We start from the raw sequence: 129,846 nt of genomic DNA, 5'->3' as shown, positions 1-129,846 counted from the left end.
TTCTGTACATGCAGTAAAGGTGCATGTACCAGTCAGCTGCCTCACTGAAATGAATGTGGAAGACTTCAAGAATCAAGCAGGGTATTGGAGTACCCACAACCAAACAAAATTGCTGCATTAGGGCCAGTGGCATCACAACAGAGGTGCAGCTGGTACAGGCTGCACCAGGTATCACTCTCAGGAGGGTGTGATACCACACTGCCCAAGCCTCCATTTGGCAATCTTTGGCCCTTTCTGGGCCCAGCTGCCTTGGAATCTGTATTGGACTCGCGGAAGTTCTGGCAAGGAGGTAGGATGTGGTGTCATCAGTGGCCCCTTTAAGGGTTAAAGCATGGGCGTTCAGCAGAGAGTGTGCTGCACAACTGCAGCCACTTGAAGGCAATAGGGCTCTCAGGCATAAAAGCACCTGATGAAGGGAGCATTTGGTGTGGGTAGTGGAAGGAGGAAAGCTGGAGACTGGATTGATGGCCAATGGTTATCTGGAACTGCTGATGGACTGATGTGTGAATGGACTTTGGAGGCTGCCGGAGCAGAAACTGCTGGAGACTGGTGTGTGGCTGCCATGCCCAAGACCTGTGGAGGACCAATGTGCTACTGTAGTGGTGGGAGGAGCTGCTGGCAGGAGGGGGGAGGAAGGAGGACCTCTGCAGGTTGAACAGGTGAGCTACCTTAGAGGTGGGGTCCAGCAGTGCTGCAGGGCAGAACTAGGGTCATTGTTGGGGGACAGAGGGGAGCTAGTTAGCTAAAAGTGGGCATAGGCTCTATAGCCAGAGCTGGACCAGGAATCTGGCAAAGCAGGATCTCACCAGCAATTGTGTTTTCCCTGCAGACCAGCAAGAACATTAAGTGACTAGGACCTGAGAGGGCTGAAGATTGCTGAATGGAGATAGTCTGGAGGAGAACTTATCACATTAAGTGATAATCACCTGGAACATTAGTGGAGACATGCTCACGTTGTTATGTCACCCTTGAAATTCCAGAAAGCTGGGCTCATGCAGGTAGGCACTACACCAGGTGACACACACCCTCAGGACACCTCTGAAAGGGCAACCATCTCCATACCTAGGGTTTGAAGATATTGAAAACATTTGCATGTCGTTCCAATTGGAATGCATACTGTATTGCTGGCCTCCCATTTATTAATAATTTGCTTTCATACTGCAGAATAAGGAGGCTGAGGGCCCAATCCTATTCTTCTCAGTGCCTGCAGTATACATGTGCCATCAGCTCTGGGTGGTACACCTGGAGGGGTGGGAGCACCTGTGCTGAGCCAGTGCCAGTTGGTGCTGGACCTCAGTGCTGGGGGGATGCCCACGCTGAGCCACTGGGGATAAGTAGCACCTTGGCAGTGGTGTGGCTTTTCAGGGTGGGGGAAAGTGTTCTAGGGCTGGCCCTGGAGAGGGCTGGGACTGTCAGAGGTCTTCTCCACCAGATCCTATGCCCCAGATCAGGCTGCAAAGCCTGGCACAAGGCTTCTCAAGTCTGCACCGGCAAAATGGCTGGTACAGACTCAAGCAGTCCCATTTCAGGGCCTGGGACTTTACTTGGAGGAAGGGGACAAAGTCTCCTTCCCCCAAGGAGACCTCTGGCAGCCTCCCTGGCCCTGCTGGATACAGCAGTAGCCATTCTGGTGCCACTGCACCCGGCAGCGCCAGGGAGGATAGGACTGGGCTGACCATCTTAGAGCTGGATCATAAGGGCCAGCACGTTTGCTGTAGCCATTTGTGTTGTAGACTAGCTCTTCTCACTGCAGATTTGGTACATGCTCTTTTAGAATAGCAGAAAGCACAGGAATGAGAAAGATGGAGGCAGGAAGGGTATGATTCATAGCAGCAAAGACCCACTCTTAGATATATTAAAGATTAAATTGCTCTCTCTGGCGAAATATGAAATAGTACTCTGTTACCTCTTTGTGACATTTGTCTTAGTCACCCTAACTGGCTCCATGTATCAGAGGCACTGCAATGAGAAAAAAATGATACAATTTTTACAGCAGATGTGAACCTTTAATTCGGATGCTCAGCATTTCTAAGTTAAAGGATTACCAATAATTTGGCCAGAACTCTTTAACTGTATCAGCAGGTCTTCTAATCATCACAATTAAAACGTTGCATACTTTCTCCTTGCTTTGCTCAAGTAATTGCTGAGGAACCACAGCATGGGATTACATACACTGCCCACTAGTTAATTCTTGAATACATTCTTGTAAGACGGCCATGCCTAGGTAAACAGCTTCTGCCATCATTATACAGTATACACAAATGAGTTTTGAGCAACTGTTTGCACAACTATTGTTCACGAGATAACACTATTTTAAAAGTGTATCTGGTGTGCTCCCTGGGGCATTTGGTGGGCCGCTGTGAGATACAGGAAGCTGGACTAGATGGGCCTGTGGCCTGATTCAGTGGGGCTGTTCTTATGTTCTTATGTTCTTAAAAGTAAAGAATAAAAAAATCACCAATGATAGATGACTTCAATAATGGTTGACACTCTGATGCATGTTTAACTTGACCCTTTCATTAATTTGGTAGTTTGAACTATGAGATGCTTGTGCTTCCCTGCGGTCCTTTCAATGGTAAGATCTTTGGGTCATCGACCTGGCCTCTCATTACTCTATAAATTATAATGTAGATAGATGCAATAATAATTTACCAACAAACCTCTTCCTTCCAGTGGCGTCACTAAGCTTTGCATCAACCGGTGTGGGAAGCCAGTGCGTCACGCACGTGATGGACCTCTTCCCATCGCCCTGCCTCCTGCTGGTTTGGGGGCTATAACTTTTGATAGAATAGAGATATTTCAATGTGGTTTGTTCCATTGCATTCTGCTTGAAAATACACATCGAATGATACATAACATGCTATTATTCAAAAATACCAAGATTTTAGGCATTTTGGCCAATAGTAGTGTCACTTCCCCATGCGTGCCACCCAGTGCAGCCTGCATCCCCCACACCTCCATAGCAATGACACTGCTTCCTCCACCATTCAAGGACACTTGAGTTCTGCTGAACAAAAGTGAAGAATATGTATGAAATATGAAAACTATGAATATAATTTTCAGAACTAGAGTACATGACAGAATGCATTATGTGTGGTTACCTGTGCTAGAAAGGAAGCAGAATCGGTGCATACCAGAATCTAGTAGAGTCCCAGTTGCGGGTCCCACCAGAAGACCTCACATCAAGTAGTGCTTGTTTGAATGCCAAAATGGATATTTTTTTGTGACTTGAAGTTTGGCTGTCAGGCAGGTTGGGGCCTATAAAAACTGCTACGCTATGCCCAAAGTGTTTTAGCATCCTTTCGACAGGAGTACTCCAGGTTTCAAACATCTTGACAGAAACATGTCGACTGTCTGAGAAAGCACTGAAGCAGCCCAAAAATATTTTCCTTTGTGAATGCTTTATGTTGGTTTATGCTCATTCTATTTTATGAGACGAGCTGAAAAGAAGTTTATGTTATATATTTTCATTTTTATTCCGCCCTTCCTCCAAGGAGCTCACGGTGGTATACATGCTTCCTTCCTGCCTTTTGTCCTCACAACCACCCTGTGAGGTAGGTTAGGCTGATAGTGAATGGCCCAAGGTCAACCAGGAAGCTTCATGGCTGAGCAGGGAAGTTATCACATAAAGACCTGAATCGTGGATTATGAATACGCAAAAGAAGATCTTTTAGTTTTTAATCCATATTTCAAAGAGGAACATGGATATGAGGAGAGCATTGCTTTGACCAGTGTTCTCAGAGACACAACAGATGCGATGTTGGAGGCCAATGATAGGATCTCCCCTGCTTGATTGGTTTCTGATTTGTCCTGTTAGAACAGCCATTTTAACATCATGTAGCATGTGATCCAGCCATAGAAGACTATGATAACTTGTTTTGCTAAAAATAACCTCATGGCACTTTATCTTAATTGTCTTGAAGCACAATCCCCTGCCTACTTACCTGGAAGTATGTCTTATTGAATTCAGGGACTTACTTCTGTGTAGATAAGCCTAGGATTGCACTGTTAGAGGTCCAGCTCTATTAGACAGTCAAAAGTTATTGATAGGGCCTGGTGTTCCCAAGTAATAAAATATGCACATGGATACATCTGGAATTGGTTCCCAGATAAATCCTGTTCTTTTCAGTCTTGGAAATTTCAGAGTCTTGGAAGTTGTTTTGTAAGCACGACAAGTGATTTGAATCTGATTTAGTTTATTAATTGATGATTAATGAATCTATCTACATTACATGATTAATGAACTTCTGATTGTAAGCCTAATTAAGACAAGTTCCTAGACCTACATAATAATCAGTGAAGCTTTAATAATGAGAATACTTTTCAATTGAGGGCTGTGAATCAAAATAGCACTTTTCAAAGCACAACTTGGAAGCTTTTGTCTTTTCTGTGCAATGCCTAGGGTTCACCATTCTCAGAGACAGGGGTCTTTCCCAGTCCAGCATGGAACTGCTGAGATTGGACCTTCTGCATACAAACCAGGTACTCTGCTACTGAGTTACAGCTGAAAATCTCAAACTTCCAAACCTCCATCTTTTGGAAAAGCTTAAACACATCTAACTACATTGGATAGCATTTCCTAGTATTGAAATGGTGCTGCAGGGGGGGAGATCCAGGTTTAAAGAATGCAAAAAGAAGAAAGCTTTTTGCTACCTGAAGAAAGCTTGCTAGACTTCCTCAGTGAAAGTGTGTGTTTGTGGGGGGGGGGGGGAGACACGACTGCAGACAAAATCCCCCTATCAAAGCAAAGCATGCCGAACTTTGAAGAAATTTGCTTTATGAAACTTTTTCAAAATGCAGTGTCTTTATAGCTCTGTCTTCATAATACAGGGTGCGTGATTTTGCTGAGAAAAAGATCAGGATCCTCTAGTTTCCACACATCCTTTCTGAATCACATCCAACATGAACTTTTAACAGAGACAAAAGGAAAGAGAAGGGATAGCAGGAGTAGCACAGAGCACTTTTTCAACAGAGCTCTTAGGGCTGTAAAGTAACAAGACTTTGTAGAGAGATGGGCTGTGAAAAGGCATGCCTGTCTGTTCCACCTTAGAAGTGGCACATCTCTGCACGCCATGCGAGGACTGAATTGGATGAAGATCAAGAGATGTGCAGCATTCAGAAGCAACGTTAAGAACACACTGATGAGACAAATGAAAAAGGAACATGGGGGGGAAATGAGATGTTAGATGAGAAAAGAGGAAAAGAAAGTGGTAGTAAAATAAACTGGTAACAAGGAGACTTTTTTTCAAGGAAAGGACAAAAAGGGGATAATAAGAACAAGCCAGAAGAAAGCAATGTAGAAATAATGGCTGCATTTTGAGGTATTTATTTGATTTATCTTTGCAACGTATATCCTGCCTTTTTGCTCCAAAATGGGATGCTTAAATAAAAACATAATTGGCTAGTTTGGATGATATGCTTGACCATCCCTGCCTGCCAGTGAGAGTGTGCGAGCCTGCACATCTTCCAAGCAAAACAGTGCACCCGGAGAGGAAGCAGGATGTGCCCACTCACGCCTCCACTGCATTGTGGGTAGAGTGCAGGTGGACATACAACCTGAACTGGTTGAATATAATACTATCAAAACACCATAAGCAATAGCTTGCTGTGAAGTACAGTACTTGCTGTAACAAAAAACAGAGAAAAGGGTTTACTTTCTCGTTCCACAAATATAGCAATGTGTTAGAGGGCCCATTCTTTGAGTCTCTCCAAGAGAGTAAGTGCTTAGTACCAGTGTTGGTCAGAGTCTCTTTCTAATGCTTCTGAGGAACATTTTTAAAAAGACATTTTTAGAAGGAGTGGAAACGCTTACTTGCCCCAACTGGGGCAAGATGATTAAAATCATCCTCATGAAGGTATTCATTGTGATGGATTTAAAGTGCCTAGATAACCAATACTGGAGACTGGGTGGTTTAAAATTTGATACTCCTTTTACTAAACTCATTAAAAGTAAAAGAAAAGTGAGTCAAAAATCACTGATATCAGGAAAAGCATTTTAAAATAGACTTACAGCCCAATCCTGAGCTGCTGTGGCAAGCAGCTTTGGCAGCACCGAAAATGGCTGCTGCCACAGGCTACCACTTTCGTCCCCTTCTCCCAAGAAGTAGCCCTGCAATGGGGCTTCTCAATTCACTGCCAACCAAAAGGTTGGTGGTGAGGTAAAGACGTTCATGTAGCGCACCGAGCCCCACATGAACGGACAGGATCCGGTGGAGCTGCCTCCCTCCCTCCCCACTCTCTCTTCCCAGCACTCCTCCCGCCTGTCTTCTCCCCGCCTTCCACCTCCCCATCACGCCTCCTTCCCGCTCTCTCCCCACCCGCCTCCCCAGAACACCTCCTCCCGGCCCATCCCCGCCCCTGCTTACCATGCCACAGCTCTGAGGTCCATGTGACCGCCAAGCTGCGAAGGCAGGGCACCCACCCAGCGCTAGCCAAGCACCAGCCAGTGCTGAGCTACCATGGGCACTCGCACTCGCCTTATGGCACATTTGCGACAGTGCGTGCCAGCACTAAGTCAGCACGCACTGTTCAGGATTGGGCTCTAAGAGTTTCTCTCTCTCTCTCTCTCTCTCTCTCTCTCACACACACACACACACACACACACACACAACACATGCATATTTTTAAGCAACAAAATACAAGCAATTTGTCAAACGTCAGGTTATCCTGCTCTTGGAAAATGTAATGGCAAGAGAGAAATTTAAACTGCTTTTACCCCTGCCACCCTGCCCCGCCAAAGCAAATTCATCTGTTTCATAGGATAATGTAATTTGAACAGTTTTTCTTTCTATTACACATAATTCAGATCAGAGACATTTCAGACACTACACCTGCCATTCCGTAAATGACCTTCCAATCATACCACATCAGGAGGGCCAGTTGAATGACTGCAGAACTAAGGATGACATTGTGATTTACTGTTGCATTCTTCAAATGTACATTAAAAAAAATTTTTTTTATTGCGTTTCTCAGGATGTTTCCCTCTTCTCTGTTGTTCTCCCAGACTGTGATGGGCCTGATGTACATTGACAAGTAAAGGACAAGGGCCTGCAGAAGTGAGGGGATACTTCAGATCCTCTTTGAGATGACAATCTGTTCTGAAGAGGCAATCTCAAAATTTTATGGCATTTGAGTAAAACTAGGGTTACTGATGAATTTGCAGCTAGAGAACAGAGTCTGTGTTCTGAAAGCCTTAGTATTTATATCAGAGTCTGTGTTCTTTAAATACCCTCCTTCCTACACTCAGTAGCATATCTACGAGAGCGGGGAGTACAGCGCAGTAAGTACTGCAGGTGCCGTAGGCAACGTGTAAGCATCCCTCCCACTCACCATTGGAGCCATTCCTGGCAGTGAAATGCAACATGCAGGAGATACCATTCACCTTCTCAGAAGGCGATATGATGCATATCTCAAGAGGGCAGCAATTTGACTCAGAGCGCAATCCTAGATTGCGCTTAAGCTGGGTGTCACGAACATGCCGTAAAGCACATTTGCACCTCTGTGGGAACCAGGGAGGCTGGAGCAAGGATATGCACTGGCCTCCCCATGCCAGAGCAATCCCCGTCAAAGGTATATTTGCACAAGCAGTGGCTAGCGGCACGGGGATTAGGGGAGGGTGGGGGGAATGCCCTTTCATGGGCTTCCATGGTGAGGGAGGGAAAGTGGCAAGCAGACCACTGGGCAGGCCAGGCAGGGGTGGTACCAGCCTCCAGCACTTAGGCCAGATTCTAAACCCCCCCCCCCCCCACGAACAGCCTGGCCTAACACAGGGCTGTTCGGACCTATGCCAGCAATTTAGCTGATGCAGATCCAAGTAGCCCCATTGCGGTGGCTGAGGCAGTGCTTGGGGTAAGGGGACAAATATCCCCGTGCCCCAAGTTGCACCACAGCTACCTCCAACCCCGTGCTGGATACAGCGAAGTCCAGCTGGCCTGCCTGTTCCAGTGCAGGTTAAGATTGCACGGCCCGGCTGCCCACTGCTGCTTCTACGGCTGTGCTGCTTGCTGGTTTGTTACCCGGCACAATTCAATGTGATGATTTTGAACTTTAAAGCCCTTTTATGGCTTGGGATGGGGCATCTCAGGAACCACCTTCTCCATATGAGCTGACTCCATACCCGAGATAATCTGTGCCACCTGTGACTGAAGCCAGGTTGGCTGCAACCAGGGGTAGGGCTTTCTCAGTCAAGAGCTCCATATTGCCCCTTGGAGGGCTTATGGCAGGGAGTAAAGGCATTCTTTCCTCAGTTGGCCTTCCCATGGTAGTTTGTTTTGCTTGGATATTGCTATCCTTGCTGTTTTTAGACGCTTTTATTATTCGCTGCTGCTGCATTTTATGTTTTATTATATGCTTTTGTATCATGTATGCTTTTTATAATATTTTCTATTGGTTTCTGTTCTGTTTTTTTTTTTTTGGTTTTTACCTTTTCGTCTTCACATTTTAATGACTACTGTAAGCTGCCCTGGGTGCCCTGTGGTCAGAAAGGAAGGGAGGGGTATAAAGCTTTTTGATAAATATATAACATGTGCTCTAACCACCCACTGCTTGTCTAGTATTTAGCAGATGGTTCACTAACATGTTATAGAGATGGGTTGTTACAGAAGAAAATTGAAAGGGGATAGGGAGGGGACAGTGGATTGAGGGAAGGATACATCCGAGGCAGTGAACAAAAGGTGAAATGACCAAGGAAATAAGTGGGTCTAGCAGTAGGACTGGGGCATGCATGGACAGGGGAAAGAAGTGAAACAGCGGTGACAGCAAAGGAATGGCTGGCCATGCTTTGCGCAAGGCCTTTTATATGCCTTGAGCTATTGCAAGACCTTCATTCATTCATATAAGTTCCATCTCTAATAAATTCATTTATGTAAATGTATTCAAATTTGAAATGTAAATTAATTCTCTTTTTTTCCCTGGCCCCTGACACAGTGTCAGAGAGATGATGTGGCCCTCCTGCCAAAATGTTTGGACACCCCTGCTCTAGGGCCTCAAATGTTTGCATACCAATGGTTTAATTGAAGCTCTCCCATTCACATTTCCAAAATTTTGTTAGATACAACTCCATTTATGCAAGTTAAAGAGTAATTTGTAAATCTTCTATTTGTAGGAGACATGCAGAGCATCAGTGGCATTGCTAGGGGGGTGCAGACCACACAGGATGACATGCCCAGGAGGGTGACACCACTATTGGCCAAAATTTTGAAAATCTTGGTATTTTTGAATAACACAATCATGCTGTAGATCATTCGATAAGTAACTTCATACAGAATGCAATGAAACAAACTACACTGAAAAAATCTCTATTCTACCAAAAGTTGTAGTAAAAAACCAGCACGGGTGGAGCAATGGTCCATCACCAAGGCCACTGCCCAGGGCGTTGCCCCACACACTGCATCATGGGAGGTGAAGCACTGGCCTCTCATACCAGGTGATGCAAACCCTAGTAATGCCATTGCAGAGCATCCAAAGTAGCTGAGTGGTGCCTCTCAGACTTGATTGTCCTTTTGAGGTGGAACCTCTATAGTGTGTCCAGAACTTCTTTCTAGTCTTTCAGCAGACTCCGTTAATTTCACACTAGCAGAGCATCCAGGTTTTTAAAAGAATCAGTTCATTCATTAGGACACTGGAAGGAGGTTTTAATAATGCATACCATTTGCTTCTTCAAGGTAACAGCCAAAAGAAAAATTAGTCCCCGTGAAATGAAAACATGCAAATCAGGCCTTCAAATCTATTCGAGCCATCAACTTAAACCTCTGCGAGTTTGCCGCTTCTTGAGTCAAATCAGATTCACTAAGCTCAAATGGCAACTCAGGGTCCCACGGTGTGGAGGAAATTGCAACTCTAAGGCTGCAATGCTAAACACACTTTCCTGGGAGTAGGGCCCACTGAGCATATAGTGGAGCCTGCTTCTGCATAAACATGTATAGGATTGCACTGTAAGCAAGTTACAGTACTCTGTGGCAAAAGTTATAAAGGAAAATAAAGTTTCTTAAACACATTCTGGCACAGTGGACTTAAAGGAGCTCTGTAGACTCCGGCCAATGACTTGGGCAAGCTGACCTGATCCCTCTAACTATGCAGAAAAAAATTCAGACCACTAACTTCCATCCAACCTGGCTTGCAATGTATTTTCTTGGGCTTTCCCCTAGCAATCTGAGTAATACTGTAGGACACTAGTCTTTGATCTATGCAGATCCAGCCTACCTTTCATCCCAAAGTGCAATTAGGGAGTGTGACAAAATGGGTCCACAGGAACTACTTTGTACTGAATTAGAACATCCACAGTCTCTATTTTGAGTTTTGCATAAGGGTCTTCCCTAGCCTTATAATGAGATGTCACAGATTGAATTTGGAACTTTCTGCATGCAAAGGGGCTGCTCTGCCACAGAGCTACACAGAGGAAGAACAAGTGCCCTGTTTACCCCCAGCACAGCATCTTTTCCAGTGGCTGTTTGTCAGTGTTCGGAATACTTCCTAGTACCAATCTCAGATGGGGGTGGTCCTGAATGCTACAACTGTGCTTCTCTCAACTTATGCAGTGGCACAGGCTGGGTGTTTGATTCAGTGTTCTCCCTCTCTTCTTTCCATTACAGACGTCTGCCACACTGGCTCCAACCACAACCAAAAAATGCACCCACAACAAATCACAATAACTGAGGCATCATATGTTGCTTGGCCTTGCTCTTTTTCTTAAGCTTTGTTCACCATTTATTGCCATCTGCCTCCTTTTTGAACAACCTTATTCAGAACATGGCTCTTGTGATTTGTCTTTTTTTCCTCCTAAATGGCACCCTCAAATCTGACATTTGCTGTACCCTAGTAATTAGTAACAGCGACGGAAGCTCCAAAGTACCTGAGGAAAACATCCAGCAAATTTCAGAATTAAGAAATCACAACATGAACTTACCCAGTTCTTAAATCTAAGTCATTGTCAGTCAAGCCAAACAATTTCCTTTTCCTCCAAACTGAGAGATCATCCCAAAATTCCCATGGTTCCTGTCTGCAATGAGGGCTTCTGAACGTTGTCCCCACTTGCAGATTCAATTATCCAAGGGTTTCGGTATCTATGGAGGATCCAGGAAAGGACCCCAGAGATACCAAAGTCTAACTGTATATGCATTAGATATAAAAGTCAGTGATGTATTGAAATCCATTAAAACTTGGTACCTAGTCTGTGACTTGATGCCTACTTATGGCAAAATTGATCTCAAAGCATTCCACAATGCAATGGGAGGCAATGGGAGGGTGGTTAAAATAATGCCCAGGCAAAAGCAGAAAACGCATAAGAACAGCCCCGCTGGATCAGGCCATAGGCCCATCTAGTCCAGCTTCCTGTATCTCACAGTGGCCCACCAAATGCCTCAGGGAGCACACAAGACAACAAGAGACCTGCATCCTGGTGCCCTCCCTTGCATCTATATATGGAGACTATAAAAGTCTTTCTTGAACTTGACCTGCAGCTTGTATCTGGTGGTCGTGACTGGCAGTCGTGGGCCAGTACAGGCTCCAGCAGTCTCCAACAGGTCACGAGGCTCATTGGAGACAGGAGGCTCCCTGTGGGCCAGACTGGGGGTTCCCAAGCGCTGCAAGTGGCCTGCAGCCCAGGGTTTGCCCACCCCTGTTCTAGACTACATAGTAGGATTCCTATTTAAAAGGCTCAAGACAGACTTGTTGAATATTTAAAAAATGCAGTTCTTTCCCTGTGGTTCCTTCCTTTGTTTTGGTTTTCAGTTCTGAGTGAAACGTTATGTGCTGTGACTGACCAATGAATCTGCTTCAGCAAGAACAAATGAGGTGTACTCCCTATGAACCACTTTCTTGTTGAATTCTAGGGCAATATTCCAGCTCTGCTGAATATTACACATGATACTCTATCTTAATAGTTCAGCCTTACCTGTTTTGTGAGCTGGAGTCTTTTCATATCATTGTTGTATCCTTGGAGGCTCCTGAAAATCCAGATATCTTAAAAAGCACCACTATGTACAGCTTTGGACTTTTCGCAGGCTACTGCAAACCACTCACAGTGCAACAGGAACATGCATACAGCCTCCCCACCGGAGTCTTTTGAAAAGCGCCACTGCTGTGTGAGGTACGCAAGCACTCACATGGCGGCGGCGCTTTTCAAAGGACTCTGGTGGGAAAATTCTGCTTCACCTGCCTTCCCACCCACTACACATCCCAGCAGTGCAAGGTAGGAGATACTGAAAGCAAAGCATGAGACTATGGATGCAACAGAAAGCAGCAAATTTAGCCGCTTTGCAGCAGTCCCCTTATACCTGATTGTCATGGAAGTTAGCCCTCATTCTCCAGCATTTCAAAAGGAGAAATTTGATCATATACAATACACAGATTCACAAACTAACAGCCCGCTCTTCGTCAGGCTGCCAGCACTGCAATACAGCAGCACCAAAATGGCCACCACTGAATCCCACATGGGCACGGAGGCAGCAGGAGGTTGCCTTGACAAATGTGCCCTTACCCCATGTCAAGCCTCAGCAGCTGCTATGTGTCTACTCGGATCCAAGTCAGCTCAATTGCTGGCTCAGAACTTAATCATCCTGGGTAGGGCTTTCCTGCCCAAAATGGGAGTTAGAATGAAGTGGAGGCCTCCTCTGCCTGAATCTCCCTTCCACCATGCTTGGTTGGATTCCAAAGGGACATTAGTGGAGGGCAAGTACTACAAGCAATTCTCTTGCTCCCTTTGCAGCACATGAGACTTCTGTGCACTACAAAAATCCATTCCTGGGGGGGGGGGAAGACCCCACCAGAACAGGACGGTATGGGGTGCAGAGAGCTGCAGGGGGAAAGGGGGTATTGGTAAAATCACCCTCTTACATGAACAGAAGTGCCTTCTGTAGCATAAGAGCCACTTAAGAGCCAAACCAATGTTTTCAAGGCAACTTATGTTTCACTAGCTTGACAAGAAACAAAGCGACAGTTTTATTTTGATGACAGATTAAGTTGTAGGGCCACAGCCTAAGATGCTTTCCTTTGCATTATGTAAAAAAACCATATATGGTAAAATGGAAGTAGGACAAAAGCAAGTTACATTTGTTGAAACACTTCCAAAGTAGTGGGCCTAAGAGCACATCTGTGGTGCTTGTCTATGTTTAATTAAGCAGAGCACTTGAACAGCATGAACATTGAACAGGTTCTTCTCGAGTATTACTGATCAACTAGTATGGTTATGGTAGTAACCAGCAAGGAGCACCTATTTAAGGGAGAGTTCAGTATGCAGGCCAATAGAAACCACTGAAATTGTAAGTCATGACTTGCTTGTCAAGAGGATCTTCACTAAAAGAAAACCAAAACAATGGTCCAGACAACTCAAAGCAACCAGAAAATGGCAGAATCTAGAAAAAGGGATGAATTGCATCCTCTTGAAACTGCATCATGTTGGAAGTTTAAGTGATGGACATAATTTGTAAAACAAAAGGAAAGATCTGTAAATGTTCACAGGCAGAGGTTTTGAAATATGCTTTCTGTACATAAGCACTGAAAGCCTCCTAATGTTGCCTATGGTAGGAGTACTAAAACATTTGACAGCAGTAACACCAGCAACTTGGGAACACACAAACACCCACACCAGAGGGTGGCCTTTCTCTGGCCACTGCTGTGAAGTACATTTGCACGAGTAATTGCAGCAGGTTTGAGGAACTGTGGTCGGTGGTATAGAGAAAGGAGGACCAAGAAGTAACAACCCAGCTGCAGTTCTTCAAAGCACCTGGTCTTCTTCCACTCAAGTCAATCTGACTGGGAATAGCACACTGCGTGCTACTTCAGCAGAGCTGAGAGGTGGCATCGTTCATCATTAATGACCACTGCTCACAATCTTGTTGAGGTTTTATGCTTCACTACCTGAAGTCTCCTGACCTTATCTGCATTCCAGCTTTTCAGTGTCTTGGTCAGATACTTGGTCTTCCCAGTGGGACTGTAGCAGTTGCAGGAAATCCTAGAGATGCTGTCGGTCAATGGCTAAAGTCAACTTATAGAGCAGCCATTTTCAACCACTGTGCCTTGGCACATTGGTGTGCCGCGAGTGGTCCACAGGAATTTGGGGGAAGGTCATTTATTAGTAGGGCCAGTGGGGGTTGTAGGCCCCCACTGGCAGCAAAAACCTGATGGTGTGCCTTGACAATTTTAGTGCCTTGTCAGTGTGAGATGAAAAAGGTTGAAAATCACTGTTACAGAAAGTATCTTAGTCATGTACAGGGGATGCCTACAACAAAGGGCTACTACGAAAGAGATGTGGTATAAGCTACTAGAAACAGACCCCCCAAAGTTATTCATTAGTGTACAATATTTATTACCTTCTCATAATTTGTGGTCAATTCGTTTGACAAGACAGAATTCATGTTGGAATGAACTTACATTTAAAAGTACATAAAAAGGCAATGGGCTTAAACGTTACAGTAATATTTTGCCAATGCACTCTTCAAGGACATGCACCATTCATAATCTGAAGACTCTGTACAAGGTTTTCCTCCTTATGTGGGTTCGTAACAAAGGGAGTTCTGAGCACAGAAGGAAGAACAACTACACAGGTAAATCCCTTTACAAAAAGAAAGTAACATAAAACCACCAACTAAATATATTAACTCAGCTCATCTCCCTTTAGTTTTGCTCTAGCCATATAATACACAATCAAGAAAAATATACAACAGAAAATGGTACATGGCCTCAACAGCAAAAGATACAGATAAGACATTTTAAAAAATGGTATTTTAGAAGACACACACTGATTCTAAGTGTTTTCAAAGCCAATCAGAAAGGATGCACACTTGTTCATTGAACCAAACTCCCCCAGTAGTCCATGAGAGATGCCTTCAGTGGCTTCACATTAACCATTGGTCAAAAAAAATCAGAAGACTGAAACCCTCTTCAATTATCTTTTAGGTCTATCTATGTCATCAATAGCTGACAATAGCTTCTGTCTTGCTTTTTTGTTGATGTGGGATCCCAGACAAACATTCACCAGATTTGTCAACTGCTTGGTGGAATACTCCTGGTCAAAGAAAGTAAATAATTTCAATGTCAAGCAGACTTTTAAAAAAAAGTGTATTGTTAGAAGGAAAGAAATATCCATTTTTCATCAAATTCAGGACCTGTCCCTTCCTAAAGAAATACTGAAAGCCATGTGTGGTTACTATTTGTGGCTGTGAAGTTCTCACAGAAGAGTATTTTGCTACAAATATGGCAGGTGATAATTGAAAAAAAAATGCTTACAATTTTAGTTGAGTACTGGACAGAATGCAATTCTGTGAATATTTAAACATCTTAAGGCACTTAAAAACTTATTTTCCATTCTTTGGGGAAAATATGTGAAACTGGCCAAGATGAAAAGCAACTGCGAAAACAGACACTAAAAAAAAAAAAATAAATAAAGCCAGTTTATTAACACATCTGTTTTTAGGGCTATTGCTCATATTTCCAATTTAGTTTTACCTAAAGGATCTGAGAACAAATTAGTAATAATAGATTTGATCAAAAGAAAACATCAAATCTGCAACTGTAAAAAAATAAAGTTAGAAAATTGTTGTGTCCAAAAACAACACTGAAATTTGCTAGGACACAGTTGCCTACTTAAACAAAGCTCGACCTTCAGATGCTGCCAGAACTTGTGAATGATTATTTAACAGAGGTAAAGCTTTTAACATTTTTTTTGGGTTGAGGAAGACGGGTGGAAATGCTCTCAAAGTGAATTAATCATATCCAAGAAAAGTAAATCCAAGTAAAAGGAAAAGAAAAGCCAGACTGAGACTAATCTAGAGCTGCTGATTCAGGGTATCTTTTGGAAGGTTCCGCCCCCACCCCAATTACAAGCATGTATAGCTCCATGATGAAGGTGACTACAATTCTGACTTTATGGTTTATAAACTGTGACAGTGGCAGAGCAAGAGATGTAAAAATAACTTACAAAATACATAGCCCCTTCCCTTCACACACATCTAACATAACTATTTAGGTTTTGGCACAGACTAGTTACATAAAGAGGCTGAACATGAAGGAAGGACAAAAACTGTGCTAAGGTTTTTTTTTGGCTTTCTTCACCAAAGTTTTAAAAAAAATCATTTGCAAAAGGTAGCGATGAACATTTATAACTTCTTTTTATTTTTTTTAACTGTTGCTCAGATGATTAACTGGCAGTCTTTGGTGTGTCTTTACACGGTGTGCCTTAGACGACTTGTTGAATGAAAGAAGCTAAACACAATCCTGGCACAACCAATTCAGTTCTCTCTCCAGGATTCCAGCCTATGACCACCCAGAATCTCACAAACTCACAGCTAGTGTACTACAGTCCTAGCACATGATCAACGGAGTAAAGCATTATTAGCCTCTCTCACCAGTTTGTCTGTCTGGTCATACAATGGCTGTGGGAGCAGTAGTGAAGCTACAGGGGAATGGGCGCGGTTAAGTATTGTAGGTGCTGCAATGAGCCGTGTGCTTCCTCCCACTTGCCATCAGAGCCATTCTGGGCAGCTCCAACAGTGAATGGGGGGGGGCTGCTTACACAGCGCATTCTGTCACCTGCAATACTTAACCGGTCTGTCCCTCCCAGTAGCTATCCTACTGTGTGCGAGACCCTTCCCTGCCTTTTCCTTTGGTTGACTACTGAAGACTGTAGCTCAGTGGTAAACCACAAATTCTGAAACACAGAGGTTCCACTTTCAATTCCTGATGTTTCCAGGTAGAGCTGGGGAACATGCCTGTTTCAAACTCTGGAAAACCTCTGAGCAAGATGAACTGCAGGGAATTGGGGGGAGGAGTGGCCCTTGCACACCTTCTGCTGGCCCTGGCCTCTTCCCTCTCTTTTTCCCCACTCCATTATGGGTTCTCTGATGAAATATATGCAAGGTGTGGTCCTACCCTCAGAGAGCAACTCTGAAAAAGGATTTTACCCCCAAAATACATTGGGTTCAAATCAATACATTTTGTTTAGCACATATAGGTCCACTCCTTTCTGTTTGTTTGTCCTGTTACCTAACTGAGCAATAAGCACTACAGATTATATTTTGCATCTTAGTCTAGAAATTATGGACTAAATAAAACCCAGAGCTAAAAATAATTTTTGTGTTTGGAACAATGACGCTTCTCCCCTGCCATACTCCCATCCAAAGAGAGGAACCAAAGATGGGTTCTTACCCTATGTTCCTTGATCCAGCGTTCCATGTCGTTTTCAGTCAAATAGTAAGCTTTGATGTAGGTCTCAACAAATTCTTTATCCGGAATGGGTCTAATATCTGTGAGTTTCTCCAGTTTCATTAAAAATTGCTGGAAGTCCAATTGCATCAAGGCACGGCCTTCATTGCTGCACTTTTTGACATTAGCATAACTAAGCCAGGGGAACAACAAAGCAGTAAGTGGTTTTGTTTGCATGGCCTGATCCTGCTCTAGAATATAGGATGCTGTTAAAAGAAGGAAGTCTAGATGAGCTATTTGGGATATATGTATGTACAAAATTAAATCTTCCAACATCACTTTATTTGGGCATGTTCTTCAGTCTTCAAGACAGTTACCTGTTTGGAACAGGGAGAGTTTAGCTTCTGAACGTGTGGGTATTTGTCTTTGGAAAAGTATCATTGAGTTGAAACCTAAGTTTAATCAGCCGGCTAAGGAACTTGCATGACTAAAGATGCATGACTAAATTAGTAGAATTTAGTTGTTGAATATATTTATTTAGTCAAGCAGAATATAACTAATAGCATACTTACCCTTCTACAATAGTTCTATTGGCTAGCCGTATACAGTGTTCCCAAAGAATATTTGAAACTGGTAATGGAATACGGACTTTCTTAGATATCTCATTCAATCTCTTGTTAAACTGTTCAAATTCCTGATGAAAAGTAAAGGATACATTTGTCAGCAGTGGTAATACCTAAAACATAACCTAGCATTGAAAGCACAACTATGCAGAAGGTATATATGTTGACACCAGGAGTGTAACCATTTCATTTAATTTCCATTTATGGTTATTATTTGGGTTGCCAGAAAATTTCCAAACCATCTATAATTTGATAACTGAACTGCATATTCATTTTGCGGAACCTTCAGCTAGTGGAAGGAAATTTCATCAAATTTCATGATGGGATCAAAGCTCATGTCACGGCAGGCTACATTCAGTCTGTCCAGAGGACTATAGACTCTGGTATGCTCTGATGTCATTGGTGAACTTCAGGGGCCAAATCCAGCCCGCAGGAGGATTTGATGTGGCCTGTGGTATGTGGTGGGGAAGCTTGACTATTCTAGCCCACAGTAACCTGCTAATGGATCAGAAATGCAGAGCCTTGTGAGGAGAGATGCTTCCCTGAAGATCGCTCCAGAAAGGCAGAGAGAGAGAGAGAGAGAGAGGCAAACACAAGAGCAACTTCTGCCTAATTCTAAACTCCCAAAATTATAACACACTCTTTATAGTTTCAGATACATTCAATACACTGATCAGTCTGCTGGGCCAATCAGTCGAGTCTATCCAATATATACCAAAAGCATGTTTTCTCTTTACAAATTAATTTCTCAGATTTCTCCGGACTTTACTTATTACACAATTGTTTCCAACTCAACTCTTAAGAGTTGTTTCCAACTCTTATCCCTCCAACATATTAATCCTCTCCCCAATCCCTCCAAATAATTTCCCCATCAAATTTTTCCCCCAAAATATTCTCTACCATATTCCTCCTTTCAAAAATTAATTCTCCCAAAATTAATTTTCCTTTTCAAAATCCACTCCCCTCTCTTCCTGTACTTCCTGTACCTTCCTATTTTGCCTTTTGGTCCCCCAAATCCTTTTTCAAAATCCATTCCCCACTTCCTCCATCTCTAACGTATTTATTATTTAAATGTATTAATTTTATGGCCCACAGCAATGTGTCAGATATACGATGTGGCCCTTGTGCTTAAAAGTTTGGAGGCCCTGGCCTAAGCAATCTGTGCAAACTGTCACACGCATAGTGTTGGATTGGTTTCTACATTTTGGAGAAATTACATCAGTCACTTAAGGGCAATGTGAGAACTCCCACAGCTTGCTTGGTGGCCCTGAATGTTCCTCTATCCTCTTATACACCCTGAGGAGCATTTTGGATTACACTGCACATGAACTATAGCTCTAAGGGTGCCATATAAACTTTGATGCAGAGTAGGAATTTCATGAATGCAAATTATTCCAAACTAGAATCAGAGAGATTTGTCTATTCCTAATTATTAATATTATACAAAAGTCATAAAATGCACACATACCAATCATGTTTCTATTATGGATGGCATATTTGGTTGCCTGAAGTTCCACATTTGTTATTTTAGGCTTATTTAAGCATTAAAATTAGAAGCTCAAGCTAAAATCAAAGCAAAATTAAAAATGGACAAAAGTATACATCATGTGTTGATTACTTGACAAAGGTAATCCACACATCCAACTATCTGTTCACTTATCCCAGAAGTCTAATGGTAATAGAAAGCTTGAAAGGAATAATGCTGAGAACATTGGTGTTCTTTAGCAGATTCAGAGAAACACATAATGAAATAGAAAATAGGACAAGGAAATTACAGTAGATTCTTGCTCAAGGTCAGCCTGATCCTGGCAACACTCACAATTCATTAAATTAAACTTGATTTGTCTTTTCTCTGTAGTGTCCTATGTGACAGAACGACCCTTCGTGCCTTGTTGAAATTCAAAACCTGACCCGAACTCTTGTGAAACAGAATCTCTCTACCCAGAATCTCTCAAGTCACAATACGGTAATGAGCTTTCAGCTTTAATAATGGATAAACAAATACAGGTATAACCTAATTATCCACTGATTTTTCACCTGAAGTTTTATCTCAAGCAATGAGAAGGGCCCTTTATATTAAAGAAAAAACACAATAGTCTTGCTTACTATGGTAATGCAGGAGAGAGGAAGCAGGCAGACAATCAACCAATCTATCTTCAGGCGCTTAGAACAGCTTCCTTTCTGTACACTCAGAGTCAAGCGACCCCTCCCTTCCCCCTGGAGCATGTTAAAGAATTCACAGTGGAAGTGATTATCACCTTCGCTTTGCATTCTCCTTGTATTCTTTCCTCATGCTCCAGGTGAAGGAAGGGGTCGAGCACTCATGGCCTAAGAGTGAAGCCTTTCTAAGCACCTGGAGAGAGACTGATTGACTGATTGCCTGCTACTGCTCTTCCTGCATTACAATAGCACGGAAAGTGAGCAATAGTGAGGAAAGGGACATTTTTTTAAAAAAATAAATTTCATTTAACACAATTTTTGGCATCCGCAGGAGTTCTGGGAACAGATCCCTTGCAGATGCCAAGACTCAACCTGTATGGTTTGCCTTTTTTTTTTTTTTTTTGCCTCTAACAAGACTAACAAAAAACAGGACAAAGCAGAGCATCCAACATGTGGTGCAGTCCACCAAGGCAGTTATGGAAACAGACTCTCTTGCTCTTTATAAATTTACACCAAACACAAAAAGAAATATACACCTTTAAAAGAGAATCTACATAAATATTGTGTTGTGACATGATTTCTTTCACATCCCATTTCACGCTTGCCATTAGGAGCAGCATCTGTTCATAATCAATTGCTTTAGCAGCGACAATCCAGTATATAGGCTTGCGCAGTTCACTGGCTGTTGAAACCGTCTGGAACACAAATTAAAATAAAACTGTAATTAAGAGCTTTTTTTTTTTTTTTGCTAAGCCATAGAATACCTCTAATGAGCTACACAAAACATGCTCATGCTGCACATGCCATAGTGCAATTTTTTTTTATGCAGAAGGCTGACCTGAGAGTAGAACTGTTGAAGAAAAGGTTTCTTGGCTGCAGGCATTACAGTGTCAAGATGAGGCTGGAGGAACTCAAACTGCTCAGCTAAAAATACTCTAAGAAACAACAGAGAAAATCCATTGTGATTCAGGTAAAAACATTTAAAAGCCTGGCTGCTAAGCAGCTAAGCTCTCATTTATAAATTTCTTTAGATCAGATTATGTCAATACTATATCTTGTAGATCTAACACTTAATTTTACTTTTGGAAGAAAAATATGCACATGGTGGGTAACTTCCCAATAGTACAAATGTTTGGTCTTAGTTACAAAGCATTTACTGATTATTTCTTGATGGAAAGATAGTCTCATTTGATATACGCAAGAGAACCTACAAAATAGGATGTTGAAAAGAAGCAGTTATAAAGCCAAAGGGAATTTAAAAAAGAAAAACAAGCATTAGCAACATCTGCCACAATCAAGCATGTACAGTGTAGCCAGAGTAGCTCGGGCATTCATGTAAGTCTTCCAGGGCATGGCACCTCGGGAGCTGTTATCTAAGAGATGAACTAATATTCACCTCGTTTTCTCTTATCAAAATGCTTGAGTGAAAAAGCAGTAGAAAAGCCATGTTAAACTGCCACCAACTTTTTCTCCCAGTAGCTAGCTTTCTGAACTTTGGCAATTACTTATAATAACAAGATATACTTTTAGTTAAGTGCTTTGTGATTAAAGACCTGGACATGCTCAAAACATACCCAAGATTAAGCATCAGCAGAGATAAGAATACAGTACTGAGTTTCAGGATATTTGAGAATACAGTCTGAATCATGAATCCCTAGTTTAGCTTTTCTAATGCATCACTTGGGGCTTCCCCTTCTCTTCTCCTTTAGTCAAACTAAAGTGTCAAAGGCAAAGAGTTGCATGCATTCTTTCTGACCATTATATATACAGCCAAACACATGACGCTGCCTTACACTGAGTCATATTATTGGTTCATCTAGCTCAGCATTGTCTATGTTGACTGGCAGAGGGTTTGAGGCAGAGGTTTTTCTGAGCCCTCCTAGGAGATGGGATTGGCGGGAGTTCCTTTGTTCACACACTCCTTGTAAATCAAACCACAAGTTCTGCACATTCATGTTGGAAGAAACCGCACCCGGAACAAGATGTGCATGATCCACTTTCTGCTTGCTTTTAGAGGGTGCAAAGCAAATCAGTGTGGGACACACCTGGGACAGGCTGGAAGGAGGGAGAGACAAGACTGTCACCACTGACTGCAGACTGACTGGGATAAAGGAGCTCTCCAAATCCACCACCTGCTTCACATTGCCTAATGGATGAGCTGCTCCTAAGCAACGGTTTAAACTTTATTCTGGTGTCTGTCTCCTCTCTCATTTAGGATTATCTCAGGCGGGCACATTTGGTCTATAATTGTGTGATTTATCACAGGGGATTTTTACAAAGGCTTTTGCAATGGGCCTAAATTGGACCTGCTGCTGCCACCATTGTCGCCCAGCACTTCAACAAGGAGTTCCTTCCACAGATAAGCTACTGCCACAGCGAGTGATATGAATATTCCACATGGGCTGGTTTCACAATTGCAGAGTCAACTGAATCAAAATTAATTAGCAAATGGCCATCATAAACATGTTAGCAGATCCTGCACTCGTGTTTGCAAGAAGCAAAAAAAACATGGTGTAAAGTCCATAACGCACAAGGATTCTGTAGCTACCACTCTCTCTGCCAAACCATACAGAGAGTTTCCCGATGTCAAATCTACATGTTGACTGAGATGTGGGCTTGGAACTTTTTCCTTTCTTTCTTCAGCAGCAGTCAGGGTACCAGTGGCATCAGAGGAAACCTCCTGCAGCAATGAGAAGAAAAAGAGATCAGAGTGACTGAGGGGAGAAAAAAAGACTAGCTAAGGTATTAAAGGAACAGTCTCATGAGCATGTCTCATTTCCATTCCACTGCATTGCAATAGCAACACTGAACCCAGGGGGAATTCAGCCTTGGGAAATGCTATATTACTTCCATGTTAGTTTCCATAGCTCAGTGGATGAGCACCTGCTTCACCCACAAAAGGTCCCAGGTTCAATCCCTGGCATATCCAGGCGAGATAGCAAAAAATGTCCTGTCTGAAACCCTGGCAAGTCATGTTGCTACTATTTGAATACCAGAACAACTGGAGCTACAGAGAACTTACTGGTGAAATGAAAAAACAGAAAGGGGTTTGGTATTTCTATGAATATCTGGGTAAGTTTGGCTTCTTTTGAATAAGATTTGAATATGCAATTGTCTCTGGGTGGTTGTTATTGGTTAAATTTTGTGGACTGTAATGCAGATCATAAAGAAAGATATTAGACTGGAAATAGGAAGATGCTAGACACCTGGGATTTTCTTCCTTGACACTGTGTAAACACATTGTGTATGAATTAATTTGATTTTTTTTCTTTTAGTATTGAAAATCATATAACAAGATGTATTTCTATGAAACAGTCATGCGTAATCATTCAGTTGTGAGCTCCAAACTCTTTCCTGGTGATAACTGCTATTCCTTGTTCTTTGATACCAACTTCCTATATTCCTAGGATTATTTAACCTTAAGAACCCTCATACTTCAATGGGTTTCTAAAGAAAAGAGGCTTGAGTTTGGAAAGGTATAATTAATGACAGCTCTCCATCTCCAGAGCTTGCAAAGTTAGCTCGTCATCCTTCCAGGTTGGTTCTTCTCTTCTGCAGGTTAGGGACCCACAGATTTGACTTACTATGCATCTTGACCCACGTCTGAAGAACCTCACTGAATCTCCTGGATGCAACCAATTATTCAGTTAAATAGAAATATTGATCATATTCAAAACTTCAAGAGGATATGCTACTGGATATGCACCCAAAGCAGATGCCATGCAAATATCAAATTTATCTGACTAAGACAGGGTTCTCCATACCCTGGCCTACAGGTTGGATCTGGCACACGGCCAAATCCATCCCCCGGGTGAATACGCTTACCATTCCATCAGGGAGCCACTGTTCTTTGCTACCAATCTTCCTGGAACTGTGCCCCGGTCAGCCACTTCCAGGTTCCATTGCCCCAGTAGCCATTGCACCCAAATTTCCAGGCAGACAAGGCTGGCCAGGGTGTAGTTTCAGGGAGATCAGTGATGCAGCAGCTCCCCAATGGAACAGTAAGCACCATTTGCACCAGGGAAGCCTTTCCCAGGGAGCAATGGTCTCCAGTTTGGAGACCTCTGATCTAAGAAAACAGGCCAGATTATATGAGGGCAGATATCATGGTCCCAGACCACATAGGGTTTTAGAGGTAAGTAGCAGCACCTTCAGTTGGGCCCAGAAATCAATGGACAGTCAGTATAGACACCAGAGCAGTGGCTCAACAGATTCAAACTATCAAGCCCCCATGACCATACTGGCTGATGCAGTCTGCACTAGCTGCAACTTCCAGATCATCTTCAGGGGCAGCCCCATGTAGAGCATATGACAGTAGTCTAAACAAGATGTCACCAAAGCATTGACCTCTATAGTCAAATCCAAATGACTCAGATACGGCCAATACACAAGGCAAAGCTGGGCAAAGGCCCACCTGGCCACAGTTGTCACTTGAGCATCCAGGGGAAGTTGTGGATTCACAAGGACCTCCAGGCTACACACCTGTTAGTTCAGAGGGAATGCAACCCCATCCTGGTCAATATTCTAATATCTGCGTCACAAGTTTCTGAACCAAGAGGACCTCTGTCTTGTCTAGATTTAATTTCAGTTTATTAGCCCTCATAAAGACCCCAACCACCTCCAGGAAGCACTCCAGGTACTCAACAGCCTCCCTGGGATCTGATGATAAAGAGAGAAGTGAGTATCATTAGCATACTGATGACACCCTACTCCAAATCTCTTGACGATATTTCCCAGCGGTTTCAAGTAGATGTGGAATAGCACGGGAGACAAGATGGAACCCTGAGGCACCCTACAAATGAGAGGCTAGCATCTCTCCAGAACATTAGTCCTTCAGCACCACCACTTGGGCTGGTTGGATAAGAAGGAATGGAATTACTGTAGTACTATGGCTCTAAGGCCCAACTCAACCAGTCATGCCAGGAGGACACCATGGTAATAGTGTCAAAAGCCACTGAGAGGTCCAGAAGGACCAACAGTGATGCACTCCCCCTGTTTGGCTCCCAGTATAGGTCACCCACCAGGGCAAACAAGACAGTCTCAGTCCCATAGGCTGGTCTGACTGATAAGGGTTTCAGAAAATTACAAAAGATTAGGATTTCATCAGCAGACAATGTGTCCAAATCTCAAAAACAGTGAGAAATATGGCTGATATTTTGCAACCTGCAAATTGAGAGGCAGTATTCAGGGGAAGAGGTTGAATGTTATTCTGTTCTGTGGATCACCAAAGCACAGCTTCCATCAGCTGACCACTTCATGGTTAAAAGAGAATCAATGGGACATGCCAATAGAAAGCTAGACAATGAGCAGTTAAACACAAGAACAGCCTCTGGCACCAATCCATGGATGTCCAGCAAGCCCAAATCGACCAGTCTCCCATCTAAAGACTTGCAACAACAAGGGCAGAAGCTTAGTATCTCAGGCTGCAATCCTATCCACCCTTTCCTGGGAGTAAGTCCTATTGAACACAATAGGACTTACTTCTGAGAAGACATGCATAGGATGTGCTCTAAATGTATCAACTTCCAGCCATTCCCTTAGCAACGCACCTTGCTTAATAATGGTATTTAAGTATTTACTGCAGCAAACAGTTCATCAAATGCAAGGTTATCCTGTCTGCACATTAACAAGATGAAAAACGGTGCCCTATAAAAACACTATTTTAGAAAACCCTTCAGAGTTCTCAAGGGGAATAAGAAACAAGGCGCATTCAGGAGAAGCAAAAGAATGGTTACTGCAAAAGGTTGGCTGGGGAGGGGGATCTGTGGCAAGCAACAGCTCTCCTAGCTCTGCATCAAGTCAGTTTTAAGTCTAAAAGCTATTTATATATTAAAGGAAAATGTGGTATATAACTGTAATCTGTCCTCAGTTAGAGGAAATCTCGGTGTGATAACTTTGGAGCAGCTAACACATAACCCACATGATGAAAATGTAAAAATTCAATAGGAAATAAAAATTAGATTTTTTAAAGGATATTTCTTCATTAAGATTCTCTATGGTCTGAATTACAACTATTCAATATCTTGGCTGTTTTGATTACACTATGTAACAGATGCACAAAGAATGGAAATATGGGCCCAAACAGAAGGTATGCTTCTTGTTGGCATCCTTCAGTCTCGGAAGACTATGGTATCGTACTCTGAATAGTGTTATGGAACAGAGTGTCCTCTCCAGTGCGCGAAGCCTGGGTAAAGTAGGTATGGAGGATAGGCTGTTACCCATGCAGCAAATCCCCCCTCTCCACGTCGCTGAAATGGTCCAATGGAAAGGCAGAAGCCAATACGGTTGGTTCCAGTGATGTCGCAGGAGTTGCCAGAACGTGACTGTGTTCAGCCATGAACTGCCTCAGGGACTCCGGCTCTGGATTTTGCCTCGAGGTTGACTCCTGAAGCCTCTTCCATAACTGGATGTAGCCACAAGGCAGTGGAGGTTTGGGATCAGAGTTTTCCTTCTCTCAGATGAGCTGCCTTCCCAGGCTGACGAGTCCCATCTACCCAGTGGCTGTTCAGTCGCCTCTTACAACAAGTACAGCCAAACTGAGGGCCTATTCTTATCCCCAGCCCTCAGGTAGGTATGAAGGTATGCTATCAGAGTCCAATATTGTCATAGTTTTAGACAACCCCAGACAGGTCAAGAAAATTGTGGTAAATCATGCACTGGGATTCTAAATTCAGAGTACTATGTTGTTCAAAAATTTATTTACTCAAGCCATCTTATATAATATCTTAGCACAGTAAAGGCTGGGCAAAAAAGTTAGTGATGGGAGGAAATGTTTTCATGAACTTTTTCAGCAATGTCAAAAAGCTCCATTCTTTTAACAATTTTTGGATGATTTCACTGAAAGAAGGCAAAAGGTCTCTCATTTAGTGTGAGGACAATGCTTCCTATGTTGGCTTTATTTGCCTTCAGTAACACCAGCACATAGCCAAACCGGATTGGCTATGTAGAGTTGTGATGTCATTCCATTCACTATTTGGTTCCCAACTGATGTGAGTTGCACATGGGACTAACTAAAGAAGATATTGAGGGGTTTTTGTTCAGGAAATAGTTCGGTTTCTTGATATCTTTTGACCTGAACACTGAAAACTGCAGAGGTGCTCCATCAAATGGATACAATGTAGAGAAGGAAAGAATGAATGAAGGCAGACTTTGTGAATCTTCATCAGATATATAAAAACACTCCTGAACAAACTCATTGACCCAGTATGTCGAGGGCATATACCAGTTACCTGACCCTTAACAACATTTTGCTCCTTTTGAATACTATTAAATACACACTTATGACTACCATACACCAAGAAAAAAAATTATTTTGATTTGTCCATTGTACAAGCAGTATTTGCCCCCTAAAAGCCACCAAAAAATGTTTTTCTTTTTCAAGTGTCTGCCAGATTCAGAAGCGTGACATTTTCTTCTTTCATTTTCTCCCTCATTGAACAGGAAAACAAGAAGGATCTTTGAATGCATGTGAGACTTACAGGTGCCGTTCAGGGAAAGATGCATCTTGTCTCAGAACCTTTTGTACAGCTTTATTTCTTATAATCAGAAAGGAGGATCATTGATTGATAGGATATAAAGGCTTTTAGAAGGTGTGATTTTCTCTGCTGCAGACAGGAACATACTTGATAAAGAGCAGCTTTTCAAGTTTAGCAACATCTTATAGGCAAAAAACAAAAATCTTTACACTTAGAAATGAGATGTCATAAGCACCCATCTTTCTTTAACCAATGTTGTGAAAGAAGAGTAAAACCTAAAGGTCTGGAACTAGCAGTTTATTACAAAAAAACCCCCTAAAGATACAGACACAAACAGACTGCCATACACACTAGATGGAGAAGGGGAATGACTATACAGGCTCCCGCTGCTTAACAACCTTCCACTTAACAACGGACCACATATATGACAGTGGTCAAAGCACAACAAAGAGGCTCTTAATGAGGCAGTCAAGACTCCCATAGCCTGCAACACAGTGTCTGTTTATATAACAAAGATGCCCTTCATGCAAAGAAGAGGCAATCTATCTCCAGTAGCCTGTATAGCCAGCTAGTTTCTGGCAGGGAGTGTCTGTTTACACAACAAGGGCACTAGATTAGGTTGAGTGTTCACTTAACAACCTAACTGCATAACAACATGGATTGGAGAATGTATTCCTATCATTAAGTGGCACACACCTACAGTATCTTATTCAGTCACAGGGGATGACACATAGCTAAGCTGTAGAACATGAGCTTTGCACTTAAGAGCCTAGGTTTAATCTCTGGTATCTTCATAGGGTGGGGCCATAGGGCAGTGGTGGAGACAATGACTTTACATGAAAAGGTCCCAAGTTCAATCCCAGGCATCTCCAGGTAAGACACAGAAAGATTCCTGTATAAACCTGGAGAGCCATTGGTACTCACTGATGACAATACTGAGTTAGTTGGACCAGTGATCTGACTCACCATAAGGCAGATTCTGATGTTTCAGTAAGAATCTCAGGTAGGAGAGCTAGGAACCTCCCTATCTTACCTCCCTATCTTATCCTAAAAGTCTTGGGAACTACTGCCAATGAAAACAGCCAATATTGTGATGGACAGAGCTTTGGTGATGGTCTAGCTTTGTATAAGGAAGTTTCATATGTTTTCATTGGAAATACAAATTTTAACCTACACCACAGGTCTTAAAGTAGATTCCAAGTATATAAGCCTACCTGCAATTTTAGACTCCTTCTTAAGTCACAGACATAAGTCTACCTATTCTGTATTTGCTAGAAGTTGGGTTTTGTTTTTTTTAAGCAAATGAGTCTTCCCTTCAGCTATACTATATAGATCGGTGGTTCTCAAATGTTTAGCATCGAGACCAACTGTTTAGAATGAGAATCTGTCTGGACCCACTGGAAGTGACGTCATGACCGGAAGTGACATCATCCAGCAGGAACATTTTTAACAATCCTATATACACTTACCCAAGAGTAAGTTCCAATGACTATCATTGTTAAAAGATCTACACAGTAGCCTGTTAAAAGTACAGTTCTGTAACACTTCCCCAAATGCAGTTGCATATCATGATAGCATTAAGTCTTACATAATAAAAATAAAATATTTAAATGAATGGGGACTCACCTGAAATTGCTTCGCAACCCACCTTGTGGGCCCCGACCCATAGTTTGAGAAACACTGATAAAGGGCACAATCCTACCCCTTATGTCAGTGCTTTCCAGCACTGGCATAGCAGTACCAATGGGACATGTGCTGCATCCTGCAGTTGGGTGTCACTCACAGAGGCCTCCTCAAAGTAAGGGAATGTTTGTTTCCTTACGTCAGAGCTTCATTGCCCTTATGTCAGTGCTGGAAAGCACTGACATAAGGGGTTAGTATTGTGCCCATAGTTGCTTAACAGTTAGAAAGATTTACCTTATATCTGCTAACTAGGGGCCCAATCCTATCCAGCTTTCCAGCACCAATGCAGCCATGCCAACAGGATGTGGACTGCATCTTGTGGAGGGGGGGCAGTCATGGAGGTCTCCTCACAATAAGAAAACACTTGTCCTCTTATGTTGAAGCTGCACTGTAGCTACATCAGCACTTGGAAGTTGGATAGGATTGGGTCTTAGATCATTATCTCAGACAGAATCTGGTATGACTATACACTAGCCAGGCATTCCTTGCTTTTTTTTTCTTCTTCTTAAGATCATGTTCACTATTAAGTAGCAGCAATTTTAAATATGCATATATTTGAAAGAGCACATGAATATATCTTCATTTTCTCCTATATTACAAAATTGGAAATAAGCAGAAATAGCTAAAGCAAAAGGTCACATTTCATAAAAATTATCTGGAGATTTGTAGCAAATTAATGGGTCCTGATTACTTAAAAGAAAGAGATTTAAAAAATCAAGTGAATATAAGAAATCCAAGTTTCTTAATGCATTTGCGTTGCTCTGAGCTTTGCAGCATAATTTAGAATTAAGCTGCACTCAATTAAGCAAACACATGACTGCAACCTTAATCTATGTCGCAACAATGACAATTTTTAATTTCCACTCCAGTAAGAAGGTGTAGGTCTTCTACAAAGCTTCTTGGGGAACAGGAAGAAATAACTGTCTTCTACTTTTCTGTAGCCTCACAAAAGAGCATAACAGAGAAAAATGAAAAGGAACAAATTCCTTGTAGTTTGTGACAAAAGAAATACAAGCTAACAACAAGGGATATGAAAACAGAATGAGGAGCACATGGCTAAAATCAGCAATGACAAACAATACAAATGTGTTAAATGGATTAGGGAACCTGAACAGGGAGGCAAACTGGTTCACTAGTAATGAGGGATTCAAGAGGACATGGAATTGCATAGAAGCTAAATTAATTCTTCACATCTGTCTTCACATCTGTCACAGATACCCATGCCTAGACGGACCCTCTCAGGAATGGAGTCTGATGAATGGGCAGTCCAAACCTATCCTGTATCCAGTACAGGATAGAAGGTGGCTACCGTGCAACTCAGAGTAAGGGAATTTATTTCCCCTTAACCTGTCATGCAGCAGCTATCCCAATGGGATTTGCACCAATGAATTCACTGGCACAGATCCAAGATGCCCAGTGTAGCACTGGGCTGCTCAGGAAGGGAGTTAGGATATGGCCTAGGTTGCCCAGGATGAATGGGCAACTAAATGAGAAGTGCCATTCATTGCTGGTAAGTGTAAAGCGATGCATATTGGGGTTAAAAAATCCCAACCTCATATATACACTGATGGGTTTTAGCTGTTGATAATGAACCAGGAAAAAAATCTTGAGGTCATGGTGGAGAACTCAATAAAACAATCAACTCAGTGTACAGCACGTGGAAAGAAGGCAAATTCCATGCTAGGAGTCATTAGGAAAGTTATTAAGAATAAGGCTGCTAAAATTATAATGCCCCTATATAAATCTATGGTGTGGTCACATTTGGAACACTGCATATAGCTCTGGTCATCATATTTCAAGTAGGGTTCAGCTGGAAAAGGCACAAAAGAGGGCAACCACCTCAATTCAAGGACTGGAGCAAGGCTGCAATGCTTGGGATATTTTAGCTTGGAAAAAAGGGAATTAAGGGGGTCATGACTGAGATTTAGAAAACTGTGCCTGGCGTAAATTGCATGGATTGAAGTTTTTCTCTGTTTCTCACAATACGCAAACTGGGGTCATCCAATGAACTTTATTAGCAGGAGCTTCGGATGGACCAAAACTGCAAAGAAGTGTGTACTTCTTCACCCATCGTATAGCCAGCCTATGGAATTTGTTCCCACAAGATATGACGACAGCTACTAGCTTGGATGGTTCTAAAAGGGGATTAGACCAATTTTTGGGAAGACAAAACTATGGAACACAATGGTGGCTGTGCGCCATTTCCAGCTCAGCAATGCCCCTTAATACCACTTGCAGAGAAGCAACTGCAAGAGAGAAGTGCACCATATCCCAGAGGCAGCCAGTGGGCTAGTGAAGGAAACAGGATGCCAGTCCTTGGTCTGAACCAGTAGTGCTTTTCTTACATTCTTAATTATGTTGAGCTCTGATAATCCAAAAATTGTAACTGCCTTTTCCAAGGGGATAGTATATCTTTGAAAACATTTCTGTAGAAAGTCATCCAATGATACAAATACAGGTACACTGTCTAATCTCTCATACTTCATGGTGGTGGATGACATCAATTAAAACTTTACTTATCAAGTAAAGTTTCTACTGGGCAAGGATAATTTTGCAAACCATGTCATTTTTTACTTTCTTACGGTGCAAGTTGCCTTGTAATTTAACATTAGAAAATTGATGAGGAAGTACAGATTATACAGGGTTTATAATTACAGTGGCCTTAGGCTGGATTCACAGCAAAGAATGGCAAAAACATTTATCTGTATCCAAAATGGACTTCAATCTAGTTTAACATTTGGTACAATTCAGCAGACAGAGTGACAACATATAAATTCAGAAGACCTGGATTGATTCAGGTCATGTGGATTCAGAAGATCAGATAAACAGCTGAAGAAATGAAGTCACTACAGAGTTGGTTCAATTTCCCATATTCCTTTTTTTCTTATAATGCATGCTAGCAGATTTCAGATCTGCTTATCCTTACCTAGGTCTGGAATTAGATTCTGAACCTTCCTCTGCAAATAAATGGTCTTAATGTTTACCTACATTAATTCCTCACCAAAATGCTCACCTCTCAAATCATAAAAGAAAATGAATTCAAGGTGGAATGCAAGGTGGAGCACAAGCACCAGAAATATGCACCCCTGGCAGATGCTCTGAGGCAGAGAGGGTATGAGGTCTCCATCCACAGCTTACTGGTGTGGGCCCTTGGTGGCTGGGACCCCAAGAACGAGCCCGTGCTGAAAGCCTGTGGTGTGGGCAAGCACTATGCCAAGCTCATGTGCAGGCTGATGGTGTCCGACACCCCGGTGGTCCCACGATATCTACATCGAACATATCTCGGGCACTGCCAGTACAAGGCTCCACTCCACCCCCCCCAAACTCGAGGATGGGGGGACCACAGCCGGCTTCTCCCCCTAACCCCATAGAGGAGAGGCCACCGGGCGCTCGAACTGCTGGCCTGCCCCCCTGACCCAGTGGGGGGAGGCCATCGTGGCTCACCCTTTGGACCCAGCAGAGGGGAGCCACCCACGGCTGGCCCTTCTGGCACAGTGGAGGGGAGCCACCCAGCCTATCAGCCTCCCATCAGCTCTGGGAGCACTGGAAAGAATTGTTTAAAGAAACCACTCTTATTTCAAGTAAAATTAGTGCAATTAAAGTTAATGGAACAATTCATAGTCAACACTGGGCAGGAAGTCATCCTGGATGTACGTGGTAAGGAATTTAATTGCTAAAAGTCATTGCCAATAAAAGATCTCTTAGAAAATTCAGGAACAGAATGAACAAATAAGATTGCCTTAAAAAAAGAAATTTAACATGCACAATTTTTTTCTGGACAGCCAGAAAGTGGCAAAGGCAACTTTTGAGGGCAGTTCTGGAAAACAGACAGCAGACTTGAACCCTGACTACTTGGAAAGCTAGCAAAAACTAGTTCAGCACTCATCAAATTCTTCAATAACTTTGGTGTAGTAAGGGTAGTCATGGTTTTTGTAAAGAAGCCATGCATGGCAGATAGACAACCTAAAGAAACTGGGCACATGGTCATATAGAAAAAGGGTGCTCTGATCCACAGGCCACAATACTTCATATGCTTGCAAAAGTAAACCCCTTTGAGGCCAATAGGTTCTTTTAGCAAGTGTACAGAGGATTACATTTTTTGACACAACTCTAGTCTAAGTGAACCTTAGTACCTAAGACTAGGGAATATGATCCACTTGCCCCTGAGCAAGGCAGTCAGTCAAAACACGTGGAGCAGATTCAACATCAAAATACACATCTACTTCCTAGTACCAGTTTGAGGCCTTTCCCCTCAAATAGCTTCATCCCCATGTTTTGGTGCTGGCTCTCTTTCTTCTTACTGGGTATGGTCCATTGAAATAGAAAAGAACTTATGTGGCTTTTTGGACCAGAAACAAGTTTTTTCTCTTGGTCCATTTTCTCCAGCTTGTCCTTCTTTAGAGTAGTTTTCCAAGTGTAAGAGTCAACTTTTTCAAGTAGGGGAAGAGTGGATTCACACTTGCTTGGAGAGATGCACCTTCCGACTATGACACGCCACTGACCTCTTATGTAATGTGGCTAGGGGGATCCAGGCCCTTACGCTAAACAACTCAATGAGGCTTAATACGCAAACTGATGCTATACCACTCCTCTTGGAATGTGAAAAAAGAGTGCTTTAAAACGTCCTTCTGTGAAATATTGGAAGTTGCCATATACCAAGTCAGACCACTGTCCATCTAGTTCTGTACTGTCTACATTGCCAGCAGTTGCTATCTGGGGTCTCAGAAAGGGATTTTTCCCAACAGGATCTGAAGATGCCACGAACTGAAATGAAGATGGTGTGAATGCAAAGTGGATGTAACCACTATGCTCTGGCACTATCCTCAAATAATGATGAGCTGCCATAACTGTACACTCTGGAATCTGTTAAAAAGTGTGTTTTTTTAAACAAAGTGAACCGTTTGTACAAAGGGTTCACTTTGGCAACCATTTACTACAGATGCAAAAGTCTAATTTCTGTCTTCTACAAGGAAGCTTTCTCCAATAAGCATGCAAGTTCACTGCAGTAAAATCAAATGAAATCAAACAGAAAAGATTTTCTACCCAACACACAAACCAAAGGTCAATCTTTGGGAATTCCATTTCCTTTGACAATCTACTCCAATTACATATGAATTGCTTTTCATCTTGAATGCTCTCAGAAATAAAATTGGGCATGAGCTGAAACTCAGTATTTGAATTTCGTGCAACATACTTCAGGAATGAAGAATCTTAGTAAAATTCCTAGTTAGAGGGGAGGTCCCTCAAAATAAAAAATCTGATACAACTATGGGCAACTACTGAACAGAAGCATTTAGAAGCAAGACTTTTTTTTTTGAAAAAAACATACTGTAAAGCAAACTGAGAGAGGCATGAGTAGGCAGAGATTAAAAAAACTACAATGAATAACAAAATAAAAAAATTCTGTCAAAATCATGATGAACAAGCCACTTCAGACATGCAGGAACTTTTCTTACATCACAACTACCTACAAAGGAGTGCATGAAATGGAATAGAATGGCAAATACGCTTGGATAGCTTCATAACCCAATTTTTGAAATTGGATTTCACACCAAAGATGTGTGAACAGGAGCTTTCAGGAATCTATTGTCATTACATCCTGATCTTTCTTGAGAAACCCTTCTAGGTGTTCAATTCTGATGCATTTTCCTTCTGTATTTTTCCAAAACCACACCTGTGGGGGGGGGGGGAGAACTACTGTATAGCCAAAGCAACCATCAATTAATGTGGACAAAGACACTCCAGAGCTGCCAGATCTGTGGTGCTTAAACTAGCCAATTACCTAGCCCAAACCTGCGGGCACCTATGCATATCACATGTGGCCTCTGCAGACGCGTGTGGCCTCTGGGAACCAAGTGCCTCTGGGAACTAAGTGCCAGGTAAGGCACAAGAGTTTAGCATCTGGGCGAGGAGAAGGCAAGGAGACCTCTGAGTTTTGGAGAAGGAGAGGAGGAGGAGCAGGAGGAGGAGGTAAGTGTACTCATTCTAACGCTTTGTCTTTCTAACTCCCTGTCTTCTAACCTTAACCTTACCTTTAAAGCAACCTTAAATCAAAATTGAAAGTTAGCACCTAAGGGAGGTACATAGGGCTACTCTGAGCAGGAGCAGAGTCCTACTCGTGAGTAAGAGCAGCGCCCTACTCGTGAGTAAGTGCCCAAGGGTCAGGCATTTAAATCAAAATTGAAAGTTAGCTGCACCTAAGGTAGCACTTAATCGAAGGAAGGGAGGAGGATAAAGTGAAAAGCAGGTTTTCTACTTGTTTAAATTAAACCTATACTTAACCCAGGTTAAACCTAATCTAAGTTAGAACATAACCTAAACAGGTCAGTAAATTGGGACACAGGATCTAGAGAGCAATAAATAATTAAACAAACCCAAATAAAAACTAGCTTGAGGTTACAAAAAACAGTCCAGCCTAAGAGAACAGAACTAGGAGGGAAAGGACCTAGGAAGGGCCAATTCCCAACCCATTAAGAGCCCCATTAGGCTAATCCAAGCAGTCCATTCAGGAGCCTGCAGAGTAGGTCACGCCCATCAGCAGCCATTTGCCTTCCTGAGCTTTTGTAAACTCACCTGGGAAGGCCAGCCCCCTTTCAATCAGGAAGGAAGGAGGGGGGAGGAGCCAGCCAGGAGTATAAAGCTAGGCAGGCCATCGCGTGAGGCTCTCTGCAGACGCGTGTGGCCTCTGGGAACCAAGTGCCAGGTAAGGCACAAGAGTTTAGCATCTGGGCGAGTTCAGCGGCAGGGCGAGGAGGCCAGGGCCCCATACACTGCCCTTCCTCTTCCCTAGAGAAAAGGCTGCTATCCAGTGTACGGTTTTTAAAAGGACCCCTAAATAAAACAACAACAACAAAAAAGCTATGCAGTCAGACAGCCAGCAGCAGAGTGGGGGCTATCCAGTGTTCTGCATTGAGTGCCACATGTATGATTATATGCCTCTGGGGCATAAGTCATGGGTGTGTCCTCGGTGCAAGGAGCTCCAGGCTCTCAGGGAACGCGTCCGCTCCCTTGAAGCCTTGGTGGCCGACCTGGAGAAGCGCAGGCAGCCAGAGGAGGACCGTGGGGAGACTTCTGGGGACGATCAGGCTTCGTCCCAACCTCAGGCGTGCAGCTCCTCGGCTGCCCGGGTGGGAAGTCTCGGGACTGGAGGACGTCATCCTGGAGAGGAGGGAAACAATCCCCTAGGGGGGATCCCTTCTCCAGGAGATGGGCCCATATCCGAGCGCACTCGGGATACTCCTCGGCGGGAGGGGGGTCGGGGGCTTCTTGTAGTGGGGGATTCGATTATTAGAAACATAGAGAGGGGGGTTTGCGACGGATGTGAGGACCGCATGGTGACTTGCCTGCCTGGTGCGAAGGTTGAGGACATCACTTCTCGTCTAGACAGGCTAGTAGACAGTGCTGGGGGAGAGGTAGCGGCTGTGGTGCATGTCGGCACCAACGACGTGGGCAAGTGTAGCTGGGAGGTCCTGGAGGCCAAATTTAGGCTTTTAGGCAGGAAGCTGAAAGCCAGGACCTCAAAGGTAGCGTTCTCTGAAGTGCTACCTGTTCCACGCGCAGGGCCAGCTAGGCAGGCGGAGATCAGGGGTCTCAATGCATGGATGAGACGGTGGTGTAGGGAGGAGGGGTTTAGATTCGTTAGGCACTGGGGAACGTTTTGGGACAAGCGGGGCCTGTACAAGAGGGACGGGCTCCATTTGAACCAGAATGGAACCAGACTGCTGGCGCATAACATTAAAAAGGTGGCAGAGCAGCTTTTAAACTGATCCCTGGGGGAAGGCCGACAGGAGCCGAGGGGCATCCGGTTCGGGACTCCTCATCCCTATGGGATGAGGATGGGGAGGTTAGAGAACAACAAGACAAAGGCAGGGTAGGAAAAGAAATTGGGAAAGGTAGGGAGATGGGATGTGATAGACAGTTTGGCACAATGAGAGGATGCGGGGACAAAGGAGCGAATAAGCAGCCCATCCTGGGGCATTCCGTGTATAAATGCTTTTATGCGAATGCCCGAAGTCTACGAGCAAAGGTGGGAGAACTGGAATGTCTGGTGACAAGGGAAAATATTGACATAGTGGGCATAACGGAAACCTGGTGGAATGCGGAGAATCAGTGGGATACCGCAATCCCGGGCTATAAACTCTACAGGAGGGACAGGCAGGGGCGTGTTGGAGGTGGGGTGGCCCTTTATGTTAAGGAAGGGATAGAATCCAGCAAAGTAGAGATTGAAGGTGGGTCCGACTCCACCGTAGAATCTCTGTGGGTTAAATTACCAGGCTTGTGCAGCGATGTAATACTGGGGGCGTGCTATCGTCCTCCAGACCAGAAATCTGATGGGGACCTTGAAATGAGGAAACAGATCAGGGAGGTGACAAGGAAGGACAGGGTTGTAATCATGGGGGACTTCAATTATCCTCATATTGACTGGGTCAATTTGTGTTCTGGTCACGATAAGGAAACCGGATTTCTTGACGTGCTAAATGACTGTGGCTTAGATCAGCTAGTCATGGAGCCCACCAGAGGACAGGTGACTCTGGATTTAATTTTGTGCGGTACGCAGGACCTGGTTAGAGATGTAAACGTTACTGAGCCATTGGGGAACAGTGATCATGCTGCGATCCGTTTTGACGTGCACGTTGGGGGAAGAATACCAGGCAAATCTCTAACAAAAACCCTTGACTTCCGACGGGCGGACTTCCCTCAAATGAGGAGGCTGGTTAGAAGGAGGTTGAAAGGGAGGGTAAAAAGAGTCCAGTCTCTCCAGAGTGCATGGAGGCTGCTTAAAACAACAGTAATAGAGGCCCAGCAGAGGTGTATACCGCAAAGAAAGAAGGGTTCCACTAAATCCAGGAGGGTGCCCGCATGGCTAACCAGCCAAGTTAGAGAGGCTGTGAAGGGCAAGGAAGCTTCCTTCCATAAATGGAAGTCTTGCCCTAATGAAGAGAATAAAAAGGAACATAAACTGTGGCAAAAGAAATGTAAGAAGGTGATAGGGGAGGCCAAGCGAGACTATGAGGAACGCATGGCCAGCAACATTAAGGGGAATAATAAAAGCTTCTTCAAATATGTTAGAAGCAGGAAACCCGCCAGAGAAGCGGTTGGCCCTCTGGATGGTGAGGGAGGGAAAGGGGAGATAAAAGGAGACTTAGAGATGGCAGAGAAATTAAATGAGTTCTTTGCATCTGTCTTCACGGCAGAAGACCTCGGGCAGATACTGCTGCCCGAACGGCCCCTCCTAACCGAGGAGTTAAGTCAGATAGAGGTTAAAAGAGAAGATGTTTCAGACCTCATTGATAAATTAAAGATCAATAAGTCACCGGGCCCTGATGGCATACACCCAAGGGTTATTAAGGAATTGAAGAATGAAGTTGCAGATCTCTTGACTAAGGTATGCAACTTGTCCCTCAAAACGGCCACGGTGCCAGAAGATTGGAGGATAGCAAATGTCACGCCTATTTTTAAAAAGGGAAAGAGGGGGGACCCGGGAAACTATAGGCCGGCCAGCCTAACATCCATACCGGGTAAGATGGTGGAATGCCTCATCAAAGATAGGATCTCAAAACACATAGACGAACAGGCCTTGCTGAGGGAGAGTCAGCATGGCTTCTGTAAGGGTAAGTCTTGCCTCACAAACCTTATAGAATTCTTTGAAAAGGTCAACAGGCATGTGGATGCGGGAGAACCCGTGGATATTATATATCTGGACTTTCAGAAGGCGTTTGACACGGTCCCTCACCAAAGGCTACTGAAAAAACTCCACAGTCAGGGAATTAGAGGACAGGTCCTCTCGTGGATTGAGAACTGGTTGGAGGCCAGGAAGCAGAGAGTGGGTGTCAATGGGCAATTTTCACAATGGAGAGAGGTGAAAAGCGGTGTGCCCCAAGGATCTGTCCTGGGACCGGTGCTTTTCAACCTCTTCATAAATGACCTGGAGACAGGATTGAGCAGTGAAGTGGCTAAGTTTGCAGATGACACCAAACTTTTCCGAGTGGTAAAGACCAGAAGTGCTTGTGAGGAGCTCCAGAAGGATCTCTCCAGACTGGCAGAATGGGCAGCAAAATGGCAGATGCACTTCAATGTCAGTAAGTGTAAAGTCATGCACATTGGGGCAAAAAATCAAAACTTTAGATATAGGCTGATGGGTTCTGAGCTGTCTGTGACAGATCAGGAGAGAGATCTTGGGGTGGTGGTGGACAGGTCGATGAAAGTGTCGACCCAATGTGCGGCAGCAGTGAAGAAGGCCAATTCTATGCTTGGGATCATTAGGAAGGGTATTGAGAACAAAACGGTTAGTATTATAATGCCGTTGTACAAATCTATGGTAAGGCCACACCTGGAGTATTGTGTCCAGTTCTGGTCACCGCATCTCAAAAAGGACATAGTGGAAATGGAAAAGGTGCAAAAGAGAGCAACTAAGATGATTACGGGGCTGGGGCACCTTCCTTATGAGGAAAGGCTACGGCGTTTGGGCCTCTTCAGCCTAGAAAAGAGACGCTTGAGGGGGGACATGATTGAGACATACAAAATTATGCAGGGGATGGACAGAGTGGATAGGGAGATGCTCTTTACACTCTCACATAATACCAGAACCAGGGGACATCCACTAAAATTGAGTGTTGGGCGGGTTAGGACAGACAAAAGAAAATATTTCTTTACTCAGCGCGTGGTCGGTCTGTGGAACTCCTTGCCACAGGATGTGGTGCTGGCGTCTAGCCTAGACGCCTTTAAAAGGGGATTGGACGAGTTTCTGGAGGAAAAATCCATTATGGGGTACAAGCCATGATGTGTATGCGCAACCTCCTGATTTTAGGAATGGGTTAAGTCAGAATGCCAGATGTAGGGGAGAGCACCAGGATGAGGTCTCTTGTTATCTGGTGTGCTCCCTGGGGCATTTGGTGGGCCGCTGTGAGATACAGGAAGCTGGACTAGATGGGCCTATGGCCTGATCCAGTGGGGCTGTTCTTATGTTCTTATGTTCTTATCACCGTTTCATTTCACCTCCTCAGTGCCTCTATTGAAATTCCCCACTGCTGATGAGGCAATCAATGACTCTCTCTCTACTAGTTTAATCGAGTTCCATTTGGCTGATTTCAGTTCAGTTTTATTAGTCACCAACCAGCATAAAAACAACAATACAACCATAGTATACAACTGAACATACATACGACCCATCACAGCATCCTAACATAGGCTCTTGACAACATAATATACTAAAAATTAATAGATCTAAGTCTAGATAAGACTAAGTTTGGTCTTGTTATTGAGGATTGAACTTAGTACAGTAACTGAGGAAGGTACTTCTGAAAGTCTTCTTGTCCATACTGAATTAAGAACTTATTCAGAATGTAAATACTCCTCTATGAGCGACCTGGAAGGTCACAATCCACTCTCTTCATCCTGACGCTAACTGCAGCGGCTAAAAATTTAGCCACCCCCCACTTTACCTCTGGCTTTGCATCTGATAGAAGAGAATGACTATAATCTTGACCTGGGTATTTGGTGAGCTCTTCTAACAGTGGGGAGATAAGGGATAACCGTATATCCTTATAAAAAATGCAATCCAGCTAAACATGACTGGTGGTTTCTGGTTGCTTTGCCCCGCAAGGAAACAGTCACTCTAAAAATGGGACCTTCCGAAAGCGTCCTTCCACTACAGCTGAGGGCAAACTATCACATCGCCCCAGTGTAAACACTCTTCTGTGGCTTGGGATTTCCAACTGGAAAAGATAGGGAGCTGGGACAGCTATATATCTGAGCTCCTCTTTGATACAAAACTTTCTGACATTATTAAGGTCTTCCTGGCGCTCTATGTCAAAGATCCGCTGCTTGATCCTAACTCCCACCTGAGTCAGTCCCATGTCAAACAAAGATGGTACAGAAAATCCCAGAGAGGACAGTTTTCGTTCCAGCCCTTTAATCCACCTGGATTTATATTCATCTTGGAGGATTAGGGGAGCAATCCCTAATGGGTATAGATGCAGTCTTAATCAGTAAGAGCAAATGGCTATCCAGACACAGGCCTCTATCCTAATCAGGTCTGATTCCAGACGTAAAAAAGTGTTCGAGACAGTACTGGATACGCTAAAGGCGGCCCTAATAAACTTAGACTGGACACGCTCCATTATCATGATGTTGGGAAAAGGTCCGAACTGCGCTCCATACAATAATTGGGCCATCACCTTTGCCTCAAACAATTTAAGGGCTGCTGGCAGATACTGAGCTCCTCTACTTCGCATAAATTGGAGAATAGCAGAAGAGGTTTGCTGACCGCTTAACGCTACATATTCTCCATGTGCTTTCCTAGAACCATTTGTATGGAATACCACTCCCAAATATTTAAAGTGGGACACCTGCTCTATTTTATGGCCATCGATCTTTCAGCGCCGATTTTTTGGTTTCCTGGAGAAAGCCAAGTTCTTAGTTTTACTATAATTTATCACCAGTTGATTTTCCTTGCAATACGCATTCAGAGAGTTCAGAGCTCTTTTAAGGCCAGTAGGAGTTCTAGAAAGAATAATTGCATCGTCTGCATAAAGTAAGATGGCAATAGGCCTCCCAGCTAATTTAGGGGGATGGAAGTTGGGATTTTGTAGATGGTCAACCATCGAATTAATAAAGAAATTAAAAAGAAGCAGGGCCAGGATACAGCCCTGCTTCACCCCCTTTTGAGTTGGTACCACTTTAGTGAGGTGACCTTGCAGACTGCATTTCACTTTTAGTGCAGTATCTCTATACAAGGACTGTATAAGAAAAAGCAGGCACTGAACAATATTAATAGCCTTCAACTTCTCCCATAGTTTAAAAACCATTTGGATGGTTTTATTTGCGTTGTTTATGGTCCATTCTTTTCCATTTCAAAGTGAGGTGTATGTGGGGTGGGAAGAGAAAGAAATAAAAATAAACACAAGAGGTAGGATTTAGAAGAAAACAATATTTCCTGCTATGACATCAAGTTTCGAAGAGTTCCATGCCCATGCACTTCCCTCTCCTCCTCTTTTGCATTTATTTATTTATTCACTTTTTTTATACTGCCCTTCCTCCAAAGAGCTCAGGGCAGTGTACATAGCTGCTCCCCTCCTTTTGTCCTCACAACGACCCTGTGAGGTAGGCGAGACTGAGAGAAAGTGACTGGCCCATGGTCACCCAGGAAGCTTCATGCCTGAGGAGGGATTTGAACCAGGGTCTTCCAGGTCTACGTCCACCTCCCAAGCCACTACACCATGCTGGCTGTCATGGGAGAAAAGAGGAGCAGAGTGAAGCCTTTTTCTTTCTGATTAAAATGAACTCACGTCACATGTGAACTCAGGGAACTTTGGTTTAGTTCTAACCAGTTAGGTAAAACAAATCTAATTTTTGAACTAAATGGACCTTGTAATTTCATAATTCATAATTAGTTACATAGTGTGGAACTGTGCTTTAGTTCAAACCAAGAGCAAAAGTTTTCCATGTGCAAAAGAGATGGGGAGAAGAAGTGTGAAACCCCACAGTTCACCAAGGTTTGTTCTCAGAGTGAGAAACGATGGTTTCCCATTACTTCTGACCCTGACTAGAATGCTAGCTTATGCATCTTTCAGTTACCACAGATAAATATTTTCAGCAGTTGGGAGTGACAAATCCTGCTGCTTGTACAGACCCAATTCTTATCAGGGTGGGTAAGAATTTGCAATGAATTTATGTGGCCTTCTAGAAAGCCCAAAAGCAAATAAATAAATAAATTACTGCACTCCAAAAAACCCAGCACAACAAAAATCTAAACCAATGTCTACCAAATGATTCAATTGTAACTAATATATACTACATGACTACAGGTAAGTAGAAAGAAAAAAATTAGTTTACTCAACATATCATTTAGCAGACAATTATGCAATTTCATAACATATATTGTTTACACCGAAACAAAACCAAGTATTGATAAAATATACCGAATTTGGAGGAAATGCTCACAACAGTTTTACACCTAACATGGGACGTGCTGAACCAACATCTCCATTTATCAAGCATTTCCCAAGGATGCTCTTCAGTCTGCTTTTCTATGCGCCATATTGCAGCGTTCCGACAGGGGGGGAAATCAGCACAGCCTACAGCTCTAATTTACAGAGAAACCCCACCAAACATGACTAAGCTCAAACAATCCAGACAGATGCATGCAATAAAACATGTTGGCTATGTCCTATTGTGGATCTGTAATACATAAAAATCAGTCATCTCTTTAGGCAAAAATGAATCAAAAATTGGAGAATCACACAGAAATAAGTCTATGGAAGTACACTATAAAGTCCCAGAAAAGCTACTAGACATTCCATTTGTTGACTAGCAGGAATTAAAGAAATTTGGAAACTCAGGAGAATTGAAACAGAAGACAAATCCTCTGGACCAATCATTCCAGTTCAACGAGATACAATACATGAAGATATATCTACAGTGGTCCCATTAGGCTTCTTGTACACACTGAAACAAATGAAAGCATTTTTCACATTGCGCAGTGTAGCCAGGGAGCCGAGAATTGTACACAGGGCTAAGCCATCTCATTTTCAATCTTTCCAGAGTTACAATAATTGGTAGGACACTAAAGGTGCTCTGTGTCACTGCCTATAGTTTAGTCACCTGCTGGAGGATTGTCAAATCAGCACTGATCACAAATGTGGACAGCAATTTTAATTCAATTCTACTTTTTTTTTCTTTTGAGTGGTTGTTCTCTTTTTCCTTACTTAATTGGAAGATATGTACAGCCTCTTGCTGAATAGTCTATAAGCAGTGGGGATGCAGAATGCCTATAGAATTTGTGACTCCGAGGACAAGATGAGCATTCTTACTTCATTTCCTGGAGAATCATAGCAGATTCCAACCCACGTTTGTTAAGAGAAAACAACCAGGTTTCACAGCGGTGCTTGAATTATAAAGGACAAGGAATACTGTTAATTTAATCCACTCAAGTCAGCCCAAGACCTTCTGGTGCTTGAGACGGTATGCCCAATGATGACGCCCCTACTCACAGAATGCTTCACTGCATCAAAGGCCACCCTGTGAGCCAGCAGCTCCCTCTGCCACTCTCCTCTTCCAATTCCCTGGATTTGAAAAGCAAAGAAGGAATGGAGGAGAAGAAGTGTGGAGGACAGGAGAGCAGCGAGTATAACCACCTGGGATGCTCAGTTGGGCTCACGAACAGGCTAGTACACAGCAGCAAAAGTTTATCAAAAGTCTTCATTTGATGGAGATTGACAGCAAGGGAGCCTGTCACACTTCACAGAGCATGAAATTCCACAGAGCAGAGGCTACCACCAAAGAAGTCCTCTCATGGGTTATCACCAACCACATTTCTAGCACAGGTGGAACCTTCAGGATGGAGTCCCTAAAAGACGTTACAGAACAGACAGACTTATCTGGGAGAAGGCGGTACTTCAGATAATATTATTTAAACCTGTGTAGGGCTTTAAAGGTAAAGACTAGCACATTGAATAGTGCCAAGAAGCACAATGGCAGTATGGATTAACAGATACTGTCAAATCTTATCAACATACAACGAATGAAAGATGAAGGGTTGAAGCATTTAAGACTATACGAGGAAACTGACTCCTTGAATTGAAGTAGTACAAAAAACCAAGGCTTCTATTGACCCACAATGACCAAGATGGGCAACAGCAGTTTTCAAACAATCATTACAGTGATCTTTAATCACGAATTTTTAAGGCAGTGGGGTTGAGAGCACTTGCACAAGTAAGGAGGTAATGTTGCAGTGATCACACACTAAGTTTGTATTTGTTAAAAACAATCCAATATTATTTACATCTAAATGGCACCAAGGTAACAATATTACTACCAGAACAAGCCAACTAGTCACTTCTAATTTAACTTCAATTTAATTAGCAGGCTTCTGTTCTGAACATGTTCCCTCACTATAACACAATATTCAAATTTAATTAAAAGTGGAGCATCAATTAATTGGAAACTAAAGAAAGTTAATTATAAATTATAATTATAAAAGACTTCCTGCCTATGTGATGGAGTGAAAGGACATAGGTATGATTCTGAACATATATACAGTTTACTCCGTAATCCTAAAGCAAAAGAGTCTTCACAGAACTCTAATCCAAGATGTTCTGTCTGGTGGATACTAGGGTTATTATTTGAGTAGTAAAAGCTATGGTGTGTGGCTACTCAAATGATTTCAAGTAAGAATGTAGCTACTTTTAACAATTAAAACAGCATACAGTGGACAGGGGGCTGTTATTTTGCGAGCAGAGGTAAAGTCACTCATAGAGCAAAGTCACTCATAGCCAATTGACAGTCTATAGATAGCAGTCAATGTAATACTTTCAACTGTACCATTTCTCTTTCTCAGTGAAAGGTACAGTCAGTTCTCTTTATATGCAAATTCGCTATCTGTGAGAGGCAGAATTGCTGCTTTCTCTCATTAACTGTGCCTCTGTTGGGTAAGAGGCACTTTTTCAAGTGGGTGCTCCTTTTTTTAGCAGGGGGAGAGTAACTGGCCCACCTCACCCCAGCACTGTCTGTTCTAGTGGCTGTCTGCTGGTATTCATTTGCATCTTTTTAGATTGTGAGCCCTTTTGGGACAGGGAGCCATTAGTTATTTGATTTTTCTCTGTAAACCGCTTTGTGAACTTTTAGTTGAAAAGCGGTATATAAATACTGTTAATCATCATCATCATCATCATCATCATCATCATCATCATCATCTGCTATGCAGAGACCTTTGGAAGGCTGCAGGAACCTTCAGAATGGCACCTGTTGCCAGCATAGACCCCTTCAAAATGGCCGGTAGAAGCTTCTGCTGGTTGTTTTAAAGGGGTCTTCACTGGTTGCAGGTGCCATTCTGAAGGTCCCTGCAGCCTCTAGGACAGTGATTTTCAACCTTTTTCATCTAATGGCACACTGACAAGGCGCTAACATTGCTAAGGCACACCATCAGTATTATGACCATTGACAAGGCACACCATTCTGCTGGTAGGGGGCTCAAATCCTCCAATGGACCTACTAGTAAATGACCCTCCCCAGGGTCCTGTGGCACACCTGCGGACCATCCACGGCACACCAGTGTGCCACAGCATAGTGGTTGAAAATGGCTGCTCTAGAAGGTGTCTGCAGCATTCAGATGGCAGGGAAGGTATCCTTTCCCTCCATGGTACCCTTGTACCTAACCCCATTGATCCCAAAGGAACAATGGTTCATTATCTGAAAATTCGCTATCCACATGAGTTTCCAGGAACCTAACCCTAGCAGATAATGAGAACTGACTGAACTGGGTTGGTGATTGTGCCATGACAAGCCTCCTTATCCTCATATATCAGCACAAAACAGGATTTAAATGGCACGAACAGAAGCTGAAAAACATAAGGCAATTATGTGACTTCTTACAAGTGGAAAAAGGGCAGGGGGAAGACTGGCACAACACCGCATACTAGACTTGCCTGATAAAGAGGAAAGGTAGCTATTACTTCCACAAGATGGGTAGGGTCACTTTTCCTGGTTTTACCAAAACTATAAAGTTCTCACAGATTAAAGATCAAACTCTGGTCTGGTTATAGGACTGAAACCACCACTCATTGAACACCTTGTGCTGGGTGACAGTGACTCACAATGTACTAACATCACGAGGAACCACAGGGGGAAGGTTCTTTGTACTTTTTGTTCTACCTTCAAATGTCTGATAAGATTTATTATTACAAGAAATCTGCTAAACTGTTAAAAAATCTAGAATATCAGCCACAGACTATTCAAACACAAGAAGAAAACAGGTAATCTATAAGAATATAATTTCAGGGTCAAACAAATTGGCAGAAAGTTCTGATAATAAACATTTCCCCTACTATTACTTTTCTCACACCTCTAGTTTCTCTAATAAATCTGTGTTTCTTTCCTTCTGCAATAGTTTAGTTAATGCTTGCGAGATTTCCAAATTGTGTCAGATAAAGGCATTTTATAATAAAGGTTGACTGGTGGGTGAGGGTTTAAAATTACCATGCACAATACGGAACTTGGGTGTTGAAGAGCATGAGACTTCTATAAAGGGCTTCAGTACAAATCATTATGCGGGTGGAGGGTGTTACTCTGTCAATCTTTTATTCCCTTTTCTTTCAAGGAATATAGAAAACACTCATAAATGCACATGGATTTAGTGCTGGTGCCTGCCCAGAGAATATGGAACGGATCAGTAATGTACAATTGCATCGCAAGAGGCCAGAGGTCCACAGGCCAAGAAGGTCACACTTTTAATAAACTGAAGAATTACACACACACCAATTGATCAGGTTGAGCTCTCCATTAACATAACTCCAAATGTTAATGGAGCTCCAAATTCAACTACAGTCTACTGGATCCAAATTCAGCTGTTCTCCTGGAACAGGGCAAATCAACCTTGTGACCACAGTCTCTGCCTAGGAGTGCCTGACTTTGAGAAAAACAAGTTTAGCAAAACAAAAGAAGCATTCCTGACTTCCACAGCCTTCACCAACTTCATGATTAGAATTTAATCAAGGACACATGTTTACAAACCAACAGACCTCTGAATTAGCTATGGCACCCTCACTCTCAACTGACTGCAAAAGACAAAGGCAAATCCCAGCATGTATCCTCAACTAGCAAATGAGAATATCTAGATTAGTTCACCATGCAAAGGATTCCACAGATTTCTACAGGAGAAAAGACTAGAAAAATGCCACACACCAGAGTCTCATGTTCTTCATTCCCTGGATTGTCCATTCTTCACCATTTGTTCATTTTTCTTGACGCCCACCTTGCTACCCACTTGTACAGCATTAACCTACTAGTGCTGAATTAAGTCACCATTCAAGGACCATGTCAGATGGTACCCAGAACCAGTAACACCTGGCTGCTCCTTTCCTTTTCAACCTTGCTCTCCTTCCAGTTTAGTCAAACTGAAGACATGCTTCATACTTGTGACTTTCTTTCCCTTTGTGATTGCTATGTGGTGTGTGTGTGGGGGGGGGGGTACCATTTCAAGCAGCTGCTGTGCCAGTAAAGAGTATTTAGTGAAAGAAACTAGCTACTCACCACAAGTGAAATGATTTCACAGCCCACCTCCAGGCTCACTCCCTCCCTCTAGCCCTGCGGATTTCAAACTCTCCCAGAGTTTGAAACCTGCAGTAAGCCCTTGCGGGGACAGGGGGAGGCAGCAATATGATCCCTAGGATCGCGCCACTCAGGGGGGCTGCAGGGATTAGGGTGCACCCTCCAGTCCCTGCAGCAGCCATCCCCCGGAGTGGGGAGCCCTGCGTGAGCCTCTGCAGGGTTCTCCAAGGTCAGCAGCACTGAAAGTGAGCAATCACGCTCTGCCTCCTCAAAACCGGAAGTGTAGTACGATCGTTCCACTTTCATTGCTGCTGACCTGGGGAGCCCTGCAGAGGCTCATGCAGGGCTCCCTGCACCGCCAGGATGCTGCTACAGGTACTGCTGAATGCACCCTAGTCCCTGCAGCCCCGTCAGAAGTGAAAGTGGAGCAATTGCGCTCCGCTTCAGCTTTAGTGGAAGCAGGGTGCCATCGCCCCACTTTCGCTTTGGAAGCCTCCGGGGAACCCTGTGCACAGCCGTGCAGGGCTCCCCGCACCCCCCAGGAGACTGCAGGAGGCTGTGGTAAGTGCAGCCAAGCCCTGCAGCCCCCTGAGTGGTGTGATCTTGGGGATTGCGGCGCTGCCTCCTCCCTGCCTCCTGGCTGCCCCTGTCCCTGAAGGGCAAAGAGCCCAGGGCCCTCAGGCTGTGGCATCATGACGCCCCAGTCTGAAAACCTCTGCTCTAGCCCCTCGTTCAGGCTACAGAGACAGCTCTCTAGCCATGATCTCTCATTACTGTCTGAGCTTTAGGAATCTTTCTCCTTTACTTTCCTATTAATCTGCCCATTTATTCCCCTTATCTTCCCTACACCCCAGAACCCTCATTTTTCTTAACTTTAGGTCTTTCTGAGAAACCCACCTAATCTCCCTATTCCTCTTCCACCCCTCCTTTTCCCTCTTATTTGCTCTGCACTCTTTGTTCTTCTAAGGACTTCCTTCTTCTCCCATCTCCCTTGCTTACGGGAGCACAGTGTGTTTTAAAAATTCAATACCCCAGATACATGAGGCATGAAAGATTTTTTTTCTCATGGGCACAGAGTATGGAAGGGTAAAATTCTGAACTTCTACAGGGACAATGAAGAATGAACCCTCCTTTCAGGAGTGGATAACACATTCTTATGTAAGGCTAAAATTCTAAGAAGTCTAGCTTTTGAAGACATAAAAATACATTTCCAGCCCTCAAAGTTAAACATGAAAACAGAATGGTTAAAACATCTGTTGCAGTAATCAGTGTTGAGCAGTTGTACCATTCTTGTATTTCAAGAGCCCTGCGACTTACCAGATCAATCAGACTCTCCTGTATTCTGTTGAGGGTAGTCCGGAGTCTGCTGCTGCTGAGTCCCAGGCCTGTCGATTCAAACTGGAAATAAGAAGGAATTCTAAACAACACAATTTGTGTAGAATACAAAAAAAAGTGACGCTCGCAATCTGTTCATGCCCTGCTGCCATACTCTGTAAAAGCTCAGCACGGCAAAGTAAAATTGAATCTTTTTTTTTAACTTACCAACGCACCTAACATTACACTTGTGTAAAAGATGAACTACGTTCCACACGCTAAAATGACCACACACAATTCACACCAAAAAGCGAATTATCCTCTGTATGAGGGGATAAATTCCAGAATCTTTGATATTGCTTCAAACTGTTTACTCTGGGACATAGAGAAACCAAGGGCTTTTTGCATTCTCTGCAATAATGGAAAACAGCACCAGATATACTGCCAGGCAAAGAACTCAACAACACAAATCAGAATGAAGAGCCATGCTTATTATTAGCACACACACCTTCATATGGTTAGAGAACTGGTTGTGTAATGCAGCTTTTTTATCTGAAAAGGTTTAATAGTTTTATGCCTACATTAATCCAATGATATGAACCAAGCAGAAAATGCTCAGTTGCCATGGTTTACTCAAGACTCAAAGTAAGGTCAAATTGTCAGCTGGTGTTAACTGGCATGATTCCACTGTGTAAGTGAATTATACCAGCTTGAGCCATTGCTACTTATATACTTTAAATTCAGATATGAAAAGTCTGATCTGCTCCATTCACAAAACTACATAATAATGGAAAAACGAACATACATGCATTTCTGGGGTCTAGTTATAGTACCAAGGTATGTGTTTCACACCAGGAAAACACTGTTCAATTTAGAAGCAGACACTGTTTTGGCTTCGATTAATGTAATAGTTTAAAATGTGTCATTCCAAAACCACTTAAACTAATGTATTCACTCATAAGCTAAAGTAGTCCCACTGCTGCCCCAACGGCATACACTGGCTAAGCGACTTGAAGAAATGACTGGGCTTGAAACCTGAAAAGGCTGAAGGCTTTAAATGGAATGCAAGTTGTCAGCACTGGCAGATGTTCTACAGATAACTGAATAGTGAAGATTACTTATGCTATCAGTGTTTCTTTGTAGACGACATATCCGGGGCCTTTAATCCTCCGGTTCATATGTATGTTTTTGTCTTAAAGCAATGGCTTAAATGCTAATTAAATAAATCAGAACACAAACCACTAACATTAATCAAACAATTTTGGACGTTTGAACATTCACTATTTAATGTAGGCTACTTGTAATGTATTTCTGGCATCTAAAAAATGGGCCTTGGCAGAATATTAGCTAAAATTTAGCGCATCAAGACTTCCCAGAATTTTAGGAAATCAATTTCTTTTGGTAAGCTTCAGTCCACATCACCAATGGAGGAAAGAAAAGAAGCTGGAAAAAATGTGACATTCACTGCATAGGTATTAGGGGAACAAACCCTGAAATGTCCCTTTACAGGATGTTGATAATGGAAACTGCCAGATTCAATATTTCTCTTATTCAACATAAAGACAGAAGCCAACTGCACAACAGTGTAACACAAGTATGTGGAGAGGGAAACCTGGAGGAAGTAACATCTCCAAATATTTGTTGACGAGATATGATGAGTACTGGAAGTGACCCTTCATTTGCCTTACTAGTCAGGATGCAAGTAGTAAAGGCTGGAACTTTGGATAATCCAAAGAAGCATCTTAGTCATTAAAATGTTTAAAATTATGGCAATTAGACTGATATGGTTTGTACCTCCCAATTTAAAGCAGTCCTGCAGTCGTGTACAGGACTACAATAATGCCTGCCAGGTGCTTGACAGCACATGCGTGAACGCGCATGTGCATATACGCACACAAACACTTTTTGAGCTCAAGCAGGCAAGAAAAAACAGGAGGGCTCATTAAGCCCCCAGCAGGCCACCATACATGGTTGATGGGTAGCGTTGTGCTTAGTGGATCACAGGACTGGCAAATATGGTCTAACTAAAGATCATCACTGGTCTAAAGCACATACCAAATGCATGTACATGGACAATTTCAGTAGATGCTACAATATTGCATCACCTTTATAAGAGGACGGAATTTAATTCACAGCCCCTCTGTAAGTTTCCTATGAAAAATGTCCTAAATATAACCAATGATAAAGGCACACTATAGGAAGAAACACCAACTTGCAAAAATTATTATTCAACTTCTGTACATTTACCTGCCTAGCACTGGGTTGTTCTCTGCTAGATGCAGAAAGTGTAGAACTGGGTAAAGGCTTTAAAATATAAGCAGGAGGCACCAAAACAAAACAAAAAGTGAAATAAAGAATAGCACAAACAGCCAATAAAAGTCAAGGCACTTTTTAAAAGAATTATTTTCCATCCATCTCTGTAAACAATCAAAACTCAATTTATCATGCCAGCCAAAATGGCTCCAAGGAATCAGAGGCTGTATCAGAAGTGGATCAATTGAACAAATAGTTGATCAGTAGCTCCCAAACTTTTTAGCATCAGGACCCACCTAAAAAAGTTTCACTTTACCAGCTGCTCAAGCCTGTGGGCTATAACGGTGACTGGGCAGCAGTGTTCCTACCCCCAAGTAGTAGGTTGTTTAACTCTTGATGCACATAGTCTAATCTGCCTTGTCCGCTTTGAGACCTTCCAAAAATTGGGTCATGAACCACTGGAGGGTCACGGTTCCACAGTTTGGGAAAATGGATAGAGCTAGGTGGAGACAAGCTTCTTGATTTAAAGAAGCAGCTTATTCAAAGATTCACTGACATAAGCACTTCCCTGTTCTCTTCTTCCTGAATGGGACAAGAGATGGTACACTCTTTCAAACTGTGTAACAAATATAGGCTGCAATCCTAACCACACTTTCCTGAGAGTAAGCCCCATTGAACAAAATAGGACTTACTTCTGAGTTAGGTTAGGTTAGGATTGTACCCATAACTGCGTCCCCTTGTGCCTTGTGACTCATAATGCTAGGGTCAACATCATTAACTCAGAATGCATTTCTGAGTTAGCAAGAAAAATGTATATACATTCCCAATAAAAGCATACCCTTAGGCCTGTGGTTCTCCAACTTTTCTGGCACGTGCCTCCCCTGATCCTTGTAGCCATTGGCCACGGCTCCCCATTACAAAACCTCACCTTAGTTACCCCCAAAATGGGGATGAAGGTGTCTGGTCTCGGGACTGACGAGTGGCTGCTTTCTCCCTGCAGGTAACCTGCATAAGCCTTTTTTTCCCCTGGTTTTGGGCTCAGTGAGCTAAAGGGTCAGCTACCAGGAGGGTGGAGGAAGGAGCTGTGATTGGGAACACCTGTGTCTGGTCTCGGGACTGACGAGTGGCTGCTTTCTCCCTGCAGGTAACCTGCATAAGCCTTTTTTTTCCCCTGGTTTTGGGCTCAGTGAGCTAAAGGGTCAGCTACCAGGAGGGTGGAGGAAGGAGCTGTGATTGGGAACACCTGTGTCTGGTCTCGGGACTGACGAGTGGCTGCTTTCTCCCTGCAGGTAACCTGCATAAGCCTTTTTTTCCCCTGGTTTTGGGCTCAGTGAGCTAAAGGGTCAGCTACCAGGAGGGTGGAGGAAGGAGCTGTGATTGGGAACACCTGTGTCTGGTCTCGGGACTGACGAGTGGCTGCTTTCTCCCTGCAGGTAACCTGCATAAGCCTTTTTTTCCCCTGGTTTTGGGCTCAGTGAGCTAAAGGGTCAGCTACCAGGAGGGTGGAGGAAGGAGCTGTGATTGGGAACACCTGTGTCTGGTCTCGGGACTGACGAGTGGCTGCTTTCTCCCTGCAGGTAACCTGCATAAGCCTCTGGCTTGCCAGAGGCACGAGCCTTTGGCGCGAGCCGAAGGGCAAGAGCCAAAGGGCTCTTGGCCCGTGGCTCTTAGCCTGGGGCTCGTGCCCTGAAGACCAAGGCTCCCTTCCTGGCTGACGAACTGAAGCAGTGGTCGGATTATTCCTCCCCTCCTGTTTAAGGCAGGGGAGAGAGGAGCAACTGAAATCTTTAGGGCAGCACAGTCTTTTTGCAGCAGAGGATTGGCCTGTGAGACACCCAGTGCTAGGCCTGCCTTGTTTTTATCTTTTTGTAAGCAGTCCTGCTGGGTGTCTCTCTCTGTATAGGCCAGTCTCAGAAGGTGGGCCTTGCCACATGTGTTTCTTTTTAGGAGGGAGCTCAGGGGAGGGGAGGGGTGCCACTATCAAGAGAGTGACGGGCCACGGGAGATATGGCGGTGGGAGTTGGACAGGCCGTTACAGGAGAAGGAGAGTTCATCATAGGCAGATCATCTCTCCTTCTGGTCCTTCCCCTAATTCTCGGATGCCTGGTGGTCTTGGCGGTGAGTCCCTGGATCTGAAGCTGCTGCTTTTGAATGCCAGGTCGGTGAATAATAAAACCTGCATCATCCGGGATTTAATCCTGGATGAGAAAGCCGACCTGGTATGTATTACGGAGACCTGGTTGGACATGGCAGGAGGAGTTAGTCTCTCTGAACTCTGTCCTCCAGGTTTCCAGGTGTTGCAGCAGCCAAGATTGCAGGGACGGGGAGGGGGAGTTGCAATGGTCTATCGTGAGTCCATCTCCCTTGCCAGGTGCCCTGTCCAGCAGTTTGCTGGGTTCGAGTGCCTGCATGTTGTGTTGAGAGGACCGGACAGGATTGGGATTCTGTTGGTGTACCGTCCGCCCTGCTGCCCAACAGTCTCCCTGCCTGAGCTGACTGGGGTGATCTCGGGGGTGGCATTGGAGGCCCCCCGCCTATTAGTGCTGGGGGACTTCAATGTGCATGCCGAGGCACCTGCGTCAGGTGCAGCTCAGGATTTCATGGCCGCCATGACAACCATGGGCCTGTCCCAGAAGATCTTGGCCCCAACACATACTGCAGGACACGTGCTGGACCTGGTGTTTACAGCTGGGCATGGGGGCAGTGATCTGGACGTAGAGGAGATCAAGATCACTCCGTTGTCATGGACAGATCACTTCCTGGTAAGGTTTAGGCTTGTTGCGACTTCCTACCTCCGCAGAGGCGGGGGACCGTTTTCTATGGTCCGCCCCCGGAGGCTAATGGATCCTGAAGGTTTCCTGAGGGCTCTGGGGGATTTCCCCACTGCCAAGACTGGCGTCTCATCTGAGGCCCTGGTTGACCTCTGGAATGGGGAAATGACCAGGGCAGTGGATGAGATTGCTCCGGAGCGACCTCTGCCACGTCGCAGACTCGGAGCGGCTCCTTGGTTCACTGAGGAGCTGCGAAGGATGAAGCGGCAGGGCAGGCGTCTAGAGCGACGGTGGCAGAAAACTCGGGATGAATCCGACCGGACACGGAGTAGAGCCCATTACAGAGCCTATTCCGTGGCGGTGGTAGCAGCGAAGAGATCGTTCTTCTCTGCTACCATTGCGTCTGCTGACAACCGTCCGGCAGAGCTGTTCCGTGTGGTGCGGGGCCTCCTCCATCAGGCCCCCCCAGTAGACCAGGAGGAATACACGGTCAGCCGCTGTGACGTGTTTGCGCAACATTTTGCAGATAAAATCGATCGTATTCGTCACAACTTGGATGCCACATTGACAGTGTCTGACGATGTCCCCTTGGCAACTGCTTGTCCTGTGTTGTGGGATTCTTTTCAGCTGTACAGCCTGAGGATGTGGACAGACTCCTTTGGAGTGTGAGGCCATCTGCCTGCCTGCTCGACCCTTGCCCAGCTTGGTTGATAAGAGCTGCCCGGGGTGGGCTGGCTGAGTGGACAGGGAGGGTGGTCAACTCTTCCTTGATGGAGGGGACGTTACCACTCGCTTTGAAACGGGCGGTGGTTCGCCCCCTCCTGAAGAAGCCCTCCCTGGATTCCACTGTGTTGGATAACTACCGGCCAGTCTCCAACATCCCGTTTCTGGGCAAGGTAATTGAGCGGGTGGTGGCATCCCAACTCCAGAGGGTCTTGGATGAAGCGGATTATCTGGATCCTTTTCAATCTGGCTTCAGGCCGGGCTTTGGGACGGAAACCGCCTTGGTCGCCTTGGTGGATGACCTACGCCGGGGACTGGACAGGGGGAGTGCGTCCCTGTTGGTCCTGCTGGACCTCTCAGCGGCTTTCGATACCATCGACCATGGTATCCTTCTGGGCCGATTGGCCGAGTTGGGAGCTGGAGGCACTGTTTTGCGGTGGTTCCGCTCCTACTTGGAGGGTCGATCCCAGATGGTGGTGCTGGGGGATGCCTGTTCGACACCCTGGCCCTTGAGATGCGGGGTGCCACAGGGCTCAATTCTGTCCCCCATGCTATTTAACATCTACATGAAACCGCTGGGAGAGGTCATCCGGGGGTTTGGAGTGGGGTGCCATCAATATGCTGATGACACCCAACTCTATCTCTCCTTTCCTCCAGACTCCAGGGTGGCGGTTGAGGACCTGGAGCGCTGTCTGGAGGCAGTGAGGATCTGGATGGGGGCTAACAAGCTGAAATTAAATCCGGATAAGACAGAGGCTCTCCTGGTTAGGAAATCCTCGATGCAGGTGCTGGACTATCGGCTTGCCCTGAATGGGGTTGCACTCCCTCTGAAGGAGCAGGTCCGCAGCTTGGGGGTCCACCTGGACTCGCAGCTGCTCCTGGATTCCCAGGTGGCGGCTGTGGCTAGGGGGGCCTTCGCTCAGCTTCGGCTGGTGCGCCAGCTGCGGCCGTACTTGGATCGTGCAGACCTGGCCACGGTGATCCATGCCTCAGTGACATCGAGATTAGATTACTGTAACGCACTCTATGTGGGGCTGCCCTTGAAGACGGTTCGGAAATTGCAACTAGTGCAGAATGCGGCGGCCCGTGTGGTTACTGGAGGTAGGCGGTTCGACCCTGTCAGTCCGCTTCTCCAGCGGCTGCACTGGCTGCCCATTTGTTTCCGGGCCCAATTCAAGGTGCTGGTATTGACCTTTAAAGCCCTATACTGCTCTGGACCAGGGTATCTTAGAGATCGCCTGCTCCCGTACAATCCGGCTCGCCCTCTCAGGTCATCAGAGAAGGCCTTTTTACAAGTGCCGCCGCCTAGGGAGGTACGTGGGGCGGCTGCAAGAAATAGGGCCTTCTCAGTAGTGGCACCAACGCTATGGAACTCCCTTCCCCTTGACTTAAGAATGGCTCCCTCTCTTGAGACCTTTCGGCAAGGCCTGAAGACCCTTCTGTTTAAACAGGCCTTCTGAGTTCTTGGCCTTTTAACATCTTTTTAACATCTTTTAATATTTTTTTACAGGCCTGATTCTTTTATGACTTGCTGCTGCTCTATGCTCTTTTTACCTATTTTTACTCTGACTGCTGTTTTTAGTATGTGTTAATATGTTTTTATTTGCTTTTAAATTGTTTTTAATATGTTGTAAGCCGCCTTGAGTCCCTTCGGGGAGAAAGGCGGGGTAGAAATAAAGTTATTATTATTATTATTATTATTATTACACTAGAAACAAGGCTGCCAGCACTCTGAGGCTGCAATCCTAACCACACTTACCTGAGAGTAAGCCCCATTGAACAAAATAGAACTTACTTCTGAGAAGACCTGGTTAGGATCGTGCCCTGGGTTTGTTTGCAGCACACCTGGAGGGTTGTGGGAAGGGAGGGGGGAAGTGATGAATCAGCTGGGGGAGGGGAAGACTTTGTTTTGTGTGTATCTGCTAATTGCAAACTGAGACCCAGAGACTGTTTGGCTGGAATCCTAACCCCACTTTACTGGGAGCAAGTCCCATAGAACACAATAGGACTTACTTCTGAGTAGACCTAGCTAGGATTGTGCCTTTTGTCTTACAATAGCAGCCAACAGAGTACCTCCCCCCCAAAGGAGGCAGGAGGAAAAAGGGGAATGGCTAAAAAGGAATGGGGATTTTTATTTTTAATCAATTTTTGGAGACAAAGCCATCAAGAGTGGCTTTTTCCATTTTGAAGGGGGAGGAAAAAGAGAAAGGTGAGGAACCTTAGTTAAGCTGACACAGACCCCAAGCCTATGCAGGTCTACAGAAGTAAGCCCCATTTGAGCCAATGGGGCTTACTCCCAGGAACGTGTGGAAAGGATTGTAGCCACATACAGCAAGATTACAACTCACCGCAAAGTAGATGGGGGCTGCTCACACACATACACCCAGCAGGATGCATGGCTGGGGCATTTGGACATCCCCCTCCAATAGGAGCAGGCTGGCTCCTTCTTTCCCAAGCAGAGGAAAGTGCTGCTTCCATCCCAGTTTGAAGCCTGCCAGGAGGGCTCCCTGTGCTGATGAGATGCAGCACCTCCGCACTCTTCTCTCCTCCAACCTTGACCAATCCCAGGATGCCCAGGGCGAGGGACACACTGGGAAATGGGAAACACTGGGAAATGTAGTCCTTGGGGCAAGGTTGCACATGGAGAGAGCTCCATAATGAGATGCAGCACCTCTGCCTACCCAGCCAGCCTTCTCTCCCACCTCCCCCCACCATGTTTCACACGGCCTCCCAGCCTCATGCTGCCCAACCCACCTCGTTCTCAGCCTAGGAAAAGCAGCAAGTGAGGAGGCAGCATGTGCAGCTGAGCTGAGCAGAGCTCAGCAGCAGAGCAGCTGCCGGTCACCTCTCTCCCTAGATGCCTGGTGACGCCCCTGGAGGCTAGCCACGCCTCACTAGGGAGGCGGGACTCACAGATTGAATACCTCAGCCTTAGGCCTATGTGTCACAAAGAACCACCTTTTATTGGTCTACATATTGACATTGCCTTCAGAGAAGAAGTGCAACTCTTTTTTGTTGTTGTTTTTACTCGCAGAAGGCTCACCATGACAAATTCTGAGAACAACTGAGTTAAAGGAACATTAGATTTGAAAAGCAATTAGCTACACAAAATGAATTGTTCTAGCATGGTGTTCTTTTTCTGTAAATACTACAAACCAGAAACTCATTTTTCTTTATTCTGCAGACTGCTTCCTCACTACTACATTGCCTTATCTATGGCACCTGGAGATACGTTAATTGGCAGTAATTATACTTAAGGAAAATTTACCGTGTTAGTTATTACTGTGTCCCTATTCAGTGTACATTACAAACACAGAATAAATGGCAACGAGGACTTACTGTGTCATTTCGGCCAAAGAACGTATATATTGCATACAAATAGTAGTCAAAAAGCTGAGACATGAAGTGGATCACATCAAATGCAATTGGCTTCAAGATGTTCATCATCTGCATGTATTTGCCTAAAAGTAAAAAAAAAAAAAAATTCACAGTAAATCAGTCCTCATCAAATTTATACATTAATGTGTTTGGTTGATTCAAAACTAGCTCTCACAGTGACTTATTATTTAGTCTTGAAAGACATATATATTCAGTTCTTTTTATACACTAATTTGCTATCTGCAAGGGGCAGAATTGCCATCTACCTCTCTTTATCTGAGATTCGGTTCTCATTCTCCATGAATTCTGTGCTGGTACTGCATCAAACGGGCATTGGTACTGGCTCATAGAGAATTGTTGGACACATATATGTTCACTTCCAGACTTGCCCCACATTCTTGGGCACCATCTTGGGGACTCCAGCTGAACCTTCACAAATCTGGTGATGATGAGAGATCTCTGGAAAGCTATCTGAGGCTCTGGGGCTGGGGCAAGCCAAGGGAAGAAGCCAAGAGACAGGTGGAGGAGAAGAACAGTTGAAGCAACCACCTCCCAACTGCCGATCTCTGAGGCCTCAATATTGGGCCACCAACCTTCAACAAGTCAAGGGATAGCAAACCTAGAGAAATTGCCATCACCACAACCTTCAATGCATCAAGCGATGTCCAGCACAGAGGATATCCAGCATCACATGTTGGAGATGTTTATGAGCCCTTGATATCACCCAGCCCCATAGACTTCAAGATTCAGGTTCATAAAGTTCATAGAGTGTATGGTGAAAACAGTCCCCTGGAACCTAACCCCATTTTTCCCATAGGCCCAATGATTCAGTATCCATTAGGTTTTCCAGGAAACTAATCCTAGCAAATAATGGGAACTGACTATAGTAGTGAGCCATCCATCACGACACGCACAAGGTACAAGAGGAGGGATGCCAATTATAGTTGGGTGCTTGTATGTGTGTCCCACAGAAATGTACTGTGCAATCCAAGCTGGGCCATTCAGTGGTAAGCGTATTATGCAGCTTTAACTGCAACATTTTTTGTCCTGTGGAAATGAATGCTAATCACTTCCTTACAGAAGAAAAAACAAAGGAATCCACTGGGTTCATGAGAGGATAGGAGCAAATCCTGCTCTTAGTGAACTCACTTAGTGAACTCACTATCACAGGGAACTCACGGTGGATACACAGAATCATGGTAAACACTATTAAGATTTAAGCTTGTTTCTAACTACATCAAACCTGGAACAATTTCAGATTATTTCTTGACCGCATTAGATTGGGATGGAATGCTGAGAACTAGGATGGATGGATAGATAGGCTGACTTCTCATCTTGTGAAAAATATATAAACTTTTCACCTTGAGAAACACAAACCTGAAAGTAGCGGCTTATGGATATTGAACATATGGGGAATATAAGGAAAATACACACTCCTCCATATCCCTATGCAAACATTTTAGCTACAGGATATTGCATGCACCAGAATATTCAGCATGTTGTCTATTTCTTACTGAAATGAATCTAAGGTCAGAAGCACTGAGACACATAATTTAACAATTATTAAGCCTGGACTGAAAACTATTGACTAATCTGTAAAATAACAGTTTTGATGGTTTTGAGATGCAAGAACAGTGAGCAAAATATCAACGATGCAAATGGAAGAGAGGTAATTAAAAACCTGAAAAGTTATATTACTTCTGTAAATTCAAGTTCACTAGTATACAAGCAACCTTCTAGTAGACTGTACAATTTTACAAATTCTTCACTCTCCCTTTGTCTCTATTGCTGGGCTGGGTCATACGATATATCTTTGAACACCAGTGCAACCCCAACAGTCCCTAATCATACAGTGATGCACAATCGTAAAATATGCACAAGTGATTATGGATACATATCAGCAACCTCATGTGTTGTTGAGGCAGAGATGACTGCTTCCTACATTTGTAATCACTCATTTTATAGTTTGGCTCAGTTCAGACATAACACTAAATAGTCTAGTGCAGCACTTCTCAAACTGTGGGTTGCAACCCAATATTTGGTGGGTCATGAACCCACTGTGACCAAGAAGCTGCAACCAGAAGTTGTTTCCAGGTAATCCTGGCACACAACTGTGTCATTGGCTGCATCATGCCATGTTTCTCAAACTATGTATTGTTGTCAGTGCATGCAACACATAGTTTGAAAAACATGGCAAAATGCAGCAAATGACACAGGAAGTATACTGGCACAACCTGAAAGCAATTTCCAGGTCATGTGCCATTTTACACTGCAGCTTCCTGGTTGCTGCATCCACCACAGACAATGCAGCAGGTCACTAAGGTAAGGAGTTTGAGAACCCCTGGTCTAGTTCTATTAAAACAAGATAGGTTTAATCTTGGTTTTATAGATTAAAATGCTTCTCCCCACCCACTGCTTTCCAAGGGCAAGGGAAGGAGAGAAAGAACATAAGAACAGCCCCACTGGATCAGGCCATAGGCCCATCTAGTCCAGCTTCCTGTATCTCACAGCAGCCCACCAAGTGCCCCAGGGAGCACACCAGATAACAAGAGACCTCATTCTGGTGCCCTCCCTTGCATCTGGCATTCTGACATAGCCCATTTCTAAAATCAGGAGGTTGTACATCATGCACATCATGGCTTGTAACCCGTAATGGATTTTTCCTTCAGAAACTTGTCCAATCCCCTTTTAAAGGCATCCAGGCCAGACGCCATCACCACATCCTGTGGCAAGGAGTTCCACAGACCAACCACACGCTGATTAAAGAAATATTTTCTTTTGTCTGTTCTAACTCTCCCAACACTCAATTTTAGTGGATGTCCCCTGGTTCTGGTGTTGTGTGAGAGTGTAAAGAGCATCTCTTTATCCACTCTGTCCATCCTCTGCATAATTTTGTATGTCTCAATCATGTCCCCCCTCAGGCGCCTCTTTTCTAGGCTGAAGAGGCCCAAACGCCGTAGCCTTTCCTCATAAGGAAGGTGCCCCAGCCCAGTAATCATCTTAGTCGCTCTCTTTTGCACCTTTTCCATTTCCTTTTCCATTTCCATGTCCATCCCTGCGAGAATGGGCCCATTTAGACTATACATGCCTGACTAGCCTGCCCACATGTGATTTGAGACACGAATGAGCACATCTTCCAGCTTTATTAATTGCATAAAGGGGCTGTTTCTCTGAAACACCTCCGGTTACATTGTATAACACTAAAATGGTTTATGTTGAATTTTTAATCTTCCTTATACAATTCAGAGGCACTGATTCCAACAGTAACCTTAGTTGTTGTTGTTTTTTTTGGTCTGATCAAAACATTTTAGTTACCTTAAATTTTGTGTTTTTATCTATCCTATTACCTAATCCAGTATTTCCCAAACTGTGGGTTGCAACCTGATGTGTGGTGGATCACAACCCCATGTGCACCGGGCTGCAATATCATGCTCCCTAAAATGCCACAATGCCTTATTGGGAGCTCTGGAGGCCACTTCCAGTTTGGTATAGGAGCTGCTGGCCGAATGCATTGTAATACACCTCGTATTATACAACTGCATAGCGTAAATTGCGGCTAAAGTATTGATGCTATGCCGAACGTAGTGGCATTTTTTGAAATTCTCGCACCAAAATTAATAAACATTAAAAGTGTTCAAATTTTGTTACACAGTATTAAGCATGAGGGTGGGAGGGAAAGTTGAGTATGCTCATCCATCCCGTGTTTTGCGTGGGCAAGGCTAGTCCAACATTTATTGTCTGAACTGGTCCACTGTTGAGTTTCAACTGGGGGAAGCAGAGTTCAGTTTTGTGGGTGGGTCACCTGCCCTCTCTCAAACCAACAGAGTTTCTGTGAGGATTAAACAAGCTACATAAAGAAAGGGCATGATACAGGATGTGCTAGATCAGGGGTGTCCAAAGTTTTTGGCAGGAGGGCCACATCAGCTCTCTGACACTGTGTCGGGGGCCGGGGGGGGGGAAGAATTAATTAACATTTAAAACTTGAATAAATTTACATAAGTTTACATAAATGAATATATTAAAGATGAACTTGTATGAATGAATGAAGGTCTTGCAATAGCTCAAGGCCTATAAAAGGCCTTGCAGAAAGCAAGGCCAGCCTTTCCTTCAGGAAAGCCTTTCCTTTCCTGTGATGCCACTGCTACATCACAGATGTGAAAGAGCAAGCAGTGGAGGGAGCTCTCATCCCACAGCTCACATGAGAGGTCAAACAGTCGCCCTCACACTGAGAGAAGTTGTGTTGAACCAGTGCGGGCTTCAACAAATCTCCAGAGGCTCATTGGAGACTGGGGACTCCCTGATGGCCGCATTGAGAGGCCTCGAGGGCCGCAAGTGGCCCCCGGGCCAGGGTTTGGGCACCCCTGTGCTAGATGAATAAACCAAACCCATTGTGAGACTCTGTTGCTTATGAGAGAAATTGCTGTTGAAAGCCATTCTTTTCTGCAGTGCAGCAAGATCCAAGGCATACTTCTTAGTTATGGGTGCTGGAAATAGTCTGAAATGCTAAATGTCTTGTCTTTTAAAGAAAAACACCACCACCACAAAGGACAAAGGAAAAACAAATCCCTATCATTATGTACCATTATCCACCATAATGGTACCAATAATACCATTATGTATTATTTCCACAATGTCTTTTTTGAGATGAGTAAAAGCTTCACTTTAAGAAAAAACAGAATTACACAGGTTACTTATAAACTACATTTTGTTAACCAGTTAGAGTTACAACTAACCATATCAAACCAGGATCAAACCTGTATGCTGTATTGGCAACCTTCAGTCTCGAAAGACTATGGTATCGCGCTCTGAATGGTGGTTCTGGCACAGCGTCTAGTGTGGCTGAAAAGGCCAATCCGGGAGTGACAATCCCTTCCACACCGGGAGCAAGTGCAGTCTGTCCCTGGTCTGTCTCCCTGACTATGGGCCTTCCTTCTTTGCCTCTTAGCCTCAGACTGTTGGCAAAGTGTCTCTTCAAACTGGGAAAGGCCATGCTGCACAGCCTGCCTCCAAGCGGGCCGCTCAGAGGCCAGGGTTTCCCACTTGTTGAGGTCCATCCCTAAGGCCTTCAGATCCCTCTTGCAGATGTCCTTGTATCGCAGCTGTGGTCTGCCTGTAGGGCGCTTTCCTTGCACGAGTTCTCCATAGAGGAGATCCTTTGGGATCCGGCCATCATCCATTCTCACGACATGACCAAGCCAACGCAGGTGTCTCTGTTTCAGCAGTGAATACATGCTAGGGATTCCAGCACGTTCCAGGACTGTGTTGTTTGGAACTTTGTCCTGCCAGGTGATGCCGAGGATGCGTCGGAGGCAGCGCATGTGGAAAGCGCTCAGTTTCCTCTCCTGTTGTGAGTGAAGAGTCCATGACTCGCTGCAGTACAGAAGTGTACTCAGGACGCAAGCTCTGTAGACCTGGATCTTGGTATGTTCCGTCAGCTTCTTGTTGGACCAGACTCTCTTTGTGAGTCTGGAAAACGTGGTAGCTGCTTTACCGATGCGCTTGTTTAGCTCGGTATCGAGAGAATGAGTGTCGGAGATCGTTGAGCCAAGGTACACAAAGTCATGGACAACCTCCAGTTCATGCTCAGAGATTGTAATGCAGGGAGGTGAGTCCACATCCTGAACCATGACCTGTGTTTTCTTCAGGCTGATTGTCAGTCCAAAATCTTGGCAGGCCTTGCTAAAACGATCCATGAGCTGCTGGAGATCTTTGGCAGAGTGGGTAGTGACAGCTGCATCGTCGGCAAAGAGGAAGTCACGCAGACATTTCAGCTGGACTTTGGATTTTGCTCTCAGTCTGGAGAGGTTGAAGAGCTTTCCGTCTGATCTGGTCCGGAGATAGATGCCTTCTGTTGCAGTTCCAAAGGCCTGCTTCAGCAGGACAGCGAAGAAAATCCCAAACAAGGTTGGTGCAAGAACACAGCCCTGCTTCACTCCGCTTCGGATGTCAAAAGGGTCTGATGTGGAGCCATCGAAGACAACAGTGCCCTTCATGTCCTTGTGGAAAGATCTGATGATGCTGAGGAGCCTGGGTGGACATCCAATCTTGGGGAGAATCTTGAAGAGGCCGTCTCTGCTGACCAGGTCGAAAGCCTTTGTGAGATCTATGAAGGCTATAAAGAGTGGCTGTCGTTGTTCCCTGCATTTCTCCTGCAGTTGTCTAAGGGAGAATACCATATCAGTGGTGAACCTGTTGGCTCGGAATCCACACTGCGATTCTGGATAGATGCTCTCTGCAAGTACCTGGAGCCTCTTTAGTACAACTCGGGCAAACAGCTTTCCTACAACGCTAAGGAGAGAGATGCCGCGGTAGTTGTTGCAGTCACCCCTGTCACCTTTGTTCTTGTACAGCGTGATGATGTTTGCATCCCTCATGTCTTGAGGTACTCCACCTTCTCTCCAGCAGAGACAGAGGATTTCATGCAGCTCAGTGACGATGATCTCTTTGCAGCATTTTAGGACTTCAGCAGGGATGCTGTCTTTTCCAGGTGCCTTGCCAAAGGCAAGGGAGTCCAGGGCCACGTGAAGTTCTTCTAGGGTTGGTTCACTGTCAAGCTCTTCCAGCACAGGCAGGCACTCAATGTTGTTCAGTGCTTCTTCGGTGACTACATTTTCTCTGGAATATAGCTCAGAGTAGTGCTGCACCCAGCGTTCCATCTGCTGCGCCCGATCCTGGATGACCTCGCCTGTGGCAGACTTCAGAGGGGCAATTTTCTTCTGTGTTGGACCTAGGGCCTGCTTGATACCATCATACATCCCCTTGATGTTGCCCGTGTCAGCTGCTATCTGTATCTCGGAACAGAGCTGGAGCCAGTAGTCGTTAGCACATCTCCTGGCAGTCTGTTGGACTTTGCTGCGAGCAGTTCGGAGGACCTGCAGGTTGCGCTCACTGGGACAGGCCTTGTATGCTGCTTGAGCTCTCCTCTTTTCCTCAATGACTGGTGTCAACTCCTCAGAGTGGGCTTCAAACCAGTCTGCCGCCTTATTGGTCTTCTTGCCGAATATGGACAAGGCGGTGTTGTAAACGGTATTCTTGAAATGTTCCCATCTGTTGGATGCGTTTGCGTCGGCCGGGCCTGGAAGAGATTCCTCAAGCGCTTGTGCAAATTCCTCCACTTTTCTCTGATCCCGGGTCTTGCTGGTATCAATGCGAGGTCTTCCTTCCTTTTTCGTGTGATACAGTTGCTTTGTTTGCAGTTTCACTCTGCTGCACACCAGGGAGTGGTCAGTGTCGCAGGCAGCACCAAACCACTGTTTTTATAATTGAGGAACTGTAGTGTGTTAACCAAGCCTGTATATAACATGGAATCGCTATTTGTTGTGGCATGAGAAGTGTGAAAACTTGTACATTACAGAAATCCCTTGATTCACCTGCACTGAACTTATAAGAACATAAGAACATAAGAACAGCCCCACTGGATCAGGCCATAGGCCCATCTAGTCCAGCTTCCTGTATCTCACAGCGGCCCACCAAATGCCCCAGGGAGCACACCAGATAACAAGAGACCTCATTCTGGTGCCCTCCCTTGCATCTGGCATTCTGACTTAACCCATTCCTAAAATCAGGAGGTTGCGCATACACATCATGGCTTGTACCCCATAATGGATTTTTCCTCCAGAAACTCATCCAATCCCCTTTTAAAGGCGTCTAGGCTAGACGCCAGCACCACATCCTGTGGCAAGGAGTTCCACAGACCGACCACGCGCTGAGTAAAGAAATATTTTCTTTTGTCTGTCCTAACCCGCCCAACACTCAATTGTAGTGGATGTCCCCTGGTTCTGGTATTATGTGAGAGTGTAAAGAGCATCTCCCTATCCACTCTGTCCACCCCCTGCATAATTTTGTATGTCTCAATCATATCCCCCCTCAAGCGTCTCTTTTCTAGGCTGAAGAGGCCCAAACGTCGTAGCCTTTCCTCATAAGGAAGATGCCCCAGCCCCGTAATCATCTTAGTCGCTCTCTTTTGCACCTTTTCCATTTCCACTATGTCTTTTTTGAGATGCGGCGACCAGAACTGGACACAATACTCCAGGTGTGGCCTTACCATCGATTTGTACAACGGCATTATAATACTAGCCGTTTTGTTCTCAATACCCTTCCTAATGATCCCAAGCATAGAATTGGCCTTCTTCACTGCCGCCGCACATTGGGTCGACACTTTCATCGACCTGTCCACCACCACCCCAAGATCTCTCTCCTGATCTGTCACAGACAGCTCAGAACCCATCAGTCTATATCTAAAGTTTTGATTTTTTGCCCCAATGTGCATGACTTTACACTTACTGACATTGAAGCGCATCTGCCATTTTGCTGCCTATTCTGTCAGTCTGGAGAGATCCTTCTGGAGCTCCTCACAATCACTTCTGGTCTTTACCACTCGGAAAAGTTTGGTGTCGTCTGCAAACTTAGCTACTTCACTGCTCAACCCTGTCTCCAGGTCATTTATGAAGAGGTTGAAAAGCACCGGTCCCAGGACAGATCCTTGGGGCACACCGCTTTTCACCTCTCTCCATTGTGAAAATTGCCCATTGACACCCACTCTCTGCTTCCTGGCCTCCAACCAGTTCTCAATCCACGAGAGGACCTGTCCTCTAATTCCCTGACTGTGGAGTTTTTTCAGTAGCCTTTGGTGAGGGACCGTGTCAAACGCCTTCTGAAAGTCCAGATATATAATGTCCACAGGTTCTCCTGCATCCACATGCCTGTTGACCTTTTCAAAGAATTCTATAAGGTTCGTGAGGCAAGACTTACCCTTACAGAAGCCATGCTGACTCTCCCTCAGCAAGGCCTGTTCGTCTATGTGTTTTGAGATCCTATCTTTGATGAGGCATTCCACCATCTTACCCGGTATGGATGTTAGGCTGACCGGCCTATAGTTTCCCGGGTCCCCCCTCTTTCCCTTTTTAAAAATAGGCGTGACATTTGCTATCCTCCAATCTTCTGGCACCGTGGCCGTTTTGAGGGACAAGTTGCATACCTTAGTCAAGAGATCTGCAACTTCATTCTTCAATTCCTTAATAACCCTTGGGTGGATGCCATCAGGGCCCAGTGACTTATTGATCTTTAATTTATCAATGAGGTCTGAAACATCTTCTCTTTTAACCTCTATTTGACTTAACTCCTCGGTTAGGAGGGGCCGTTCGGGCAGCGGTATCTGCCCGAGGTCTTCTGCCGTGAAGACAGATGCAAAGAACTCATTTAATTTCTCTGCCATCTCTAAGTCTCCTTTTATCTCCCCTTTCCCTCCCTCACCATCCAGAGGGCCAACCGCTTCTCTGGCGGGTTTCCTGCTTCTAACATATTTGAAGAAGCTTTTATTATTCCCCTTAATGTTGCTGGCCATGCGTTCCTCATAGTCTCGCTTGGCCTCCCGTATCACCTTCTTACATTTCTTTTGCCACAGTTTATGTTCCTTTTTATTCTCCTCATTAGGGCAAGACTTCCATTTACGGAAGGAAGCTTCCTTGCCCTTCACAGCCTCTCTAACTTGGCTGGTTAGCCATGCGGGCACCCTCCTGGATTTAGTGGAACCCTTCTTTCTTTGCGGTATACACCTCTGCTGGGCCTCTATTACTATTGTTTTAAGCAGCCTCCATGCACTCTGGAGAGATTGGACTCTTTTTACCCTCCCTTTCAACCTCCTTCTAACCAGCCTCTTCATTTGAGGGAAGTCCGCCCATCGGAAGTCAAGGGTTTTTGTTAGAGATTTGCCTGGTATTCTTCCCCCAACGTGCACGTCAAAACGGATCGCAGCATGATCACTGTTCCCCAATGGCTCAGTAACGTTTGCATCTCTAACCAGGTCCTGCGTACCGCACAAAATTAAATCCAGAGTCACCTGTCCTCTGGTGGGCTCCATGACTAGCTGATCTAAGCCACAGTCATTTAGCACGTCAAGAAATCCGGTTTCCTTATCGTGACCAGAACACAAATTGACCCAGTCAATATGAGGATAATTGAAGTCCCCCATGATTACAACCCTGTCCCTCCTTGTCACCTCCCTGATCTGTTTCCTCTTTTCAAGGTCCCCATCAGATTTCTGGTCTGGAGGATGATAGCACGCCCCCAGTATTACATTGCTGCACAAGCCTGGTAATTTAACCCACAGAGATTCTACGGTGGAGTCGGACCCACCTTCAATCTCTACTTTGCTGGATTCTATCCCTTCCTTAACATAAAGGGCCACCCCACCTCCAACACGCCCCTGCCTGTCCTTCCTGTAGAGTTTATAGCCCGGGATTGCGGTATCCCACTGATTCTCTGCATTCCACCAGGTTTCCGTTATGCCCACTATGTCAATATTTTCCCTTGTCACCAGACATTCCAGTTCTCCCACCTTTGCTCGTAGACTTCGGGCATTCGCATAAAAGCATTTATACACGGAATGCCCCAGGATTGGCTGCTTATTCGCTCCTTTGTCCCTGCATCCTCTCATTGTGCCAAACCGTCTATCACATCCCATCACCCTACCTTTCCCAATTTCTTCTCCTACCCTGCCTTTGTCTTGTTGTTCTCTAACCTCCCCATCCTCATCCCATAGGGATGAGGAGTCCCGAACCGGATGCCCCTCAGCTCCTGTCGGCCTTCCCCCAGGCTCCTGTCGGCCTTCCCCCAGGATACTTAAAGTAGACACACTCATTCCAAGCTTACAAAACTCACTTTTATAAAATCAGCGCCTCAATAACGAGGTATAACAAACATTAATAAAATTGAAGACGCCTAATTTCTCTGAAATTACAAAACCTATCCCATACCACTAGCTTATTCCCATTATCTTTTTCTATTTTTCTTCTATCGTTCAGGCTTGTACATGAGATATAAACAATAATAGTCTCAATAACAGTCTCAATAATGCGCTGCCTCCGACGCATTCTCGGCATCACCTGGCAGGACAAAGTTCCAAACAACACAGTCCTGGAACGTGTTGGAATCCCTAGCATGTATGCACTGCTGAAACAGAGACGCCTGTGTTGGCTCGGTCATGTCGTGAGAATGGATGATGGCCGGATCCCAAAAGATCTCCTCTATGGGGAACTCGTGCAAGGAAAGCACCCTACAGGTAGACCACAGCTGTGATACAAGGACATCTGCAAGAGAGATCTGAAGGCCTTAGGAATGGACCTCAACAAGTGGGAAACCCTGGCCTCTGAGCGGCCCACTTGGAGGCAGGCTGTGCAGCATGGCCTTTCCCAGTTTGAAGAGACACTTGGCCAAGAGACTGAGGCAAAGAGGCAAAGAAGGAAGGCCCATAGCCAGGGAGACAGACCAGGGACAGACTGCACTTGCTCCCAGTGTGGAAGGGATTGTCACTCCCGAATTGGCCTTTTCAGCCACACTAGACGCTGTTCCAGAACCACCATTCAGAGCACGATACCATAGTCTTTCGAGACTGAAGGTTGCCAACAGTCTCAAAGGTATGGATTTTCAAAATGTCTTTCCAGCTGGCACATTTACAACACATAGTATGCAGGAGAACACTTAAGACACTTGGGGCAATTGAAGGTACTCTTCACCTTAAATCTTGTCCCTGGAAAATCCTTTTTCCATAGAAGCCAGGAACATTTCTTTATCACTGCATCATTTTGTATCTTGACACCATTCATGTTCCAAGAACATTTCTTCTTCATTCCTTCCATAAAATGATGCCAATTTTAAACTCTCTTCTAACTACTGAACAGCCTACAATGCAATCCTATGCATGTTTACTCAGAAGGAAGTTCCATTATGTTCAGTGGTGCCTACTCCCCCAACTATGTATAGGATTGCAGCCCTAATTGCATTTATTAACAGTATTTATATACCGCTTTTCAACTAAAAGTTCACAAAGCGGTTTACATTTATCAAGTAACTTAAAAAAACACATCACCAGAAAGCACACCAACAGCACAAGCACTACTAATGTAAAGGGCATTATATTAAATAATGCTACTTTACATACACCTTCATTTCAGCAAAAACATACTTGTAAAGAGATAGTAATCAATTACAGTGGTACCTCGCATAACGAATGCCTCGCGCACCGAAAAACTCGCAGAACGAAAGCGTTTTGCGAAGTTTGGTAACTCGCACAACAAATTTTTATGACCTGTGCTTCGCAAGACGAATTTTTTGTTTGTTTGTTTTGGTTTGTTTTAAGGGGAGAATCTTCATGTGAGTTTATGATCCCGTCCACCCTAGTAAGGGGAGGATCTTCATGTCAGTTTATAATCCCGTCCACCCTAGTAAGGGGAGCATCTTCATGTCAGTTTATAATCCCGTCCACCCTAGTAAGGGGAGGATCTTCATGTCAGTTTATGATCCCGTTCACCCTAGTAAGGGGAGCATCTTCATGTCAGTTTATGATCCCGTTCACCCTAGTAAGGGGAGGATCTTCATGTCAGTTTATGATCCCATCCACCCTAGTAAGGGGAGGATCTTCATGTCAGTTTATGTAAGTAAGTCCCATTGTGCTTGCTCCCAGGAAAGTGTGCACAGGATTACAGCCTTCAAGCTCCCCACTCAGCATCCCCCCCCCGTTTTTGAAATCCTCAGTACAGTATGTATGCCTTTAAAGAGCACTTAATAAACACTTTGTAAACCAAATTTGACTTTGTTCTGACTTTTCTTGCCCATAGGAACGCATTAATTAAATTTCAATGCATTCCTATGGGAAAGCGCGCTTCGCAAAACGAAAAACTCGCATAACGAAAGGACTCGCGGAACGAATTAATTTCGTTATGCGAGGCACCACTGTACACTATTTTTTGACAGATGTTATGATACTGACACATATTTCTGACATATATTTTCTTTCATTAAAATACTAATCACAAAGTGTTAACTGAAAAGCTCACTATTAGATCAAATTCAAACCAACATTTTTTACTACATTATATATTTTGCCAAGTTCTTAGGGGTATTTTTAGCATTTTCCAAGTCACAGGTTGTACCCCAAGAAAGTTAATCCTGTTTAAGCACCATTTAAGTCAATGAGACAAGTTGTCAGTGGGACTTGGGAATCCTAAAGTTTCTCAAGATACAGCCCCATAAAAATAAAACATGCTAATAGGTTCATGGGATAATGGGTAATTATTGCACAAAGTATTGCAAATATGTAGTTGGAGATGTTTCCATTATACACAGGTTTGTTCCATAACAGCTTTTCAACACACACAAACTATACTCCTTAGGGGAAAGAGCTCAGTCATGTTAAGTTTATGCAGCACTGCTCAGAGAGGGAGATAACAGTCAGACTTTGTATTTGACATTCTGAATGAAGGATTAAGTAGCAGAACACAATTAGTACAATAATGTATATACCATCTCAGAAATGTCATTCTACAAAGTCTGAACAGTTATAATGTATTTGCAGAAAAGTCTGCATTAACCCATAAAATCCAGCACGGCAACCTCCCCAATCCTAAATCTGCATTGTTTGCCTTTTTCAGGTTTTGGGGGATATTCATTTCTTTTCACTCTTGACTTCCTTTGAACAACAAATACTCTATAACAGTGTTTCTCAGTCACTGGTACTTGAGGTGGTGTCTGGCGGAACTCGTGGGATCCCTGGACACCTGCCACCTGGCAGCGAGACCAGGAAACTGACACTACAAACAGCGGTAGGAGGCTCAGCTTGGTGGGCAGAGCTCCAAAGCATGCTTTTCCACGCTTGAAAGAGCCCTCCCATCTACCTTGAGTCTCTTACTGGTGTTTGTCACATCACATCTGGCCTCCCAAACCAGAAGTAACTGGTGAAGATGTCATCACCAGTTACTTCTAGTTGTACTTTGAATAGGTTATACCATGTGAAGTGGTACGGTGGGGGACAAATGTTGATAAACACTGCCCTATAGTGCTTATATCTGACTTTGTTAACACAAGAGTGAAAGGAGGGAACAAACAATTCCCTTGTTCATCTGATCATGTCTTTTACATTGATTTTTTTATGGTGAAAGGGTTCAGAGGAGTCCTGGCAGGATGACCATTCCTATTCACAACTCACTATTGCCAGTAGAATAAGAAACAACTTTTCTTTCCTTAAGAGTGAAACTGGGAGTTAGACCATGCCTGATTTAAATGTGGTAGAGCTGCTGAGACCTACATGAAATTATCTACCTCAGCATTTCTCAAAAAGTGGGTCAAGACACACTAGGTGGGTCATGAACCAATTTCAGGTGGGTCCCCATTTATTTCAACATGTATTTTATTTTTAATACATTAGACTTGATGCTACCATGATATGCGACTGCATTTGGAGAAATGTTACAGATCTGTACTATTCACAAGCTGCAATGCATATGCTTTTAACTATGATACTCAATGGGGCTGACTCCCAGATAAGAGTGGATAGGATTGCAGCCTTTGGGATGTTTGGGGAATTTTTTTTTAAACAGATCAGCAACTGCTTGGGAGGGTTCTTCTTTATTTAAAAAAAAAAATGTTAAAACTAATTGTAAACTTAAAATTTACTGTCTAAATTAATTTGATTTTGTTGTCTGGGGTGTTAAAAACTTTCCTGCTTGATGATGTAACTTCCAGCCATGATATCACTTGTTAAAGATATAAGTTAATGACATCACTTCTGGTGGGTCTAGACAGATGGTCATTCTAAAAAATGGGTCCCAATGCTAAAATGTTTGAGAACCACTGATCTAGCTAGTTGGTTCTGCTCTGCTTCAGGTGATTCATTCTCTCTTGATTTTGTAAGCACAGATCAGCACCCTTGGATTTTTGGCACTATTATCTGCCTCATAACTGCCTAGATAGCTAGGACTATCCTTCAAAGGAATTACAGGAGGAAATAAACTATAAAAAAAATAAGGGCACTAGGCACAGATTCTCTCTTATGTTTCTTGCTTGTAGCCACCAAACAATATAATCTAAATCAAGTTCACTTACATATTATAATGCTACAAACTGGCTTGGACTCATAGCTGGTAACTCTACATATTCATCAAACAACCAGATGTGACAACAGACTATTAGCTCAGAGAAAGATATCATGCATTTGGCCAAGAACTATTGGGCGATATTTATTAACTTATTACAGCAGCTTCCCAGAAGACTTGGAGCAGAGCCGCTGATGCCATAAGGTCAAGCTAACAAATGCTATGTTTTCCAAGTGTAATGAACTTTTAGTAAGAGCTCGGGGAGGACAAGACTAGCAAGGATGCATGAAAATGAGCTTCTACACAAAAACAATAAAATTATGTTCCCTTGTGTCCATCGGATGAAAATCAAATTTGCCTGCGTTACAGATTAAGCTAATGACTTTGTATAACAACTTTAAAAATAAAACATAAAAAGAATAATTCATTGCAGAGGTAAGAAAAAAAAAACCCAGAACACTGAACGACACCCAGAGATACCAATAGCCATGAAAACCACATTCATGGACACAAACATTTGTCCAGTGGTTTCTTATGGACAACTGTCCTAAAAGTTGCATCTTACATCTCAGGCAACACTAAATAGAGAGCATTAATCAAACCATTTCATGTGGACACGTGATTACTGCTCTTAAAATATTAGGGGCACAATCTAAAGACCATTCCAGGTACATCCCAAAGTTTGCATGTTGCCCTGGGGCTTCCCCTCCCCCCACCACTGGCAACAGCTCCTTGTGGGTGTTCCTACGTCTCAAGTTCCCTGATGGTTGAGGGGGAATTGGTTTACAGCTAGGAGTCCAGGTTCTACAGAAGGGTAGAAGCCCTGCTATACATGCTTAGCCCACTGTGTCACCATTTGGATCAGGGCCTGTTCATTAACTATTATCAATGACGCTTCTAATTCACAGGGTTGGATTCAAAGGTGCTCTTCCACATGCAGAAGACATCTCCTCTTCACAGAAGGGATGCCTTAAACATTTCACAAGAATGCTGCTTGAGAAAACTAAATTCAAAAATGTTCTGCTTGCACAAGGATTTCTGAAATCTCTTGCACAAGCAGAATCCTGAAAACTGCTATAAGGCCTACCTGCAACAGCACTATGTGAACTCTTATGCAAGCTCTTGCACAAGTGTCTGCCAAATGGTGCTGGCAGATATTTCTCTTCTGCTTGCAGTTCTTTGGATACAACCCAGTGATTCTAAAGCAGTGACACAGCAAGGTGCGTGCTTCCTGTTTAGTTACTAGCCCAGCAACTTTTCATCTCGCAGCATACTGATAAGGTGCTAAAACTGTTAAGGCACATCATCAGTTTTTTGACCACTGATAAAGCACATGGTGCGACTGGCACATGGTGCTAATGTGCCGCAGCACAGTGGTCGAAAACTGCTGTACAGTGGGTCGTCCTCATCTACGGGATCAGAACACTGGATTTGACTTACTGCAAGTTCTGAACCAGTGGCTGGAGGGCATCACTGAACTGTCTGGACAAGACCAGAATGCCTTCCAGTCATGTCCAGGAAGTGTTCTGAGGCACGTGTAGGTCGCACACAGCTTCTGAAACACACATCCAGTTTTTTGTAAAACCTCTGGGAAGGCACTTCGGATCGCATCTGAAGATCCTCTAAGGGATCCCCCTGCAGATCTCATTATCCACAGGTTCCATATCCGCAAGGTATCTGGAAGTTAAACCATACCACAGATACGGAGGTTCCATCTGTACAACAGCAAAGAAGCCAGGGCCTCATTTATTTTAACTACAGGTGTAGTTATCCACCCACCTGCCCCCCGCGGATACAGAAACCATGGATAAAAGGAACCTTAGGAAAACATCCAAAAATCCCCCCATCACATGCACCCATCATGCTTGTGATTGCAGTCTTCCTGTCTCGCTGGCTCTTTGCTGACTGCAAAATGGAAACAAGAAACATTCATAGGCAGCAATGCAGAGGGATGAAAAGAACGTGAGGCTTGTCATAGAGTTCAAAGAGATTAGCATCATGTTCTTTTCAGTCCCCTGCCTCACTTCCTGTGCATGCCTATGAGTGCTTCCTGTCTCCATTTTGCAGTCAGCAAAAAGGTCAGCAAGACCCAGGAACAGCAAAACGAAGGCTGCAAACACAAGTAACTCAAGCAATGGGAGAGTTTTTTGACCCGCAGGTAACTGAAACTGCGGGTACGGGATACACAAATGCAGAGGGAATACTTGTCGTTATTTTCTTATTTGTAGCCACCGAAGATGTCTGTGAACAGCACCAGGAACACTGAATACAGTAGTTCAGTGGGTCTCACACATTTAGTGAGAATCTTTTTAGAATGAGAATCTGTCAGGACCCACCAGGAGTGATGTCATGACCAGAAGTGGCATCTTCTAGCAGGAAAATTTTTAACAATCCTAGGTTACAATCCTACCCACACTTACCCAGGAGTAAGTCCCATTGACTCACATTGTAATATACATAGTAGCTTGTTCAAAGTACAGGTCTGTAACATTTCCCCAAATGCAGTCACATCCCATGGTAGCATCAAATCTAATATATTAAAAATAAAATATTTAAATGAATAGGGATCTGCTTGAAATGGGCTCACAACCCACCTAGTGGGTCCCCGACCCACAGTTTGAGAAACACTGCAATAGTTTTTTACATTGTACTTTTAATTTGCCAAGTACGTAAACTTGTTCATTTTTGCAAAAGCACTTTTGTTAGTGTTTTATAAGCGGGACAGAAACTCAGAAGAGACAGCCTAACCCATGGCTGAACAAGAAATATACCCACAGTTCATATCCATTTGATCATAACCTCTTTCAATGAATATTGGGAAACTGATTTTCAGTTATTCTGCTGTGGGATACAGACTTCTCCTATGATGCGAATACAGTTTGCCAAAAACTTATATGTAACACTGAATTTGATGAAACTCTAATACTAGCACCAAAAAAAAGAAAAAGAAAAGAAAGATTATTTTTAGATTGTGAGCCCTTTTGGGACAGGGAGCCATTTAGTTATTTGATTTTTCTCTGTAAACCGCTTTGTGAACTTTTAGTTGAAAAGCGGTATATAAATACTGTTAATAATAATTAATAATTATTTTCAAAACAACCTAAACAAGAAAAATATGAGGTTCCTGCCATAAAGAACTTTACATGCTTGAAAATCCAGGTAACCTAAAATATACAGTACACAGTATGCATAAAAAAGTAAGCCAAGAGAATGGTTTCACTTACCAACAAGTCTTATTACATTAAGTGTAGTGTTGGTTAAAATGGGTGCATTCACTTTGCTGAGGCAATAATCAGATCGCTTCCTGCTCCGTAGGGTTTCTCGAGAAACACTAGGTTGAAAATAGATGTAAATGTATAGGAGAAATGCTACATCAAATAGGATTAGAGGAAAAAGTAATGTTCCTTTTATTATTATTAAGAATATTTATATATAGTTTTGAGAAAAGTAGTGAACACAGTAGATAGCTAAATTAATACATGTTTTTTAATGTTTTGATTATGCCAGCAAAGCAAATAAACGAAAGTAAACTAATGTTCCTGTGGTTTTCAACCTAAGAGTGCACTTCCGTACATGCCTACTTAGAAAGGACTTACTCCCAGTTAAGCATGTATAGGATGCCAGCCTCAGTTCAGTTTTCAAGACACTGGACTCTAGGCTCTTTCAGGGACTGTGACAAAGTCAAAGACACGTTAAGCCCGGATGTGAAAAGTTGCACCTGCTCCCTCCCTCTCTGCCTTTGGAAAGTGTAAACACCTGAAGTCTCTGGGGTGGAGGTGGGAAGAGACCACACCGTCAGGTATTGGGTCACTGAATTACCAGCAATCGGGGTGCTATAAAGGGCAAAAGGCAATGGCAACAGCCACAGTGATCAAGGCAAACTGCAGGTTTAGGGGGAGGACTTGCTAATACAAAGCAGTATTATGAGTTGGAAAGAGGAAGGAGGAAAGAAGCAAGCCTCATGTAATGATATGCTATTAGTTTCTGTTAGTTGCCTTAGGGAACCTTCTGTATCGACAGCAGGACAGAAATATATATAAATGTGCTCACTGCTTTTTGGGTGCCTTAAGCCAGAAGTGACTGACTGCTTTGCAAAACAACCTTGTCTAACACCTGAAGGGACTGTTCCTTGCACAGGAACAATGAATGTGTAACCTGCCCCCTGCTGCAACCATGACAATCTGCCACTAACAATTTACTTAAAAAATACAGTAGAACCTCCAAAAGTTGACCACCTCTCTATATTGACCACCTCCTTAAGTTGACCTAATTTTCACCGTATGGACAGACAATGCATATACACTATGGAAGACCAACCTCTCTATATTGACCACCTTTGTAAGTTGTATCTTGACCACTTCAACCATTGCACAGAGTATTAATTTACCCTCCATAAGTTGCCCACTGAACGCAATACTGTGGGCCTGTGTTTTGTCTGGTTTGTCCCATCTTGGAAAAGCAAGAAGCCATGCGACAATCCCTCTCCTATGCCTGCTAGTGCGTGTGCGAAAGGGTTTTTATAGGTGGGCACACTGCACATAGCCAACAGTCCTCTGCCGGCTGCCGATTGTACCTGGACATGTACCAAGTTGTGAGGGACATGAGGTTGCTTGTGCATAGTGAAGCTACTGTCCTTTCACTTTGGTTCCCATCACCAGTGCATTACTTTACACTTATATTGAAACACAACTGCTATTTTGCTGCCTATTCTCCTGGTTTGGAGAGATCCTTCTGGAGCACTTCACAATCCCTTCTGGTCTTCACCACTCAGAAAGGTTTAGTGTCATCCACAAACTTGTCCACCTCCCTGCTTATCCCTGTTTCCACGTCATTTATGAAGATGTTGAAAAGCACCAGTCCCAGGACAGATCCTTGAGGCAGTCCACTTTCCACCTCTCTCCACTTTTTTTGTCAATTGCCCACTGACACCCACTCTCAGTTTCCTGGTCCTCAACCAGTTCCCAATCCATGAGAGGACGTGTCCTCTTATTCCCTGACTGTGGAGTTTTCTCAACAGCTTTTAGTGAGGGACCATATCAAACACCTTCTGGCATTTAGGGAATCTGAGGAGACCCAGTGGAGGCCAGGCAGTCTAAGTAAAAAAAGTGTTTGTTTTTTAGCTTTTGGGGCCATGTAACATGCTACATGCTTTGGGCTGGCAAGGGATAGCATTGGTCTGCCTGCCTGCTATGAAACCAAGTTTTTGTTTTTTTTAACTTAGAATTTTTTTTAAGCTTATGAATTTTCAGGGTTTTTTTTTTAAACACTGATAGTGGGCTGTTTATTCTCTGTCTCTGTCTCTGCTTAAATAGTAAGCATCACAAGAGGATCAATTCTCATTGATATTTGCAATAAAACTTTTTAAAAATCCAATTGAATTAATAACTTGGCCTTGCATTTGTTGTCCTGGGAGCTAAACATGATAATATTTAAATGCCTTTTTTTCTGTATGTTGACCACTTCCCTATGTTGACCAATTTCCTCCAGTCCCTTGGGTGGTCAACTTAAAGAGGTTCTACTGTATTTGAAAACAGCTTCATCAGTGATTTTCAGACACAATTCAAGGTATTGCTTTTGACCCATTAGCTTAGAGGTTCCCATACTGTGAGGCGCAGCTCCCAGGGGTGGCATGGCGAACATATAGGGACAGCACAGGATGCTTGCCACCCAGCAGTGAGACTACTATGTGGAGTCAGACAGGAGCAGAGGCTCAGCACAATAGCCAGGGCTCTGTTCTTTAGGTTTTCAGTGCCAGAATGGCCTGTCTGTAATGAACTTCCTAATGTGGTTTTCATGGTCGCTCCATCATCTCCAACCTGGAAATAACTGGAGGTGACGTCACTGTCAGTTACTTCTGGAAGCCATGCTCTGCATCTGCAGTGCAGCATGAATCACAAGGTGCGTAAGCTTGGGGAGTGCTGCATTAGGCCCTAACAGCTCGGGCCCAACATATCAAACATGTTTGGATTTATAGTAAAAAAAAAAAAAGTCACAACTAAGCCCTACTGAAATTCATGGGACTGAAGTTAGTTACAACTAACTTGCACTTAGCAATGACTACATGAATGCAACCCATTAGCTTTTACAATATGTCTCATCACAGTAACTGCTAAGATTGCATAGGAGTGCAGCTTTGTTAATTTCCATGTACTGAGACTGAATGGCAAAGGCACACAGAAAGGCTATCAACTGATAGCTAGCTAAAGCAGCGATTTTCAACCTTTTTCATCATGGCACACTGACAAGGCACTAAAATTGTCAAGGCACACCATCAGTTTTTGGAAAACCAACAAGACACACTGTGCTTACAGCAGGGGCTTGTATCCTCCAGTAACCATACTAACAAATTATCCTCCCCAAGCTCCCATGGCACACCTGTATACCATCTGCAGCACATTAGTGTGTCATGGCATAGTGGTTAAAAATGGCTGAGCTAAAGCATAACATTTCTGCTTGAGCTGGATATTGGTTAATCAATAGTGTGTTGAGGCTTCAGCTGGGTGTAGAACCCATGTGAGCCGGGGGGGGGGGGAGGAAGAGAGGAGGTTACATTTTGTTTCTCTGTCAGAAGATAAAAAGCAACTCTTAGACCCTACTGGTGTGAACAGAACTTGTTTCTTGTGCCTCCACAACTATTCATCTGTCTTATGCAAAAAGAATAAATTTCTCTGGGGTAATTAAGTCAAACTTAATTTCATTTTTGCTAATTAATAAAAGGGATTTAAAGTCTTTAGACCGAGTGTTGGAAATGATAAATGAATTAATTTTAGAAGTAAGTTGCAGCATTTCATTGTCTCCATGTAAGAATTTCTAGCATCAAGGTGCCTAAGCAAAGCTGTCCTTGATTTCTACGAGGGAACACATGGCATGGAGCAGGAAGCTGTAAACCCGATTCTCTGTTTATAAAAGTGTTCCTTTTTTCCAGCGCTCATTGTGACACATCCATGACTTTCTATCATTGCTGAGTTATGCACCTTCCATCAACTTTGGAGGCTGATTTTCCTGCAAAACCTATCACTTATGAGAAAACTGGTGATTGCAGGCAAGTCTTCCTGAAAGATAGCATGATCATTCCTATAAAAAACTCTTCTAGGAGCTTGTTTGATGCTTTTCAGGGTGCATGCTCAAGTCACACAGCATGAGGGCAAGACTCAGTTGACCTGGCCAGTCTTCAACTTGGAAAAGAGAGAGAGAGAGAATCATGAACTGCCACAGAATCTGCAGCACTGTGCAGCACTTTCACAGCAGACATGTTTGGCTAAGCTGGGGATGGCAGCAGTATCTTCAACAGACAAATCCAAGCAGAAAGGGTTCCCTAAATAAAAACACTCTGTAAATGGCTGCTCTGCACTCATTTTGAGCTTCTATAAGGAGAAGTTGACAGTAAACATTTGTTGCTAAACCTGTCATGAAAAACAAATCCTCATTAAAATGCAAAGCACAAGTTCAAAGAACCTTTTCACAGGGGCATCACCAGTCTGCTCATCAACATAGTCTCTTTTCAGCTCTTCCGGAACGTCACTGTCGCTGTCATACTCTTGATAGGCACTCTTTTCCTGCTCGTCCGATTCATACTATCAAAATTAATTGAAAGACCTTTCAGTTCCTGCACAGAAACTCAGAACACACATAAAATGCTTCAGTGGTGCATAGATCCTAATTCCATACACTGAGCAATGTTGTTGGACGTGAGGTTGTGTTCCTTCCATACCTCTTCTAGTGAGAGATAGATAACTTGCTCAGGAGACAGGTGTTTCACACCCACACACAGACCTACAGTGTTACAGATTTCTTAATAACAAAAATTTCTAGACTAATTAGCATCACATTGTTTGAATGTGAACAAATACATTGATTAAAAGATGCTTAAGCAAAATGTCTTTTACCTCTTTGTTACCCACCATGAGCTACAGGAACCGGAACAGGCCACACATTTAAGCAAAATAACCAACTTCTAATTAATGGTTTTTTGTTTTCAGAATATTTTATGCTGAGTCTCTATCAGCCATAGCTATCAGAAGAGAAACCATGTAATTGAAACTTTGATCTAAATACAAGTTACAGTTAAATGGTAATAAATTACACCACTATAATTTACAATACTAGCAAGTGCTTTCACAGAAACTAATGCCACACCAAAGATTAATGAAATGTGTTTTTGTCAGCACATCTAACTACCATCCAATCAAGTTTAAGAAAAACATGTACATAACTCATTTTTTCCCAGTGTTCTGATTTCTTCCTCACAGAATGTTCTGTATTGCAAGTGATACAGAGAAGCCAAAAACTACCCAGCACTAATTCCTTTCCAAGCCACATGAAGGAGTCACTAATGCAGACTGCTGAACCCCTGCAAGCATTAACAAAAATGAGGCAACACAGTGACCCTTACAAGGCCTCTTATGTTAGTCTTCATAATAAACAGAACACAATTCAGCATTGCCATAGACAATCCAAAACAAGGTTACAGAAAAACCCTATTGCTAACACCATTTAGTGAAAAACCACAGCCAATTGCTAGTAGATGTGATCATTGCACCTCCTAGTGGTTGGTTCTAATAACTATTTCAATACTGTCAAAGAACAGAAGCAATAGAAAAGCAACCCCAGATAATGATCAGCCACAAATTTGGGTGTTTTTTGCTTGATGAAGGGTCAGTTATCCAATTAGCTACAACTTTTGGTGTGATGTATATATTACATTTATTCTGGTGTAAAGTGTATACATTTTCCACTTCATCTGACAAAAGTGGGCTTAGGCACATTAGAACTTATGCCACTACAAACTGGCTTCTGTTTTAAACACATCAAGATTCTTTGATGTTTTAATTAGACAAAAAGACAGACAATGGTATATAAAATCATAAATTTCCACTGAAATTTCATTGTTATTTTATTAGACTTTACAGGTTGTGCCTCGTTATCCATTGGGATTCCGTTCTGGAATCATCAAAGGATTAAAAAAAAAAATCAGTGGGTACCAAATCACTAAGAAAAATAGCTTTCAAGACTCACTTCCAGGTTTCTTGCATGTCCATTGTCACCCCAGAATGTGATGGTATAGATGATATACTGCATTCAGCCACTAGATGGGGTGAATATTAGAATCTAATGGAATAAAATTATTGTATTCCATTAGATTCCATTATTCACCCCATCTAGTGGCTGAATTCAGTATAGTACATAAGAACATAAGAACAGCCCCACTGGATCAGGCCATAGGCCCATCTAGTCCAGCTTCCTGTATCTCACAGCAGCCCACCAAATGCCCCAGGGAGCACACCAGATAACAAGAGACCTCATCCTGGTGCCCTCCCCTACATCTGGCATTCTGACTTAACCCATTCCTAAAATCAGGAGGTTGCGCATACACATCATGGCTTGTACCCCATAATGGATTTTTCCTCCAGAAACTTGTCCAATCCCCTTTTAAAGGCGTCTAGGCTAGACGCCAGCACCACATCCTGTGGCAAGGAGTTCCACAGACCGACCACACGCTGAGTAAAGAAATATTTTCTTTTGTCTGTCCTAACCCGCCCAACACTCAATTGTAGTGGATGTCCCCTGGTTCTGGTATTATGTGAGAGTGTAAAGAGCATCTCCCTATCCACTCTGTCCACCCCCTGCATAATTTTGTATGTCTCAATCATATCCCCCCTCAAGCGTCTCTTTTCTAGGCTGAAGAGGCCCAAACGTCGTAGCCTTTCCTCATAAGGAAGGTGCCCCAGCCCCGTAATCATCTTTGTGTAGTATCATGGTGTAGTACCTATCATGGTAGGTACATGATCCACTACATGATCCACCATGTAGTACCTATCATGGTGTAGTACACCACCATGTAGTACACCATGATTGGTGTAGTACACCAATCATGGTGTACTACCTACACCAAAGCATTTTAGGGCAACAATGGAGGACCAAGAAACCTGGAAGTGGGACTTTAAAGTTATTTTTAACCCCGAGGTGCTTGCAACCAGTATGGTATAACAGTGTGAAGGTAAGAAATGCGATTTTGGCACTTGTTCCCTTGTTACAAGGCATTTAAAGGTGGACCCTGGTATCAGTGGTGAGTCAAATCAGTGGTTAACAAGGCACAACATGTATACTGATGTTAAACCACCTGGTAGATGCTAATGGATAGAAAAGTGGGTTACAATTATTTTAAAATACATAGGCTTTCTAGCAAGTATGAGTACAATTTCTCAAGTACAGTACAGGTTTATAAACAAAATCTAAAGACAAATAGATCTGCAATGTTCACTGTCCCACCTACAGCACAGCCTGGTGTTACGATTGGTGGATATTTGTTTCACCCCGCCCTATAGCCTAAAATTTATATATTCTTCAAAAGATACAGTCAAAGCTGAAGCAGTGGTTGTCAGCTGGTCTAAACTGGCTATGCTCCCTGTATGCTACATCAGTGTTTCTCAACATTTTCTGAACATTTTTCTGAACATTTCTGAAACATTTCTGAACATGTTTCTGAACATTTCACATGGTCCATCTATTCCAAGTACCACTAGAAGCAACTGGCGATGACATAATTGCCAGTTACTTCTGGGTTGGGAGGCCAGATGCAACACAACAAGCACCAGTAAGAGATTCAGGGTAGACAGGAGGACTTTTTCAAGCACAGAAAAGTATGCTTTGGAGCTCTGCCCACCAAGCCAAGCCTCCTACCACTGTTTATTATGTCACGTTCCTGGTGTCGCTGCCAGGTAGCAGGTGTCCAGGGGTCCTACAAGTACCACCAGACACAACTCCAAGTACCACTGGTTGTACCTGTACCACTAGTTGAGAAACACTGTGCTACATCATTGGCAACTCTCTTGGTTGAAAGAGAGGGTTGATTCCTGATTGAACTACAGTCTCTTATTTTGGATCCTCTGCAGCTTGTAAGTTATAACCTGTCTGCCCAGTATATTAACAAGGGCAAGAGTTATAAAACCAATAAAATGTTGGTCTTTCTCTTTCATTAAATCTGTGTTGCGCATGTTTTGTTAACAAACCTAACCTTTGGTTAATTGCAACTGGTGTGTCTTGATCTTGGAAGGATCCTATCCTACCTCACCCCACACTACTGCTTTGGACTCATAAAAATGGGTGCTGATGAGTCCCATAGTTGTGCCAAGGTAAGGCAAGAAGTGAGGGTTCTCTGAAGGACCGCCAGGACTTCAGATTAAGCAATTTGGACTTAACTGCCGTGTGACAAACTTTTTTTTTGTGCCTCTTTCCTAAGTGGTGCATGGCTTACAAAGCTTTCAGGAACATTTGACAGGTGAAAAGTATTGATCCAGGTCACAGCAAACAGATTAGCTTGCTGCATGAAGCTTAGCATCAGTTCTTAAAACAAAAGAAAGGTATCCTAGTTGGATGGTTTGAGAACTAGCATGGAATGGTAGAAAAAAAGCTGCATTCTGCAATTCCCCCTTTAAAAAAATTAGCTCGTTATTAAAAAATACTGTATAACACATTCACTAAGCCTTTAGAAATAATGTTTTCATACCCCATTAGAAGCCAGTACATCTTCAGTCTCATCATCCTTGTTGTTGGCTTGGATTTCAAAAGGGTTTCCACCATTACAGTACTGCTCAAACAGAGTTTCAGTTCTTTCTATTTCTGAACTGGGCTGTTTGCTGGGTGATACAGAAGGGGAGCGTGACTGTGCCATGAACTTAAACTCCTATTAATATAAATAGAAGACAATTGTAAACTCTGCTGTGCAGTTCAAATATTGATCCATATAATTAAAAGAGCAGCATCTGGACAACTGCTGTGATGTTAGCCTTTCGGCTAACAAAGCTTGATGTGTAAATGTTACCTTTTAGACCACTCACTTTCAGGTTAATTTGAAGCTGGTGTAATGTCAACTCATTTGTCCAATTACCTCAGACAAAATGCATCTCTCATTTTTGGAAACCTGAGTCTTTCCACAAATTAGGTTTAATTACTGAAGTATTGTGAATAACTGAGAAAAAGAACACCTCCGTTTTTGCAGCTGTTGAAAATACGTTAATATAAAAACCTCTATATCAGAAGTTGTCCCACTGAACAGAAAATTTCAAATGACAAACTTTTCAAAAGTGATCAAAAGTGTTTCTGACTGACTGATTTGTCCCATATTGGTTCAATCCCAGGTAGGACTGAAAAAGACCCTTACCTGTAATTGTGGACAGCCACTGCCAGTTTGTGCAGACAATACTGGACCAATGATCTGATTTAGTGAAAGCCAACTTCCTATGTTTCTAGGGTTTCATCATCACTGTACGCATTGGTAATAGCATAAATATTCTTAGTTAAACAATATAGCCAAATATAAGACCTTTTCTTGGTCCTATTTTGAATGTTTTTAGACCCCACAAAGGTAATATAAATTGATAAGTTACTGACCATAAAAACACCGGAAAAATCAATGCTTCTACATGGATGAAGAGAATAGGGACACTCTACCTGAGTATTGGGTAGGGCTAATTTTACTCAAGATCTTATCTCACCAGCCAATCCATACATTAGCAGAACTGCATGAGAGCTGCTTATATGTGGACTGAACCTCACGATGGTTTGGCAATATGTCTGCTGACCTAGAACCCAAGGAACTTACATGCATCCATGGATGCATCTTATGACATGGGTTCAAGGATTCTCCAAAAGAAAACTCAAAATGGAACTAGAAATCACTCATACTCCCCACACATTCAGTGAATATGCAATGGGGAAAAACCGCTGTGCCTCTCCCACTGTAGTTTTAATGCAACAGAAAGGAAGAAGGATTAGAACTGCATTAGCTATATGCTACCTTGCTTTCTGATATTCAGACTGATGCATGATGTAAACACTTGCTTAAAGTGAAAACCTAAATATCAACACACAGGCAGCACAAAACCATTGTCTTCAAGTTAATAGACTGGATTCAGTCAAACCTAACCCTAGAATTATACCATAAGGAAGAAAGGGGGGAAAATTGCACTATCAGGTCTTTTGAACAATTACCTCTATATCTATCATAACCATAACAGCTACCTCTAAGATAACCATAGCAAATACCTGGCATGCATTTTCATATAAAAATAAAAATAAATTTCTATTTTTTGTTGCATTGTATATACATGATTTATTTTAAATCCGAACAAAATCCAGTAGAGACTAATGTGCAGCATAAAAATCCAAGATAGCAAAACCTTTAGGATATTCTTGGCATCATTTTCACATTACAGTCATAGACACATGCCATGGAAGTGAGGGTGACCTTTTGACCAACATAACCTCACCTATATAAGCCCAGAATCTACCCATCCTTGCCTTTAACATGGTGGGACTTACATGAAGTTGCAATATGCTGAAGCTTGCTTTAACAGGGCAAAGCTCCCATGTCTCATTCTCCAAGAACATTCGAAGTTCTTCAAGACGGGTTCTGAAACAAACAATTAGGCATTAGGAAGAAACACACGAACTGTTGCTCTAATATTAAAGAACAAAATCAAGAACATACGCATATGGAAAATACATGATGAAATCTAGTTGTGGATCCCTCTTTAATACTTTCCCCTACAGCAGTGGTTCTCAAACTGGGGTGTTGCGACAGTTTGGCCTCTTCCCCCTTAAGGGGGGGAGGGGGGAGTCAGAGATGCAATCGCCAGGACAGCATCGCTTTGGAGGAACACAGGGGCTTGACTACACTCACCACAGCCACACCACAGTTGACTACACTCACTCAACAGCAGCCTTCCAGGAGTGCAGTGAGCCCCGCGCCAGTCTCCGCAGGGCTCCCCAACATGCAGAGAATGTAAAACTAACAATCACAAACCACTTCTGGTTTGCAACTGCAAAACCAGAAATGGGTCACAATCGTTATTTCACAGCTTACTACGATGTCATGCTGCTGCTTCACCAGAATTCATAGCACCCAGATACATTGCAAAGAAAATTCTGAGACCTGGAAAAGCAGGAGGTGGTAAAATTCTCCTCACTGCTTGGAAAGACAACTGTATTGTCCTGAATGAATGAGCTTCAGCCCTAAAGTTCTTCCCCAAGAACTTTCAGGCCAAAGTTTGGGGAATGAGGTTTTGGGAAGAGTGAAAGGAGGGACAAAATTAAATTAATTTTTTTGTGAGCTCCTCCCAACTTGTTCAATGCCATCAGTTGCAATGGTGACTTACGTATTGTCAGCTGCATTCTCTACCTTACAGAGTTCCCTGTATTCTGGTATTTAACATTAAATATAACGTGTCCATGCTGTTGAGTTGCCAGAAGCCCTACCTTTGAAAACCTTTCTAAATAGTTCAGCCAAGAATGAAAGGGAAATGGGGAAAAAAAATTGGCAGCAATGAAATGTTTGCTGCAAGGGTACACTGAGGCTTTTAAAAACCATAGCTGTCACTCTGAATAAGAAACTTAACCATGAGTACATTCCAATCAGTGTATGAAACATTGCAGAAGTACAACCATACAACAAGTCACAAATACAATCATTACTATTAGCACACTGCAAAGAGTGTTCTGTACTAAAAAAGTGACATTCTTAATTTAGTTTTTAATCTAATGATTAAAAAACAGATTTGGGAACATCATTTTCAAAGTATGTGATGTGATCACAAGTCTCAGTCACCACTTCCCCTAAGGAACCTTTGGAAACCATTCATTGATCAGCAAGTGCAATACTGCTGATATCTAAGGGTTTTAAGCAGACAACAATAAAACAACTATGGATATTCAACATCTTAGTAGGTTTGTAGGTTTGAAGGGGAAAGATGGAGAAAATGTTTATGTGATTCAATCTTCCTGAAGGCAGACAAGGCAAGGCAAGAAGAAAAGAAGATCTATTAAGTAGCCCTGAGGCAAAAAAAAAAAAAGACCTCTCTTTGACAATTTGCTTTCATGGGCAGGTCCACACTGCAGGAGTCTGTGCTCCACTTTTATACTGCAGTGTGCAACTAGGAATTTGTCCAGCATCCCTAGGAAAGAGTTCCAAGCAAGAAGCTGTTGCAAGGCAAGTGAAACAGTACCTGCAAACTCTAAACTAAATTTGGATCAACCATTACCTATCCCATCCCTGAACTACTCCCATCAGCCTGTATTCCACCTGCCTGCAACTGAGGGAGGACACACAGGGAGGCCCCCTCCATCAGCTTGGCTAGAACCAACTGTTGTTGGGTTACTCTCAGAACTACCTCCATTAGCGACCATTGCACCTGGTCACTACATAACCACGTTATATAATAGTACGAAAGAGCTGACCTTGACTTGCCTGTTTTCCTCTTCCCATTCCTTTTGTATCATGTCTCTTATGTTTCAAGTTTTTTTTTTTTTTTAAAACAAAAATTGTGTTGAGTGCTTGGACAGAAAGGTGTTACATAAACGTATCAAGTAAAGAAATAAAGAAAGCAAAACTTGCATCCTAACTCATCTTGGTATTCAGTACAGTCTACTTCCAGGAAGCAGCTATAATCTGGTCTTGAAACTGTAAATGCAAATTCATCAGTTCTTTCTGGGCACCTGAGTCACTTTTACTCACATAAGCTCTTGACAAACAAGCTTGTTAATTACCTACTCACAAAAAAATAAGCTGTACCTCCCAATAAAATTGCTTCTGAATTATACTTTCTGACAAAATGCTTCAATTAACATCTCAAGTTATAAACCAATGCTCCAGATGTTGTTTCAAGGTTACAGTCAATTGCTTGTATCACTATAACTATATCACACTTCTCCACACATGTCAAGTTGAACGACTGAAATACTAGGCTCCCTGAACAATTCCCAGCTGGATAGGTTTTATGTACTAATGCATCTCCAAAAGCATTTCTTAATTAAGCATACAATGGAAAGCAAGAGCTGTATATGCCTACAATGGAAAGCCTAACCACCTAAAAGCTTCAGGTGATTCATGGTTTAATATGTGAACGGTATATTTACAACATGACAGGGACCTTGACATCTTCAAAGGTTTTGCTGGCAACATTAACAAATTGAATCTTTATAGACGAGCTCAATGTCAAAATGCAACAATCACTATCAAGAACTACTTGTTTAGATTAGTCAAAAGAATAGGGCTCAGTAAGCCTAGGGCTGAGTATGCCTCAGTCTAGCAACTCGCAATAGGTATACTTCTTGTCTCAAATCTGCAAAAATTACTGTATATAAAAAGAGCACAAACAGAGTTGGGGCTGTACAGTTTAGTAGTAGAGCACATGCTCTGCATGCAGAAGGTCCCTGATTCCATCTCTAACATTTCCAGGTAAGACTGGGTAAGATCAGTCTAAATCTTGGAGAGTCATTGCAAGCCAATACTGATCTAGACTGAAAGATCTAGATCATCTATTTTCAACCAGTGTGCTGAAGCACATTGGTGTGCCGCAAATGGTCCACAGGTGTGCCGCAGGAGTTTGGGGGAGGGTAACTATTAGTAGGGCCATTGGGGCACATGAGTCCCCATAGTAGCAGCAAGGTCTCAGTTGTCAAAAACTGAAGGTGTGCCTTGACAATTTTAATGCCTTGACAGTGTGCCATGAGATGAAAAGGGTTGGAAATTACTGATCTGAATGGAAAGACCTACATTGAAAGATCAATGGCTTGACTTAATATAAGGCAACTTCACTTATTCACATATTAACAAAAGGGAAACAAAAGAGAAAACATTTTTCCAGTGTTCCTAATCCTTTTCTTTGATGTTTTATGCAACTCAAAAGATTTGCAAAATTACCACTGTGACTGCAATTTGTTAAACCTTTTCATTGCATTCAAACCTCCCCCCATAATTGTTTTTTCTGTTGAAGTAAATTACATCTTTTGTGAGCACAATTTTTCCTAAGAAATTTAACTTTTTATCAGAGTAAGTTTGTATAGCAAGTCTTCATTTTATAAAATAAAGTGGGTTATTCATGGGATACTATCCACAGTTTCCTTCCCCTGAAGTCAAAAAACTGCAGATGCTGCCCAATATTTTAAACCATGAAAAGGAAAATTATCCGAGCAATTGATAAGCAATCGAGTGAGTCTTACCTGTGATAATTCTTGAAATAATTAACACTTTGTTTTCGAATTGATTCTTGCAAAACCTCAGATTTGCTGCCACAAAATTCCTCCCCAACTTGCATGAGCCTATAAGCAAATTGATTTTCTGATTACTGTATATATTCACTGCCACATGTCAAAAGTCAAAAATTGTTGGCGACACACTATGGCATCAGCTACAATTGCCCACCTTTCATGCATTGGTGCCTTAATAGTGCCACACCTCAAAGATTTCAAGTTAACTATGCTGAAATAGAAGCCCATGTAAGCCCATTGGTACAGGTGGTGCATCCTTATCCATAGAGATTCCATTGCCAGACCTCCCCCCCATGGATTCCGCTAAGCGGAAGTGGAACATGATCACTCCACTTTCACTTCTGAAGCTGCGGGGAGCCCTGTAGAAGGTCGCGCATGGCTCCCCGAACCCCCAGGAGGCTGCAGGAGGCTCGGGTGAGTGGATCCAAGCCCCTGCAGCCCCCCTGAGTGGCACGATCCTGGGGTTCGCACTGCTGCCTCCCCCCACCCCCGCAAGAACTTAGAGCAGCTCAAACTCTCCCTGAGTGTTTGAAAACTGCTGTGCTAACTTCTACTCTGTCAACTCAGCAGACTGAGTTCTCCCTGAAAATACCTGCTGATAATATCCAGCACAAAGATGAAGTCATCATATTTGAAGTTAGACATATCTGTTCCCAGCAAATAGGTCTTCACTTTCAGCTGGACATCCTATAAAATAGAAAAATTATATTTAAAAATGACAGGCTAACTACTTCATGCATACAACATTTGCTCATCAAGATTGCATTTGTACTGGGAAGCAGCAAAAAGCTTTTGAAGAACCTTTTGAAAGATTTTGAAGAATTCAGTCTTAGATTTAAATACATTAAATACAACGCATTTGGAGGATGGACCGAAGGTGTTTGATTATTTTTAAGTTATGAAAAACCCACTATCTCCACATACACCAGTCTACATTTCATTGATTCCATATCTATATTGTGGCATTTGGATTATATCCAAAGGAGATTAATCATGACGAATCAGTCACAACTAGTTTAAGTCCCATTAATTTCAATGGGATTTAATCATGACTGATAATCTTTGGATACAACTCACTATGCTTTATTTGGCAAACCAAATAATTCAGATTTGGGAAGTTGCATATTCTAAGTTCTTACTGAAGCCACAGTATGGATTGCAAATCGCACCAGAAATCCCATTAAGACTACGATTTGAAATCCCTTCTGCTTATACTAGACACACAGTAAAATCCTACAAGTGTCTTCAGAAGTAAGTCCCATTGTTCATTAGGGCTTTCTCCCAGGAAAGTGTCCATAGAGTGGCAATCATAGGCTGCCATACAGTTTCTTATTTCAAGCACTATGTAACAACAGAAAATAATATGTACTGCCTTGCACTAGACCTATTTTCAACACTTGATTCACCTTACATTACAGCTGTGAAAGTTACTGTTCTAATCAATAGCTCACCATTTAAAGTGTGAAATCCATGCAAATTAAACTTGTTTTGTTGTAATGCATACATAAATAACCAGTGTGAAAAATGCACAAGAACACATTTGAAAATGTCAAAACCTAACCATATAGGCAAGATTCAGCCACTTTGATTTCATGAGAATCATGGCCCCAATCCTATAAGCCATCTACAAAGTGGAACTTCGGTTTTGCTATCACAAAAGGCCTAGTGACAGCACAAACATCATAACATTGTCGGGCCATTTAGCACCACCAATGCAAAGCATTGACAGCTCCACACACCCACTGCCACAAAGATCTGGTTGGCAGGCCCCAATAAGTTGGCAGCTGGGGCATGTCATGGGTGGGGAGGGGTTGTTTCAGGGGAGTTTCAGGGTGGGAAGGGCAGAAGGTGGTTCCTCCAACAGACACATTAACTGAAATATGTATCCTTCCCCAAATCCTTTTATTGGGATTTTATATCCTATTACAGATCTCCAAAGAGACTTCAAGGTTGCTTACAACAAAACAAAATAATCCAAAATACAATGAATGCCATCCACGCTTTTTTCCCCCAGAACAAAAATTTCTTATTCCAGCTTAAGGGAAACTGGGAATGCCACGCATTGAAATTTGTCATCTAAACACTAAACTCATGTAAAAATGGTATAAAACGTATAAACTTAGACACAACAACTTGTATATTTCAAGAAATGTTTTATCTACTGTCCATTTAGATAAAAGCCTTTTCAGCTTTCATGTTTTTTAAACTGTATTTGACGAACATGAAATTACACACAAAAATGAAGCCATCTTGAAATCATTTTTTTAAACAACAAATGCATACTAAGGTGAGTATTTGGTAGGTGATGGAGAAAGCAATTTGCCTACTCAAAACAAACCTGCCATATTCTTGACAGTCCATGTTCTAATTTCTTCTTTACATAACCACGGTCAAAATTGGACTCCTCTGCACCCATGTTGCTTCCATCTGAAAGGTGAAAGTATATTTCATTCAAACTTCCAGCTCACTCCAGTTACTTAACACTAATAAAACCTCAGTGTTTATTGGCTTTTGCACAGTGATGCAAACAAAAAAAAAACCAGCTAGTCAAATATTTAAATATCATATACTATCTTGGAAAATGAAAAAAAAAAACCCAGGAAACAAAACAAACAATAAACTGGAAAAGTCCAGACCCTCACTACTAGACAAAAGTTATATTACTAACAAAATAAACCTACAGATGTTTAATCATGTTCTCATTGGTTTCATCCCTTTTGCCTTGGTCATTAACAACTTCTCCTAAGAATCATATTAAAACCCATTTTTGCCCAGCCCACAGGTGTACACATTTGATCCCTATTGCATATATGCAACAGTTGGGCAGAAATGGCTTAAAAATAAGCTCCGTAACTCTAATTATTTTAAACTCATAACAACACTCAGTCATATCAAACACTAACCAGTTTAAAAGGCTGAACCAAGTAATGCAAATAGATAAATTGGTGATATGTGCAGGTTACCTTCCTCTGCAGAGAGGGAAAAAACAGAACAAACATAACTTCTTGGTAAATTAATCAGAAAGATGTAGATTAGAAGACAGAGCACCAGGCTTTGCAGAGAGATGCTTAACTATCGCTGGTTTAAGAAGTTACTTAGACTCAAACAGCAAGGCCCAGGGAGTTCCACGGCTTTTTCCGCCGCTCTTCTTTTTCTTAAACCAAAAATCAACCCAGGAAGACTGAGTAAACCTTTCAGTTTTGCTTTGCTTTTACCTCTGGTTTCTCAAAATCACCTTCCCCAAGTAACATTTTTCACCCACAGAGGGAAGACAGAGAGGACAGGCACAGACCCACATTTTCCATCCTACCCCTGTAGCAGTTATAAAGGCAGCTTGAGGCAGATGGTTTGGAGCTGAAAAAAAAGCCAGACTGTTGAGCAGCTTAACTTCGCCAGTCCTTCCTCACTTCAAATTATAGTCTGCCCAGAGAAGCACCAATGATAAGAGCAGATAAGTATGAAAAGAAATGTTAGTAAAACAAAATGAGCATTTCATTTCAATAAAAATGAATGTTATTTCATTTTTAGAATAAAACAGAATGATCATTTTACATAGGTTTCCTATTCCAAGTCTCCCTCCTTCTCACAGGGACAATAGAAGGGCTCCGGCTGCTATGCACATGGACCAGATATTCTGATTGCCATTCTTATATTTCCAAACTGAAACTTGAAATGTGTAATGCACTCAGATGCTGCTTTCAGACAGCAAAAGCTATTACCTACCAGAAGATGAAACGGACTCATCACGGTCATATTTCTCATGCCACTCCATGGTTCGATAGTAACTGAGCATGACCTCCCAGAGGGCTTTGCAGAGGTCAGCAAGACAGGGAATGTAGCTGTCAGATGTAATGTGCTGCAGAATACACAAAATTTGAAATTTTATTTTGCTTATCAGTCTAAACCTTGTGCCAAATACAAAACATACAACAATCATAAGAACAAAGAAGATTGAAGAAAAATTAAAAAATAATATGATACACATAATGCTCCTGTAGAGTACGACACATACAAACAGATGTCACTGGTAGAAGAGTCGGTTCAGAGGAAGGGAAATCATCCTCTTTTCCCTTCCCAAACTCTCTCTTTCGATCAGCTATTGAGCTGATTGCAATTGAGCTATTGCAAGACCTTCATTCATTCATATAAGTTCCATCTCTAATATATTCATCTATGTAAATTTATTTCGAAATGCAAGTCACCGCAGACACTCGCCTTTAAGTCGACCCGACAGATAAGTCAAGGGCAGGTTTTGAGCCAACAATCATGGAATTTTCTGTGACCCTCTGATAAGACAGGGGTTAAACTTAGGCGGGTGTCTGACTATAGTTTTGTTTGATTTTACCTGAGGCCAGATCCTAAAAAATAACCCACCACTAATTGTTACCTAAGAACTGTAGTCTCTAATTTATTAAAAACATAGTAAAAGATCATAAGATATATTTTTATTCTTTTTAAATTCTGGTCCTCACCACCTTTTTGTAAGCACTATCAGAGTAAGTGCACTGTAAACAACATACCAATAAAACAGTGGTTCCCAACCTGGTATTCATGTACTCCCAGGGACACTCAACAGGACCTTTAGGGGTACTTGAAAAAGAATGGAATAATGGTAGAAAAAGGCAGGTCATGCTCCAGAAAGCCTTGCAAGACAGGAATGCCTTGTAAGGACCAGCAAGGCAGGAAGAGAGGTAGCTAGTTGGCTGTGAAAGCCCCACCAATAGCTAGCTTTTGGTCATCAATTCATGTATGAACCAGTGATTGAAAACCAGCACAGTAAAAAGCTGAAATATAATATGGACAGCGATCAATCACCCAGAATTTCTCAGCACACTTCTGGTGCAAAACAGTGCAAAAGCAGAGTCTTCTGTTCTTCAAACAGATAAAAAAAGAACACACTGTGATAAATACATGAAGTCTGAGCTTTCATATAGAGGAGATGAGGGCTTGTATTATTAATTACAAACATTTTGCTAATATGAAGGGTACAGTTTATGGAAATGGGCTGCCAAGGGATATGCAAGTGAAAAAGGTTGGGAACCACTGCAGGAGAACCATGAATCAAATCCACCTTTAAGGTGTTTGGTGTGTTAAGCCAGAAGCTCTACGTATCGCATACAACCCATAACACATAACTGGGAGTGTGCAATTCAATTCACAGCAGAGAGATGCAGCTGCATATATTTGCAACCCTTCTTACTCAGAAGTAGACCCACTGCTTTCCGTGGGTGTTATTCTTAAGTAAGGGTGCATTGAATTGTAGCCTGCTTCAAATGGAAAGGAGGATTCCCATCCTGGTGTTTCAAAAAACAGACCTGCTTTGCAAGCATTTGCAAAGCAGAACCAGGCTGCAGCAGAAGGAAGGAGAATAAAAGGTTAACAAATTGCTTCTAAGGAGCTGTGCCTGCCTGCTGCTTGAGAAACTTGGCGCTTGTCTGCCGCTTGAGAAATGAAACTTTTCAGAGTTGAAAGGCTTTGCCCTCTGATTGACCTGGAGATAAGGCGAAGCGATAATTTGAGCTTGATTACTTGGCAAAAATTTCACATACTATAGGCAAGTATCTACGGTAATTCTTGCCCCCAACACAGTGTCAGAGAGATGATGTGGCCCTCCTGACAAAAAGTTTGGACACTCCTGGTTAGACTAATTAGTTAATTTTATATTTTTGAGTGGCAGAAGATTCTAAAGACATTCAAGAAGAGTTTAACAGTTCTTTAAGTACAAAATTGACATAAAGATTCAGTACAGTCGCACTTCTCATCTGCAGTTGTCCCATCCACAGATTTGACTTAACATGGATGACCACTGTGGATGAGAAGGGCCCTGCCAAATAGCAGTTTAAAAACAGCTTTTCTTACCATTGCAGGATGGCAGAACAGCAGGAAGGCCATCTCAGAGGATTAGAACAGCTATTTCCCAGAATGCAACACAGAAGCGTTTAATCACTTCCGCTCTGCATTCTTCAACATGCCAGGGCTAAGAGAGGGGGTTGCTTGCCTCAGCACAATCCAAAAATAGTTGTTCTAATCGCTGGAGACTGCGTTAAAGCCTCTGAAGGCGATCGGAGCTGAGCTCCAGACAACTCCGGAGAGCTTTCTGAAGCCCACAGAGGCCACGCATGTGCATCAGCCTTGAACCCTGAAAAACAAGACTTTCAGCTTGCCAAGGGAAACTGGCAGTCACTTTTTTTTTTATGAGGCATTTTGAAGCCTGCAGAGGCCATGGGAGGATGCATGTTTGCCTCTGCGGGCCTCAGGAAGCCCTCCAGAGGCGACCAGAACACAGCTCTGGTTGTGTTCAGAAGGTTCAGGTGGAACTAAGCCTGGTTCAACGTGGGTCTGGTTGGCCCGCATTGAGCCAGATCTGCAGATATAAAATCTGCGGATAAACAGACTCTACCTATACTTCAGAGACATTATGAGGTGTCTCTCCAGGGTGGTTAATAGGCGGGGGGTGGGTGGTATTTTTTAAAAAAATCTCTTTTCAAAGGTCATAGGTAGATAAAATAACATTTGCAATACACAATATTTCTGCAATCATATGACAACTATGTACCATGCAGAGGTCCTTGTACTGAAGTTTTTGAAACTTGGTGTCCGAGTTGCCTGCACACAGCTCTACATAACCAAGAACAACTTGGAATACAGTGTTGTGAATGGCCTGAGTAAAGTGCATGTGCAGTTGGTCCATCGCTGTCTGGAGAAAAGAAAATAACCAAGAGTGAATCATATTTTTAAAAGCCCCTTTTTGAACCCTGTTCTTTGATCACACTGCATTTCCAGTACTGCGAACCTGCTCATTCAGTAGAAGGTTCAGGCACACTGCAGTTTTATTTTCTCCCATAGAAGAGAAAAAGGGAAGGGGAGCAACTGTAGCTCAGTGGCAGAGCATAGGCTTTGCATGCAGAATGTCCCAAGTTCAACCTCTGGCATCTGGAAAAAGATTCTTATCTGAAGCCCAGCCAACAGTCAGTATCTAACTTTTTTGGTTCCTAACAAGTGCTGCTGAGGTCATTGGTGTCAACAATGAAATGGATGTTCCCACCCCAAAGGTTTACCAGTGCATCCATTAATTTGCTCCAGTACAACTTGATAACATTGTTATCAATGTCTGGCATCTGGCCTGGATGCCTTTAAAAAGGGATTGGACAAGTTTCTGGAGGAAAAATCCATTACGGGTTACAAGCCATGATGTGTATGCGCAACCTCCGGATTTTAGAAATGGGCTATGTCAGAATGCCAGATGCAAGGGAGGGCACCAGGATGAGGTCTCTTGTTATCTGGTGTGCTCCCTGGGGCATTTGGTGGGCTGCTGTGAGATACAGGAAGCTGGACTAGATGGGCCTATGGCCTGATCCAGTGGGGCTGTTCTTATGTTCTTATAACAACTTCATGCCTCCCAGTGGTTTCTATGGGCCAAAAGTAAAGGGATTGCAATCAGAGAGATTAATAGTAACAATAGTTCAGGTGTCCAAATGGTGTCCCACACTGCAACGCTCAATATTTTTCCTAATTGAAAAAAGCATTACAACATCATATCATCATAAAAAGTCAATCAAACAAAGGCAATGCTTCCTGCTCTCAGTCAGAAATCCGGAATGAACAAATTAAACTGCCAGTTGATGGGAGCCCCAAGTGTAATTACCACCGGTAAGTTCTCAGCACACTTTGATCCCTTTTGTACCATCATCCCCAATATTGCCAAAAATGTCCCCTCCCTCCTGCAACATCACAGCATGCAAAAAGAGTGGCAAAGTCAGGGGAAGCATTTCAGTGCAACCCTAATTTACATACTTGGGTTATTTATGTTGTGACCATAACACTTAGCCTTTGAGGAAAAGCAGGGGATGGAGAAATCCAAAAGAATCATAAAAGTAAGGCCATATCAAGAAGTGTTGTTAAGAAAAAGCATGCCAACCTGTGTTTTTCCTAATAATCTGTAAGCCTGCTGCACCTTGGTATAATGGTTGATATCAAAGTTCTTGCAGATTTTGGAAAGTGCTACATCTAACTGTTCCTGCAAAGTTAAAACATGAACATTCAGTAAAAAGGAATAATGTGTTAGTTGCACACAATAAAAACTATAATTCATGTTGAGAGTTTTCCACAATGAAGCTAAATGCCACATAATTAACCAAATGGCTGAAGCCACACAGGGTTGAGACACACAGTGTTCCCTTTCAGTAAAAATCAAGACACTTGAATACTTACTTCAATTTGCTCCAAAGTGTCTTGCAGTTTTGAATTCAATTCACTGCAAATAATAAAGTCCAACATTAGACAATGTCTAAAACAAAGCCAACAAGTGATACAAGTGTTTCAGAACAGAAGAATGTTATATCACATCACTTTAATTTGGCAGATCCTTTTCAGGCTTCTTCTTCCAAGACTGAGTGTCATACATTTTGTGCAAGAAACACCATTATCAACCCTGAAGAGAAAAGTATCTCTGAAAGGCACTGATTATCACTATCCCTTAAAGTAGGAACATAGTAATTTATGTAGACCATTACATAAATTATCAGTACATAAAAGATCATTAATTATGTAAAGGTGTCCACATTTGAGAACAGGAGTGGGTAGTTAAGTATTCCATGAGCTACATGATCCTCCCCATGGTAATGGCAATCACCAAGGTCCTCTTAGAATTCTAGAAAATGACAATTTAATGGTGAGATTGTGTACTTTTTCCAAATTATAAAGATCGAGCTCCACAAAAAGCTAAGGTATTGTTTGACTGCAACTTCCTCCATGGCCAGTTTCACATTGCCATGAAAAACTAGAAGATACTCTACTTATTTTTGCACAAGCTTCAGATAGCAACTGGGAAGACATTGTAACAATTGCTGATAGAGCAATAGCCAAAAAAAAAAAAAAAAGTTGAAAACGGTTACTCAAGATCTTCATTGTCCAATGTTACATTTGCAGTAGGTGCTGCACTGCTAACAGAATTGCACAGGTTCTGGAGCAAGCAAAAGTATGAGCTGCTGGGCTTTTTCCTTTCAAAAACACTTTTTCTACACACAAAAGGTCTCTTTGGATCCAACCCCATTAACACAACCCTAATTCTTTCCTTGCAAGCTGCTAGATATTCGAGACTATTAAAACCAGGGCTCTGCAGCTCATGCAAACCTCTTTGAGGCTGGCTTAAAAGCCAGGATGTGAAACAAATTTCAAGTGGTGGCCCAGCTTAATTGAGAATCCTCAGCCCACCCAAAATGCGACTGCATTTCAAAATAGTTTGTCACCTTTGTGTGTAGCAGGGTACACATCTGAATTTGCCCCAGATCCTACCATGAAAGAAGCAGCAAATGATACGGGTTTCTCTGCTGCAAAGCACAAACAGCACTTAGATGGATTACCTGGTCAAAGTGCCATGAAGGTCTTCAGATGCAAACACATCTATATTACAAAAGTATCAGAAGTGGCCTTAAACATATCGATTCATTTGTTGCAGTGTAAAAACCAAAAGAGAAGGACTTTCATTTTAAAACCCCCACACCCTTTTAGGCAATTCATTCCATACTGAGCTTCATGTGTGGAAGCCAGGGACAATTTGTTCCATTTAGGGTTGATCATTTTCAGGACAAACTGTTTCTTCAGTACTTCACACATTGTAGAGGAAAAAATGTACCACAAATTTTGCTTTGTTCATATCAAAGTGATCTGTCAGAAATCCATGGAGCAGAGCTCAAGCCTGTAACGTGCAGCTAAATGAAATATAACAATCCCTGGGCAGAATGATTTGATCTTTCAAAGACTCAATTAAGCGCAGCAACCAAATTAGCTTGTGGCATTCATTTTATCCAGTCAATTAATTAAGACATGTTAAAGGGGCCTGTTTATCCATTTAACTGACAATTACTCAAAAGAGAAGAAACAAACCAAAAAGAAACCAGAAAAAAAGGCCAATGTAGTAAAGAAAATCCAGCTATGGACATATCAAAATACATTTTGAAAAACATTTAGAAGGTAAGTTTTTTAATTGATACATATTTACTTATATGTACAGGGGGGCATGTACCTGTAGATTGGGTCCCACACACAGCGCCCAAGACATCCCTTCCAGAAGTGAGGGGAGCTCTGCTCCCCTCACCTCCGGAGGGTCATCTGAGCCCAGTAGAGGCCCAATGTCGCGGGGGAGGTTTTTGCCCCTACAAGGCAGGCATTTGCACATATCTGTGGTTTCAGGTAACCGCAGTGGGTTCTGAAATGGAACCCCCACAGATATGACGGCACAACTGCATATCTGACCTTTCCTTTCTTCAGTAGAAAGGTTCTTTCTTTCTACTGGAGGGTCAATCTAAATGTGAAATGTTTTATCATATTTGTATCTATTATGATTTCTAACAGCACTCATGGAGTCCAATCCAGATCAGGGTTACAGCATTGCATGAGGTTGGACTTTAGCTTTCCCCTTTGCCATTTTCACGGATGAAAAATAAATAAATAAATAAATAAATAAATAAATAAATAAATAAATAAATAAATAAATAAATAAATAATAATAAACTTTATTTCTATCCCGCCCTTCTCCGTAAAGGGAGAAGGTAACTGTGGGCAGGTCATTCTCCATCCTCTCTGATAGTCTGTGGGGGAGCACTTGGGAGACGAACCACCAGAGAGGGCAGACTCACCACAGCCACATGTGGTTCACAATTATTCCAATTTTTGCTTAGTGGTCCACAGGCTCCTAAAGGTTTGGAACCACTGAAAAAGAACATCTGCTCAATAACCAAGGAGAATAAGCATCAACATTAAGAACATAAGAACAGCCCCACTGGATCAGGCCATAGGCAATCTAGTCCAGCTTCCTGTATCTCACAGTGGCCCACCAAATGCCAACAGATGTGTTGTGCCCTTGGAGGGGGAGCCAGAGAGAGAGAGAGCATGTGGCAGGGAAGCCCTCTCTTAAAAAGGGGTTTGCAAAACGTGCTGAGCTGCATGGTAGCTTCCTTACTACCACACAGCAGGGTAAACACTGAAAACATCAGGATGTCCCTTATCAGCAAAATTCAATGGGGTCTAATGGCTGGCTTCCTAGATGGGGGAACTTAAACAATACCAACACCAGAAGGCAGTTCAGGTTTGCATACAGTACTTAAGCAGTAATTGGGTTAAAACAATACAATGAATACAGTAATGTAGGAGACTGGGTTAAAACAATACAATGAATACAGTAATGTAGGAGACTGGGTTAAAACAATACAATGAATAGGAGACACTTAAACAATGATTTACTATGCCAGACTTCTTCCTATAATATGTGAATCATAGGGAGGTGGATTTTGTAACCATGAACTTGTGACTTGACCAGAGTTTTTGGAAAAGTGTGCTGGGAGAAGTGTGGCCTGCATGATGTTTTAGTAACATAACCAGATATATAGAGAAAATTACAACTAAAAGGAAAAAGGGGATTTTCACATAACAGGCCTACTCCTGACAGATCCAACCCTGAACTGAGTGAGTGCCAGCCTGAGGCCAGTGCAGGGGCTTGGGAAGGGCATTTCTGGGGCGTAACAGGGCAAGGGGAGGGCGGGTTGGTGGGAGGAGCGAACCTAGGAGGTGGGTGGTGCCAGAATCCAGTACTTAGGCAGGATCCTAACCCTGTTTCCAAGTGGCCTGGCCTTACAACAGGCTGCTCAGATCTGCACCACCTCTTTAGGTGGCACAGGTCCTAGTAGCCCCATAGGGGCAGCTGCCCTGCAACAAGGGTAAGGGGAGTGAATTCCCCTTACTCTGAGTTGCACTGCAACCCGGCCCAGCCCAGCCCAGCCCAGCCCAGCCCAGTCCAGCTCTGGATGCAGCACAGGCTGGTCAGCCTGCCTGCTCCAGGGTATGTTAGAATTTGGCTATAAGTATTCCTACAGTGCTGTGAACAAGTTCATGGCTTTGGCTCCAGCCCACATTAACATACTATGATGGACCTTCAGTCTTCAGCACAAAAGAGTAAGTTCAACTGAAACAGGAATCACTATTTAGCAGAAATATGAAGCTGCTTAGACTCGTATCACATTTGCATTGTTAGAAGCCTCAACATGCATTCAGTAAACTTTATAAACGTTTACTGAAGAGCGTAGCAGTCTTTTTTTTTCTTTTTTTTTAAAGGAAATTATACATCTTTTTCTAACCAGAAAATTAAACTTCTAGCTGAGAAAATTGGAAATAGCTCGCAATTCTCTACAGGGTTTCACATTCCCCTTCTTTGTTCTTTGCTTAACTGAAGGACAGAATTGAAAAAAGCCTGCTGTATTACCTTATGCAACTGTAGTGTTTGAAAGTGCTCGCTGCTTTCTGGCATTCCAGGCACAGTTGAATAGCCCCTGGGTAATCCTCCTCCTGAGGGAAATAAAACATACGCTAAGGGGTGGGGGGAAAGCCACTTTCATTTTTTTTTTGTTTTCAAACTGCCGGCACTGTGCATCACAAAACAAGGACAACTCACCTCAGAACTACTGCCGCTGGTGTTTTCCTCTCATGGGGAAAGGGTTAGCTGCCTTGCTAGCTGCGCTGCTGCTGACAGGTCAGTAGTGCCAAGGGCAGCACATTGAAACAAAACTGGGCAGAAAGCACACAACTACTGGCCTATAGATATAGATGAGCCAAGACAACACTCTGGGCTGGTCCAGATGATACATTAGTGCCCAAATTGGCAATCGGCAATATGTGTGTTCATACTGCATGTGTTTGATAGCTCCTTCCTTCCCTTCCCAGATACTTTGGCTTCTCACATGGTAAAGCAGTTCAAACAAACTACCCCTCTGGACAGGATGTCAAACCTACTTTTGAAGCTGGTTTATTTATTTATTCTACGTTTACCCCGCCTTTGTCCCCAAAGAGCACTCAAGGTGGTTTAGCAGCATGTGTAGAATGATGGTTTGGATGAGACTCTGCCTCCAAGCCAGAAACAAACTAATACAGAAGTGAGGAGAGGGGACAGGATATGCACACAGAGGGAGGATGCACAACACTGATCACGTGGGGCCAGACCGGGCACTAAAGTATTGTCTGCTGTAAATTTAAGGAAAACATGAAAAGACATTTCTGTCAAGCAAGAACGGATTTTTCATCTCAGTTCTATCATGAGGAACAAGAAACTCACAGTGTAATTCTCTTTACTATGCAACAATTGGAGCACAGAGGCTTGCTTAGGATCTGCACCTGGAAACTCTAAGATGGCAGTTCTCAAACCTTTGGGTTCCATGAGCCCTTTACACTCCTAAAGGGAGTCTTGGGGAGTCCCACTGGCACATGTGAAGAAACCAGAGTACCAGCACCAACAAGGCAGTGGGCATATGGCAAACACTTATGGTGTACTAGTGGAGCCGAAGTGCCCCTAAGATCACACTTTGAGGAAACACGGCTCTAAGGGAACTGCAGGTCGCCAAGAGGCTGTAGTGGTGATCTGTCTCACAGATTGGTTGGTTTAGCTCAGCCACTGGAGGAAGAAAGGCCAAGTCACACTGAGTGGGGCTGTCTAAAGTAGCACTCGAAATTGTAAGAATGGGCAGTAGTATGGATGTAATATGCTATTCTTTTCACCTCCATCCAAGCATGGTGGTGGCCTATTCCACAGCTACTCACAAAGTAGCTGCAAGACACATAGAAGTCATGGCATTGCCTCCCTTTCCACAGTGAATGAAAGTTCACAGTTGAGCCACAACAGCAGCTTCAGCCTCTAGTACACTTGAGATGCATAAGGCAACATTGCTTCAGCTACAATTACATTCTAGCCTTAAGAACACTTACCTCCAACATTTCACTTAAGCGCACGTCGGTTTGTTGCTAAAAATTAAAAAGGAAAAAAAAGGTCAATGCATGCAGCACAAAGATTAAGATGTTTTGAGAGCAGAACATCAGTTCTATTCATACCAAGGTTTTTATCGTTCTCAAAGATTTCAGCAGGCCCACCAGCAACTGACGTTTGCGCTGATTTGCCAGAAGGCCCAAGCTTGCTTGTGTAAAACCTTCCTTTGCACTATTCAGATGCCTGTAGGAGAGAACAACAGAATTATGTAAAGCTGGCTATCATGAAGTATGCATGAAAGTGACTGAAAAGCTGCTACCACTCAGGGTTGACAATACTGAGTGAGATCAACCAATGATCCGACTTCTTGCAATTCAGATGTTAGTATAAACTCAAAATTTCAGGGTGAGAGCATGATGAGAACAAGAGTGAGAGCACCATTACCCCACTCCAAAGGCAAAGGAATCTCTTTGCCTTTGGAGTCAAACCCCATTCCAACAAAATTCAACAAATTCACAGCAAACCATGGCTGAGGAATTTTAACTGTGGTTTTACATAACATATGAATTGACAACCCGTAATTACAGCCACCTCCAGAGTTTACTGCACCCTGGAACTGGCAGAATCTTGACCTCATTGGTCCTTGCACAGAAACAGCCGCACCTGGCTCGGTGACGGAGTTGCTGAGGCAGGCTATTGAAGCCACTCAGGTGTCTGAACCTAGTCTGGAGCATATTGAGTCCAAAATGCACAAAAAGTTGCCCACAAAGTACAGGTTTGCCTCTGTTGAGGGAGCATGTGCAAAGGAATCAACAGAGAAAGCTGCTCTCTCTCTCTCCACTATAGTGAATAAGGTGTGAATTCACTATAGTGAATAAGGAACAACCTCAATCAACAAGAGCACTCTGAATACACATTTGCATGCTACAAACTCAGTAAAAAATTGGGAGATGAGGTTGAAGATTTTTAAGTCTGTTCAGCCAAGACATTCCCTGGGGAATCCCTCCCCTCTCTCACCCTCCCCTGCAGGGCTGTTGTTTGGACAAAATAGGATCTCCTATATGCCATATCCTGAGCTGGTTAGATGAAGGGAATAATGCAAATATCATTAATAAATAAATACATTCACAATAAGTGAAGTCTGAAGCCACTTAGTGTCTTACCTGAACCTGACACATATGTCTAAGAAGCAATAATACAAGTAATTAACACAAAGTAGCTTTTAATTAACAAATCAAAGTAGATATAAAACTATTTCACAAATGCCACTTGGTTTTTTTAAAAATTTCTTATAAAGCACACAAACTTAATTAAATGATGTACTGTACCGTCTTCCATTTGTGCAAATGACAGCAGCTAACTGAAGGCCAGTCTGCAATGATGTAACACGTTCAAGTTCCTACAGAAATGTAACAAATGCCAATTTATTTCTGAAGGAAAAAATTCAGAGTTAGAAGGGGTCTTCAAGAGAATCTAGCCCAATCACCTGCATGAAGCATCTCCTGGTAGGACTGGGGAAAAACCCATTTTTAAACTCTGAAGAGCAGCTGGCAATCAGGGTAGATATTGCTGAGCTAGCTGGACCAAAGTTCTAACCCAACTTAAGACAGGCTCATATATGACTCTTCAAACCATGTCTCTACATTTCTTCCATAGGGCGACCGTAGAAATAAACCCCAGCTTTTATTTCATGGGCCATAGAAAGCCTGAACCTGATAAGACATGATCATTATATGTCACCTTAGACATAGCTGCTCAGGGATCCAAACTAATTTTTCATTTCCATTCATTTTTTCCATTCATATGTACTTTGTAGGCAACAATGACTTACAAAAACACCTGGGGCTTGTTAATCAGAAGTACTTTTGGTAATTATATGGGGATGAAAGTAATCCAAGTGTATTGTTGCTAGGATCCTGGATAGCTCTCTGGTATGCCATCAAGCACCACTGAGATCATGACTCAGATCAAGGATGAAAACACCCCCCAATTGTGTCTACTGAAAGATATTAAACTAAATTATAGTCATATTCACCGCATCACTTTATAAATCACACAAAGCTTTTACAGTGAAGATAAAAAACCAGGCACACAGCAGTTCACTAACTTACCTTGACATACGCAGGCTGTTTCTCAAGTATCAAGTCTGCAACCTTTTTAGATACCTTGTTAGAGAAAATATTTTAGGTGAGGTATAGCAATTATGGAATGTGAATAGGTTTACATTGAATATTTTGAAGAGCATCAAGAATTCTTGATAAACCATCTGCAACATTTGATTATCATAACATTCAAATATTTGCAAGCAAAAGTGAAGAACACTTCTTGCTAAAAAGCAAGAATAGCAGAATTGGAGGATCTCTCTGCAAATCAGTTACAGAATTGAAATTAATCTCTAAATTGAAGAGCACATGAAGAGAAATTCAAAAGACATTGAACAATTATGCTTAATAGAGGCAATTTACTTTGTCATTCATACATAGCCATGTGCTTAATATAAAAAGGAGATGTATATAAATGAACATTTAAAAAACAGATATTGTAACTAAAAAGCAATTTACAGAATGTAGCCATTACTATTTGTAATCTGTATGCTAATATTAATACGATTTGGGGTCAGACCATGCATGAAGCAAGAAGAAGCAGCAGCTTTGAGCAGCTTATGGTCACCTGAGGTCCCCTAACCCTATCACTCACCTCTGCAACCACACCCACACTTCCTCCTACTTGTTCAGGAAGGAACAGAGGCGGGCAAGCTGAGACAGACTGCTTCCAGGGCTACTGCCAAAGATCACAGCAGCAGAGCTGAAGAAGAACACAGTTCCCACAGTGATCCAGTCCCTCCCTTCTTCTGATGTGTACATTAGCACAAAGGACTGGTCACTGCCTATCTCTGCTGCCACTTCTTTCAAATTGACTGGGTACAAGGTACTACCACTAGGATTCTCCATGCCCAACCAGTTTTAGAAGAAAATGTGGAGCAGCAAAGCATAAGCTCACCAATGCATTTACAAAAGAGGGGGGCAGAATCTGAGTGATGCTTCAGGTGCCAATTCAGGTTGGGTTGGGCCTCTTATGCATTTTCCATTAACTTGCAGTGTTTTTCTCTTTCCACTGCTTGCAAATTCCAGTAAATCAAGTACACTGACTCTTGTTGCAGTAAATGAATCACATTAAGCAACGATGAATAAATTAAGCATCTTTTCACAGTCCGACCATTACACATGGTGCTAACATGGGCATAAAAATTCCTTGCCTAAAAGCATTAATTCCTGTAAATTTGCCCATACTGACCATATTACAAAGAGCAGAATACCCCATCTCACACACAGAGAGAAAAGATACTGTGCAAATCAGTGAATGGTTTAATAAAACAAGCCATATGGCTCAAATGAGCAAGCCAAACCCAAAGCTACAGAGGAACTAAGACAACAAGCTTTGGTTCTGAATTGGCTTGAAAGCCATTTTTAAGAGCAGCAGGCTGCCTGTTCCTTTCCTGACTTTAGATTTTCAACACAGGAACATACAATATGTGAAGATGCCATCTACTGATTCAACCCATTGACCAATCTAGCCTAGTATTTTCTATAAGGAATGGCAAGGTCTCCAAAGTCTTGGGAAGTGGTCCCTTCTAGACTTTGTAAATTGGAGATACTAGAGATTGAACTCTGGCAGTTTCAGTTGACTTGCGCTAATGGCTGCTGTTGTGACAGGAAGAGTGACATAATAGCACAGGAGTGTCAAACTCATTTCATACAGCAGGACGAACAGCATTCATGGTGCCTGCTAAGGGCTGGAAGTGATGTTATTAAGCAGAAACTGATATCATTAAGCAGGCAATGTCCAGAAATAAGCACTTTTTCCTTCCCTAAGAACTCATTAGCTGCAAATGACAGAAGAGAAAATATGCATATCTTGATCACATTTTCAAGATATGGGAGATCCCAATTATTACGCAGGTCTTCTGAAAGCAGTGGCACTGCTGAAAGGATGGTCCACATGATAACTGGGCTCTCCCAGCACCACCCTTTCAGCAGTGCTTCTTCAGTCAATGTGTCACTTCACCTCACAGCTCAGCAGCTGAAAGCAGCCTATGGTGCTTGGAGAACTCAATTATCACAGGGGCCATATCCAGCCCATGGTCCTTATGTTTGACACCCCTGTAATAACAGCTGATGAAAACGAAAAGAGAGCACAAGTGGAGCACAGAAAAAGCAGACAGGCAGGTGAAAACAGAGTTTACACAGACGGAGGAGAGTGTGAGTGGCCACATTTTGCCACTCATTTACCAACATTTGTAAGATGGTACTGATAAACGTGAAATTGTCCTTTCTGATTCTGACAAAAAAATTTACAGACCTCATCAAGGGCAAGGATAGGTGAAGAAAGCACCACTGCATCCTACTTACAGCTGCTTGCTGTTGCTTTAGCTTGTCTCTATACTCTTCCAGCTCTTGAAGGCTAAGAGAAGGAGGCAGCTTCTGTACGCAAAACACAAATAAAATCCACACAAATATGTAAGCTTTTAAGACATCCAATCGCTAAATTATTTAAAGGACCCATAGAAACCATTAATGAACATAAGAACATAAGAACATAAGAACAGCCCCACTGGATCAGGCCATAGGCCCATCTAGTCCAGCTTCCTGTATCTCACAGCGGCCCACCAAATGCCCCAGGGAGCACACCAGGTAACAAGAGACCTCATCCTGGTGCTCTCCCCTACATCTGGCATTCTGACTTAACCCATTCCTAAAATCAGGAGGTTGCGCATACACATCATCGCTTGTACCCCATAATGGATTTTTCCTCCAGAAACTCGTCCAATCCCCTTTTAAAGGCGTCTAGGCTAGACGCCAGCACCACATCCTGTGGCAAGGAGTTCCACAGACCGACCACGCGCTGAGTAAAGAAATATTTTCTTTTGTCTGTCCTAACCCGCCCAACACTCAATTTTAGTGGATGTCCCCTGGTTCTGATATTATGTGAGAGTGTAAAGAGCATCTCCCTATCCACTCTGTCCATCCCCTGCATAATTTTGTATGTCTCAATCATGTCCCCCCTCAAGCGTCGCTTTTCTAGGCTGAAGAGGCCCAAACGCCGTAGCCTTTCCTCATAAGGAAGGTGCCCCAGCCCCGTAATCATCTTAGTCGCTCTCTTTTGCACCTTTTCCATTTCCACTATGTCCTTTTTGAGATGTGGCGACCAGAACTGGACACAATACTCCAGGTGTGGCCTTACCATAGATTTGTACAATGGCATTATAATACTAACCGTTTTGTTCTCAATACCCTTCCTAATGATCCCAAGCATAGAATTGGCCTTCTTCACTGCCACCGCACATTGGGTCGACACTTTCATTGACCTGTCCACCACCACCCCAAGATCTCTCTCCTGATCTGTCACAGACAGCTCAGAACCCATCAGCCTATATCTAAAGTTTTGATTTTTTGCCCCAATGTGCATGACTTTACACTTACTGACATTGAAGCGCATCTGCCATTTTGCTGCCCATTCTGCCAGTCTGGAGAGATCCTTCTGGAGCTCCTCACAATCACTTCTGGTCTTTACCACTCGGAAAAGTTTGGTGTCATCTGCAAACTTAGCCACTTCACTGCTCAACCCTGTCTCCAGGTCATTTATGAAGAGGTTGAAAAGCACCGGTCCCAGGACAGATCCTTGGGGCACACTGCTTTTCACCTCTCTCCATTGTGAAAATTGCCCATTGACACCCACTCTCTGCTTCCTGGCCTCCAACCAGTTCTCAATCCACGAGAGGACCTGTCCTCTAATTCCCTGACTGTGGAGTTTTTTCAGCAGCCTTTGGTGAGGGACCGTGTCAAACGCCTTCTGAAAGTCCAGATATATAATGTCCACGGGTTCTCCCGCATCCACATGCCTGTTGACCTTTTCAAAGAATTCTATAAGGTTTGTGAGGCAAGACTTACCCTTACAGAAGCCATGCTGACTCTCCCTCAGCAAGGCCTGTTCGTCTATGTGTTTTGAGATCCTATCTTTGATGAGGCATTCCACCATCTTACCCGGTATAGATGTTAGGCTGACCGGCCTATAGTTTCCCGGGTCCCCCCTCTTTCCCTTTTTAAAAATAGGCGTGACATTTGCTATCCTCCAATCTTCTGGTACCGTGGAACACCACCTACCCAGCACCACCACCACGAATCTTAGGAGGCTGTGGATCAGGATACCAGATAACAAAAAGAGCAGAAAAAGTCTATTTTGAGGGCAGAGAAAAAGTACTGATCCAGTACAATGAAGACCACCATAAGTATCAGAAATCATTTGAAGTACTGACATTTTGATTCAATGAATTTTCTTACCTCCAACTCATACTTAACAATGTCAAAGGAGTCATTGGAAAAATAGACCTCTTCAATACTGTTGATTAATTCTTGCTGTGCCTGAGGATCGGTTGGCTGTTCCCGAAGTTCTCTGAGTTCCTCCTTAAACACATAATACATTTGAACAAAAAGCGTTACCTTGCGAGAATGATGCACTACCAAAGCACCTTACAATGAAAACCTTACAATGAAAGGGTTAGGTACACAACTGAAGGAACTATTTCTTATTCCTTTTTCTAAAGAAAAAGATAATTCACAGTAATGTATCTAGTTGTATTTCTCTCCTACTGTGCAAAATGCCACTATATGAACCTCCATGGGATACCTGTAATAAATATCACCAATCCCTATTAGCAGCAGAAAGTAGGCAGAAAGCAACAGAATGGGAGAAAGTAGGGCTCTTTTCAGATCTTCCAAGGTTGTAGAATTGACTACTAAGGTGCTGCAAAGATATGTGCTCCCAAAGCAACCTGCTCTACTTCACTGGAACGTGTGACAAATGTATAGCATGACCTTCTTAAATGGTCATCAGCTCTTACACTGAAACCTGGAGTGCCCAGTTCTACAAACCAAGCAATTTTTTCTCTTGCTAAGAGGAAGTAACAGGAAGTTCTAAAGTCCTACTCTACTCCATGTGGTCCTAGTACAAAAAGGTGAATAGGCAGCTTGGGGTAATTTGCCCCACTGCAATAAAGCATGATGAAGCAATTATCTAAAAAAACATCTGCTTCCCTCAGCAGAACAAGGAGTGGAAGAACCCAATTGTTCCTCATATAACCATTATGCAGAAGAGTTACTAAGGTATGTGGGTTGTATCCCAAGGTCTCTCTGCTCTGGAGCAAAGACTCCTTCTGCAAGAAGAAGGAAACCTTATGATGCAATACCACATAATTATCGGTCTTACTGGAACAGTAATATCTAACAGCAGTACCTATTGCCTATTCCATGAAAGCCATTTGTCAGATTTAAATTTTACAAAGTACAAATATGGTACATGAAAACAGAATGCTAGTTCCACAACATCTGATTTAATTAATTGTACCTGAATGTTAAATAGACTTTTTGACTGAAGCTAAATAACATTTTTCTAGCTCAGTTGTCACAGTATGTTTGCATAAAACATTAATTTGAAGCTCTATAAAAGCTATTGCAATAATTTTTCAATTTGTCTTGTACCTCCATGAAACATATACTGTTTAACCAAACAGAAACCAATCAGTGAGGCTGAAAATTAAATTCATGTAAGAAAGCCACAACATTTGTATTAAAGAGAAAATGACTCTCTGGACATCATACGCACTACTTATTCATAAACATTTTTACCCCACCTTTCCCTTTTACAATAAAAGGTCAAAGGTAACCAACAACAATAAAATAAAATACAATTACCGTATGCATTATACAAAATATTAATACTATAATGAACTCTTATTAGCTGAATTCTGATTGTAACCGATTCTTGAAGTGGTACTGTTCAAGAAATATTCTGTAAAGAAATGAGGGAGGTTTTAATCTGATTGCGTGGGTCGGATTTAGAAGTACTTTTGATTAAACTGCATAGCACAAAAAATTAAAGGAACAAATTAACATAAAGGGTGATGCCAATGGGTGAGTTAATCCATTTTTGATGCATCATCTAACTTTCACAGTTAAACAAAATGCTCCTCTGAAATGTTCCAGCACATATCCAGCTTTTGGTCAACCACACTAGTTTTATTAAAGTGCCACCATGTGGAAGATCTATGAGGTTACAGTTTTAAGAAAGCAATTTCAAGGTTTTTGGCTTCTAACACAAAGCTAAGATCAGATTGAATTCCCACAGATAATCTTCCATATAGCTCAGTATCAGGGACTCATCAAATATTAAGGGGAATTTCTAGTGGAGTGGAAATCCAGAGACTGCAGATCCTGCACATGTACAAAAGTTTGACAAAAGCAGGGGAAGGAAACTGGTTCAAGAGACAGGCAGAGAGGCAGAAATATCATCTTTCAATTAACCATTATACTATTTGAGAGCTAGTTAAAAATGCCATGGCAATATAGGTGCTAATGACAAATATGTACACCAGAAATGGGGACAGAAGTTGATTGGGAGAAAGGGGTGAAGTTTGTTTTTTAATTAGTTCAGGGTCCTTTTTTCCCTGATTGCAGTAAATGTCACTTTTTGAAAATAACCTGATTAAGTCATTTCTGCTCAACATTGCATATACGCAACAGGGATCAAATGTGTACACCTATGGGCTGGGCAGAAATGGGTTTAAAAAGAAATCTGTATTTAATACAAATACAGTGGTGCTTCGCATAACAAAATTAATCCGTTCCGCGAGTCCTTTCGTTATGCGAGTTTTTTGTTTTGCGAAGCGCGTTTTCCCATAGGAATGCATTGAAATTTAATTAATGCGTTCCTATGGGCAAGAAAAGTCAGAACAAAGTCAAATTTGGCTTACAAAGTGTTTATTAAGTGCTCTTTAAAGGCATACATATTGTACAGAGGATTTCAAAAAGGGGGGGATGCTGAGTGGGGAGCTTGAAGGCTGTAATCCTGTGCACACTTTCCTGGGAGTAAGCACAATGGGACTTACTTCTGAGGAGACACGCACAGGATTGTGCTCTAAGCTGGGGAGGACAGAGCAGCTGCACTCAATTGCTTGCTTTTGCTGTGATCATGGGGGGAAACGTGAAGGAAATGGGGCAGTGAGAGGGTGAATGAGCAATGGGGGGGATGCTGAGTGGGGAATTTGAAGGCTGTAATCCTGTGCAAACTTTCCTGGGAGCAAGCACAATGGGACTTACTTACATAAAGATCCTCCCCTTACTAGGGTGGATGGGATCATAAACTGACATGAAGATCCGCCCCTTACTAGGGTGAACGGGATCATAAACTGACATGAAGATCCGCCCCTTACTAGGGTGAACGGGATCATAAACTGACATGAAGATCTGCCCCTTACTAGGGTGAACGGGATCATAAACTGACATGAAGATCCGCCCCTTACTAAGGTGAATGGGATCATAAACTGACATGAAGATCCGCCCCTTACTAGGGTGAAAGGTATCATAAACTGACATGAAGATCCGCCCCTTACTAGGGTGAACGGGATCATAAACTGACATGAAGATCCGCCCCTTACTAAGGTGAATGGGATCATAAACTGACATGAAGATCCGCCCCTTACTAGGGTGAACGGGATCATAAACTGACATGAAGATCCACCCCTTACTAGGGTGAATGGGATCACAAACTGACATGAAGATCCCCCCTTACTAGGGTGAATGGGATCATAAACTGGCATGAAGATCCCCCCCTTAAGTCAAACCCAAAAAAAAAATTCGTCTTGCGAAGCACGGGTCATAAAAATTCGTTGTGCGAGTTACCAAACTTCGCAAAACGCTTTCGTTCTGCGAGTTTTTCGCTGCGCGTGGCATTCGTTATGCGAGGTACCACTGTATGTTAAATCCTTCACGTAAGCTCTTAAAACTGAACCATAGCCAACTATGGTTTATAACACACCAAGTGTTTGCAAGTAAGTTACCCTTCATGAACGCAGAACGGTGGTTCCCAAATGTTTTAGTTCCGGGACCCACTTTTTAAAATGACACTCTATCAGGACCCACCTAAGTTTACCAGACTTTTAAAAAAGGAGATCCAGAAAGAAATATTTTATTCCTTTATAAGTAATAACAAGAAAAAAAAACCCTCAAACATTTATCTCCCTATATTTATACATGCTTGCAAACTGCAAGAGTTGACTTCTTTGTAGGGTAATTAGCAGCTACAGTATCTGATTTTTGAATAGTCTCAGGGCTTGAGGCAATTAGTTATCTGATCTTTCCATCACTCTGGAGACCCACCAGTGGGTCCTGATCCACAATTTGGGAACCACTGACATAGAAGATCTCCAGTTATCCTACAAGGCCAAACAATTCACAAGACAACGGTAGTGCTTTGGGCTCAGGCCCAAAGCAAAAGGAGCACAGCATACTTTTCCGAAGAATGGCATAACAGACCCCAGGGGACACATATAAGACATGATTCACTTGTTGGATTTGCAATTACGGCTTTTTTTCTGTCTCAGCATATTTGCGCTCTCACGGATGAACAACTAAACAAAAATTTCATTATGATTTACAGGGCTCCTCCTGATGTACGAGAACTCTGTAAACATTTAATTAACAGTTCTCAGGGATCCTTGCTCCCTGTGGTTGCACAGAGAGAAATGCTTCTGAAGTCAACAGTTCCCGTTTTTGGCTTCCAATAATGGTGGGTTAATGGATGCCAGAATGTTTGCAGTTGCTGTTTTGTTTTGTTGTTCTTCTTTCAAATAAGTGACTGTGTGCAGCCAGGCCTGAGATTAACTGAAGCAGTTGCCTCAGGCAGCAGGTTGGTGGGGGCACCTATCTCATTCACCTACTTAACTTCCACTGCTCCTCTTCTTTCCAGTCCCTAAAAAAGAAAGATGGGAACAGAGAGGAAGAGGAAATGGGGAGGAGAGTGCTGAGCTGCAGCATTAGAGAGTGGGAGGAGCACAGGCTGGCACATCCTCAGGTAAGGGGGACAGCATTTGGTATGTCATCTCAGGAGAGCATGAAGTACATCAGGAGTACAACTTTTCAGTTCTCCATATCAGAAGTAGCACTCTAATGATGACTTGGTCTATGTGTGTAAAAATGCAATGCCACCATCACCTTCATTTCCTCTTTTCAGTTCCAAACTCTGAAATACTGTCTGTATAACACAGAGAGGAGAATCTCTGCTTTTCAATCTTTTTCAAAACACGGTGATGCATCTCCATTGCAATGAGGAGACCACAAGTTTCTTTGACAAGTACCACCTTCCTGACTACCACTGCAAACAGAGACAGCTGCTGTGCACAGAAGCAGGACGTTTATCCCACACTTGGCCTTGCAGCAAGGAAGACTTGCCCAGCAGCTGCTCCTCCTGATCTCTGCTCTGCCCAACATGTTCCACCTTTGAAGAGCTAAGCCACTGCACACCTTGGTACTGATGCATCAATGGGAAACTGATACATCACTACCCCAATTTTGGTAGGATCAGACCAGGCAGAGCATGAAAGTGGTCCTTGTCTCAGTGGGAATAAGAGTCACCTGTCATACTATGAAGCATACATATTATCACCAGCAGTACTAGTTTCACTGATTAAAAACCAATCTACAGTATTTGGCAATAATCATTATAGTCACTCATTAACAGTAACACATTCAGCACAGTAGACTAAATAGTTCTCACTCCTAGAACCTGCATCAAGCTTTTAAACTCCTAGGCAACCAAAATAGATTTTTCAGTCCTACTGGAGCAGAGCCAACATACACTACAGCAGCTTAACAACATAATGTGCAATGGCACCTTAGAAAACAATAGGTTTATTCATAGCCTGTGCCAGTGTATGAATTGTTGTTGTAAAGCACTACCCAATTGTAATACTGGCAACCAATTAACAGTGACAATGTTTCATTGTACCATAAGCATGATGTTCTAAACCAGTGCAAGATATTTCAAAGAGCGCATTTTGCAAATGCTGTTCCATCACCAAGTCCTTTTCATAGAACATAAAAACAGAATACATTAGGAACAGGACCCCCCAGTGCATGTGATTGCTTATCTTCAAAAATTATTTGAGAAAAGAGACCAATGACTTGCTCATTTAGCAATTTGCACAGCTAGAAACCATTCTGTATGCACAACTGTTAGCCACACAAAACAACACAGTAGAGGAAAACATTTCCCATTGTTAGGCATACACATTAATTTTTATTCTCAAAACTTTTGCCAACCCAGACAAAAAATATTTTCCAACTGAAGAATTTGTCTGGATCATTTGTCCTTTTATGCAATTAAAAACAAGTGAGTCTTGAATGCTATAAATCTTTCCACTGTTGGCAAAAATATAAATTACTTTATGTTCCCTCTAGGAGACTTAGAAAAATCATTGTCTCTTGATTTTTTCAGAAAAATTTGCATCTTTTGTGCAATGTGCTGTATTTTCTAGAAAGGATTGTCTATGGCTATTTGTGGTTTATACACAATTCCAAATAACACAGTTTAAAAAGGATTTAGTTCATTCCCAGTTATGATATCATATAATCCTACACTTCATTACATTAATGCATTCCTGATCAGACAAACTGTTCTCATCAGTCTCAATCATATTTGTATGACAGAAGGTACATACAAAATGCAGAAAAGTGAAACAACTTGCAGTGTTTATTCTGAAGCTTTTTATACCAGTTAAGAATTTCCAGGATGGTTAAAAAACGATAATACAGTATACAGTGGTTTCCAAACTTACCAGTATCACAATTCCCTTCTTCCACGGCATCTTCTTCCTGGGCACCGGCATCTAGGATCACACAATATCTCATGCTACTCTAATGAGATTTTGCAAGAATAGCGCAAGATCCTGCACAACTGAAGATAGCAGCACCCAGGAAGAAGAAGCAAGGGACATCCCTTTACTCCCCAGTGGCTCATTTGGAGTTGTGTCTCATAGTTTGGGAACCACTGTAACACAATAAAAATATACCATTGAATTGTCAAAACTATGAAACAATTTTATTTTGTATGTACTGTGCATAACCAAGTCATAACTCTGCATTAAAACTGATGACATCAAACAGTGCAATAATCTGCAAGTCTACTCAGAGGTAAAGCCCATTGAACACAGCGGATCTTACTCTTGGGTAAGACTGCATAGGAATCCACCAAAACCACAGAGATTCCAAATTCTGTATAATCTACCACATGCTTGTTGATTTCAGGGAGAAAGGAATGGGTATCATTAATGCTCACTGATCAAGAGAGTTATTTTATGTATTCCTTAGAAATTATACTCACTCCATTCTCTAGTTCACCCTGCAGTGTTGTTCATTAAGATTCTCAGCAGCTCTCCAAGATCTCAGACAAAGTTATCCTTTGCAGCCCAAACCCACTGAAGACTGCATTTGAGACTTTAAATATCAATAGCATGGACTCTGTCCCTGAGCTATCATGCCTGCTTACCCAGGCTTGAAAATTCTCTCACACAGATGAATCAAGACAATATACAGAGACATAAACTTAGATGTGGACATACACATGATTGCTTCAGAAAGCAGCAAGAGAATAAAGGAGAAAAGCCATCCTTCTGTCCACGGCAAGCAAAGCAGAAACGGAAATGAGTAGAAAGATTGTTTCCTGTCCCTTCTAACTTCTCCCTTTGGATGAATTAGTGAGGAAAGTCTTGAATTGACCAGCTGGAGGAAAGCCAGTTGACCAGTTGATTTGTTCATTCACTAAGTACAGAATCTGCTTCATTAGTGGGTTCACCATAAAATTCTCTCAGATGAACATCAGCCTCAAAAGAGAGAGCCCACTGGCCACAAAAGAAAGTCCATGTAGCACAGTGCCAAGTGCTGGACTAGACTAGGGCAAATCTGGTTCAATTCTTCACTTTGACCCGAAATTCACTGGGCAACCTTGGGCCAACATCACCTGCCAGCCTAGCCAACTCACAGGTTTGTTCTGAGGATAAGACGGGGAGGGGGAGAACCATGTATGCCACCCTGAACTCCTCAGAGGATGAACCCAATACCAATGAAATAAATACATACAGATCAACATCACATACAGTCCAATTAAAAAGCACAAAACAGCTCTTTCTGTAGAAGAGAGCGATGACAACAAGAACCAGTCAATCTCCTCATTCGAGAAGTGTGCTTTCCATCTCTCTTGAAGCATTATTTATTTAAGAAAAACAAACACAGTATAGGATTCCAATACAGGAGTTGAAACAAGAAGTTGAAAGGGACAGATGAAGTTTCAAGAGGACTAAAAAAGGCATCACTTTAAGTTACTGGGAAAACGCATTCCCTGACATATAAAAATCGAGTCAAATTAATACCTACAATATAGAAAATGTAAGGGGATAGAAGAAAAAGGGATGAAGAGGAAAGAGGGGGCCTACTTCAGCTCAGTAACCATACAAATGGTGGTATGAAGATGCATCTTCTAATGCTTTCTGTTAATTCAGAAGGAATGCTGCATTTGTCCAGGAGATCATGAAGTACATCAGGAGTCAGTCAGTCAGTCAGTCAGTCTCTCTCTCTCTCTCTCTCTCTCTCTCTCTCTCTCTCTCTGTCCCCTCTACCAAGGATGCAGCTGACACTACCATAGCTTTCCAATGTGTCCAATGTGGCAGTCTTGTTGGCAATGCCACCAGGACTTACAAAGTACACCAGGATCTTTTAGCAGCTTTAAACAGGTCATCATCTGCTCATGGGCTACTAGTTGCCTGTTCTCAATGTAAGCAGTTAATACTGTATACCAGTGGTTATCACACATTTAGCACCGGGACCCACTTTTTACAATGAGAATCTATCAGGACCCATCAGAAGTGATGTCATGACCAGAAGTTACAGCATCAAGCAGGAAAATCTTTAACTTATCCTAGGCTGCAATCCTACCCACACTTACCCTGGAGTATGTCCCATTTACTCTCATTGTTCAAAGCATATACAGAGTAGCTTGTTAAAAGTACAGGTCTGTAACATTTCCCCAGATGCAGTCACATACCATGGTAGCATCAAGTCTAATATATTAAAAATAAAATATTGAAATGAATGGGGACCCACCTGAAATTGGCTCGCGACCCACCTAGTGGGTCAGAACTATGAATGTTCCTAGTATACAGAATACTATGTTCCTAGTATACAGAACTACGAATAAGCAATAATCTTAAATATAGGACAGTACAAGCGGACAGAAACATCAAAAACTGATGGCAGCTAGTAGAATGAATGTCAGTCATACCTTGGTGGGAATTCTGAAGTTCTCAATGGGGCTCAAATCATGAATACTCTCCTGAGGACTTTTGAGACCCTTGCAGGGAAGAAAGAAAGACATTTTAAGTAATACATTCGACACACTTTACAGTCAAATTACTCCAAGCACATACACTAAAATACACTAAGCACATATTTTTGGTTGGCCTTCAACCTTTGATTTCGATACTGCTTAGTCTTCTGCTTTGGGTGCATAATTTATTTGGGTCAGTTAGGTTGTTTTTAGATGCTTTACTATTATTACCTCTTTATTGTATTTTAATAAATGTGGTAAGCCGCTCTCGGTGCCCCACTATCAGGGAGGAGGACAGAGTACAAATATTTTAAATAAACAAATAAGCAAATTTTAATGAGCCTACATCAAGTAAACACATTTGAGAACCAATCCTGTAAATGTTGGGGGCAACAAACCCCAATTACTAAGATTGCTCACATAATTGCAGGAAACTCTGCAATAGATCCCAATAACTAGCACTGTATACTTGCTCACATCTCATATACATATATGATACATTTGTCACATATATACATCTCACATATATCACATATACCTATGGCACACTCAAAAGTTTAACAAAAACACAACATGCCATTTTGTACTAATCGGATAATTAAAGGCAAAAAAAAATAAAGTAAGATTAAATGCGGCCTACATATTAGTGGTTTGAAACAAAAGTGAGCTATGTTTGTTTGGCTGCATCAGCTCCTGAACTTGACTATATAGTATATTTAACTAGGATGCAGAGGAGAAATGAACAACTTCTGTTTAAAATGTCATTAAGATCAACACATTTTGAAATGTCAAAATAAGATGCCCTGATCCAGTCTGGCAAATGAGCTCAAACTCTGTTATCTCCTTAATAGCAAAGTCACACAGGCCTGGACACAGAGGAATTCAGCATGTACTCATCACCTTTCTGTCTACCCCTGCACCATCAGAGTTCTCATCCCCATCATGCCAAAATATGAATTTGTTACAATCCTTTTAGAGTAAAAGCTCTTATGTTTTAACACATCAAGCCTTACCAAAAACAAAAAAATCAACACACGCTGTGAGAATCCCTAACATGAAAGAAGGTAAACAAGGCAATACAGACAGAAGAGTCTGAACACAATTTATGTTGACTGGGAGCAGGGACAGGAAAACCAAATGGGCCCATGGCATCGTGTTAAGGTTCCCAACCAAGGGACTCTAAAGAAAGGCAGCTCAACTTCGGGCGCAATCCTAACCCCTTATGTCAGTGCTTTCCAGCACTGGCATAGCGGTGCCAATCAATCAATCAATCAAACAGTATTTATATACCGCTTTTCAACTAAAAGTTCACAAAGCGATTTACAGAGAAAAACCAAATAACTAAATGGCTCCCTGTCCCAAAAGGGCTCACAATCTAAAAAGATACAAATGAATACCAGCAGACAGCTACTAGAACAGACAGTGCTGGGGTGACAATGGGACATGTGCTGCATCCTGCAGTTCGATGTCACTCATGGAGGCCTCCTCAAGGCAAGGGAATGTTTGTTCCCTTACCTCAGAGCTGCGTTGCCCTTATGTCAGTGCTGGAAAGCAATGACATAAGGGGTTAGGACTGCATCCTTCATCAGTCAATATCAAACCTATTGGGAGCTTGGATCAGTCCCCAACTCCCTCTGCTTGAGGAACAATAATTGAGAAAAATTACGGACTGCTCCAAGGATAATGGTATAGTCCCTCTTCTCCTTCTAAACTACTCCACCACACATTTCATTCAGAAATCCCCTAAAGGCTCTCTTTCATTCACCCAAGTGCTGTGTGACCAGATTCACACATCCTTGTGGAGTGATAGACCAGTTAACACAGAACAGGAGTAAAGCCAAAAGCAACAAGCAATGGAGTTGAGAGCTCGTTCTCATTCTCTAGAAGCTTTTCCCCATACCCCCACCATACCATACTCATCAACCTTCCTCTTCCTCATAAAGAAGCCAACAAACATTAATGCCCCCATAAATCAAGAAGGCTACAATCCTATGCACACTTATTAAGAGTAAGGTCCGTGAGGAATGCCTAGGATTGAGTTGCATGTGAGAAGGCTTTCTGCCTTTTTAATGTGACAGAGTAATACTGTATATGGCAGGGGTCACCAAACTGTGGCTTGCAAGTCACATGAGGCTCTTTGACATATAACGTGTGTGTGGCTCTTGGAAATATGTTGGTTGAGCTCCATTTTACATAACAATTCACATAAAGGCAAATAAGAAATTTTTCCAAGCTTTAAAATTGACTGGGTATAAACTGAGAGTCAACAGAATTAAAACATAAGCTTAATGTTCATGGTGAGTCAGTATATTTAAAATTTAAATGCTTCTTAAATTGCAGTGTTTGGGGCTCTTCAGTCAAGAAAAAAGGTATCTAAGAGAGGACATGCCTAAGACATTCAAAATTATGCAGGCGATGGATACAGTGAATAGAAGGGTGTTCTTTTCCCTCTCACACAGCATCAGAACCAGGGAACATTGACTAAAATTGAGTGTTGGAACAGTTAGAACAGACAAAAGAAAATTATTTCTTTACCCAGCGTATGATTAATCTGTGGAATGGCATCTGGCCTGGATGCCTTTAAAAGGGGATTGGACAGATTTCTGGAAGAAAAGTCCATCACGTGTTACAAGCCTTGATGGGTATGTGTAACCTCCTCATTTTAGAAGTAGCAACCTCAGAATGCCAGGTGCAAGGGAGGGCACCAGGATGCAGGTCTCTTGTGGTCTTGTGTGCTCCCTGGGGCATCTGGTGGACCACTGTGAGATGCAGGAAGCTGGACTAGATGGGCCTTTGGCCTGATCCAGAGGGGCTCTTCTTTTGTTCTTAATCAGTCTGTGGATTGGTGTGGATTCTTTTGTTCTTAATCAGTCTGTCACGATGTGGTGGTGACATCTGGCCTAGATGCCTTTAAAAGACAAAGTCCTGGAGGAAAAGTCCATCACAAGTTATAAGCTGTGATGGGCATATGCAACCACCTGGTTTTGGAAGTAGATGACCTCAGAATGCCAGGTGCAAGGGAGGGCACCAGGATGCAGGTCTCTTGTTGTCTTGGGTGCTCCCTGGGGCATCTGGTGGGCCACTGGGAGATACGTGAGGCTGAACTAGATGGACTTTTGGTCTGATCCAGCGGTGCTCTTCTTATGTTCCTAAATATTGTGACCCTCAAGCACCTGAAGTTCCTCATCTGTAGCTCTTACATTAAGCCAGTTCGGCCACCCTGGCTATGTGGCTATCCTTCCACAAGTCTCCCCTTCCCTAGTAAGGCTGGGCAGTCCAAATGCCATCTCCCCTCTGGGCTTGACAACAGGGCGCCTTCCTCTGAGTGGGGAGAATTCTGGTCTTGTTCAACACACACACACTCACTGAGGAGAAACCTGGTCTTCTTCAACACACACTCACACACACATTCACACTCACTCAGTGAGGAAAAATTAGATCTTGTTCAACTCACACCCACATTCACACTCACTCTCACACACTCAGTGAGGAGAAATCTGGTCTTGTTCAACACACACTCACACACACAAACTCACTCACACTCAGTGAGGAGAAATCTGGCCTTGCACAACACACACCCCTCCTGCAGGCGCCCGCCACCCCCGCCCGTCTTCGTACTGCCTACTCGGCTCCTTCCGACCCGCATCCCCTCCATCGGCGCCCTCATGGTCGCCGTGGCAACCGACAAACACCGCCCCCTCACCTGCCGGGTCATCAGGGACTTGATCTTCTGCATGGCGGCGGCGACACCGGCCCGACTCACCAGCTTCTGACATCCATCGCACTGGGCGCTCGTAGACACCTGGAAGCCATTTTGTGCGTCACGTGACATCCTCCAGGGGCTGATGGGATTCGTAGTCGGTGGAGGCCATGACTGTCTTCACTTTGGGCCTCAACCCGCCACCAAGGAAACTACAACTACCATCCACCCCCGCGGAGTAGGTTCCCCGTGATCGGCCGCCGCAGAGATTTGCCAGGTGGGAGCAGGAACCAGGAGACATCCGGAAGTGCAGCAGGCTGGGCGCTTCTCCAGCAGGGGGCGCGTTGGATGCGCTGCACTTCCCCTTCGTCCACAGGGGAAGCCTGCCTTAGGCTGCAGTGCCGTCCACGCTTACCTGGGAGTAAGCCCCATTGACTATAATGGGCTTTACTTCTGAGCAGACATACACAGGTTTGGGCTCTTAACTGGATCTTTGTCAGCCAAAATATATTTTTTTAAGAACATAAGAACAGCCCCACTGGATCAGGCCATAGGCCCATCTAGTCCAGCTTCCTGTATCTCACAGTGGCCCATCAAATGCCCCAGGGAGCACACCAGATAACAAGAGACCTCATCCTGGTGCCCTCCCTTGCATCTGGCATTCTGACATAGCCCACTTCTAAAATCAGGAGGTTGCCATACACATCATGGCTTGTAACCTGTAATGGATTTTTCCTCCAGAAACTTGTCCAATCCCCTTTTAAAGGCGTCCAGGCCAGATGGCATCACCACATCCTGTGGCAAGGAGTTCCACAGACCAACCACACGCTGAGTAAAGAAATATTTTCTTTTGTCTGTTCTAAGTCTCCCAGCAGTCAGTTTTAGTGGATCTCCCCTGGTTCTGGTGTTGTGTGAGAGTGTAAAGAGCATCTCCCTATCCACTCTGTCCATCCCCTGCATAATTTTGTATGTCTCAATCATGTCCCCCCTCAGGCGCCTCTTTTCTAGGCTGAAGAGGCCCAAACGTAGCCTTTCCTCATAAGGAAGGTGCCCCAGCCCAGTAATCATCTTAGTCGCTCTCTTTTGCACCTTTTCCATTTCCACTATGTCTTTTTTGAGATGTGGCGACCAGAACTGGACACAATATTCCAGGGGGTGGCCTTACCATCGATTTGTACAACGGCATTATAATATTAGCTGTTTTGTTCTCAATACCTTTTTTAATGATCCCAAGCATTGAATTGGCCTTCTTTACTGCTGCCACACATTGAATCGACACTTTCATCGACCTGTCCACCACCACCCCAAGATCTCTCTCCTGATCTGTCGCAGACATCAGCCTATATGTGAAGTTTTGATTTTTTGCCCCACTGTGCATGACTTTACACTTACTGACATTGAAGCGCATCTGCCATTTTGCTGCCCATTCTGCCAGTCTGGAGAGATCCTTCTGGAGCTCCTCACAATCACTTCTGGTCTTCACCACTCGGAAAAATTTGTTGTCGTCCGCAAACTTTGCCACCTCACTGCTCACCCCTGTCTCCAGGTCATTTATGAAGAGGTTGAAAAGCACTGGTCCCAGGACAGATCCTTGGGGCACACTGCTTTTCACTTCTCTCCATTGTGAAAATTGCCCATTGACACCCACTCTCTGTTTCCTGGCCTCCAACCAGTTCTCAATCCATGAGAGGACCTGTCCTCTAATTCCCTGACTGTGGAGTTTTTTCAGTAGCCTTTGGTGAGGGACCGTGTCGAACGCCTTCTGAAAGTCCAGATATATAATGTCTGCAGGTTCTCCCGCATCCACATGCCTGTTGACCTTTTCAAAGAATTCTATAAGGTTCATGAGGCAAGACTTACCCTTACAGAAGCCATGCTGATTCTCCCTCAGCAAGGCCTGTTCGTCTATGTGTTTTGAGATCCTATCTTTGATGAGGCATTCCACCATCTTACCCGGTATAGATGTTAGGCTGACCGGCCTATAGTTTCCTGAGTCCCCCCTCTTTCCCTTTTTAAAGATAGGCGTGACATTTGCTATCCTCCAGTCTTCTGGCGCCGTGGCCATTTTGAGGGACAAGTTGCATATTTTTGTCAAGAGAACAGCAACTTCATCCTTCAATTCCTTAATAACTCTTGGGTGGATGCCATCAGGGCCCTGTGACTTATTGATCTTTAATTTATCGATGAGGTCTGAAACATCTTCTCTTTTAACCTCTATCTAACTTAATTCCTCGGTCAGGAGGGGCCATTCGGACAGCAGTATCTGCCCGAGGTCTTCTGCTGTGAAGACAGATGCAAAGAACTCATTTAATTTCTCTGCCATCTCTAAGTCTCTTTTTATCTCCCCTTCCCCTCCGTCACCATCCAGAGGGCCAACCGCTTCTCTGGCAGGTTTCCTGCTTCTAACATATTTGAAGAAGCTTTTATTATTCCCCTTAATGTTGCTGGCCATGCATTCCTCATAGTCTTGCTTGGCCTCCCGTATCACCTTCTTACATTTCTTTTGCCACAGTTTATGTTCCTTTTTATTCTCCTCATTAGGGCAAGACTTCCATTTACGGAAGGAAGCTTCCTTTCCCTTTACAGCCTCTCTAATTTGGCTCATTAGCCATGCGGGCACCCTCCTGGATTTAGTGGAACCCTTCTTTCTTTGTGGTATACACCTCTGCTGGGCCTCTATTACTATTGTTTTAAGCAGCCTCCATGCACTCTGGAGAGACTGGACTCTTTTTACCTTCCCTTTCAACCTCCTTCTAACCAGCCTCCTCATTTGAGGGAAGTCCGCCCATCGGAAGTCAAGGGTTTTTGTGAGAGATTTGCCCGGTATTCTGCCCCCGACGTGCACATTGAAACGGATCACAGCATGATCACTGTTCCCCAACGGCTCTGTAACATTGACATCTCTAACCAGGTCCTGTGTACCACACAATATTAAGTCCAGAGTCACCTGTCCTCTGGTGGGCTCCATGACTAGCTGCTCTAAGGCACAGTCATTTAGCATGTCAAGGAATCCGGTCTCCTTTTCGTGACCAGAACACAAATTGACCCAGTCAATATGAGGATAATTGAAGTCCCCCATGATTACAACCCTGTCCCTCCTTGTCACCTCCCTGATCTGTTTCCTCATTTCAAGGTCCCCTTCCGATTTCTGGTCTGGAGGACAATAGTACGCCCCCAGTATTACACCGCACCACAGGCCTGGTAATTTAACCCACAGAGATTCTACGGTGGAGTTGGATCCACCTTCAATCTCTACTTTGCTGGATACTATCCCTTCCTTAACATAAACGGCCACCCCACCTCCAACACGCCCCTCCCTGTGCCTCTTTTTAAATGGGAAGGAGCACCCCCAATTCCGCCCCACAACACGGGGCCATTTGCTACAACTGGGGGACTATTTCAACACTGGGCAAGTTTTACTTTCAAATCTGCTGTTTGTCTAACACAACCTCCCCTTCTGCTATAAAAGACATTTTCAACCACGGTGCTGTGGTACACTGGGGTGCTGTGGATGGTCTGCTGGTGTGCCACAGGAGGATCATTTATTAGTAGGGCCATTGGAGGACATGAGCCCCAACCAACAGCATGATGTGCCTTGTCAATTGTCAAAGAAACTGATGGTGTGCCTTGACAATGTGTACCTTGTCAGTGCACCATGAGACAAAAAAGGTTGAAAATCACTGTGCTATAAGAAGAGCCCCTCCAGATCAGACCAAAGGCCCACTTAGTCCAGCTTCCTGTATCTCACAGCAGCACACCATGCCAGGTGCCTCAGGGAGTACACCAGACAACAAGAATCATACTGTCCCTTGCACCTGGCATTCTGAGGTAGCCTACTTCTAAAACCAGAAAGTGCACAATTCTAACCCCTTATGTCAGTGCTTTCCAGCTGCATCCTGCAGCTGGGGGGCAGTCACGGAGGCCTCCTCAAAGTAAGGGAATGAAGGGGGTCCAAGGCAGGTAGTTAGGTAACAGTTTCCCCCCTTTGAGGGTGTGGGTCTCAATGATGTGATCTTGGAGACCCTCACCCTCACTTTAAAGTGCTGCTTAGCTTGTACAAATATTGCCATTGACATATAACAGAAGCAACATGTTTCACTCCTTTGCGTTGGAATTTGCTTCCAAAACCTGGTTTCACAGCACCACTTAACCTCTTCTGGAGTGGACTTGGTCTCCCAGTGATGGTGTTATCTGAATCAAACATGTGAGTGAAAAGGTTGCCAGAGGTATTTGTCACTGACCTGTTATGTACTGCTTTCTGTATTCCTGTGTCATTCCAGAACTGCCACGGGGTAGTGAGGTTAATGTGTGGTCTCTTAGTCTCTCTTAATCTGACTTTTGGTTGGGATGCACTTTTAGGCTTGAAGTGCTAATACCTGGAAGGTTTGTACTGCTAAGTTCTCATTCCACTTCTCTGAGATCCCTGTTGCTTCTAATTGTGATCCACTCCAGACCAGTATCGAGTACCACTGAGGAAAGAGGCACTGGGCAACGGCAGAATGTGTGGTCTGGGGTGTGGTTAGGCTCATTTCGGAACTCTGGATATGCTTTTGCTATGCTGTTTAAAAGCAGTTGGTGTCTGGGGTTTGTGGTTCCTGAAAGCAGTTTCCTTTGGCTTTTGTCTGTGTATTTCTTAAAAGTGCACTGCTTACAGCACTGAGGTTTGTGTGGAGTCCAGGCTAAGGTGTAGGTGCTGATTCTGTATGGGCATCTTCTCCTGGTAGGCTTTTGGATCAGGTAAGGGTAGCCTGGTTCCTGTCAGCCTGTTAACCACCTCAGGAGGGTGTTGCCCATCTAAGGCTGTTGAGCACTGACAATAAGTGTGGTCTGGATTGTAGTTGGTCAGGGTCATGTGGTGTTACTGTGCCACACTGTGGATTTTCTCTTAGCCCCCTAAAAGTGTTTAGATTGTTCAGGGTTTTTCTCAGGAATGCTGTTGCTTTGTGTGCATCAATGTTGGGGTAAGTGATTATGTTAGCTGGAGGCAGTGTAACAGCTTTTTCTCCTCCCATACACTTTTAGGTTCTTTTAAACAAACAAACAAACAACTACTTGAGTCCCAAACTGTCTCTTTTTTGTCTTCTTGCACCCTGGTAACAGTCCAATTCTCAACCTTTTTCATCTGGGAGTGATGGATCCAGTTCTTTTCTCCTTCAACTTTTGCTGCAGCTGTAGGTGGTCAGGAGCATGAGGTGCAGTTTTTTTTTTTTTTCCACTTGGCTGGTGCGGGGCTCCTTCCAGGTCTTTACCAGCACATAGTCACCGGGCTGCAGACTGTGGACTGGGGCATCCAGCAAATACCTGTGAGAAAAAAAAGCAAAACAGCAGAACGGGAGCGCATACACTGGCAATGCAAACATTCCCAGTTTCCCATGTTACATTTATGAGTCTAGCCTCCTCAAACGTCCTGGTGACTGGCTAGGCTCTCCTGAAAAGGAGTTCAAAGGGGAACAACCCTCTCCTGCTATGGGGCAGCTTTGGGTAGGAAATGCTTCTGGCTATCTATAGAATCTGTCTGCAAACACTAACAGGTAGCACTTTCTTTTTGCTGGAGGTAACTCAGTGAAGTCTTCTTGCCATTTCATGCTTGGTCCTTTTGCGGGGGGTAATGGGACTGGAGTCTTCTGGACTTCTCCTTTGGGGTTGGTTCTTTGGCTTGTCTGAGTGATTCTCCATCCCCCTGAGTTGAGTTCAAGTTTCTAGCTTGTCTGCTAGCTCTAGTTCCTCTTGATTATAGGGGCTTCTTGGGGAGGGGAATGACTGGCAATAGGGCTCCCGCAAAGATGGGCTGCCTCTGTTTTGCAGCTCGCTTAGCTATTGCATCAGCAAAGTCATTTCCCTTTTCCACTTCTCCCCCTCCCTTTGTATGAGCTCGGCAATGTACTATAGCCACTTCTTGGGGTAACATCACAGCTTTAAGGAGATCCAAAACTTGCTGGCTATTTTTGATTTGTGTTCCTGCTGATGTTAGGAACTCTCTCTCTTTCCAAAGTGCAGCAAACGCTTGGGTCACCCCGAATGTGTAGCGCGTCTGCCTGCTGCCAGCTTAAGCGCACAGGTAGGGGCAATCAGTCTTGCCACCTGGGCTGAGCTTCCACTGGCAAGTGGTCAGGCTTTTGACTTTATGGAGGAAACAACTGCGTACCCTGCTTTCCTGACTCTTCTCTCTTCACAAAGTTTCACTCATCCACGAACCATTCTACATCAGCGTTTTCAAGAGGGGTGGCTTTCAAGTCTTCTCTGGCTGTGGTTTGGATGCAATCATGGTCTGGCTTCAGGTAGGAGTGTTACAGAGCTGAAGCTTTATGTTCTCATTTTTCCCATAAAATTGTTTGGTATCTTCCCAACCGTGCTTGGGTGAGCCAGAGGTTCCCCTTTTGTTCCAGCAGCGTCTTGACTGCGTGTGGAGTGTATGCTGTCAGTTCTCCCGCCCTGGCGACTTTACGAGCATCTTCAATCAGAAGGGCTGTGGCAGCTACCGCTCGCAGGCAAGGTTGCCATCCTGCGGCTACTGTGTCTAGCTGCTTGGATAGATAAGCCACTGGTCTGGGGCTTTTCCTGCTTTTTGGATCAGGATGCCTAGAGCCACTCTTTGTTTCTTGCCTACAAACAGTGAGAATGGTTGGCTGGGCTGGGGCAGCCTTAAGGCTGGTGCCTCCATCTGTTTCCTTTTCAGCACTTTGACTGAGTTTTTAATTCAATTCAAAAGCACTGTT

At 43.2% G+C, this 129,846-nt stretch overlaps 1 protein-coding gene across 2 annotated transcripts; it reads right to left on the bottom strand.

Moving 5' to 3' along the window:
• Positions 1–14,278: 14,278 nt before the first annotated feature.
• Positions 14,279–123,229, bottom strand: VPS50 (VPS50 subunit of EARP/GARPII complex). Of its 2 annotated transcripts, none has more exons than XM_066627426.1 (28): positions 123,134–123,229; positions 119,386–119,454; positions 110,559–110,681; positions 108,630–108,701; positions 106,332–106,385; positions 105,549–105,619; positions 104,346–104,463; positions 104,223–104,258; positions 102,730–102,812; positions 98,685–98,727; positions 98,392–98,490; positions 97,030–97,170; positions 94,197–94,329; positions 92,812–92,900; positions 91,066–91,160; positions 90,426–90,524; positions 86,748–86,838; positions 84,934–85,110; positions 80,883–81,001; positions 76,652–76,758; positions 58,522–58,643; positions 49,439–49,519; positions 22,451–22,599; positions 20,758–20,854; positions 20,456–20,614; positions 17,709–17,830; positions 17,140–17,329; positions 14,279–15,001 (listed from the first exon to the last, which is right to left on the bottom strand). In XM_066627426.1, the coding sequence occupies exons 1-28, from the start codon at positions 123,164–123,166 to the stop codon at positions 14,882–14,884; spliced, it is 2,892 nt and encodes a 963-aa protein (XP_066483523.1). In that variant the 5' UTR covers positions 123,167–123,229; the 3' UTR covers positions 14,279–14,881. The 2 variants fall into 2 exon arrangements, with proteins under 2 accessions (XP_066483523.1, XP_066483524.1); XM_066627427.1 differs by having other exon boundaries at positions 98,428–98,490.
• Between the last annotated feature and the right edge of the window lie 6,617 nt (positions 123,230–129,846).

Source organism: Tiliqua scincoides, chromosome 5, assembly GCF_035046505.1.
Source record: "Tiliqua scincoides isolate rTilSci1 chromosome 5, rTilSci1.hap2, whole genome shotgun sequence".
NCBI lineage: Eukaryota > Metazoa > Chordata > Lepidosauria > Squamata > Scincidae > Tiliqua > Tiliqua scincoides.
This window is presented reverse-complemented; position numbering and strand designations above follow the sequence as displayed.

Excerpts from the sequence above, each read along its gene's own strand:
- VPS50 (XM_066627426.1), bottom strand. The coding sequence starts at position 123,166 with ATGCAGAAGATCAAGTCCCTGATGACCCGGCAG. Across the intron at positions 105,620-106,331 it reads AACAGCCTGCGTATGTCAAG|GAACTTGAACGTGTTACATC; the intron begins GTAAGTTAGTGA and ends ACATTTCTGTAG. Across the intron at positions 20,615-20,757 it reads TTCAACAGTTCTACTCTCAG|ACGGTTTCAACAGCCAGTGA; the intron begins GTCAGCCTTCTG and ends TTTGTGTTCCAG.